We start from the raw sequence: 143,857 nt of genomic DNA, 5'->3' as shown, positions 1-143,857 counted from the left end.
GGGGAAAGTGCATTTTCGATTGGGCCCTCTGAGGCGTCCGAGTTTTCCAAGTGTATGTGGACTCTATGGCCGGTCGGTTGGCCGGCAGAGGTGTGGTCCTGCGGGCAGTAGTCGGATCGGAAGGATCGGCAAATATGCACCCCGCCGTAATTAACTCGGCCTGGAATCGTAAGTTAGTCACCATTAAACAATTTAAAATTCTCAACGCTGGGCTGGCGCGCTGATGCCATTCCGGAGGGAGGGACCCGGCGAAGGCAGAAGGTAAATTGCAATTAGGCTTCTGGCTTCTGCAAATGCAACAGCAACAGCCACATCGCAGCAACATCAGCCAAGGAAACGTCGTAGGCCATTTGGTTGGTGTATTTTATGGCCTGGGGGGCAGTAGGACTGGTCAATGTCTGGGCTGGTCTGGTCTGGTCTGGCGTGGCTTTCCATACAAACGTATATATTGTATATATGCGGAGGGGATGACGATAATTTCATAATAGCCGTGAGTAAGCGGGACGGCTTAGCCCGGGAGGGGGCGTGGTGCATGCAAAAGAGCGAGTCAGCAAGAAAGCCATACCACTTCCATATCCACATCCACATCCACGTCCACATCGGCGTGGAGCAACCTCGAACCCATCAGCTTTTGTACAACTGCATTAGAGAGGCACGACACGAGGCTCATCAATTAAAAAACCCGCCTCACGGCATTCGCAAAAATGTTAATAACAATAATAAACGCTGCTAGTTGCTCGTGCTGTTAATTATTAAATTGCGTTTTTGTTGCCACAAAGTTTATTGAGTTGTGGCAGCAAGGCAGCTAAGGCAGCACAGGCTGTAGCTCCAGCAGTCTTAGAAGAAGTCGGGGTGTTTTATCATTAAACTGTCGTCTTTTGCAATTCGCATGAAATGCTGGCCACTTGCCACACCATTCTGGAGGAAGTGCTGCTTCCAGAAGAGATGGTGCCACTTTTATGGGCATTAGTGCGACTTATGCCGTTTTCCCCCAGCCGCATCGGCCCGGGCTCTAGTGGCAACATCAGGGTCCTTTGGGCGAGGTGTTCATGCGTGCGACACGCCGAGCAGGTTGCAAGGTGGCCCAGACAGTGGGTGGACGAGATGGTGGCTCCGGGAGATTCGGGTACGGATCCAGGTGGTGCTGTCACTGCACCACATTTGAATTTCAAAGTTCCGGCCCTCTCGACAGTCACACGCAGAAATTTCGTATGAAAATCCACTTTTTCAGTTTATGAATTTCTCAAAAAGCTCAAAATGACAGTCCCTCTCGTTGCTAGACTGGGCGGGGGAAGGAGGCTCACCCAAACCCTTAAGCCCCCTTTGCCCTGCATATGCAAATGTACATCGCATTTCGTTAGAAGTTTTGTGCCAAGTGGCACTTTGTTCAACATATCAAAAGGATTGCCGGGCTGCAGCCTTCTTTTCGGGCTTTCTGTTTTCGGTTTCCGCCAGGGGTTGTCTCGTGCTGTCGGTTTGTCCAAAACCGTATAGCAGAGCAGCAGCAAAGTGTGCGGATTACAGAAATAACCTCAAGTTTGGCAATAATGGGATAACCCGGAGTCCCTGGTTGGGTTTTGATTTTGATGGTAATGTTGCCAGTTTGTTGCGAGTGCTTCGAATAATTCAATCAACTCCGAAACCTCTTGCCAAGTGTATGTTCTTGAGGTTTATGATTATGGGCCTTTCTGCATATTTTTTGGAAGTGACTCGCCAGGGCCTCAAGGGGAGCTGTCAAGAGATTAATATTCAATTACCTTGGCTAGTGCTTTGGTTAGTGGAAGTCGTTTCTGAGATCCTATTCAAGTTCTAGTTAGTTCCTCGCAAATATCCATGATTCTATTTAATGCTCTTCAACTGAAGGGCATCCCAAACCGAATGGAGAATACTGTATACGGTAATGTGAACTTTGAATGACTAAGAGTCAAATTTTTGCGACAAACACGACTATATATTTTGTGCTGTGGGCAGTGACTGACGTCTGACTGTTGGGGGGATGGGGTGTGGGCCTGGGGCTTGGGGCAGGAGGAGCATCGCTGCCACACCAGCAGCGGCAACTGGAAGCGAGCGCTTATGAGCATTTTGGGCGCTAAATGGTGGGAGATCCTGGGAGCCAGGCGGATCCAGGAGGGGCAGCGAGAGGGACTTGATATTCCACGGCAACGACAGTTGCCACATGCTGTGGATGTGTGTGTGTGTGCTGGTGTGCATAATGCGGGAGGGCCATAAATTACATTTGTAGGCGTTGGCAGGTGTCGCCAGAACTGTCTGGAATCGCGATAAATCTTCATGTGAAATAAATTTCATAGAAATTGCTCCACTGAATTTTGTTGGTCTGCCTTTCGGGCGAGTTCTTGTTGTTGTTGCTCTTGTTCCGGCTTGTCAGCGGATGTGAGGCGAGAAAAGTCCTGCAGGACTCTCTGTTCCCTGCTCCTAATAAAGTGTCTGCTGCTGGTATCTCTGGCTAAATACCAGAGTCAGTTTTCCCTACAAGCTGTTGCATTTTTTTCGGTTTCCCATTCGGGCTGGGTCCGGTCAGCTTTTTTCCCCAACAGGCTGGCAAAAGCCGTCGGGCGAACTCGAAAGTCAAGTCTCGAAATTCCGGCGGAAGTGCGCATGGAAATCTCTCGTAGCTGCAGTTGCACTCGGCGACAAACACAGCCACAGATGCATCAGCAGGACCAACAGCAGGCCCATAAATCATACGCACTGTCAAACAGAAGTGCTCCAATTGTGGCCTAAAACATTTGTACCACTCTCGACATGACAGGCTCCATTTGGCTCCAGCGTTTGGCTTTGAAACGCAACCGCTCCCACTTCCATGGAACTGCAGCGATCTGGCGACTACAACTTGTACCTACATACTGCGCTCACATGTAGCTCATTTTTTATGATCGATCAGTCCATTAAATAATGACCCAGCCCGGTCTGGTCAGAGTCGCGGCACCAGCTCCTACTCCGCCACAGACTCCGCAGACTCGTACTCATATTCAAGCCCGGGCTAAGAGTCCCCAGCACAAGCCTTTGCCGACTGCCATTTATCGCTCCCTAGGCTCCGCTCGGACCAGCTCCCGACTCCATTTTCCATCTGACTTCCACTTCGACACGGTTCGGTTTGAATTCCATCGTGATTTGTAACGACATTTATTTGCTCCAGCGAAATTAGAGAGAGGACGGGCAGGAGGTGCTTGTATCTGTCCCATTGCCTCTGCCTCACAGTCCTTTAATTGCACAGCGAGAAAAGTAGCTGCACATTCTACATAACAATTTAAATTAACCTATCCTCTAGTCCCGATAACTAAGAAAATAATGTAATATCTAGAATTCGCAAGCGAGTAGTTTTTAATGTTTTTCACTGTGTTCTCTGGTGGATGTGCTGGCTCATCCTACATGGGCCTGAGCTCCATTTTCTTCATCCGCTGGTGCATTCCCAGATCCCCAGATTCCCAGCTGCGGCCTACGCACCTTCCTTCCCGTCAGCCTTCCTGCCCCCTTGATCGCTATCGCCGATGATGAAGTCGGGCTAGGACGGGCCATCATAGCCACTCACTTGCTCCCTGTTCTGGTTCTGGCAACAGCAGATGAGGATGAGGATGTGATTGGGGAATGGGAAGGGCATTGCGACGGCTTACCTGGCCGCTTCGCTGATTAGCCGGTTAATTCGGTTAGGCAGGCATTTTCGCCCTATCATTGGCCCGGCTCTCTGGGTGTGGCTCTCAGCTTATTGTTAGCTGATCGAGGAGGCTAGTTCTGCGATTGTTAACTGATGGAATTCAAATTGTAGTTGGGGATTCACAAAGATCTGCACCTAAAGAAATGGTATTGCTTGTAAATGGGATAGGGATATTAAGCTTCTTCAGAATGGTATTTGAAACATGAAATACTTGATATGATTTAGGACATAATAGGACTTCTTCAGATAATCCAATAAGAATAAGCTCCTGGTCTCTGTGTCATTTTTTTGTGTGCCTGAAAAAATTCCTAGATCACGATCGATATTTGTAGAATCCAACCCAAGCAGCGCAATGTCGAAGGCATTTCCTGTACATCCATCACAGGAACAAAGAAAATTCGAGCCGGCGCACTTGTCATCGATTCCGATTCCTGCCAGCCATCGAAGAAGGCAAACGACTCAATAAGATGAAATATATGGCGGGCAATAAAAATCGGTTATAATACGTTGGGAAAACTGCCGCTTACAATGTTCCTGGAGCTGGAGCTGCTGCAGTTCCTGCAAGGTAGCTGCTGGGCTTCTGCGACAAACGCCGACAAAGCGGCACAAACAGGCGCCGATCGGAGGGACCTCGGCTGGGGCAACCAACTTGGCCGGGGCAACTTGGCAACACGGCCGTCATTAAGAATGCCATTTGTACCAATAAAATCGAATGGATTCGCATTGGAGCCGCCGTTGCTGTTGCGGCTCCTCTCTTCTGAGCGATCGATATGGCTATTAAATTTAACAATTAGAATTTATCAATGCGCCGAGGCGATCTCTCAGATTTAATTGTGTCAGCTGGAGCCGGGAAGTTATAATTTTGAGGCCAGAACGCGGTCGGGCGACAAATTAGATGCAGCAGCCGCAGACCGCAGACCCAAATTCGAATCCAACATGGCAATTTCCAAAATTACATCGTGATCTGGAAACTGCGAGTTTCATCCAAAGTGCAGCCAAAGTTCAGAGCAATTTGGTTCCGCGGCAGCCAAACAGCTAGCAGCTAACAGCCAACAAGCAACAAAACGGCAACAAGCGCCCGCCGACAACAGCAACATAGACACCAGCAACATCTACCACAGCAATAGCATCGGCATCAGCAGCAACACGAAGGAATTCCTCCGAAGATCTCGGTGCGCCTGCACAGCGAATTCAAATTGCTTCGTGTGCAAGAAAATTAGTCTTGGCTCTGGCTCTTTGGCTGTTGGCTCTTTGGCTCTTAGCTCTTGGATCACCGATCCCGATCCCAATCCCAATCCCGAACCCGATCCCGTCCGGAGCCAACGGCAACAGCAACAGCAACATTGCAACAAGAGCCACCAATGAGCGGGCCTGTATGCAGGCAGATATATAATAATAAGAGCAGCTCGGCGGCATCCTTAGCTCCTCGGCGCAAAACTAATCAAGGGCTAAAGCTAAATCCAATCCGATTGTGCCAGCAAAAAACAGCAGGCTCTCTTAGCCTGGCTTAAAAGCGAAAAAAACTGGCTCGCAGCGATAAGCGCAGAGGCTGCACTCCAAAAAAAGGTATTCTTCGTTGGGAAGTGGTTCTGGCTTTACTTTCAGAGTTAAAGGAGTGGAGAGCCTTCTTAAATTGCTTAAAACCTTGATCATCCCAACATTTCTTGCAGTGCAGCAGCCATGTCTCTGCCTGTCTGCCCGCCAGCTATGGGTATCAATGGGTTTTTGGCCAGGTCCAGGGATCCCTCTGCCATGTTGGTCAGTTTTGAGTTGACTGCAGTTTCTGGCCCGGGCAACTGTTGATGTTTTTAGGCGGTCGCACGTCGGCAGCAGCAGCAGCAGCAGCGGCAGCAACAGCAATAACAACGGCAACAGGAAGAGCAAGAGCAACAGCAGCACTACTTGCGATTCGTGAAGTAATTACTATAATTACCTTCAAGGTAGATTTTCCAAAACGATGAGAGGGCTCGCGAGGAACAGGGACCAGTGCTGGGGGACTGGGGACTGTTACCGGCCATTGGTAGATTGGCCAAAAAGCCGTTTGGCCGGCCTGCCCCTTCTGGCTTTTTGTAATAATTCGGTTCGGTTCGGTTGTTGCTGTTGCTGTTTCTGTTGCTGGCTATGGCCTGTTCCTCTGGTTGTTATTATTATTATATGATACACCATTGCAATGGCCGTTTCAGACGGCTTGTTGGCTGCCAATTTCTTATGTTGCTACAGTTTGTTCTTGGCCTTTCTCAGCCTGCCCCCCGACCGGACTTAATCGGAAATTAAAGCTGCCACGACTTTAATTTTCGCTTCAGTTACTGGTCTCCATTTTCCAGTTCCTGTGGGTTTTGTCTAATACGAGTACCAGTACGAGTACTCTTTACCTGGGAACATCTTTTGCCACGTAATTGTTTGGCTCATAAATCATACCAAATTTCTTCTGTAATTTCATGAAGAAACCGGGGTGTTGCAGCTTACATTTTCACAGACTGCAAATTACTTGCCAGAACTGACATGATAAAAATTATGCTCGAAACGTCGAATCTTAGGTTCGGGGCTTGAGCTGGGGTTTCGTTTTGAGGTCTTGGCAGGCCACTGGCTCTTCATTAGCAAACTTTCCGGAGGAAAGCTGAGCCCGTAACCCCAAAAAACCAGCCACAGAAACTTTTACATCATTTTCAAATGGCCCGGGCAGCCGAAAAAATATCAGCATTTGGGAAAGTTCTCCGGCTCAGTCGAGTGCAGCTCCCGGAGTTGCCGAATTCGAACTAACTACTCTTTAATGTAATTCATACAATTTCCATTTGTCTAACCGACCATTAATCATTTGCACGCTGCTGAGCACGCCGCTGGCCAAAGGGCCAACAGAGAGGGTCGGGGCTGGGAGCCAGACCCGGACCTGGCCAAATTTTGAAGCTTTGTTTACGTGTGACAATCCGAGCGACAAGCTGGAAATCAAAAGCATCTATGGTATCTCTCCCACTTCCCTGCCCACCCCTTCGAAAAAGTTGCCTTCGAAATTTATTCATTTGGCCTGACAACTTTTCTGGGGACCCTCTCGGATTGGAAAGAATCCAATGGCAGTGCGGTTGGCAAAACTTATTAGGCGCAGTGAAGCATGGCCTGCAAATTGGTACACCTTGACGCTTCAGTGACTTACCAGAAAGACAAAAGGCGGCCAAAAGCCAAGGCCGATGGGGTGAGATACTTCGGCCAGATACAGATACTTAGCGGCGATAAAGACAGCGCTTGATTATTATGAGAGAAGCCAACCCACGGCGGCTGCAGAATTTATTTGTGTTGTATATTTATTTATGAGCTTGTTCCGACCAAAAACAAAAGAGTCCAAAGCCCCCGCCCTGCTGGAATCCCCCGCCCGCAGCAGGGGCAGGGGCAGACTCAGAATCCGAATCAGAATCTGAATCGAAATCAGTGAAGTGCGAACGGAAACGGGTGCCCAGAACTTGGTCCTGCCATCGGGCAGGAAATCAGCGATTAAGCATCCAACTAACCAGTAAGCAGTATCCAGTGCAAGTCGTTAGTTCGAAGACACTCCGAAAAAATGCTTGTTCCATAAGGAAACTTCAAATGCCTGCCCTAAGCCTTCCATCGCCAGTGGATCTGGGCAACTTCACGTTTTACTTTCGAGTGAATCCCGGCCGCCATGATATAATAACAATGCCCGGAGCCCCATGGAGGTGAAGAGTTGGTTCCAATCGGGGCTTGGGATATAATTGTAGTATCGTCTTGTAATTTGCTTCCAGCAGCTGGACACGCCTTCGCTGGCAATTGGCAGGGCGACTGCTCCAACCGCCCTACCCCAAGTCTAAAGGCTTCCACGGTATGGAGAGGGGGACCCCGACATATGGACTGTATGACCTTTTGGCGTTTGCTGTTTACTGTTTGCTGTTTACTGTTTGCTGCTTTCTGTTTGCCTCGAAATTTATGCTCACATGGCGCCTCCGATAAGATCGAGAACTCCTTGCTGGCAGAAAGTAAATTCCCAGCCTTCTGCCGACGTGCTGAGAGCAGGAGCAGCCAAAAAGCAAAACCAAAAGCAATAGCACCAGCAAGAACAAGGACATGTCGCTGAAAGCATTATCAAATATTATGCATATTTTGTGAGCTCCAATATAAATTTTTTCGCCAGCCTGCGGGGTGCAGAGGGGAAGTTGCTTTAGAATGTCTACAAAGTTTGCTTTATCTCATGCATAAATCAGTTGCTAAAATAAACAAAAATTGTATATGAGAGTTGACAGGCGGCGGCAGGAGATGGGTGGCTGGGGACTCCAGTGATTGCTCCTGGGAGGGGGAAGGATAAATTGCAAAGTGTGCGGGTGGTAGTGTGAAAAGCGAGCTGGCAGTAGGACTCGATGCGTAGTCAGAAAGTAGTGCTGTGATTACTGAGCGCCATCCAAGGAATTCCAGATGACGCACTAGAATGCTTCGCTCGCCTCCGCCGAGGTATGACAGATGAGTCATTATTGTCGAGTGATTGGTTATCTGTACTGGAAATAATCGTGCTATGCTCAATAGTCTCATTTGTAAGCATCTAGAACCACTCTCCAACAGTGTACATCCTCCCGATAAGAGCCATGCTGGCTAATCCCAACCGTCCTGTTCCTCGTCCGCTTTGACCCTCCACTGCCTCTGATGCTGGACTCATTCTTCACATAAAAGCCCTTCTCCGAGGCCTCTGATGCTCTTTCACGTCCGATTCTTTTGATGGGCCGGCCTGTCTCTAATGACGCCTCCCACACAAATTAAGCTAATGCGATGGCACCAGCTGCTTTCCTCCTTTTTCGGGTTTTGCACTGCAACTGCAAAATGCACTTGTGCTCCTGTCATTCGGCTGCGGACCAGGATGAGGATAGGGATGCGGATGCGGATGAGATTGCCTGCCGGCGGAGCCTAAGAGAAATGGGCCGAAGCCGAAAACTAACAATCAAAGCGAGTGGGGGGTGGTTTTGACCAAGCCAAAGGAAAATGGAGGTTCCTAGCACACACATAGAGGGTACACGTAGAAAAATCTAGGCCCCCATAAGATTTATCCACTTATTAGTCGAAACTAAAGAATTTATTAATTCCAAGTCTTCATATTTTTGAACTCTAACATTTGTTTTATATTCTCTAATATGTTTCTTAAGTTTCAAATATTATTTCCAAGTGCACTGGCAGTTCTGGGCTTACTCCGGCTAGGCCGTTCATTTCGTGTCGTTTGGTTCTTGTCGTTGTCGTTTGTCCCTTCATTTTGACACGATAACGCGCACGGCTCCTATGCCTGCTCCGGCAGCTCCGTGCCGCCCCACCATCCTGCCTCGCAACCCAACCATCTTTGGCATTGCGCTGGCGCTCGACATCTCATAAAGTACATGACAGGACATTAGAAAACACAAGAGCCCCGACGAAGCCGACGCCTCCACATGTTGCAAAATGGAGAGGAAGGTGGTCGAAACAGTACGGGCGGGGAGGCGTGGCTCATGCAAATTTTGCCCCACCACCACTGCCACCACCACCGCCGGAGCCAGCACTTCTAGTAGGCACCACCACGTTGTCGTCATCATCTGCATTTCGGGCAGCAGGCGAGCGTTTCTCGTAAACATGAAATGGGTTTATATCGTTGCTAAAATTATTTGACATTTCTTGGACTTTGTGCATTTTTACGAGCACCAGTTGACATTGTTGGGGGATCCGCTTCGTTCCGATCCGTCCGTCCGCCCCCTTCTTGAGGCGGCGCCCCAATCCTTTAGAATGGATGTTGGGCGCTAGTTTTTTCTGGAGCAGCAGCCGTCAAGTAGGGGATACTCTAACAAATGAGGTAGTTAGAAGGATAGAGAGTAAAAATATATATTCTTTTAATGACTCTTAAAAATTGCCTGATACTATTTCCAACTCTATTTCCTATAACTCTTTCACAATTTCATGAGATTATTCCAAACTCTAAGGCATCCCTCCTTCGTTCAGAGCACTTTTCGCTTGTTGTTTGTTCATTTGACTTATTGTTTGGGAGCTTGGCGTTTGTTGTGACATGGACGTGGAGCCAGGGTGTTGAGCGGGGGCTGGGCAGGCAGCTGAGCTCGTGGGCGTGACATTCGCTGCAGTGGCTCTTTCTGTTGCCTTTGCTGTTTCTGGCTGTGCTGCTGCTCTAACCCTGAGTACGAGACTGAGGCTGGCAGACGTTGACAAGAAAACGCCATTTTCTGATTGAATGTCACACAAAGGCAGCCCCAGAAATGGCTGCCAAGGGGTCAGGGGTCAAGCTTGGAGGAGGGGGACTAGGGGGCCACTTGGGTTATCAACATGCACACGAAAATGGCCAAAAGGGCAGGCGGCCAACTCAGCCAATCGCAAAACGCAACTGCTGCATCAGGCGAAAGGCTACGAAAACGGGGCCAGAGCCAGGCGGGGTGGCAGGGGGCAGGAGGACATGTGGCAGGAGCTGGGGGCACCACTTCGTAGCTAAGAGCAACTGCAACAACAAACGACGTAGACGACGACGCCACTCTGGACATGCGCGCGCGCCCAATCTTGCATGCAAATGTAGCCAGCCCCTCCCCACCCACCGCCGGCACCCTTTGGAAGCCCCTTCCACACGGGCCTCTGGTGCCCCTCTGGCGGCAGCGGCGGCGGAGGTGGTGCAGAATGTTTGCGTGGCACGCAACATGCAAACATTTTTGAGTTAACTTCGACTCCTCTCCCACTCCTTTTGGAGGCCCGGGCCCAGGCCCAGGCTCCAGCGCCGCGGACGCCACCACCCATACACTACGCACTTTTGACTCTTGATAGTGTTAAATGCCACACACACACACACACATGCGGCCCAGCGTTGCAACAGCGACGGGGCAACAATGCAGCGCATGTCAAGCGGCAATGCCAAAACAAGCGAAATTTCTTTTTAGCCACGTCCGCTACTTGGCCTTTTGGATGGAAATGCACATGCAGATGTGGATATGGATGTGGAAATGGGGATTCGGTTGGGCGAGGGGCAGATGTGGAGCTGGAGGAGGTGGCCAGATACCAGGGCAGAGTTATTAGGGGGATCTTATTGTGGTGGGCGGGGGCGTCCAGCAAACGGCGTCCATGACGGGACAAATGGGAAGAGGCATGCCTCTGCCTCGCTGCATCTTCATTACGTGGTGGTAATTTATGTTTAATTTTTATTATTTACCATGCGAGCGCTCCTGTCATCCGTCGCATCAAATCTGGAGGCGCCACTCCAAAGTTCGAAGTCCCTGGATGCCTGTGGCGCCTTCCACTCTTCGGAGGAAAAAATCTCGGATAGTACTTGCAGCTATGTTGATTCTATGCCCTTATATTATGATTATTGTGATTTAATTTGATTTTTGCAATTGTTTTATTGGAACTGTTATGATTGCTATGGTAGAGGATTGTTAAATGAAATGGACCTTCATATGGCCCACATCACTCAGATCGTCGATAAAATGTCCATCTCTCTGCATCAAAATCTGGGAACCAATATTTGAAAGATCTTTTTCCCTATTTTTAATTTTTTTGTTTGCCCTTCGAAAATCCTTGGGAGGGACACTAGTATTCATGTCAATGAGCATCATATTCTACAATGGATTATTTAAATGATTCATGGATCTGGGATCTGGGAGAGAAACCATTTTGTAAAATTTCAAGGATGTCCCCTTGAAAGGGCTTTATCTTAGATGTATCATTAAAAATTTGTTAATTTCTATCGATGGTATGTCGCGGAATTAAACCAGAAGTTTCCCCTTATAGACCCTTGAGCCTACATTACCACGTACTTGTCTATTGAACTCCTAAAAACACCTCTACACTGGGAAACTATTTTTCACAATTGACAATTAAGTTTCCATCTTACTGTGGAGAATGAATAACTAATTCAGGAATCAATATCTGCGAACAACTGAAGCCACATTTTAATTAGTTCACTTTGCGAGAGGACATCAGGGACAGCTCCAGGTGGCCAGAGGATAGGCAATTAAAGGTTAATGAAGAAATGCCTTTTAATTTGTCACTCGGCTGTCGGAATTCAGCACTGGGCTGCTGAATTTGAATTCAGGCCAAGGCAGAGCTTAATTCTGGGAAAAGCAGAGCCGAGCGGAGCAGGAATAATTATTAATTTAACAAACGTCGCATGTTGCACAAAATAATTGACAAATTTTCATATTTAATTGAGGAGCGGAGCGCAGCTGCTGCATTTTCGGTCTGTCACCAGGGGCTGAAATTCATAAACAATGCGATGTGTCAATGTATCTGTGTCTGTTCAGGCCGTGTCTGTCCGGGCCCCACATGCACTTGCAGCTCTCGCACACAGCTGCACGGAATATGTCAGACAGACAGGGCCCCAACAGGACGGCGATCCAGAGGGGCTGGGGCGGCACTGACCGGCGAAAGGAGTACTCTGCTTTGTGGGTAAAAATTGCGAAATTAAGCAGAAAAAATGTTAAAACGCTGACTTGTCTGATTTGCGAGGAATTGCGATTCCGACTCTACAGTCGCGTCGAAAGCGGCGGCAAATGCAACATTATTATGCATTATGGCTATTTGGCGCGGCCGATAATGCAGCGGCAGATGCGAGTGCTGTGTGCAAATGAAATGCACACACAAATAAATAAAAATTGAAAAATTATGTACATTATATTAAAAAGGCCAAATAAACGACAAGCGGAAGCGCAGCCATTTAAGTGGAAGTTAACATCCGTCCGACAATGGCAGTGCCCACTGCCCACTGCCCCCGTCCACTGTGGCCCCTCGCTCTTTCGTTTATCCTTTGTTTAAAATAAAATAAAATTGCATATTATTTGCCGTATCGGACATTTCAGTTGTCATTTCATTGTCGTGTTTGTTGCTGTTAATGCAAAAATAAAAAGCCCCCGTACTGCCCACACCAGGAGTGGCCTTCCCACCACCCACTAGCCAGCCGCCGAACCACAGTTGCGCCACTGCCGCATCGGTGTCCTGTGTCAGATCCACACCACACGGCTGCAGCCTTTTCTAACTCTAATGCGGCTATCCAGCCATCCAGCCATCCAGATTGCAGGCCCGCTAACGACTCCCCTGCCCGACCACTAACATTTTAATAGCGCTCATGATTTCCGAAAATTGAAAATAAATTAGTTGTATATCATTTTCGGTCAGTTGTGCATCTTCCTCCGACCCACCTCCCGGCAGCTTCGCTCCGTCTCTGACTGCATAATTAAACTTTGGCGTATATCCTGTCCCTAAATTGACATTTCGAGAACTCCGCATGTCCACTCAGTTGGGCCTAAAAATAAAATAAATACAAGACTTTGTTAGAATACCCTCACGGAAGGATAGTTATGTCTAACTGATATTAAACTTAAAGATTATAACCTTGAATTGGAGCTTGTAGGGTTTGCAGATCTGCTTATCCCGAAATGGCAAAAAAATTTCATCAACGCACAAATCAGATACCCAGTTCGATACTCCTTCGCTTTTCACAAAATGGCAGGGAAACTTGTCCACTGCCTAATTAGCTGCGCATATTTAAATAATTTTCAATTCGATAAGCAGACATTTTTAACTTGAGCTGTCAGTTAGCGTTAAAACGCCATTTTGTTTGCCCGCCAATGCCCGCCGTCCGCTCCGGCCCGCCCGCTCCAGATAAATGCCCAGAAGTGCTAAATTATTGTCAATTCGGTTTTTAATTTGTGCAGTTTGTTGGAATTTTCGCAAATAAATGCAAAAGTCAATTCTTTTTGGCGATGCTGCTGGGGTAATTGACTGGTGGTGGAGTAGCAGCTGCCGTCCCCCGGCCCGGCATCGGTGGGGCTCTTCGAATTGTCAATTAAGTTTTATTTAATGCAACTTTGCAGCCCCGCTCGTTGAGGTTATGTACAGGTCCCTCGGAAGTATGCAATGCTAATTGTAATTGCGTATTCCGGTGGCCATTTTGAAAGCGAATGAGGTCGATAGGGTTTCCTCTGAAGGGGCAGGTCTCCCCCGACTCTCCTTCACATCTCAGCCATCTTCGCTAATTAAAAATTAGCGTAGGCATAAGAAATACTCCTTTGCCACCTGGCCTAAGAGCCGCTGTTCAATTTTAATTAAACTTTGGACTCTGGGCTAATTAGAAAATGTGTGCTGGCCGCAAACAGATGTCCAGGGAGGAGGAGCTCCTGAGAAGCGCGCAAGATCCCCTTCAAAAGCCCAATAAACAAATTCCCTGACATGTTTAACACTTTCCGCAGGATACACAAAAATTAAGGACCATCCTCTGGCCTTTGTCGAACAAGCCACTCCGGGGAGGGGGTGTCCGGGCGGCCTAAGAACTTTGTATAAATTTCATTTCCTCGGCGATTAGTGTCGCCTCGCAGGGTGGCTGCCTTTGTTAGAATTGTTATGAGACCATTAAGACATTTTATAATTCCTTATGGGGAGGCTGACGCTTTTCCTCTACAAAGCGAAACTCAACTAATGGCGAAATGAAGCAGGGCCCCCGCGGAGCTTCTGAAAGGATGTTTCTGGAAATTAGCATTGATTGAACAAGCCTGCGCTCCGTGTTGTTAAGATTATTTGTTTCTCTTCGAAGTGATTGCAAAAAGATGGCTCGAGGAACTCTGGAAGACATACCTATTTCTGTTTTTTGACGGGCAGAGCAGATCCTTGTGTGCACGTCGCTGCGAACACCTTCGCAACTCAATTATCGCACACCCACACACCACACACTGCTCCCAAGGACTGCGGGACTAGGAGAGGCCACCCCTTTCTCCAGCTGCTGGTGGTGAGGTTGATTTACGACACCCAGGCGGCGTCACCTGAGATTAAAAAAGTAAAAAGCTTGTCGAAAGTGGAAAGTGGAAAAAAAGGAGCAAAGCGAACGAAGTCGGGGTCGGGGTCGGGCACCCAGAAGAAAGGGCGACAGGCTGAAAGGACGCAAAGGAAACGCCGGAGAAATAAAGGCATTAAAATCACCGACAGCCAAAAGGATTGTGCCGCAATCACACACAGATACACACCCTCACCTACACGGATGCGGGTCCGTCGTCAAAAAGGGCAACATCATTGGTACCATATGTTGCGTAATTTGTGTTATTGCCACACCAACTCGTATGCATATGTGTGTGTGTTCACGTACACTCGTGTGGGGGGTGGGGGAGTGGGTGTGTGGCGCACTTTCTTTTAACCCTTAACCCTCCGCCCACACTCCTGCGGTTGTCCTTTTCGCAATCGATAGCTAGTTTTTAATTTTAATTCCAATTGCGGCATAAAATACGGCACTGCATTCCATTTTAATTGAATTCGCACATACTGCCAGGAATTTAAATACAAATGTGTATGTTCGCGCCCTGCCACTCCCCGCCCTGCGCAGACACAGACACGGTTGCATGTATAAATTACCTCATCGCCGATAATTGCGGGCCATCAATCTTGAGCACATCACACAGGAAAATTGTCAACGCGCACAAAAAGTCATCAGACACGAGCGCTTTTCCAGCTTAATGGCCGAAGGAGTTGTCTACCTGTGTGCGGTTTCCGGCAGGGAGGTGCCACATAGGTGGGCTTCATTAGGGCGCCACAAGAGCACACAAGCCACAACAGGCGCCTCTCTGGAAGGCGGCACTTGGCAGAAAAATACTTCAACTCGAGTCTTGTTTTATAACCTTTTCTACATTTTTTTATAAATTTTATTAAGTTTCAATAAGGAGAGTACAGTTGTTGCGACAAAGACAATGATATAATAAGGCTGAAAGGTTGAGGAATAGCCTTCAGATTCTTTATTGGTTTCTTGCCAGCAGAGTGGCTGACAAGCGCTCCATGTTGTGGCCCGCAGCTGTCTCGGACTGGCAATTACTCCGGCATCTGCAGGAATCTTATCACGCATCCTCCACCCCCACACAGCCCCCACTTTCTCCGCCCACTGCCTCCATGCCGCCCACACGCACATCATTAACAAGACAGAGCTCCCTCGGCCAAATTACTCATTAGAAAATGCTTCCATCCAGGGAAGATGGAGCAGCATCTGGGTGGGTGGCCACCAGCCACGACTAACAGTAAACACTGGCTACGCGGCACACAGGCCGCTCCGGCAGGCAGTTGATGGAGGCAGCGCCCAGACTGCGCCAAAAGTCAAATTTTCCAGATTGCAATAAATCAAATGGCAATTACACGAAATTAGGCATGTTTTCTCAATTTCGCACACACACAGCCCCGGCCAGGGGGTGGCTGGGAGGACGTGTGTGGGCCAGGTCCTTGGTACCCCCTCTCGCGGGCGGCATTAATTGCAGCAGCTGGGCCACAGCCCCGGTGAAGTGGCGAGAGTTTATGAAATTGGCAAAAAGGGTTCACAACGGCCAACTTGAACTTGTCTGGCGGCGACTCTCCGAAGGTCCTGCGGCGAAGGGACTCGGCGGTGTGGTGTGGGTGCGGCAGCATATGCGCCGGCTTTCTAATTACGTAAACTTCGCCATGTTGTTGCCAATGTTGCTGTGGATGTTGCTGCTGCAGCTGCAACCCTGCCGGGAAGAAGCGCCGCCGGGAAACCAAACACCGACGACAGCCAGACACCAGACAACGAACTATAACGCACAACATGCACCAGTAGATGCTCCTCTGGGAGCGGGCCAGGGCCCCTCCCCGCCCTGGATCTGGATCCCAGGCTGCATAGGAATTCCTGTTCCATGATCTGCCACAGCCCGCGGAGTGCGTGCTTCGAGCATATTTATCTTGCGGCTGCAACGTTTTGGATTTTTATTACAAATCAATTGAAGCATCATTAGCATAATTTATACAAAGCGGATCGCTTAATGAACCTGCCGGGCGCAGGGCTGCGGGGCGAGTGTCTGAGTTTAGGTTGTTGTCCCGGAAAGCTTAAATTTAAAATTTAACTTCTTAGTTATCAAGTTATTATAGTTTATAGAATAGCAGATATTAGATCTTGCTAATTAGAGTTCTCTTAACTCTTAACCTAGCCTTTTTTAGAAAAAGATATGAGTCACTCTTATAGCTTCCAGACCAATCCCCTCTTTTTCCTAGTGTAGTATCTGGTTCAGCTTTGTAACTATGGTTCTGGGAGCCCTGATCCGCTCCTAATCACGATCATCAGTCAAACAGAAAATCCGCAGGCCGCTCCAACGGCGCCCTGACACTTTGACTTAAACCTTTTCTTGCGGCTGTCGCGGCTGCCTGTCCGTCTTCCTGGAGTCCCCGGCTCCGAAATAGTCGCCTGGGATCGGTATCTCGACCGGCGATCGGTCACGTAGCTGGAGTGGATCTAGAGGAGGAGGTGCAGCAGGAGGAGGGCTGTAGCTGGAGCTGAAGGAGATCCGTGGCCAAATGTAGCGCCAATTGCTACGCATTTGCGAGCAAAAGGCGCCTATAACAAATGCCAATCGTGTCGTGGCGACGCCAGCGATATTTAATTGTTTCTGCGGCGACAACGACTTATCGGGGAATTCCGATCGGAATTTTTAATTTCTGCCCGGCCTGTGCAGTTTGTTGGTTTTTTTCTCCGCGACTTCGAGCTGAAAAAATGCATAAGGCGGTGATTTTTCTTCCCCTGGTGCTGGTGCTTCGGCTACTACCGCTTCTGCTGCTGCTGATACTTCTGCTTTATGCAAATACGAGGCAGTCGCGGACGGAGAGACAGGCCAGCTTCTGAAAAGTTGGCCAACTGTAATTACCGGGCCCTGGCCCCGGCTACCGCCGCCCGCCCCGCCAGCTGACAACTTTTTCACACCTGTTCAAACAAGTTAATTAACAGCTCGCAAAACTACTTATTAAAAATTAAAAAAAGCAGCAAAGAGAAAAGCAGAGGCACAAGAACGGAAAACTGAAATAACAGACGAACGGCGAGCGCAGCCTATGGGAAAGTTTCTAATTAAATGATTGTCATCTCTTCTGCGCCAAGTGGACAAATGGATAGTGACCACCAGGAGGAGCTTGCAGCTCGGAGCTCGGAGCTCGGAGCTCGGAGCTTGGAGTTGTAGTGCAAACTTTTGTCATTATGCAGGCGCAGAATAAGCGAAACAAAACAAAAAGTTTCCAGCAAACTGAAAAAAAAAAGAAAAACAGAAAACACAGCAAACAAACAGCTGAAATTATTAGCCAAGATGGGGGGCAGATGGCCAGGGTCCAGTAGTCCAGGTTTTGCATAATCCCGCCAATGAGGTCATCAGCACCACACATACCATACATCATCTGCAATGGAGCGATTGCCCCAGCTCCCCGAGAGCGCAAAAAGTGGATTTGCCATTTTGGCGACAAAAAATTAACTGTTTTTTTTCATATGGCATGGCATGGCATGGTATGGGGCTGTGTGTTTGCCATTCAATTAATATAACTAATGAAAGAGCTGCTAACTTTGGCCAGGCGACTGGCAACTGGCGACTCCATCTCTCAATTAAGCCGCAGAATCTGAAAAATTGAATCTCGCGGATAATGAAGTTGCTCCGCCGGCCATGTGGGGAACGGCAGCGACTGCTCTTTAAGGATTGGCAATTTATGATGGAGCCCCGGGTGCAGAGCCGGCAAAAATGTCAATCTTGTAGATGTAGATTAGCCAGCTCCGGCTGGAAGCCTTGACCACTCGGGCGCACTTGCAACTGGCTTCCACAAATGCCAGACAGCAAATATTACACAGACGCAGACCAAAATGTCAGCTTAATTGTATTGGCCGAAAAACACTCCCCGCTAAGGTCAAAGCCATTTTTAATACTTGTTTCGGGTCTCGTACTTGTAGCTGAGATCTAAAGACCTCACTATACCTAACGGCCACTAGACTTCGGCCCGAATTCACTTTCTTTCCATTAGGCTGAGAGCGGAAGCCCGAAAATCGATGCATTTCGAATGAACTTCGGGGCGACTTCATTAGCCCTCCGCCCGAATGCAGCTAGTTCGCAAATGCGAGCTTTTCCAGGGGCCCTAGTGGGTGGTTCGGTTTCATTTCATTACCGAGAAAAAAAATGGAGCGGCATAGACACACAAAAAAGGGTTAAAAAAGCAATAAATAAAACAAGTGGCAGCCACGGAGACAGCAACGATATTTGGTGAGCTAGGAGCCGGGGACTCTGAATGGGAATGGGCCCTGGGATTCTGTGACAGGCAAATCGCCAAACGAATACCATGGGGGATGCTGGCCCGCCCCTCTTCCGTACGGCAGTTTCATTTTGTAAATTTGTTTTGCTTGTTCCGTTTGGCTTCATTTCCGTTTCCTCTGGCGGGCTGCTCTCCTTCCACTCGCCAGAAAGTGAATGTCCTGCCAGTCCCCCAGCCTCCCCGCCGCCGCCGCCGCCTGTCGATAAGAAAGTGCGTGTGAAAAGGGTTCCTTCTTGGCTAGTGGCTGCTGGCTGCATAAATTTGAATTATAATATTGCAAGGACTGCCTAGGTCCTGTTTCTGTCCAGGCGACTCCTTGCTGGCTGCAATTTGTGTGCGGAATATGTTCCGGCATATATTATGGAGATTTCCGAATCTACCGATCCTAGCCCGGCCAATCCAACTTCAAGCCAATGCCAATGCCGATGCATGATATCCTATCCCCATTCCCGGCCACCAACTCACATATCCAAGTGGGGATTTGCCTAAATCAAAAGTGCGTGCTCTTGAATTTATCAAAGGTGGATGGACCAGCGTCCTTCGTCCTTACCGCATGCTCCTTTGTGTGGTTTTTTCGCCTCAGTCGGTGTTTTTTTTCCTTCTGGCCTGTTAGCCTGTTTGCCCGTCTGCGGTTCTGAGCTTGTTTGTTTGGCAAAAGCCGTGATTTATGGCTCAAAGTTGCCGGAGCGCGTGCCAAGTCCCTCGGATTTGGAAACTGCCCTGGAACGGCCATTAGATTTTGCAAAAATAATACACACAGAAAAAAAGAAGGAGGACTGTGCTGGGAGAGTGCAAAACATGACACTTGGCGTTTATGTTAATCACCTGCCTGAAAGCCCAAACAGCTGCATCTCCCAGTCTTCCAGCCCCAGTCCGAGTGCCAGTCTCTGTTCTCCCAGAGTGTGTTCTACAGCCATGTTGACAATGACAAATACGCACACGAGTCCGCAGAAACCACTCAGCATTTACCAAGTACACATATCCAGGAGACACATTTGCACTTTTTGGCCAGCAGGAGAGTGCGGCTAATGAGTCGAATTGAACATTGCTCGGGAACTCATTAAACCAGCCGGTTGTAGCTGCAACTGCAGCGGCGAGATAATGATGAATTTCCATAAGTCGCCGCAGAACAGAACGCAACTCGCCCATTAATCTTGCCCAGGGACATGGGATGAGAACAAGAAGAGGCTGGGCTGGGGCTGGATGGCTTGGGCTTAGATGGGTTGGGTACGGAGGAGTCTGTCTGGGTTGCAGCGTCTCCTTGGGTCTGGGACGCCACTTGGACTGCCCGATGTTGTGTTGACATGCGTATGCGTTGTTAATTGCGAAAAAAAGGATTACCAGCAGACGACTGCGAGGGATTACATGTCAGCGTTTAGAAAGTTTAATTTGGCCAATAGCTCTCCAGATTTGCATGCCTGCTGCCAGATGCCCGATGCCCGATGCCCGATCGGTGGGAAACCAATAGTGGGAAATTTAATTAAGACTTGCTGTACGATTTCTCGAAGTCTTGCACATTTTCACAGATAAGTCTACACCACCATGGACAGCATAAGGAGCCCATTAACTCTGTATACAGTAGCCAGTAGACCCACCATTTGACGGCCAATCAAAGATCGAACCAGCACCCTCGCAGCACCACTTTGGGTTTTGCTTTAATTAGTGCCAATATGAATGGGATTATCGACAGATTCCCAGCCCGCACTCGATCCACCCCCGGCAGGCCACGCAATCCGCTTTCCCTTGGCCACAACGAATGTAATCAGGTTTCGGTAACTCTAGCCAATTCCATCGATAACACTCCACTGGACTTTTGTGGTAATCCCCTTACCCTTATCCTTACTCCACCGGCTGGCGATGGGTTTAAATTTCCTTCAGCCGGTCTGGAAACCTTTCTATTTTTTCTCCTGCCCAGACAGTCGCACAATGCACGCCCAGCGATAATTAGTAGACATGCCCATTTGCCCATTTTGGGAGTAGGAGGCGGCACTGAGAGGGAGGAAGTGGCCGGTACTAGCCGGGATAGTACCACCATTTCGGTCACGACATAAATCCTCCGACGGAGCGGAGCGGAGCGTCGTTTGCAATTAGCAGCCGTTACGTTGTCGAACTCTTAATCAAAAGTATTGAGAACCCGAAGCACTGTCCTGTGTCCTGTGGTCCTTTTATGGCGCAACCCCGCACCCGCTCCCACACACACAGACCCAGAAACCGAGACCCTCACAATTGCGGCGGGGCAACAACAAACATGCGGATGTCCTCTGACACTTCCTGTTTTTCTTATTCACTGATTTTTATTCGCTGTTTGAGGATACGCAAATGACCCATTTGGGGGATGTTATTACAGCAGCGCCACGACGACAAAGTCGTTGACGTTGCTCCTTGCCACCACGCCCCTTTTTGCACCCCCTGGCCGGGCCTGGCATAACGGCACATGCCAAATGGGAACATAAAAAGGATAAAGAAATTATTTTCACATTGAGTCCCGGCCGATAAGAAAGAGAGCGCACTAGAGATAAGGAGTGAGAGGGCCGGGCCGGGCCGGGCCGTACAACTCAGATCTCGGCTAAGTCCATTGATGTAATTTTTACAGCGACTTCCTCGGGATTCGGTGGCGCCGCAGCGAGATAGCTTTTTTGATATTCCTTAATAGTTTGTTTGGATCTCGGGCTTGTATTGTTATTGTCCTTCCATTGTTGTGGCTCGGGAGGTTGCTCATACGCCACGTGGCGCCTGCGAAAAATTTCAACGCGTGCCAATAATTAAGTCATCTCCATCAGAGTCTTCGACTTGGGTTTCGCCAATCACCAGAAGCAGCACCAGGCAGTAGCCAGCCCTTTCTTCGTCTTTCAGGGCATCTCAAATTGCAGCCTGCAGCCTGCAGTTGGTGTCCTTTTGTTAGCATCCAGGTTATTCACAGAGAGTCCTTCCCCTCTCCACCGCCTTCCTCTTCCACTTCCACATCCCATCCACTTCCATTGTGAATTTACGGGCATTGTTGTGTGGATTGTGGGTGATGCTGTTGCCTTAAATTTTGGATACGCCCTTTGTTGTTGCCTGCGCTTTTGTCTGGGGCATTCTAAAAATTAAATGCACAAAAGGCGGATTTTATTTCATCAACAAACCGGGAAACGGCAGCTTCTGTTGTTTGTTAAAGCACTCGCCCACGCAACAGCAGCAACAACAGCAGCAGCAGCCAACAACAATAACCCAACCGGTGGGGACATTTTTTTATGCTCACTGCTCAGTGAGCAGAACGCCTCCTCGTCCTCTGGCCACCACTTCTATGTCCTTTGATACAGAGAGCGAAAAAATGAGTTCAATATATGTTTCGTTGGTTTAAGAAACAAATTCTTTCCTCTTTTCTAACATAGTTTGCCCCAGAATGAAGTCATTATTCCGATCAACGCTAGAACATTTTTTTCCAGTGATCAAGTCTTGCTGGCAGCCGCCAGAGGCAGATCCACAAACCCTGAGCCTCCGCTAGTCACAACAACAATTCTAGAAACAGACGTTCCACTCAACGCAGCTGAGCCCTCGTCCTTGCATCCTTAATCGAGGTACAGAGGTAGAGCCGAAAACTGAAAAACAGAAAACTGCTGCGCTTTGTATTGTTTTCATTTCGGACTTCTGGGGCAGGGTAGGGCGATTTTCCAGTGGGTTTATTTATTTTTCCTACGCCCTCGCATCCTTGCATTCTTTGGCTCCTTCCGCCGCCGGTGCAGTGAGTCCTTTTGTGTCCTCCTGGAGGGGAATATGAATTCGGTTCAGTTTTCATTTGTTTTCATTCGGACGAAGAGCATACGCTAAACGTGCTGCTCCGGTGATAAATCGCTGCTTATGCAATCGAGTGTTGGCAGATTGGCTTGCAAGGAGGTGGCTCCTGCGGACGCACTTCCTTGAGGACTCTGTTTCCGGCACCTGGTGGCAAGACACTACATGGCCCAAACTATACCCTTCTTCCATCGGCCCTGCCCTCACTAGAGATTCCACTTATCCTTCCTCGAAGAGGCAGCTGCCTCCGAATCCGAAAACTTTCGGCTGCCGGGAGCACTTAAGTAATTGTAACTACTTGGCCTGACTGATATTGCCTATTTCACAAATTATTATGATGCCCATTTGGAGGCACATTCCCCCCACTTCAGCCCAGTCCTTCCCAGGGTACTCCCCAGAGTGGCTGGTGTTCCGCCTGTTGTTTAACGGCTTGATGCCAAAAAACGACGCCAACGCCAACGACAACGACGGCCACGGCCATGAGCCTCATCGCATTCAATTATTTCGGCATTGTGTGCCATCTCCGTTTCTGTGTCTGTCTGTCTGTTATCCTCCCGCTTCCGAGCAAAAAAAGCCTGCCGGCGGATAGTGGGTGGTGGTGCGGGAGTGCGAGAGTGCGGGTGGTGCGAGTGGTTCAAAGGTCGAATTGGTGTTGGAACTGTTTCTGGTGCGTATGCCGGAGTTTAATCTTATCGGCCGGGATCGCTCCGCACACCCGGGTCCAGAACTACTTCATTTGCCTCCTCGGGGGGAGACCACCCCACCCCACCGTTTCTCCGTGCGAGAGCGTATTGCATAATTTCACAATTTTCCATTTTGATGCTCGTTTTGCGCAGCCACCGCCACTGCCGCAGCCGCCGTCGAGATGTTTGTCTAATCAACTGTCATTTGTTTGACGTTTCCCTCAGGGAAGTCGACAACGACAACTCCGGAGAGAGGCTGCGGCTGGGAAATCAGACTGGGAATGGCAATGCGAATGGGTACGAGTACACTGAAAAAATGCCTCAAACGTCTGGCTCGTTAGTTGAGAGTCTTTTGTTAACAGTTTTCCTTCGAACTCCCAGTCTAGAACACATTATTCTCTCAGTGCTTGGCGTGGGGATGACAATCGGATCCAAAACGCACCAGGACACGGAACGCCGTGCACTGCTTCGTAGGCCTCGGCACTCTTGATGATTACTGCGGGGTGCGGGGATACGTGGGCTGCTCAGCGAATTTCGAGGGTTCAGGGGTGCTCTGCCATCCTGGACAAAAAAGTTAAAAGCCAAGTGTGTGCCTGTCTCCGAGCAATTCCGTCCCCCTGCCACGCCGCAGTGCCACCATCGACAATGACAGCCAAAACGTAAACGCAAAGCCAAATGTTGTTTTCAGTGAATTTGATGACTTTTATGGGCGTTGAGACAAGAGATCAGGCGTTTAAGATGTCCATGGGGTTGCCCATTTCCCATTGTCGTTGTTCCTACCGCTCGACTGCTTCCCGTCCTAGGGCTTTTGGTCGTTTGTTGGCCAGGCAATTGGCCTAAGGCGCTTAAAATGATTTCTAATTAGCCAAAAAACGAATAAGAAATGTCTCTCCAATTTTTTTAAGGGGTTCAATGGTGATTTCAAAAAGTCTATTCAAATATATATTTTCAAGATTTAATCGCATTTAATTGGAAATAGTTCTACCAATCTTTAGGTAATAGCTTTAATGATGAATGATTCGGATGAGTATTACTGAAGATATGCATTTTTAAGGGATTCCTTCAGGAACATCGGTTGAAAAATCTAAAAAAAATGTTGCTTCTAGATTTTGGTGCAAAATGTTGGGGAATCGGACTAGAAATCGATTAAGATATTCCGCTTGAGGATCGGACCTAAATTGGGGAAGATATGGGCATCCCCGAGGGCCCTATGGGGGGATATCGCATTTTCAAGGGATCCCCTCAGGAAAAATGAACAAAAAATCGAAAAATTATTTTTCTTCTAGATTTTAATTCAGATCAATAGGAAATCGATATAGAAATCGATTAAGGTATTCCGCTGGAGGATCGGACCAAAATTGGGAAAGATATAGGCATCCCCGTGGGCCTTATGGGGGGATATCGCATTTTCAAGGGATCTCCTCACAAAAAATTAACAAAAAACGAAAAAATATTTTGCTTCTAGATTTTAATCCAGATCAATAGGGAATCGATATAGAAATCGATTAAGGTATTCCGCTGGAGGATCGGACCAAAATTGGGGAAGATATAGGCATCCCCGTGGGCCCCATGGGGGGATATCGAATTTTCAAGGGATCCCCTCAGGAAAAATGAACAAAAAACGAAAAAATATTTTGCTTCTAGATTTTAATCCAGATCAATAGGGAATCGATATAGAAATCGATTAAGGTATTCCGCTGGAGGATCGGACCAAAATTGGGAAAGATATAGGCATCCCCGTGGGCCTTATGGGGGGATATCGCATTTTCAAGGGATCTCCTCACAAAAAATTAACAAAAAACGAAAAAATATTTTGCTTCTAGATTTTAATCCAGATCAATAGGGAATCGATATAGAAATCGATTAAGGTATTCCGCTGGAGGATCGGACCAAAATTGGGGAAGATATAGGCATCCCCGTGGGCCCCATGGGGGGATATCGAATTTTCAAGGGATCCCCTCAGGAAAAATGAACAAGAAATCGAAAAAATATTTCGCTTCTAGATTTTAAGCCAGATCAATAGGGGATCGATATAGAAATCGATTAAGGTATTCCGCTTGAGGATCGGACCAAAATTGGGAAAGATATAGGCATCCCCGTGGGCCTTATGGGGGGATATCGCATTTTCAAGGGATCTCCTCACAAAAAATTAACAAAAAACGAAAAAATATTTTGCTTCTAGATTTTAATCCAGATCAATAGGGAATCGATATAGAAATCGATTAAGGTATTCCGCTGGAGGATCGGACCAAAATTGGGGAAGATATAGGCATCCCCGTGGGCCCCATGGGGGGATATCGAATTTTCAAGGGATCCCCTCAGGAAAAATGAACAAAAAACGAAAAAATATTTTGCTTCTAGATTTTAATCCAGATCAATAGGGAATCGATATAGAAATCGATTAAGGTATTCCGCTGGAGGATCGGACCAAAATTGGGGAAGATATAGGCATCTCCGTGGGCCCTGTGGGGGAATATCGCATCTTCAGAGGATCTCCTCACAAAAAATGAACAAAAAATCGAAAAATTATTTTTCTTCTAGATTTTAATCCAGATCAATAGGGAATCGATATAGAAATCGATTAAGGTATTCCGCTGGAGGATCGGACCAAAATTGGGGAAGATATAGGCATCTCCGTGGGCCCTGTGGGGGAATATCGCATCTTCAGAGGATCTCCTCACAAAAAATGAACAAAAAACGAAAAAATATTTTGCTTCTAGATTTTAATCCAGATCAATAGGGAATCGATATAGAAATCGATTAAGGTATTCCGCTGGAGGATCGGACCAAAATTGGGGAAGATATAGGTATCCCCGTGGGCCCCATGGGGGGATATCGAATTTTCAAGGGATCCCCTCAGGAAAAATGAACAAAAAACGAAAAAATATTTTGCTTCTAGATTTTAATCCAGATCAATAGGGAATCGATATAGAAATCGATTAAGGTATTCCGCTGGAGGATCGGACCAAAATTGGGGAAGATATAGGCATCTCCGTGGGCCCTGTGGGGGAATATCGCATCTTCAGAGGATCTCCTCACAAAAAATGAACAAAAAATCGAAAAATTATTTTTCTTCTAGATTTTAATCCAGATCAATAGGGAATCGATATAGAAATCGATTAAGGTATTCCGCTGGAGGATCGGACCAAAATTGGGGAAGATATAGGCATCTCCGTGGGCCCTGTGGGGGAATATCGCATCTTCAGAGGATCTCCTCACAAAAAATGAACAAAAAACGAAAAAATATTTTGCTTCTAGATTTTAATCCAGATCAATAGGGAATCGATATAGAAATCGATTAAGGTATTCCGCTGGAGGATCGGACCAAAATTGGGGAAGATATAGGCATCTCCGTGGGCCCTGTGGGGGAATATCGCATCTTCAGAGGATCTCCTCACAAAAAATGAACAAAAAACGAAAAAATATTTTGCTTCTAGATTTTAATCCAGATCAATAGGGAATCGATATAGAAATCGATTAAGGTATTCCGCTGGAGGATCGGACCAAAATTGGGGAAGATATAGGCATCCCCGTGGGCCCCATGGGGGGATATCGAATTTTCAAGGGATCCCCTCAGGAAAAATGAACAAAAACCGACAAAATATTTTGCTTCTAGATTTTAATCCAGATCAATAGGGAATCGATATAGAAATCGATTAAGGTATTCCGCTGGAGGATCGGACCAAAATTGGGGAAGATATAGGCATCTCCGTGGGCCCTGTGGGGGAATATCGCATCTTCAGAGGATCTCCTCACAAAAAATGAACAAAAAAACGAAAAAATATTTTGCTTCTAGATTTTAATCCAGATCAATAGGGAATCGATATAGAAATCGATTAAGGTATTCCGCTGGAGGATCGGACCAAAATTGGGGAAGATATAGGTATCCCCGTGGGCCCCATGGGGGGATATCGAATTTTCAAGGGATCCCCTCAGGAAAAATGAACAAAAAATCGAAAAAATATTTCGCTTCTAGATTTTAAGCCAGATCAATAGGGGATCGATATAGAAATCGATTAAGGTATTCCGCTTGAGGATCGGACCAAAATTGGGAAAGATATGGGCATCCCTGTGGGACAAATGGGGGGAAACTGTATTTCCAAGGGATACCTTCAGGAAAATGGGCTCAAAAATCGAAAAAATATTTCACGCCAAGGTTTTGATGCAGAATGATGGCAAATCTGCCTACAAATCTTGAAGAGTATTCTGCTTGGAGATTGTATGTGTTTTCAAAAAGATATACCCATACGCAGTATGCCATATAGGCCATTCCATGCATTTTGGAAGGGGTTCGAAGGATGAGGAATTGAATTATGCAATAAAAAGTTAGAAAAGTATTTTACGCATTGGCCTTAATGCAGAGTGATAGGAATCGCTCTAAAAATCTCTGCGAAGGAATTCTTTACAGGATTCAAATGATTTTCGATTAAAATAACTGTATTTCGAAATCAACTTGAGGGGCATTTGTCCCCGCCATTTGCATGCCCTGTTTATGAGTCGCGATGAGATCTGCGCTCGTCCCATAAATTCCAATTATGTCAAATGTAATATTTTAATAAACACTTTCGCGAAGGCCGAGTCGCAAACAAAGAAAGAGGAGAAAAGCAGGGACAGGGCGAGAAAAGCGGTGGAGCAGCATAAATCTCTGCGATGTCAGAACTGGCGAATGGCGCAATTAATTAACGTCTCATTAAGCGAGCCCGGGCTGGCTAAAAACAAAACCGAGTGTGTGGGAAAATTTTGAACCAGGTCGTATCATCAGGAGCTTTGTTTGCCGACCAAACGGGAACTATCTCTTTTCACCTGTCCGCTCGGGCTCCGATTCTGGCCAGACGTCGGACGGACTTATCGATGGCTCAATCAACCCGGCCGACTGGCTCACATAATGGCTTGATAAAGAGTTGGTTGAAGTTGGAAGGAGGCAGGAGGCAGGGGGTCTGGCTCCCTGGGTTAACTCCCAGTTGTAACATTGAAAATCAGCTCAAATTGCCATTAAGATTTTCGGCCGGGCGAAAGGTAGATAGCGCAGGAGGAGTGCACTGCCGGCAGGATAATGCAAAATGAAGTCGTCCTGGTGGCCGGGATTGGTGGCTCAGTGGTTCGTTTCAAAGGGTTGCTGCCGACTCCCGGATTCCCAAGGGCGACATTTTGCGTTTTGGTTTATGCGTCAGATGGGCCAAAGTCAAAGCCAAAGGAGCCGTCATTGTCTTGAGTTTCCGTTCCCCTTCCTCCGGAGGTCCTTTCCCCTTTCATTTCTCTTTTTTCTGCGATTTTTATGTATAAAAAATTGCATTTTTAATTATCAGCTACGCGCCCGCAGGTTAGAAAACTAATTCCAAAGCAACCCCAAGATGACGTCGTCGAGCTGTCTTTCGGCTTGAATTATGGCCGATGCCCGGGGAGGGGTGTACGAGTATCCCGACCCGGGCCCAGGGATGTCTGGATGGCGGTCCTTAATGGGGTCTGTTCTGCGTTACCTGCCGCCATTGATTTGCCTTGTAGAACATCGGCAATTATTGAACTTTCAACGGGAAAATTTGCATAAAAAGGTGCTCTAATTGAATCCGCCCCGGCGAAAGGATTTTTCCTTATCCCTCCCCGCAACCCGATCCCCGCCCCCCGCCGAGGCAGTTAAAAGGAAAGGCAGGAAAATTAAAAAAAATACGAAAACAGAAAATAGAAAAGCAGCTTTCCCGCTAGCTCCCTCCAGCTAGCTGGCAGCAGAGGGTCTGGGTAGCTCCACCATAATAAGAAATTCAAATAAACCGCGCGCTGTCATCTTAAGCTATGCCACGCCTCCTACTAAAGCACGCCCCAAAGAGCCAGCCCCCGCCCTTGCTCGGCCCCTTCCAATCGGCATTCGTTCCTCCCTCCCCCAGCACAGTGGGCTTGGCTAAACTCGAGCTTAGCTGCTGTGCCAGGGCTACACTGAAAACAAAACTGCTAGTCTCATAGCAGACTAAGAACTAAAAAAAGGATAGTTTCCCAAACAGAAGACTCTCATCTTAACAGGGTTTCGGAAGTGGAATTTATCCTTACTCGGCTCCGAGAATGAATTATTTCTCTCACTGTGGCCCGCATTGGTCCTGTCTCCTGTCTTTGTCCTCGTTTTCGTCCTGGCTCGGCTGCTGCTGCTTTAGCTCCGGCTTCTGGTCCTGCTCTCGTCGTCCTTGCGCACTTTCCAGTCGACAGGATTTCTCAAAGATAAGGGAATTGCTCTGTCAAGTAAAGTGATATATGGTCCGAAAGGACTTCAATTTATACAATTTCTCTTATTTTTTCGCTACTTTTTGCGTTTGCTTTTTTCGCCCCGCCCCTGCCCGGCTCTGCCCCGCCGCTGTGCTCCTGTTTGTTGCCCTTTTCCGCAGTGTTGATATTGGGTTCAGCTCCAGGATGAGGATGCCGAGAAAACTGAATGGAATTGGGAAGTTGGATATGCCAGAGCCGGAGCGGGGCTCCGCTCAGCTTCCACATCCGCATTTTGGGGTCTGCTGCGTGCTCGACAAAAATGCGAATTTGCGAGTTTAGTTTATTTTTCTGCTTTTAGACAATTTTCATTTATTTGTTGTTGCCCTCGGTAGGAGGAGGGGGATGGTAGAGAGGGACGGAAAAGCAATACGTAAAATGGGAAAATAGGAATTCATGACCTTCGGTGTGTGCTATAATTTAATACACTGCGTCCAGGACAGCCAAAGGATATTTCGCTTCAGAGCCTCGCCCGATCTGCCGGATTAACTGAAGAAGCCAGCAGTAAAGAATGCCCGAAAAGTCATTAGCAGAAAGAGTTACTAGGCGGAGTGAAGAATTAGAGTACTTCCATTGGCGTAATAACTCCAAGAACCAAAAATAAAGGTCAGGTCCTTCGAACCATTCTAAACCAAAGGACTCTGGCAAGCACCAAGCTAGGCAAGTCGGACAAGTCATGGCCATGTTCACGATATATATATTTTAATTTTAATAAATAAGCAAAATGGCGACTCGCAGATTTATGCGGCTGAGCCGCCGACGCCAATAAATGGAGTAGACGACAATAACGACTAGATCCTGCGGCGGGGTGGTGGGTGGCGGAAAGGGACAGGCCCAGCACCAGGACCAAGGGTATGAAACCAATTTACGAAACGAGGCATTCACAGCAAACGCGAAAAAATAAAAACAGCATACAGTCGCGACTCGCCAGCGAAGATGAACTTCGAGCCGGGCGCAAAAATGAATAACTAGCTGCGTGAATGGAAGGGATTCAGGACGAAGGACGCCCGAGGAGCAGCACCCTGAAATATCCGCTTATCCTGCGCACATCCTGGATGGGCCGGCCTGGTGGAAAGGCAAGGATCTGTCAACTGCAGGCGAACGAGAGCCGAGCCTGCAATTGACGGACGCATTGTGCGGCGGACTGTTTTAGGACTCAGCCAACAAAGGCGTTTGTGCCGGCGCAACAGGGGACGCTCTACCCCGCCGCCCGGCCGCCTCTGTCCTCCGTCCTGCCACCCCTACCACCCACCAGCCCTCACCCGATCGCCCTGGGGTGGCTGCGAATTTCGACCAAAGCCTCAGATCCGTCGATGGCTTTAAAGGCAAAAATAAACCAGCCAGCCATAAAGACAGGCATGCACCGGAAGAAGTGTAATCACTTCGGCGTTTTAACTTCAAATCCTCCACTCCTTGGGCCTCCGCTTTTTCTCTCCGTGCAAACATACTTGTGGGTCTGTAAATATGCTGCAAAGTATATCGTCGATGGCACAGACAACGAATTTGCGTTAAATTATAATTAGAATTTCTTTTTTATAGGCAATCATCTCCTGCCAGAGTGTTCGTGTGTGTGTGGCTGTGGCTGTGTCTGTGTCCTTTTGTTGCTGTTGCTGTAATGTGTCCTTGGGGCGTCGTTTAATTGCTTTTACCAATTTGATTTTCAAGTGCCATTAAGCCAGGCACGCCCCACATGCGGGCGGGAAAAACGAAAGCGAATCCAAGCAGGCGGGTCAGGAGCAGAAACAGGAGCCGGAGCAGGAGCAGCAGTGAAAGTAACGCGCGTGCTTCAATTAATTGGAAAATGAATGAAGCTCGCTAGCGCTTCAGTATAGGGCCACAATGCCACACGCTACTACCGCATTCATTGTCTATTTTCGGGGCAGCTCGCAAAATCGAAGAATGACAGTTGCAGGGCCCGGCCCGGCCCGGCCGATGCCGCGGAATTCCTCTAGCCGGCATAATTAATGGCTGGTGCTCAGGGCGGCCGAGGGAAAAATTATTAATTGCCACAACTGGGAACTGTCGCCATGTTCGTACTGCAGCAACCTGACGCTGTCGTCGCATTTTGTGTGTTTTCAACTGAAATCTGACAGAAGTCTGGCCAGAGTACGGGTGTGTGTGTTCCCGATTGCGATTCGGAGCCCATGCCATGTCATAAGTCGTATGCAACACAGCGGCTAATTGTTAGCAGCTTCCTTTGCCGCTTATTAATAGAAAATTAAAGCAATTATCAGCACAGGCGAATATGGCAAAGAGATCGACTTCACTCGGCATGAGTAATTCCGCACAGCCACATGGGCAACTGGGAACTGGCAACTGGCAACTGGGAGCTGGGAGCTCGCAACTGGCAACTGGCAACACGCAACATGAAACAAAAATGACAAAAACACAGCGGCAACATCGAGGGGCGATTCGGCGTCGCTCCGTTGCATTTCGCATGAAATTAATTACTTTTGGCACTTTTCATTGAGCAAACACATTTTTTTGCCTTTGGTTGCTCCTGCTCCTGCTCCGCTCCTGGTTGTTCCATTCAGTTCTCGGCGTTCAGTCTCGGAATGAAAAATTGTCTTAAGAATTAATTACGCGCCAAACGCAGGAACAATACCTAAAAACAAGAAACAAGAGCAGAGATAAAATTGGAACGAGAGCAGGATCCTGAGCAACTGCAGTCAGAAGTCGGAAAACAAATCATCGTTCAGCACTCGGGGATTCATTCATTCATACACTTGCGCATCCATCGATATCCACAGACTTGTAGCCTTTTAATGTCTATCACTGTAAACAAATCTTATAGTGCAGAGCTTATAGAATAGTATCGATGGAAGAGGCACTAAGGAGATACCACAGTTTGCTATCACTAGAAATAGATCAGAGAGATTTTAACACTGAGAGATAAGTCTAAGCTAGTTATGTCCAGTGTAGTCTCTCCTCGGGTCGGCACTTTCAATGCCATCTCGAGCGCAGGCTAATTAAAGTGGTGTCCACCCACTGGAAGCTCCAGCCCCAGCCTCCAACTGGACCCGCTGCAACAACTTGGTCAGAAGAGAAGGCCTTTTCCGAAGGTCTGTCCATCCGTCTGTCAGCGCCTGACACTAACCCTCTGGAGCTCGAGATGGAGCTGCAGATGGACCTGGAGATGGATCTGGAGATGGAGCTGCAGTTGAAGAATTGGCGAGTGAAGCCTTTAAGGCGGCACTTTTGTGGTGACTCCTTTCAATTTGCCATTTTTATGCGATTTTTGTTGCGCCCTCGTAGGACCAGGCCTGTTCTCCAAGAGCACCTCATTTTACGACGCATCTCCGCATATATTTATTAAGACTTTGGGCCGCTCTGCCAGACACCCCTGAAGCCCGAAGCACCCCCTGGGATGGCCCATCAGAAGTGCAAACCCTCGTCATAATTATATTTTTGGTTTATGGTCTGCAAAAGTGACCAGCCCACCGAGAGCCGAAAACATCTTGAGCTGTAGCTGTGCGCCGTAAAACAGAAATTGTTGCATAAATGACACCTAGCCAGGACGGGGCGGCCAGGACGGTTTATTAAAAGCGTTTTCCGTTTTGCCGCCGCGGATGGGCGTGGGGGGGTTGGGGGCTGGGACGAAGGGTGGGTGCTTTGGGGCTTGGGCTCGGAAATAATTCAAATAAATTGACAGCCGCCCATTACGCAATGGCCACGCTGCAGCAGCAACGGCAACGGCAGCAGCAGTCGAATTGCAACGTTGCACTTTTGCGAATGACCACAAAAACACGAACCCAATAGCAACAGCAACTTGCAACATGGATGGGCGGGAGCAGAGGGCGAGGGGGAGGGGGAGGGGGAACGAGAGCAACATGCAACTGAGAATGCAGGGACAAATCTAATTGCCGAATGCAGTCGATGCGAAAGTGCAAAATCATGTCAACAGCAATTTTCCATTGTTAACTGTGCTGGCGACACTATGGGAGAGAGATGGATATAGTGGAGAAAGAGGATAGCAGATAGAAAGAGGCTGCCGAGGGGAGGAGGAGGGGGAGGCTAAGTGCAGTGTGCGTATACTTGATTATGGCTGTACTAGTACTATTATCGGGGAGAGCGAGTGCTGGCAGACATTCCATTTCTTTGGCTAATTTCGTAGAAAATCCCAGGCACTTAAATTTCAAAAACTAAACCCAATCCCCCAGGCGCCCATCGCCCATCGCCCATCCTGGCTGGCATCCTTGTTGGCTCCTGCTGCCGGAGCACAGATTGCCACGTACAACTTAATGCGGTCTAAGTGCAATAATATTACTTTACTTCATTTATTTTGCGCAAAAATATAACAAAGATGTGACAAGGCCCCGCAGAATGAGTTTATCGGAGGGAGGAGCACGAAGACAACAGCTCCCCGGCACAAGAACAAGGAAGTGGCTGATGGCGAACTGAAAAAGGAGCTCAAGGAGCTGCTGGATGGTGGATACTGGATTCTGAAGCAGAGCACGCAATAATGATGATGTCATTGTCAATGGTAGCAGAAACAACAACAGCAGGAACAATGTCAAGCCGGAGCAGAGCAGCTGTAACTGAATTAAGCATTAAGTGCGGATATATAAACAACCCCACCGAAAAATCCATCCATGTGTGCTCCGGCGGGCTGTGTGGGTTCAAGATCTGAGGACGTACGACAATCGAGGGGGTCTCCGGCCGCAGAGGAAGCATTATATAAAATAAAATGCAAGAAACTTGATTATCATCCTTAGTTGCAGCAGTCAACGAGGCAGCCAAAAATATGCAAACATTTTACGAAATTATTATTGTGACTTTTATAAGGAAGGGGAGGGAATCTGTTTGTTGACATGCGCAGCACAAAACACATTCTGCAATTGTTGTAAAGTGTCTTGTTCCGAGGCGACTGCAACATTTTCTTAGTTTTCGATACGAGTTTTATTGTGCAGCATCTGCAATGGGGTTGGGGCCCAACTATTGCGCTGAGTCCTGCACTCGGAGAATAATCTCACTGCCTTTCTTCCAGAAGCTCAGCCTGAAAGATAATCTAAGCCATAGTTATCTTTAAGTTGAAGATTCCTTTATCAAACAGGTCCTTGCACTTATTTTTTGGCCTGTAATTTTATTCAAATGTACTTTCCGCTCTGGCAGACACCGACAGTGGGCGTGACGGGCCGGCCTGCATTGACAGAATTTATATAAATTCTGCTGAAAGGCTCTTCCCGGGGAGAAGCGAGTTGGAAGTTGAAGTTGCAAAGTTGCAAAGAACAGCCATTTTTGATTGCAGTTAAATGCATTAAATTTGATTGGCTGTACGCATCAGTACATAAACACAAACATCTATGTGCAGCGCCACATAAGTAGACTGTCTTAACGTCTAATTCAAAATTAAATTGCTTTTTGTTTGCGGGTCGAGGGGTGGGGCACATTTTAAATAATTGAATTGCTTGCCAAAGTAATAGACGTCTAAATTATGAACAGAAAATAATTGAAATCGTTGGACAGGCGTTCTTTAAGACGCTTCCCCAACCCCCGTTCAACCCGATCCAAGACTACACCCGATTCAGTGCCACCGCAAGCACACTTCACTCCAGATACCCAGAGCCCCGGGACTCCAGAGATCTCTCGAGCAGCTCGAGTGGCCCATAATCTGATCATTTAATCTGCATTGGAAATCATTATACGCATTAAAGTCAAGCAGCCGGCGAGCCCGCAGAGGGAAGCCACCGAAATCTCTGCAGGGCGAACCGCAGAAGCAACCACGTCATCCAGAAACAGCACCACCAGCCACCGTCGCCACACCACGTACGACACATACATACGTATATGGACCATAATTTATGCCCGCCGATTGTTTCAAGCACATTCGCACACTTCACAATCTGTTCGAGTTACATTTTTATTGACAAATTGCGTTGATTTTTGCGCTGCCTGTTGTAGGCTGTGGGTTGCTGGCTGCCGGCTGCCGGCGGATGAGGGCTCTTCCCAGATTCTGTTTCTATATCTGTATCTGTGCGGCATCGATGGCACTTCAAACTGCAAACGACCGGAACTAGCAATTGTCAATTTTGATGATGCTGCCGCCACTCCCGCACTGAAACGAACCATCGACAGCTCGACAATCAAGCAAACAAATTCAATTATGTAAATGCAGACATCAGCACGGAGCGGCTGCGGCTGCGGCTTCACAGTAGCTACAAATATCTGAGAGCTACAGATACACGGGTAGTACGGGTACGGGTACGGGTTTGGGGCAAATAATGCCAGTAAGTGGGACAAGTACACACGACATGTGGCTATGCTGTGCTATGCTGCGATGAAAGTGCAAAGCCAATCGAGGCAAAAGTCAGCCTCATGACATATTGAAGCTGTCCGCTTGTCCACCCACGCGGATTCCACGACCTAGGGACGAGCGGACAGGCGGACAAACGGACTAACGGACAACGGGCATCCAGTGGAGAATGTGCACTAAATTTTTCATTGAATCAATTGTCAAAACAAAGTTTTCGGATTGTCGCCACTCGGATCTCGCGGCGGCCTGGTGTTACTTTCAATTGCGCTTAATTAAATTTGTAAGTGAATCTAGTGCGGGATGCTGTCTGGGCCTCGGAGTGCCAGAGCCCGTCCTGCCCCACCGGCCCAGCCCCTGGAGTGCATTCGGCATTCGCCGTTCGCCATTGTCTGGGGCGACAATTTACATAATTTAAGTCATTTAAATTATCCGAAAACATTTCAATTCGAGTCTCACTCGCGCGCCCCCGCAAAGTACATCGCCTTTGTCTGCGTTGGCGTCTGAATGATTTTGCGATTATGCAAAGTGCATTAATGAGCCTCGGACTTGGTCTCGGCATCCAGACCCTTGCTCCGGGCAATGAGTGAGTGAGCCAGTGGAATAATGAATGGCTTGACAAACTCATTGAAAAGATAGCCCCTTGCCTGGGTATCGAATTACAGTCCACAGACCATAGACAATGCTAATGCTTTAAAGCAGAATTCGGCAGGCTCTCGGAAAAGGAACTTTAATACATTTCGTGGGCGAAGTTACCCATTCAAGAGACACTCTCCATGTGGGCCAAGCTCCCTACTCCCTAATGAAAAAATATAGTCCACCTTGCCAACCGACCCACATCGGATATTAATACGCCAGGAGAAGGCGTCCTTTGACCCTTTAACGGCCCATCCCCCACCCAAATCGAACCAAATAGACGTCGAGCGGAATCCCCCTCGAAAAACGCTCATAATACGCTCGCACCTGCTTTGATCTGGTGGCTGGCATTTAACCCAATGCCGATGCTGATCCCACTTAAGACCCCGGCTGAAGCGACTGAACCCCCGGCTCGCTGAACCACCAGGACCTGGAACTGCGGAGAGGCGGCTGTGACGTCGACGATGATGCCATAAAGGAGATAAACCCGTCGCATAAAATGGTGTCACATATGCGCAACATTAATCTGTTTTGAAATTATAAAAGTGGAGTGGAAAGTGCGCAACAAAGTCAGCCCGGGGAGGGCAGAAAAAATACAAAATTAAAATAGCAACCACCGCGCGGGGCGATGATGAGGGCGAGGGCAAGGGCAAGGGTGGCTGGGAAGTGAGAGATGGAAGGGCTGTGCCGTGTGGCTTTGTAAGCGCAGTTTACAATGTTTTCGCTCCCAAATCATATTCATATGCAAAGTGAGAGTCGCACAATAGCAAAAGTAATGATGCCAACACCAACCGTGACATTATAACAAGGCACAGGAACAGGAACAACCCAGGCCCCCGCCTCTGGACAACAGACAACAGACAGCGGAGGAACAGGAGGCAACAATAACGAGGGAATTACGAGCATCAAAATGCGCAATGAAAATAAATTAAAGTTTTAAAACACAACAAGCAGCGCTGAAGGGGATGTCCTCCCGCAATCGTATCACGACAACTTCAGGAACTTGAGTAGGTGGACACTGAAATTACTGAAACTTTTTCCGTTTTGCTGCCGTTTGGGGGAAATAAGAAATTTGCATAAATTGACAGCAGAAATTTTTATACGCCACCGCATAATGACCACTCGGAGCAGCTGTAAACAGCTCGTAAAAGTAATTACAGCTGCCGACAGACAAAATTGCGGCGACTGGCCGTGGAGTAGGGGTGCTCTGGCCAGGCGGAAGGGGCTGCTCTACTAATTATGGCCACCTTAAACGCAACTAATTTTCACACTTGGAAAATGATTAAAACTCCATTTATCTGGGTGCGTGGTGCGTGTGTGTCTCCCAGCGAGAGTGGCGGCCGCGGAGTGGGATCCAGCGGGAGAGCTGCTCTGTTTTAGCCACCAGCTCCTCGACACCTTGGCTAATTAATATTAATTGAATTCCTTGGCCGGGCCGGGGCTAGAGTGCGTGGAAATCCACGCAGCTGTTGTCGGGTGCCACTCGAGTGGCATTAGCAGCGCCTGCCAAAAAATAACGAACCAATGAAGTGGAGAATATCCTGGTCTTCACTCCTGGAGATGCACTGCAAAAAAATACTGTCCGACAACGGGGCTGTCTGCTGCAGAGTCCTGAAAGAGAACCTCACCGTTTCTCCCAGTGCCAGAGAACTTTGTTGCGGTGCAGTTAGTTCACACCACACCGCGTCACAGAAGTTTCGAAACGCAGCTAATGCTGGTCTAAACGATCACGAAGCCCTGGCGGAAGTGGAGCAGATGAAGCGTGCTTTAAACACGAACGTTTCGGGGCAATTATAGTTCAATTATATTGGTCGACGGAGCGCCGGACTGTTGCGAAGAGATATATGTTGACCATCGGACGGCGGACAGAGGGTTTTGGCCGAGGCCAGGGCCGGGGCCGGGTCGATGGCTGGGTCAGACTGCGATGACCGGCTGACAGCTGGCAAATTGCGAGCGGACCCACGTCAGATGTCAGAATGGCGGCCCCGGACCCGAATCCCCGTACCACACCACGGGATTTGGGACAGCTAGGATTTCCCAGGATACTCCGGCATCGACCGGGGGTCAAGCGATGCAATGAACCCGTTACCATGTGTGGCACGCCATTAAAAGGGACACTCGATTTTTTTTTATAATCTTTTATTTCATAATTTATTACAATTGAAAATTATGTTCAATATTTTATCTCGATCCTGGTTGCCCGCCGCCGCATCTCGCCATCCGGATTGTCTTTCGATATCCGGCCGCAACGACAAGGCGCCCAGAAGTTCGACAATTGGTTTGGTTTTTAGTTCTTTACATAGAAGCTTCAATTAGTTAATTAATTTAATGATACTGTCCTCAATATATTTATATTAATTCATTCTGGCTTTAAGTCTAGCAATTTAGTTAAAGTTAATTTTTACACGCACAAACATTTATTTAATCCGATTCGTATAAATATATTTATAGTTTATCCAATGCTTAGAGTTCTGTTTGTTCCTCCCCTCTAACGTCTGTGTGCTCCTGCTCGCTCGCTGGCTCCTGGCTCCTGGCTCCCCTTCCCTTTCCCCCAAAGTGTCCTGCAGGGACCTCCAACCCCTCATTCTCATGGGTTCGCTGATGCTGTCACGTGGGCTGTTTAAGTTGTTCAATTGTTTTAACTCTCGTTTAGGGTTTCTTGTGCATTAAGTCTATGCTCAGGGTTGACTCTAACCTTTACCTTTACGACCTAGCATTAGATTAGAACTATGTTAGATGTATGTGTGACGTACTTAAGGGTCTGTGATCTATGCAATGATTCCTATTTACAGTGTTTGTCTAGACTGGATTATCAAAATGTACAATATTTGTTACATACATTACACTCGGATTCGAATATGTAAATTTATAATCGCATTACCGCGATCGTAATAATCATAATAGTAATAATAATGTCAATTCTGCAGCACTTAATAATCATATTCATAATATTTACGGCGTATACATTAAAGTTTCGAGAAAATCACATTTTAATTTAAATTCTGACACGAAAATGATCTCAAACACAAAAGCTACCTTCCATATACAAGCGCTCCATAAATAGTGTTCGCATATTGCACAGTCCCTCTTCAATTTACAGGCTTTTCGAGTCGGGACGAAGTACCCAGAATGTCTCTCGGATTCTCAGATACCGATATAGCTATAGAGTGTCAAAATGGCCTACAAAAGAAGCTCCTAGAAAATACATATGTACTTGAAAACCCGTCAGGAATGTGAGCCATCTTCGAGATACTCCTCGCCCCGTCCACTCCGACTGCGTTTGGTTCCGTTTTCTTAGGTGTATCTGTGTGTATGATATACATATATATATATATACTATTCAAGAATTATTAAAATTTCGTTAGGTATAACTATGTATAGTTTATGTTCTGTATATAGACTCGTATACATCATTCATTCATTCAATGCGATCCACTTTGGTTTTCTCATTTAAGGCGTTCTGTACAATTTGCGTTTAGACTTTAAACGTTTCTCAAGTCGTTTCTCAATTTTGTTCTCAATTTTTCGATTAATTAACTACTCTATATATATAAATTACTAGCGATGCGTACTCGTACTCGTATATCGTATAGTTTTCTTGTATAATTGTGAAAATGTTCAATTTCGATCTCGATTTTCCAATCAGATGTTTCCAAATTTTGTAAATAAATCTATCGCTTCGCTCGCTGGTAGGGTGCAAAAAATTCGCATAAGGTTTTTCGATGAGGGTTCTTAGAGAAGTTCGTATACATTTGAGTGATTGTTTCAAGTGTAGTCAGTGAGTGTGTGTGAGTTTACAAAGAAATAGAGTTCTAGAGTTCGGTTTCTATGCAAAAGAAGCTCAAGTTCCGTTCAAAGAGCAGGCTAAACAATCGTCCTATCGCTTTGTAATTTTTAAAAAAGGTACTCGCTTTCCACACACCTCGATCTGTTTAATATCCGATACATTTTAAATGAAATACTTAATTTTCGATTTGTTGCCTCTGCGTTTACGTATATTCGTTACCATTTTAAGATTAATCTGACTCACACGCAATGTAAATTCAATTCAGTTCTTTAGCGTCCAAAGAAAGTGTAAGAAGTTCGCAAATAAAGAAGGTACTACCATCTCTCAGAGACAGTGGGCCCCAAAGAAAAAGTACATAAGTGTCTGTGCCGCTGGAATAGAAAATCATAACCGAAGAACCAAAATCAAATAAGAACACAAAGCCAACTTATTTTTTCAAATATTTTTTCATGTATGCATTTCTGTTGCCATCAATGACCGTCTCGTGTACAATCTACCTCGTCTCAGTGTTTCTTGAATTAGTTAAGTTTAAATCATTAATTAAGTAAATTTAATAATAATAATAATATAATAATAATTATAATAATAGTTAACTAAGGATTAACGCATACGCATAAATAAAATTAGAGTGTAACTTATCGTTAATATTACGTATACATATTCAGAGTTATGTATAGATCTATGCCATTATTTGTATCGTATTGTTTGTATCTTGCAAAATCTTGTATCTTTTATCTTGTATATATATATTCAAATCGGTCCTCTGTCCGTGTGCTCCGGTTGGAAAATAATACTACGAATTCGCACACAACAAAAACTAACTCTCAAAGCAAATTCCATTCAAATCGTAGTCTCCTTCCGTTTCCGCTTCCGCTTTCGCTTCCGTTTTTTAAAAATTAAATTCCGTTTTATCTTAAGTGGTTCAAGGCATAAAATTAGAAAACAATTCAATTTAAACTAATCGTCTAAACGTAGGATATATGGTAGGGCCCTACCCTATCGTAAGTGTAGGGGCTATTATGTATGTAGTTCATAATCGATTTGTTTTGCATATATGTACATTATAGAAAACAAACTGACTTGTTACGCAACTAAAACGAAACTAAGAGACAGCAAAGAACGCTCCTGTTTCCGCAAAATTATACATATTTTCAACTCTCGCGAAGTTATCGGTGATTTCTGGCGGGTCTTTTGCTAAATTCAAACTAAAATTTCTCTTTTAAAGGACAAAATACTATTCCACTGCCGCACTGCGCCTAAATTCATGCTTTAAAAAGTATCCTTCTGATTCTTGTTTTTTGTTTTTAATTTTTGCTTTTGCATTTTTAGCTTCAAACATAAAAATTTGAATTTTAAATTGTTGCCTGTGTCTGCCTGTGTGAGTGTGACTTGTGGGGTTTATTTTGTTTATTTAACTTATAGCTAAGCGTTTCATTTTTTGTTTATGCATAAATATCTGCTCTTGTTTTATTTCCCCTTCCTTTTTTTTTTGCTTTGTTATTTATGTTTAAAGGTATACACAAATGGTTTCTTGAAAATTTCTTGTTTCTTGTTTCTTGTTGGTATTTGTTGTTTGATGTTGGTTCTGACTGCCTAGGCTGTTGATGTTGCTTCTGGTGTTTATTGGTTGATTTGCTGGTGGTGTTGCTTAGCTAATATCATTTAGTTTTGTTTTTTGATAGATTTCACTACGGTTGTTCTTTGCTTCTTTACTTGACTGATATTGCCACTCGGTATGCTAGTTTTGGGTTGGATCGGACTGCGCTGGTTCCTCCCTCTGTACTGCTCCTCCTCCTGCTGCTCCTCCTCCGGGTGTTGTAATTTAAGCTATGATTTTGGCTTGATCGCTTCCGCTTCCGCTTTTGTTGCTCCTGCTAGTCTGCTAGTGGGACCTCATAAATGGGATCACCCTACGCGGATTACAAGTGCTGGCCGTAGTATTCGGCAGGCGGGTAGTGCGGGTAGCCCTGATGGAATCCAGGATCTCCCGGCGGACGGTGCATCATATGCGCCTGGCTGTCCATCATGTAGCCCATGGCGTCGTGGCCATATCCGGAAGGACCTGGGTGCGGTGTATAGACTGTAGTTCACAGAGAAAATAGAAGAAAAAATGCGCATAATTAGAAATTGCGTTTCAAGTGCAAAAACAAGTGGGTTGCTGCTCCCAGCTCTCCCCGCTTAATTCTCAACTTTGAACTAAGCGCCATTTCATAGTTATGGATATTTTTCGGGTCTAGAACGATAGTTACCTGCACGATTCGATTGATCGATCATTGGCTGGACGATTCTCCGCCGCGCATTGATGAACCTGTAAGCCGGAAGAGAGAGAAGAGATGCTGGGGTTAGTTTCGTTCCTCTAATTAAAAACACAAACAACCGAAAACGTCCAATGAATAATGCATGATGCGGCCGGGGATTTCTTTATGTGCCCAACTTAGCCATAAACCAAAGCAAATCTCCGCCAGAGTCACACTTTTTGCTGGCCGGCCTGCCGGCTGCTGGCAGGCCGGAGAAGAGCAGGTCGCGCAGATCAATGGGCTCGCCGACTTTGGTTATGATTGTCGTTTAATAAATGCAATAAGAAATAATAAGCAGTAGTGCGCGGTTGATCCGCAGGATCAGTGGCGACACACAAAAAGTGAAAAATGATTAAAGCAGAAAGCCGCCAGTAGGAAGGCCCGGCCGAAAAGGCCGGCCAGCCAGAGTGACAGTCACTTGGCTTTGACAGAAAAAACAACAGCCAAACAACGCCAATCCGCACAGCAAAAAGGCCCAAACACGGCAGTGAAAAACAATCCGAGGAACAAGTTACAAAGCTGCACTTGGAAAACTACCTTTAGGAATGTTCCGATGCCTGTTTGGCTCGAGAAGAATCCGACAATAATTCCCATGCTTTCTCCCAGTGCACGGCTTAAGATACACGATACATTAGCCAAAAACCAAGTTAGCGGAGGGGTTAATGCACTCGGGACGGACGTGGACATGGACTCCTCCTCAGATGAATCGAAGAAGGGAACATTTCTACACTCGCCCCCTTTTTTGACTTTTCAATTTGCAGTTCGTTTGGACTGTCCGGTGGCCCCAATTGCTGCCTCATTTTGGGGCGGAAATTGTTGCAACGCCCTGAAATCGTTTATCAAAACGACAAAATGGAATCGAGTTCCGTTCCACCATGCCCAGATATCCCGAAGAGGCCCGTCTTCAGGTTGGAAGGAAGAAAGCGAGGCTTGTAAGGGCAAATCGATTTGCCCGCTGGCCGTGCTGGCAGATTGGAATTATTCCGCAGAAAGCAGAGTTGAAGCGAAAGATAGGTTAAATCGGGAGGATATCTGGAAAGATATCGGGTGTGTAAGCAAACATTTGGCGAGTTATTTATGTACTTAGGCCATAATTATAACTTTCCTCTCCGAAGCTGTAACTAAGCGTTAATATTTAAAACTTGTTCGGGATGGAAAAAAACGAAAGCGAAACTTTTTCGATTACCAAAGTTACTTTTGCTGTCTGGGCCATCTTATTGGGTGTTAATGGACTTTCTCGGCCATTTCTCCGCATTCTCCGCTGGTCATTTGAATGGCTTCTTGTGCAGTGTTTGTATTTTTTCCGGCTGCCTCAAATTGCGCAAAATAAATACACATTTACGCAGTTAGCAGCCCTCGGGCCGGGGCGGTCCAATTCCAATTCCCCCAGGATTAGTGTCCTGCCTTGGTCGGCAAAAGGTGTCTCCCGTCCGCCACCGCTTCATCCCATAAATAACCAAAAGTGTCAACATTTTATTTTGCTATTTTCTGCTGGGGTTTTCTGCCCCTCCTTCCACACCAAACCTTCACCCCCACCTCCGAAGCCACCACATCCCAGGATTCTTCCTTTATCCATCTCGCTACGCAGTGTTGCGTGCCTAAGCGAATCGGAAGGGCAGGACAGCCGAGTCCTTTAGCTACTATTTGTTAATTTGCAGTGTGCTTCGGTGAGCGCGAAATTCAATTTAATTGAGCTGAGTGCCTGCCTGCCAGGATGCCTGGCTGCCTGCTGAACTGCTGAACTGCCAGGCGGAGAAGCTCTCACACATTTCTCGCCCGATTTTATTATGGCCTGTCCCAGCTTAAAAGCATTCCATGGCACACGAACCGAACTGCATAAAAGATTCAGCAGGCGCTTTTAACTTGCTCTCTGGCCCTCCCTGCCCACTCACCTTGGCCTAGCTTCTCCTATTTTCGTATTTCTGTATTCCTGTATTCCTGTATTTTGTATCTTGCATCTAGTATCTTGTGTTTGCAGTCTTAGGCGACCAGTCCCGCAGAGTGTCAAGTTCTGCAGCCTGTCGCATAATGTGCAAAATTTGATGAAGCTGCCTGCCCGCCCGGCCATGCCAGTGTCTCTTTTCCGTCTTTTCCGTTTTCCGTCTTTGAGCCTAATGCACTCCGGGATCTTGCTAGGATTTGGACATGCTTCTCGTTTCAGACTTAGGCCAGGCCAGGCCGGGCCAGGTAGCAAGGCTCATAATTTCGTTAGCCGCATTCTTTCCACCTCGGGCAGGTTCTGTTTCCATTTTCTCCTCGGCGTGGGCTGCCTATAAATTGCCCCTCCCCCCTGCAGCTCTAGTGTGCTCTGGTTTTCGGTTTCGGGTTTAGTTTGAGAATAAAGTGTGTAAGTAATGGGCGACCCAGGGCATCATTTGCATTCGGACGTGTTCGCTGTATTATGATGTCTGAGGAGATATCCAATCGAGTGGGGTACTCACCAATTATTCACTTGCAGTATCGTTAGGCCGGTGTCCTGGGCCAACTGTTTCTTCTGGTCCTCGGATGGGTAGGGATGCTGGAAGGGCAGAACAATAAGAGTGTGATTAGAGCGTGTGATTAGAGGTTGGTGTGAGGAGAGCACTTAACTCCCGACAGCCACTTCGCACCTCGGCCTATCGGCCCTGGTGCACTGCACGAAAATTTACAATCTATCTATCGGCGAACTGGCCAAACAATCGATCAATCATGACCGCAATAAACCCAAATGGGAACCTGTCAACCCGCCCGAGGGCTGCACTTGAATCGCAACCATTTCGGTGCTCGATTCGGCGACCGCCCTGCAAGTGCCTCCTCCTTATCAGCAGTGCCACTCAGAGTGTCCTCAATCGGCGGTCGGGGCGGGGGCGGGGGCCCTGGGCGGAGCTGGGGCGGTGCAATGGCAGCGCGTGTCTAGCGCCAAATGGGCAAACAAAGGCCGGAGAGTGGCTCGCTTCCCATAAATCTTGCAGTCGGCCGCCGACACAGTGGCGTCAGTGAGCAAATAGTTCCAAAAAGTGAAAGTGGCCCGCCCCCGGGCTGCCCACCGGCAGCAGCGGCTAATCTAATCGGCCCGGCCTGGCGCTTATTACAATTTGTTTTATTTGCCTAGTTGTTGTGCACTTTCTGTTGATTTAATGATTCCGATCGAACTCACTTTATTAGTGTTCCACTAACTAATGGGGCAAGAAGCTTATCGACATGCCCTTCCTAGAGCACTATATGTGCTGGCGATCTTCCCAAGAAAGATACTGTTCAGTATCACCTGGCCTTTTGCGAAAAATGATCCAAAGAATACCCCTTCTAGCGGAAGTTTATGTCAAAGGTACTCGGCTTTGTTTCGCCCTCTGGATCCGAATTGCCGCGTTCTTTTTGATTTGTTTTGTACTTTTGTGCGCGTGCTCGGAGGACGAAGAGTCCTTTGTGCCTAACCCTCGGCCGGCCGCAAGCGCTTCCGGCAGCTGTGGGCGGTTCCAGCTTTCTGGCTTGCCACTCGGCACTCGTCACCCGTCGTCCTTCGATAATTGTGATTCGGGGGAGCAGAAGCACACGGGCCAGAGCAGTGCCGTCTGCAAATGCAATTTGAAAATAACGAGGGTCCTGCGCGGGGGGATCTTAGAAATGTCGGAATATTTACGGTGGCCCCAAAAATATATGAACTGTCCGCTCGCACACATACGCTTATATAAGGCGGGGCAATTCCAATCGAAATGTGCAACGCAGCACATCCTTGTGTGCGTCTCCGTCTCCGTCTCTGTCTCCGTCTGTCCTGCCCGTGTGGATATCCTGGCATGTCTGTAATGCAATTTAGTTGCCGTTGTTGTCCTGCCGTGGCAAGGCTTGGCTAGGACGACTCCTTGGCTCGGTAGCTCCTTAAATGCATTTGCCTTATTGTTTGTGTTTAATAAATTTTACGTGTTGTCTTGCTGTTGCTGCTCTGCTATGTCCTCTGTCCACTGTCCACTGTCCAGTGTCCAGTGTCCTGTGGCCGGCAGCAATATTTGTTTGCTGTCCTGTCGAGGCCAGGACTTTCAGCCTGACACGCCCGCACTTTGGACAACAACACGAATACCAAATACCAAATACTATATGAAATTTGCGTATTGACAAATAAACGTAGGAGCCATGTAAATACAATGGACATGCCAATGGCAATGTTCCCCACTCCCACTCCCTCTCCCACTCCCCACTGCATGCATTATATACCCAGATATAAATGTATATGTGCGGAAAATGTTCAAGAAGTCAGAAGGCATAAATTACATGCAGGTAAATTAAAACGGAATTTATAGCATACTTTGTGGCGCACATCTATTTACAGAGATGGTTGCTCTCCTGCTCCTGGACAGACGGTGGGGCAGGGCGGCCCAGATGCAGGTGGAGCCTGGTTATTGATTTGATGTTGCGGCCAAAACCGAGCTGAGACAGCTGGCAATAGCAGGGACAAGTTTGTGGTTGTCAGAGGAAGAGGAATGGGCTTTGAAACTGAAGCAGGGAGTCTTGCGATTGGAGTTTTTGGAACTTCCATAGCACACACCTACTATACTACTACCACACTACTATCTTATGTTACCAATCATTTTAATATGTATTATATCTTAATAAGCAGCCAAGTCAAGTTCGTTGACTCTTTGAACTCTCCGGGGATCTGAGCTGCAGTCGCTTCGTTTTCCAGAGCTTCTCTTTCAACGCCTACCAAGGGGATTCCCAGGAGCTTTGGTGTCCTCCCTCTGCTGGCTTTCTCTGCTTAAGCGTTTTTCTTTCAGCTGCACTTTGTTGCACCAATTAGACTAATGAAAGCAATTATGCATTTCGCACACACACACAGCACCAGCAGCAGCACGGCACACACATGCATGCAACATGTCAAGTAGAAACAAAGTCCATTTGGTTTATTAATTTACCATACGACAAAATAATTAATTACTGTCACGCCTTTAAGTTGCTTTTGCCATGTCGCCCCAGCCCCCGGCCCCAGTCCCAGTCCCAGCCCCCAACCGCAGCCCAGTCTTGTGTCTGTCTCTTTCTCGGGCTGCCGCAGTCCCTCGCGCCCTCCGCCTCTGATTTCTGTCTCTGTGGCAGTCTCGTCCCTGTGGCAACTTAACCCGCTCCACTTTTTCGCCAACATATTTTCACTTTGTTGTGTGTTTATTTAAACTTGGCAAATGAATTTAAAACAATCATCGCACACACACTGCTGGGGCATGAGTGGGGGGTGGGGGCGGCTTGGCGGCAGGAGCCGGGGGCCGCGGTGGCCTCCCCTCTCCTGCTGACAAGTGGCGATGTGTGCCCGCCCAAGGCCCCAAAGAGAGGCCCCTTTCATTGGGCCTGGGTCCACTGATGTCAACATGACTGCAACGCCGTGACACATGGCACAACAAGCCCAAGAAGTCTGCCCCCCGACGCACGCCCCTCTGCTTTCCACAACAAGCAACCGAGCGATGCCAGCGATGCCGACGCCATTAACAACGCCAAATGCGACGCCATTTGTGAAACAAGCCAACGGCAACAGCAACAGCAACAACCGCTGCAACCAATGCAACAGCAACAACAACAGCAACAGCAAATTGCACCAGCAGGGCCAGTGGAAGAGGCAGTGGCAGAGGCAGGGGCAGCAGCGTTGGCGGCGCAATGTGAAAATTGCATTGCCACATCCAAGAAATCGGCGACCGTTGGGCCATTATGAAGATTTTTTCCAGTTGCCCCGGCACGTCTAAACAAAGCCAAATGGGTGTTCTGCCCCCTCCCCGGACGTCGCATTTTTTCCAGTGATAAGGTGAGCCGGAGGAGTGGGAGGCCCGGCACTAATCGCGAACCTTGTGGGGCCGGGGGAGCCCATAATAATTCGCAGCGTTGCGGAAATGAGGGTGAACTGGTCGGAGGATGCCCTACACTTGCAGGTCGCTCTCGGGGTTAGAAAAAACCCAGTCCGACGGATGAGTTTCTTTATTGCTTTTCCACTTTTTAATTGAAAAGCGCTCAGGGCAGGAAGCAGTTTAAATATCTTTAAAATATGCACTTCCATACGAGAACTATTTGTTCCCCTTCCAGCGCATCAAGGAAAGGCAGCGCATCACGGGTTCGTCTTGGGCCGGCAACTTGCTACATGCCACACACTAAGCGCCGTTGCAACATGACTCGCTGACAACAATGCAACTCTTTCGCCGTGGCTGCACCTACATGCGTCCCCCTGCCGTCCGGCATTGTGGCAGTGCCCCCATCCACCTCCATGGCTTCCTTTGGCCATTTTGCCGTGGCTTAACATTTCGCGCTTGCACACTTTTTTCGGGGGTTGCAACTTGCAACAGCAACACGAAAACGTAGGCCCGCAACAGAAACGGCAACAGCGCGACGGCGGCCGGAAGAAAATTGCCAGGGAGGGAGCTGGCAAGCACAGAAGGGTAAATGAGAATGGGAACGGACCTGGGGCATATGGGCCGCAAACACACATGTGGCTGGCGGGCCGAGTAGGCGGAGCACGCGAAATGGGAATTTTTTGTTGGTGTTGCTGGTGCTGCGTCGCTGTTGCCTTGGTGGCTGTTGCAGTTCTGGCGTGGCTGTCTGCAGTGCGCGCCAAATGTAAACAAAATATTCGCGCGCCTGCCATAATTATGGCAACCGGCAGCAACAACAACTGGAGTCGGCTAGCAGCCATGCAATGCCCCCGATATGGCTGTTGTGCTGTCGTCTGTGCCTGTGTCGGTGTCTGTGTCTGCTGCCTTTTGTTTTTTGGTTGGCCAGTCAGTTAACCCAGCCCCTTCCGCGGCTTCCAGAATGCAATGCACTTCATTAGCACCGTCATTGCGGTCTTATTTGGGGTCTCTCCACCGCGCAGTCCCTGTATTTGTAGTGGAGTTGTAGGGACTTTGTAGTGACACATCGCTGTCACTGCGAACTGATTTCGAGCGGATTATCTCAATCAACGTAACAGGATTCGCACTAAAAATGTGACTGAACCAGCTAGTTCCCCCCTCGATTGGATCAGTCATCAGTACTTTCCCTGCGAGTTAATTATTCCGATTGCTATCCCTCGGCCCAGGCCCAGGCCCATGCCCAGTCGATAAATCAAATTGACAAACATTGCATTACCCTCGGATCGAAGGCTTTGAATGCGAAATTAAAGTTTCGAGCGCATGCCGAGGAAAAGAAAACAATTTCCCTAATGCGTTGAAAAACTGTTAATGGCATTAGGCCAGACCGGGACGGGGCCGTCGCAAGGATGCCGATACCCAGGCCGAGGAGGAGTGCAGGCTCTGAAAGCCGAGACGCGTTTTCTGCCGCTGGGCAAACATGAGTGATGCGCTGATTTAAACGGCAATTCATCAATGTCATGGGGGAGTACGGGCTGGGGTGGTGGTTGGGCTAATGCTTCTTCCGTTTACTTTACTTTCTTTCCACGAGGGTGGTGACTTCGTTTTAAAACGAAGATGCTCCAGCAGCCCAGCCAGCAGCCGCTCCGCGCCAGACCTCAACTTTAATTTCCGATTCGCAGCTTATCGGACTGGTCAGCCGCTGGTCGTTAAGTTTCGGCCACACACCAACACACACACACACACACACCGAGTCCTCTGCCGAAATTCCATTAAGATTTCTATCAATTCGCTCCATACGCACAAAAAATCTCCCATTTAATGGCCAAAAAACGTAGTTGCAGCTTCCTTGACCCGTCCGGCATAAAAGCTTATAGTGCTGTTTGGTTCAACCCCTTGACCAGAGTCTGGTCCCTGCTTACCATAAAGTGGCGCATAACAAATCTGTTTATTTGTATTCGACATCCGGCGGACTGAGCTGGCCTGGACTTCCGCCCGGCATCTCCAGGAAGAGGAACTTTGAACTGCAGTTTTCTGGCTTTGAATAGCCACTGCCATTGCCTCGGCAATTTGTTTTTAGTGCCTCAAATGCGGCATTTCGAGGCCGTTTAGCCGGAGCTCTTTGATGGCCCCGAAAATGGAAATCTAATTGGACGCGATGGCCGTCCAAAGAAGTAGCCGGACCTGAAGAAGGTCCGAAAGGGTACATTGCCAAATGGCCAAATGGCCGAGTGGCCGGAATGGATGCTTAGGCCGAGTGAATGGACTGCCAATGTCCGGGTCTTCCCTTATTGGGGAAACTCTCGAGAACGAGGTCCACAAACTTGTTTGCATTTCCCACCCTAATGGTCATATAATCAGGGTTCAATGGCGCCTCCCCGGGCTGCTATCGTTTACATCATCAGGCGAACCGCTCCCCCACTCCATCCCCCCACATCGCCGCCCCACACCGCCCACTGACGCAGGCCATTCATTGGGAGCCCATGCGGTAATCTTATCTACCTGCCACACGTTGGAAAAACAACGAAAATAAAACAAAATAGGTGCACTGGGAGAAGAGCAGTCTTCTGCTGCGCGAGTACTGGTCTTCGGGTAGCTGGGCCACCCTCTAGTTTCTCGCAGTGTGCCTAGACCCGGCCTTATCACTCGTAAAGAGCAGACTGGGCTGGTTTAGCTTCTAGTCTCTAGTGGGTGGGGCCAGCCCCCAGCCAGTCAGAGATCCCCATTGAGATCCCGATAACATCTCTGACGTGCCGGAAAGCCATTGGCCAGAGTATGAGTTTTGGGTTTGCAAGTTTCAGGTTGTCAGGTTCTCGGGTTCTCGGGTTCAGGTGGAAAGCGTAAACGGGGCTACGTAATAATGCTACTTACCGTTAAATGCTGAAACAGCCACGCTCTCAATATGTTGGTTGCTACTTTTGGGAAAATGCCACGTTTCTTTTGGTTCTTTTTGCCACTCGCATCGTCGTCCTCCTCGCCGGTGCCCTCTCCGCTTCCTATGCTGGCGTTGCTGGCATCACCTGGAAAACAAGGAGAAAAGTGAGCAAGTTAGAAATCTTCTTCGGGCCAGGCCTATGTCAATATTGTCTCAGTTCCACTCCACACACTCCATAACTCCATTCCCCATGCCCCATGCCCCATGCCCGGAGAGCCCAAGTACTAGGCTCCGCTCCTCGCCAGACAACTTCTGTGTTTGCTGTTCTGGTTTATGGCTGTTTGTCAAGTGGGCATAAAATTACTTAGCCCGGCCGTAACGATAATCATATGGATGACATTGTTTGTGACTGCAGGTCAGTAGAGACAGTGGAGTCGGGGATCTCGGGCAACCCAAACCCAAACCGAAACCGAAACCAAACCCAAGACTATGTTTATAAACAAAATTAATATTTGTCAGAGCTGCTGTGGGTGCTGTTACTCGGGATTCTCCGGCTTCTCCGTCTTCTGCTGCCCAGGCTGCTGCTTTAGCTTTTTGGTAATGTCCGTGCATAATTTTTGGTTAATTTAAATTCCCCAGGCTTTTATCTTTTGTTTGTCTCGGGGGCGGCTCTCCATTTCCGCCTTTCGGGGGCTGCTCTGTGTGTTTTCCTTTTCATCATCATCACCAGAGATCCCTCTCCCTTGGACTTGTATATTTTTGTTTAATATTAAGTATGTTATTTGTGTGTTTACTTAAAGTTTTAGTTACACTTAAGTAACTCAAATGCCTCCACCTCCACCTCCACCTCCATCTCCGCCTCGAAACAGGAAGCCCGAATCGCTGCGCACATGCAAACAAAATAAAGCAGACCCTGGCCAAACTCCCTAGCAGATTGCATAATTTCACGCTCCTTTCCTTCCCGGCCACGATGATCATCAGATTTGGGCCAAAACAAATATTGCCCAACGCCAAATAGCCAAATAGCCGAATAGCCAAACATAGTGCGTCTACTTTGAATGTCTAACTTGATAGTTCGTTCGCTTTAATTCCTTCATAAATTTTCCATGCTTTATCTCTATTTTTTGCACAACACCTTCGGCATTTGCTTTCGCTTCACCTTCACTCCCGGCTGCTTTTCATTAATTTTTCAGTTAACTCATTCATTAATTTTCACACTCACAGTCCCAGGCACAGCCACAGCCACAGAGAGTGTGTGTAATTCAAAGCACACTGCCATTCAAGTGGCAGACTTCACGCCATTTTGCGTAAACCGGAAGTTCGTTTTGATTAATTTAGTCGCCGATGGAGACGCTCATTTGGCGAGTGGTCAGTGGAAAAGGGACTGGATGGGGATGGGGAGACCTTCCATCCAAAACAGCCCGGCCCATAAAACAAAGCCAAACAAAGAATTTTGAGTGAGAAATGACAGACAACAATGTTGTACCCTCGCTGATAAAAATGTAGATTACCGTTTTGGTTTTTGCTTTTAGGGCTAATGCACAAAATTGGAAAGTTCCTAAAAGTCAGGGGGATTGCTCAGGCTTCTTATCGAATATGGTTTATAAACATATCCCAGCGAGGTAGACCCTAAATGAAGAAATAAAAACCATTTCAAGCCAAACGAATCAGCTTCGAGCCGCACCGGAAAAGTTGTAAAATTAATTTACCAGAAAGAAGCAACGAAAACCAACAGAAAACAAAAGAAGCTCCCAAAACAATCACTTGTTGGAGCGCTGAGACCTTTCTAGCGCCTCGCCCCCGACTTCTGGGCCTCGGTTTAGCATAATTTAGCAATTATGGAAATGCGTCGGGATTGCACAGAATGACTGCTCGAATGGGATTGGGAATAGAATGGGACTGGGACTGGGAGTTCTCGAGGCGTCCATTATCCCGAACTTATCGGCCAATGCGAGCTGCATTTCGGCCAGAAGAGAGCCAGCAGAGCCGCGAGCCGGCCAACTAGCTGCTGGCACTTAACAACTTCATTAAAAGTTGTTTATGATCCTCGAAATTGATTATTCCACTCATATGAGGATCCCCCCCAAAAGGGTGGGCAGCGGGGCAGAAGGCACTCAAATCGCGACGGGCGCGCGCTTAAGAAAACATGAAATTGATTAATGCATTTGCCAGAAACATGGCCAGGAGTGGATGTGTGGCTGTTGCTCTTGCTCTGGCGGGGACTGGGACTGGGACTGGGTCTGGAACTGGGACTGGGGATGCGGCAGATGCAGATGCAGATGGGCTTCGAGTTTGAGTTCGGGGCTCGTAGTCGCGTATCTTCTGGTGATATGTAAATTCTTCAAGTGGATTGCACTTTGCGCCGACTCCGAGTCACTTCTTGCCGCTCGGATCGACGTGGTGTGTGGAGTGTAGTGTGGTGTGGTGTGTGCTCCCATTTCCATCCGCTTTTCGTTGTCTTCCGAAGCACAATTAATCTTTTGGCCAGAGCCGCGTCTTCTGGCCAGGGCCCGCTTATTATTGTTATAATAACGATGTGCAAAAGCACTTGTGCCACTCGAAAGGGCACTCGAGGTTTTTGGGGGGGAAATGATTGGGGAGTGGGGTGGGGGGAGCCGATTAGGAGCGGTGCGTTCTCCTCTTCGTAGCTTTTTCCAAAGTGCTTTTCGCTGTACGCGCGATAAAGGCGCTTGCATTTTGCTTTTAATTGAATTGTTAAGCGCAGCGCAAAACTTAATTAATTTTCACTATAACTTTGTGGACTTTATGGAGCCCGCTCGATTCCCAATAAGTGGGGGAGTCGGAGGGGAAATAAATTTGATGCCATGGCATTTTTCGTGGGTGGCTCTCTCCACCCACACCCACACCCACACCCACACACACAAGCTGATTGTGGCGAGAAGCATTTTTATTTATTATTGGCTTAAAGGACGAAGAATGCAGAAGCCAGAAGACGCAGACTCAGACTCAAACTCAGACTCAGAGCTAGACAGACATGTACACACAAAGTACACAAGTATATATGTGGAGTGTTGTTATTATTGCAACTACTACCCCCGGAAAGTACAGTTGCTGGCTGGCCTGGCATGCTACGCTTGCCACATTTTCATGTTTGTTTTCTGCAAGCTCGTTCTGCTCCCATTTTTTGCTGCTGCCTTCTACAATTGCGCAAAATTCCAATTTGCAGTAAATTTTGCGATTTTCCTTTATACGGACATACAAAACATTTTTAGTTTCCTGCTGGCTTTCCTTCCAGGCGGGCAGCTCTCCTTCCTCCTTCGTCCTTTCTTCCCTCCCCCGAATGCAATTATAGAGCAAAGCTGACAAAAACCCAAAAGTTGCTCCGATTGATTAAGATTTCTGCAGCTCCGAAGGATGCGAATAAATTCTCAAGGAGACCCTGGCGGCTCCAATTAGTTCTGACGGCGCATTTTCAATACTACGATATTCCATTTGAGGGAGACACAAAAAATCCAAGTGTGCATTTGTATTCTGTTCGGTCTGTGGATGCATAAAATTCAATAACAAAATGCACTTTCCACCCGTCAGCTCGCAGGCAGCAGCAAAAACAAACAGAATTGCTTTTCCAATGGAGAACGCTTGCCACTCCCCCTGCCTGCCGACTCCTTGGCCGGCAAAATATTTCCAAACTACTTGGCTGGAATGAGGGGCAGCATAGCAGTTTTCAATTAGTTTTTAAATAAACTTTTCTCCGCACCAAATGAGAAACGCCAGTCCCCAGTCCCCAGTCCCGAGTCCGCCTCACAGCCTCTGCCTCTCCTCCGCAAAAGAAAACTTTCCATTTTCCGTGCGGCTTTTCTTCCGTTTTGTTTACCCAAATCCATGCCAATCGTCTGTCAATCATTTTCCAATGGGAACGCACCGCGCCCCGAACACTGAACGCACTGAACATGGCGGAAGTCTGCTTAAGCTCATCGGCTGAGTATCTTTCAGATACCAGGTTTCTTGCCTAACTAATTGAGTTTTTTTTTTTTTATGCCAGAAATGATAATAAACAGGCAGCTAGGCAGCTAGGCAGCCAGGCATTCAGCCAGGCATCGTCTAGGCAGCGTAATTGAATTCAAAACATGTCAAAAGAAAGCTCCCTGGGTGGGCAGCACAGCGTTTGTCAGCTGCAGCTTGGCAAACACTTCAGCTGCCGTGGCTTCGGCCTCAAGTGCTGGCCAAGAAGCTGTACTTGAGCAGAAATACCAGCGGAGCAGCCGAGAGCCCAGAAGCAGAAGCAGGCACAGACACAAACGCCTGACAAAAGCCCCAGAAAAGGGCGTCTCATCACGCTCATCATGCCAGAGCTTGTCAAGTGGGTGGCTGCTGTACAGTAAACACTCGAGCGGACCTCCGAGGTGTTAGCCCGCTTATTAGCCAGCCAGTCTTGCGACTGATTTATGGCGCGGCATTTCTTGTTTATTAAACGTGGAGCCGAGTCCCCTGAGCAATTCATTTCGGTCTGTGACCAGTCAAGTGATATGCATACGATCGGCAAATTAATAAGGCTTAAGTGGCATTGGCAAACGACTTGATTAAGCATTTGACCACTCTGGAGTACAGAGTGGAGCCAAGGCCCCAGGTAGACACTAGTTATAATTTCCACAACAATGGAGCAAATGGAACCTGTTTCCCGGGACATATTGGCCCTTCAAGGACCCCCCTTTGGCGCGAGATTTTCCATTCATTTCCCGCGCAGTTTTCGCAAAAGAAAAATGTGAATAAACTGCAAATTATCGGAGGCCGCAAAATGATGATGGATCACCCAATCGGGCATCGCCATAAAACGGCAACAAGTCAATAAGAACCACAGCTCCGGCATATGCCGACCCAGAGCCAGAGCCGAAGCTCCAAAGTCAATAGCAATTTTTGTGGCCATTTTTTTAGTTAGTTGTATTCTTTTTTCTGGCCGTTCCCAGCCCAGGCAGAGGCAGAAGAGCACTCACAAAAACAGTTTCAAGTATTAACACAAAAGCCGCTTTAGCTCTCGGCTCAGACACACAACCACACGTCCATAGAACACAAATATATTTGCACATATCGGAGAGGAGGCTTTTTATGGAGGATTTGTGTGATCCGCTGCAATATTTTGAGCCACAACGGCAACAGAATCAGCAACAGCAACAGCAACATTGCAGGCAACGACCATCAGCATCATTGTTTTTGGCCAGCAGGAAAAAATGGGGAATAATAATAAAAATAATAATAATAATGTTGCAAACTGGGGAAAAAACTGTTGCTGTTGTTTGGAGGCTTGGATGCTGCTGCTGCAACATGTTCATGCCTCATTATTTTCGTACGGATTTTGCGGTTCGCCTTGGACTCTTTGGACTTTTCGGTTCTCATGGATGCTGCTGGAGCATCGCATCGCATCGCATCGGCATCGGCGTGTTTCATTCATTCAATAGGCTGGCGAGCGGAAAGCAAAAAGTTTATTAAAATTCCAGGCCAGCAAAAAATGAGAGACAGACCTACCAAACAGCAAACAGCCGACAGAAAACAGAAATCGGCAAACCAGCCAACACATGTTTTCACGCCTACGAAAAAAGCGGTCGAAGAAAGAAAAGGCTGCCAGAACGGATCGGGCAACCGCCTTATATGCAGATTAGCCATATGGAGTCGGATCCGCGACTCTCCCTCTCCCAATATGCAAAATCAAATTATTCAAATTCAATTATTGTCAATTTTATTTATTATTAATGCGCATAATTGTCAAATTTGCCAAATTTATGAACGCCGCCGCCGCTCGCACACGTCCCCCTGTCCGCTTTATTTTGTATCTGAGGCTTTTTCGAGCATTATGCAAATGGAGCCAGCGTCGTCCGGACAAGGTTTCCGCGAGCTCAATCCGTTTGAATTTATGAGACATGTCGAAATGCATCTCACCTTGCATCCAATCCGAAGACAGGAACTCGCGGTTCTCGCGGTCCACCAGGGAGTCGCACCAGCCGCAGCCCCGAGATTAATGGCAGTGGGCTTAATTTGTTTTCGGATTCGGATGCTTATTCAGGCATTCGGTTCTCGATAAGGCGACTTTCTCAGCGCCATTTCCTCACATGATATTGAGCAATTCATAAGCGTGTAATTTAAGTTAACACGCCGGTGAAAAAATGGAACAGGGCTTTGTGTCTGCAGTGGAGTCTTTTCGACATCAAAATTGCACTCGCGCAAAAAATTCAAGGCGGTCCCAGACATGTTGGGGATGTTCTGCTCTGGCTCCCCAGCCCCCGCCCCGGGACTCTTATAATAACACTGAAAATGCTGTTTTAAAAGCATGGAAAGTATAACGCATCAGTCACGAACACACGAAGACAAGGAACTCTTGAGTTGTTAAGTTTTTACTTTTTTTCTTTTGTACAGGAAGTACGATTTTCCCCGTTCCCGCTCACCTGAAGAGACTGAAAAGACGGCACCCTTGCCATTTTTTCTCTCCGTGTGGCAGCGCAGCGCTTACCCCATTTTGTGCAGCTCTGTCGGCCATGTTGGAGGGGAAAAGTCTGGCCAGAAAGAGAGAGGCGCTCGAAGAAAGGAAAACGGCCAAACGGGCAGCCAAGTATAAAGCAAAAAATCGAGCAAAAAATTCAGCACTGCGCTAAAAAACAAAATGAAAAGTGAGGAGGACGAAAACACACTCACTAGTACTCACTAGCTAGTACAGCTCCCCCCGGCTTAAGAATATGCAAATCAGGTTAAATACGGGCAGCATAAATTAAAAAATAGAAAAACACGAGAGTATCTGGATGGGAGATCTGGATGGGAGATGGAGATGGAGGGGATCTCCGAGATTCTCGGCGACTGTCCCATAATAATGAAATATTTCAAACACAGGCCCGCCGGATAAATAGACAAAAACTTCAGAAGTGAGTTGTTCTTGTTATTTATGTTGCCCCCACCAATTTCGAGTCTGAATCTTTTTCTTGGCTCTTGGCTCTGTGACCTTTGGGGCCTCCATCGGCGTATCTGCTGGATGTATTTTTGTTAATTTTGAAAGCGTATTAAATTACGAACTGATCCGAAGGCCCCCGACCAACCGAATTGAAACAAGAATTTCAAGTATGTTTAACCCAAAACAACCCAAAAACCAAAACCGAACAGAAACAGAATTGAAATCAGAATCGGAGAACCAAAAACCGAAACCGAAACTGAAACAGAGGAGTGGAGTGGGAGATGGGGGATGGGGGATGGGGCATGGAGTTGGAGGCTCTGGGCTTAAAGTATTTCACAGGAAATCTTCGGAAACGCAACCCAACAGCAACAATATGTTCTACACATTTCTTTTGCCCCTCAATCCCCATCCCCATCCCCATCCCCGACCACTCCGCCTGTGTGAGAAATCGAAATCCCAAAAACTAAATCCTATAATGCCTGCGAGGGGCGCACACATCGAAAATCGAAAAGCGAATGAAAAAAAGGCAAAACCGACCCGCACTCACGCACGGCTACATTTTGAAATATCTCATCGTGTGTGAGTGTTCGGTTCGGTATTTCTTTTCTTTAATTTTTTCGATTTTTTCTTTATTTTTTGTGTTTGTTTCACATCCCCACCCAGATCCCAGATCCCGGGGCCAGGGCCCAGGTCCCCCGTTCCAGCGCCCAGCTCGCAACGCACATCCCAAGTCGCAGGGCAGGCCAAACAGGAGAGCGTGCGCTCACTCTATAATAATGATAAGATGGCTCTTAATCACAAAATTTATATGCCCCGGCATTTAGTTGTTCCAAGGGATCTGGAGACTGAAGACTGAAGACTAAAGACTGAACACTGAACACTGAGGACTCTGAGGAGTGGAAACTATAGACTGAAGCATGAAGACCGAAGACTGATCCGAGCTGATGATGGGTTATGCGCGTTTATAATTATGGGTCCTGTCATTCCCCGGCCCAAACGCTACAATTTTCAGTTTAGTGGGAAAAAGAGATGGCGCAGCGATGCGATGCCTTTCTCTCCCTTTCGGGCCTCCATTTTGGCCAAAAGCCTTCGAAGGGGGCGTGGTATTGGCCGGGCACATCGGTTTCATTGGTAATTATAAGAGATATAAACGTAAACGTAAAGAGAAAGCTTACCGCTTGCACTCGTTCCGAAGTTGTCTGGAAAGAGAGTTAAAAAAAAGACAGAATTAGTCAATTATTTGTTTAGCTCGAAAAAACAAGAGCAACCTGTCTAAGCCCCAAAGTGTTTCTCAACCCAAACTCCAATAAATCTTCCCATAACCCAAAAACTTCAAACTCCCAAAGTCAAGCCCAAAACCAAACAAAGAAAAAATTGAAAAATTTCGTGCAGTCTTCTGACCGCAAATTGTTCCTTTTTTAGGATTTCGCGGGCTATAAAATATGAAATATATATTCACACGGAGACGGGCAGGGTAGGGGCGGCAATCAATCAAAACTATGTAAGCCCTTGGAATCAGAGTCAAGTGTGAACCGAAAATATTTGGAGCAGATCAAATGCAGTCTCAAAGAAAACAAAAGATGGGGACCGCGCTCCGGTTCCAACTCTTTATTTTATTGTGTTTTTATAGGCAATATTCTGTTTTGTTCCCTGACTTTAGTTTAGGGGTTTTCGCACGCAAATCAAATTGTTTTTTAGGCGGATGGTGCCTTTGTTTATGATTTTCTTGATGAGTTTTACGATTTGCCGGAGGCATTATGCAAATATTTTCATTGGCCACAGCACAAGGGGCTATAATACTCGGACAGGACCTGTTTGTGAGTCTTAAAGACAGGGGGGAAGATCATCTCCGGGATTTGAAGATCCCGAATACCTTCTCATGTGCTGAGGAGCGCTGCAAATTCCAGATTTTTTGTTCGTGATTTTCTCCCTTTTTCCGCACATCTCCGCGGTGTCATTTAGTCAGTTTGTAATGACATGGCTAAGAGTATTTTGTGAACTCGAAAGGCGTTTCGAGCCTGGCCGGCTCAATTGCAGCCTTGGCATCTCCGCAATGGACGCGTTTCTCTTGTCATTTAAGTCATCGAACACGCATTGGAACATTGTACACACGGTGTCGGTGTCGGGTTTGTTGTCGGGCTCCGTCCCTTCTCTTACTCCCTTTTTCCTCTGGCCAGCCGCCTGGATGTCAGTGTCCTGGAACGGCCATCAGCAGTCCAGGTTCTCGCTTCTCAGTCGCAGTTCCCAGTTCCCGGTTCCCGGTCCGACTTCGAGAGACCCGTCTCGGAGCCCCAACCCCGAGCAGTTCATAAATAATCGTCTTAAGTTGATGGCAATGCGGTGACTGTCGACGATTGCTGGGTGGCACTCGATGCAGTTGAAGTTTCACGGCAAGAAATACTTTGTTCCAAAGGTGTTCCTACAGGTTATGTTTAAGAGTTAGTTCTTCAAAACTAACTCATTTATTACCAAACCCAGAAATTAAAAATCAACTCAAAAAAAAACTATTTTTCGAATATGCAGATACTTTTTCTCTCCCTGCAGCTTGACTTTCGGGGCTTAAGCCGGAGTGCTTAACACTGCAGCTCAGAAATGAAAAGGCCGGGAATTTATCAGCCAGAGCTGCAGAAAGAAAGCAAATGCGGCTGGGAATCGCTCAGATATTCCGAAAACGTTCCAATGAATGTCAGCCAACGCATTGCTTCAGTTTCAGTTTTGTGCCGCCCCGCCGCTCTCCTGCACTTAGTGTCGTGTCTGATCCCATTTTAATATTCTAGATACTTAAATAAAATACGTGTCTGGCTCGGCCAGCAAACGTTTATTGTTTGTTAATTGATTTCGCAGCCAAGTTCTCCTCTGGTTCTCTGGTTAAAATGCAAAGTGCAGCTCTCGGGAGGGAGCAGCGGCGGCGAGACGAAACTTTGCACAGCCTGGCTGGCATTTGGTATGCAAAATTTGTTTGTCTTTCGGCCGGACCAAGATCGCTTTCAGCCAGCAGCCTCTCCTCTCTTCCTCCTCGGCACTACTTTTGGGCGCAATTAATTTGCAGACGGCGAATCAGCCTTGAGGCTTTAAAACAGTTGACAATTGTCAAGGACCGCCGACAACTTGGCGGCAGAAGTCTTGGCTCGTCCCAGTCCCAGTGCCAGTGCCAGTGCCAGTGCCAGTGCGAGGCTGTTGCTGTTCCACTTGGCTAGAACCTGACAGCTGACAGCTGGGAGAGGGACTTTGTCTCGACCGGGCTCGGACTTGGGTCATTTAACGGTAATTACCAAAACGCTGGCCAGCAAACGGCCAAACGCCAAACGGAAAAAGGCAAAGCTTTCCGTGAACGCTGCAATCGACTCTTTTTTGTTTAGCTTGGCCGGCTGAGGCTGAGGCTTTCCGAAGCTAGCTGGAAGAGCAGATCAAGTGCCGACAAAGCCGAGGCGGCCAAGTGAAGCATAAAAATGAAGCACCCAAAAGAAGAAAAACCTCAAAAATGGCAGAGCCACAAATAGAAGTAGAAGTCGGCAGAGGCACTGGAAAAAAAGCGAGTTGATAAGAACAGGAGTATAATCTAATATCTCTCCAAACTCCATACTTTTGTTTCTGAGTGCAGGAGGCCCTGCACACGATTTTCCATTTGGCCAGAGACTCTCGAGCGCGACTCACAGTCTATTTATGTGACTATTGAAGTGGGCTTTCGTTCTGTTCGCTTTCTGGGGCCTCCTCTTCAGAGGAGTCCAAGTCGTAGTCGGAGATGGAAACGGTGTTCCATGCTCGGAACTCTATAATACTCCAAGACCTGAAGAGTCGGCGGCGGCTGGGCTTTGATTTTTGCTTGATTTCTTTCAAAATCGAGCGCCCCGAACGGGCTGGCTGCAAAATAGAGATGCAGGGACCGGCCGGGAACCTCGTCGAGTGGAGTCTGGCTGATTTTATTTTAGCCTCTTCTTGTTTTTGTTGCATGCCCCCGCTCCGCCCCGCCCCTTGTTGTTTTTGTTGCATGTGCAGTGACTGTGACGCCATTTTCGGGCCAAGAAGCGTATGCAAAAGAGAGAGAGAAGGCCGGAGAACTTGTCCAAAGGCAAACCGCCAAAAGGATAATCAGCAACAATTTAGTATTATTACACCACGTTTCGAAGCCATCGAAAAAAGCGGGGACTTGGGGACTGGGCTCTGGAGGCCGGAGACTGGAGAGCGGAGACTGGGGGACTGGGAAGGTGGAGCCCACAAAGTTGTCTGTCAGAGGCTTGGGGCCCTCTTTTAAGCCAGGCTGAGCTCTCGAGTATGCATTTCAAAGAAAATCATTATTATTGAAGCGGCAAGACGAGGACGGAGGACGGAGGCTGGAGCCGAGTCAGAGTCTCAGTCTCAGTCCGAGCAAGAACCTGAGGCAGCGGGGCTCTGTTGCCTTTTGGTATTTTCACGTAGTTCGTAGATTGAGTTTCAATGGAAAAATGATTTGCAAATTGACTTTAACGAATTGTCTGGCCAGAAGGGGCAAGGAAAAGAGGGGTCTTTGGCTGTTGGGCATGTTATGGAATTTTGATTACAGCATTTGCTATTAGAAGAAAGCTGCGCTCGCATGTAATTGGCACGCATTTTGACTGCAGGTCCCGGCCATAAAGGAGGAAAAATGCCTCCTCCAGCCTCCGCCACTCGGAAGACAATCGAAGCGAAGCCATGTCGATGCCGTTTTGATGGCCATTTCATTGGCCAGGCCCGAAGTCGCGCGCGGACGGAGCTCACTCCTAAAAACTGGGGGCTCACAGTCCCGTAGGAGACTGCACTCCGAAGAGCCGTCCCATCCCATTCTCGCAGTGTAGCGGGGCTCGGCTGCGGAATGGAGCCCGTGGCCGCTGGGCGATGCCAGTTCGTATATCATTATAGAAATTACCTACTCTCGCGCGGCAGCAGCCATTGTTAGTATTCTGCCATTAACGTTAACTCTCCGGCGCAATCTGAGCCGCTGCATCTCGCGCTGGCGAGCCTGGCGAGCAGAAATTAAAAGCCAATCCGATCGCAGGCCAATCCGATCGATGTTGTAAATTATTGAAATCTAATGGAAAGCCGTCAGAGGGCCTTGTGATGATAGCTCAACCCGCTCGATAGCGCGAGGCCCTATCTGATCTCCGTAATTGGGGGAGTACTTACCAGGACTACCGAGGAAGACTGAGGAGTACAATCGCCGGGAGGCGTCTGCGTTGCGAGCGTCGGCAGGTGAGGACCATTCTCTTCGACACCATCGTCCTGGAAAAGATGGAAAAGCCGCTCATTAGAAGGGGTTAAGAGGGATACTTATTTAAGGCCTTAATCCGAATATTGATTGGAAAGTGTGTTGCTCGCATTACCCAAAGACTAGCGCCTAAGTGCGCCCACTGATTACAACAAAAACTGTTCAAATAGCGGCTGAAGCCCGGGCGGCCAATAAATTATCGATGCACTGCCCCGAAGACACTTATTAAAGCCTTTCGGCAAACTGAAACTGAAGCGGAAACTACGACCGACTCATTTCCAGGCAAGCACTAAGATCTTAAGATCTTGAGCCACTCTAAGCCACCGACTGACTGACACAATTCGCAACACTTGTCACCTTAATGCTCTTCGAGCGATATTGACAGCGCGCTGAATATGTTAAGCCATCGAGGTGTAAGTGTGTGTAGTGCGGGTAGAGGTGGAGGTGGAAGTGGAGGTGGAGGTGTCTTCGCTTTCGTCAAAATTCCCCCGCTGACTGACAGGTGCGTCAGCCTCCCCCCAACGCCCCAACGCCCCAACTCCCTGGCAATCCCCGCGCGGAAGACGCCCCCGAATATAAACACAAGACCTCAATGGACGATTTAAGCGCATAAAACTTTAAATGAAGTAGGAAGCGTAGTGCGGGCAGGAACGAAAATGGCGCTAATAATAATTTGGTTTATTGGCTTTAAAGCACAATGGGCGCTGGGGCGGCAAGTGAAGGGGCGTGGCATTGGGGCCAGAAGCAACAACCACCCTGTCGGGCCAATCTTCCGGGCAATTTCTATTATTTTTTTAAGCACTTTCTTGAGCTGAGCGGCGGGCGGACGCACCTTTATTTAAATTTCTTTTTTTCCATTCTGTTCTGGCCAGTTGTGGGCAGGAAAGAGGGTGCTTTGGGGGTCGGAGAGTGCTTCGTTTTCGCCTTAATGGGCAATTTTCTTGGTAGTAAATGGGCACGTTTTACGAACGCCTTTGTGGGGTGTTTATGGGGTGGTGGGAGGCCCGGCCACCCACCTTGGCCACGCCCCACGCCTCTCCGACTGCAAGTCTCGCCTTTAAATGGAATATTAAATTTCCACTGGCACTGCACCTGTCCAATTAAAACGAAACCTAATCTGGTTTAAAAAAAGCTCCTAAAACTATAGAGATCTAGCTCCCAATTCTAGCCAAACTTAATAATATTTTTAATGCCAATAATTAATTAGAGTGGGCCGCTGCAAGTTAATAAATCATTTAGACTTTGGGCGACTTTGTGCAGCGAACCGAAATCAATAATAAAATTAATAGAGTTTTCTGGGTGCCAACAGCAACAACACCAACAACAGAAACAGAAACAACAAAGTCTACAAGCGAAAAAAACTGTTCGCACATAAATCTTTGCACTAAAAAATTTTATTGTCGTTTTTATTGTAAGGAAATAAAATAAAAACAATAATAAAAATAAAAAGCCAAGCCAAAGCAAAACAAACAACAACAAACACAGAGCAACAAAGCCCAGAGACAGAGCCAAACAGTCTGCGCTGAACTGAACTCGCTCTCCCCGAGCGAGACGCGGGCACACTCTTTCTCTTTTGCGTACACTTCCCCTGTCAGATTATCGTATCGTAAGTTAGCTGCTTAAATATCGTAAGAAGGCAGCGCCATTTGCTCGCATCTCGCATCCCGCTCCCACTGCCGATGGCCGCGCCAGGAGCGAGCGGGACGAAGCTAGTGAAGAGCTGCGGCGAATTGAGTTGCCACTCAATGGGCGAATTATTTTTAATTTTCATTTTTATTTTGTTTGTGCTGCAAGTTAATGATTTTCGTTCAGACTTGACTTTGATTTTTGAGTCACGTCCCTCCCCTCCCTCCACCCTGCTTTTATCGAACAAAGACAATTCGCCACGCTAAAAAATAGCATTAGCAAGCAGTATTTAAATTTTAAAATAATGTGTGTTTCGAGATTCTTTGTTTATGGCGCTCCTAAATGTCACAATTCGCCCCCCACTCGCGCTAGAGCATTTATCGCTCGGCCCGACCGTTTCTGGCCGAAAGTGTCTGCCAAATTAACTGTTTGGCTTTCTTCTAAAATGTGTTTTAAATGATCTCGGCGTGTTCTTTGTTTTTTCGGCTCCTTGGTTTATTTTTGTTCCCAATTTCCTTTGTTTTCGTGCCTGATTTGCTTTTTGGCCTTTTGTCGGTGGAGCGCAGCGGAGCGGTTTCTATTTCGGGAGGCCCTAGTTCGGGGGCGACCCCATTCTCCGTCAGAATCCCCAGTTCCAAGAGTGTTCCTCCTCCGATTCCCGATCCGATCCGATCTGAAGTGCCCGGGGCCTGATAAATGGCGCTTAGGCATTGATTAGATGCCCCACAGCCGCGGAGTGCACTTCCCTTATCGTCCGTGCACCGCCAGGCCACCACTCGCACACTCTACACACATTATAACTAACACCCATTATCCCCCATAGCCTCAGCCCATCAGTGCCAGGCCGAAAAAAGAAAAACAACACACGAATTTTCCATTTTCCATAGAGTTCACTTCACCCCATTGCCAAAGAGTCTTCAATTCCGCTCAGTGCAGAGGGAGAAAAAAATATAGAAGTGTTTGGAAATAGTTTTGTTTGAATAGTACAACTATTAATTCTATCAGAATAGAGAGAAGACTTCCACTATTAACACAATAGCCTGTTGGCAGTAGAACCATACCATCTTTTCTCTCTCTGTAGATGTTTCTGTCGCCTTTCGTCTGCGGGTTCTGTCTCTGTGTCTGCGTTTAGATAAAATTGTGTTTCGAAAGTGACAGTTGAAATGATTTATCACTTGCCAGCGACTGCAAGGCGCAAACGCCAACGCCGCCCGCCCCGCCCCCTCTTTTCCGCCGCCCTCCTCGGCTGTCGTCAAAGTTTTTAGCACAAGCTCCCGGGGAAGCCCCGCGCAGCTCGCCCGCCGCCTTGGCCCCGGCCCGGCATGTTTGGCATTTTGTGTAGAAAAATTGAAAATTGCTTTTTTCGTCAGCAGAGCAGCCCCTCCACCGCCACCCGACCGTTCCCCCCCCCCAGGTCCTGCTATCTCGGGCAACTTCATCTTTCCAATTTTCTACTATTTGGCTTTGTTCCCTTTCTCTGGCCCCTGTTGTTGTTGTTATCTGCGAGTTTTTCATATGAAAATTTAATTCCACTCGCCCCACGCCCCACTCTCTACGCCCCTCCACCGCCTCCGCCCCCACTCACCCATTTCCCATGCGAGCTAATTTAAAAATTTTTGTAATTTTTTCGCTTTGCTCTTTTGGAATTTTTGCAATGCGCGACAAAATGATTTATGTCGCTGCCTGGGCGAAATTAAAAATATTACAAAAAGCCAGCAACACCAGCAACAACAATGCGAACACATTTAAACAACATAAAAAGTGTATACACACACACACACACAACAGCGGAAGAGGAGGCCGGGTCGGGGGCGGGAGGCGCACATTTGTGTATGGGGTGTCACTCGAAGCTTTAAAATGGAATTGTCGCCGTGTGGAAATTTACGCTGGCTTTCCTCAATTTTTATGCCCAGCCATTTCGGGCGACATTCGAATTCCAGCCAACAGCCAACAGCCACAGCAACAATTGCAGCACCAGCAGCAGCGGCGCAAAAAATATTAAAATAAAATACATAAACCGCAACAATTTTTCAACATTTTGCACGTGTAAATTTTCCAATTGGTTGAGCGCGCCAAATGAACGAAGTGCAGGGGAGGAGGCAGGGGTGGGAAAATGGTGGCGGGGGCTGAGCTGAGGGGCGGGTTGCGGCTCTGCCATTAAAAGCTATCTGATGGATTCATTTAGGCAGGTCTTGAGGCAGGTAGAATGGCGGAATACGGCATTTGCATGCACCTTGTGGCACGATGGGGGTGTTCTGGAGCTGGAAACACTTTTCCAGGCTGGCAACAGAGTCAGTTCCTGCACTGCCGACGGCATTTCAACAGGGCGCTGGCAGTTCAAAATAATACTCCATAGTTGATAAGACTGAGACCACATTTCACCAGAAATTCTCCGAGTTCTCATGAATGAATCTTTCAACTGACCCTCAAAGAAGATAAGCCACAGGCCGATTAGATTCGGACGGCATTGATTACGGAGCAATGTCGAGAGCACTTTGGGAGCTACTAGCAGAGGCCTACAAGCCAGTTCGAAATCTATTTTCAAAATTACCCGAAAAGCCAACCGAAAAAGAGCAGTGCATTGTTAACCCAAATTGCATCGGCATTTCATCTCCGCAATCTCTCATTGGGGCTGCCCGCTTTTTGCTCGCTTTTTCGCTTTTTGTGTAATTATTCACATGCCCCGACTGCGGAGATGCATTTCTGCGCTTTTTTTTAGTTGGCCATGATGGCCGGAAGGTGGCGCTGCTGCTGCTGCTGCTGCTGCAGCTGCTTTACGAGCAAAAAATAAAAATGCAGAGCAGTTATCTATTTTGTTGCAACGGCCTCTGCTCGTTGTTGCTGTTTGGCTGGCATTTTCCGCCGCCGTTTTCACGGCATTTCCAGTTTTATTTTCCATTTTTCTGCCGCTCTGTTCTCTGCTGAGGAATTTTGTTTGGCTGGCTTTTGTTTTAATTTAAATGAAAAAGCTTTTCGCGCATAGTTATGGAAATAATGGCCGCGACGAGGGGCACGTGCTAGTCCCGGTTCTAATGCATTTAAGCCAACTAAGTGGTTCAGTTTGGCTTTAAAGAATTCAAGGCCTCAAAGCGATTTGCTCGCTTGCTGTTCTGCCGTTCTGCCGTTCTGATGTTCTTTTGTTTTTTTCTGGCGTGGCCACAAAAATTCAATAAAAATAAAAGGCCACACCTCGGCGACACACGAACATGACTTGTAACTTAAGCTACGAAACTGCGCTCCTTCGAGCCTGTGTCATCGGTTTTTGGCGACATCCTTTGGGCCCCTCCAGGCATATCGCTTTACACTTGAAGCGAATTTGAAAGTCTGGATCGAGATGCTCGTAACTCTTATCCCCCACCCCACCCTGCCCTCCACTGCCCACACAGGCTCTCCTCTCATTGGCTTTATTTTTATTTTTATTTTTTATCTGGCCCGCGACTAATATAAACGTACAATGGACCAACTTAAGCTGAAATGACAGTTGCGACATGTTTGCGTAGGCGTGTGCGATCTCCCGGGCAGGCGGACGGACATATGGACACCCGGACGGAAGGACAGACGGACAACGACCCAAGACAGCCAGCCAGCAAATGTTTCGGTATTAATTTTTCTGGCTGTTCCTCTGGAAACCTCCGCGCTGGCTGCCCTGACAATAAACTTTATCGCATTCATGTGAATGCACTTTATGACACCTAACCAGGCAACGGCCGAAGTTGATTCAGAATCAGCATCTGTGTCTGTATTTGTATCTGTATCTGTATCTGTATCTGGAGGTGGAGGTGGAGAAACTTGTTTACCTGTAGCTCTGCCAAAAGGCATTCTTTGCGGATTTGGAGGGCACTTTTTGCACGACCGATTTGAATTGAAAGACTTTGATGAGCTCTCCATATGAGGAGTTCATTTAATGCACTCAAAAAAATATTTATTTCTATCGGGCCTATCCAATGGCGGTCTATGCCTCATTTTCCGTCACTTGGTTTCGATTTTTTCTCGGTGTGGAAATGGTTATTTTGTGGTCGTCTGGCCGACTCGTGATTCGTGCAATTTCAGTCGTCCGTTTGACGGTCACGTGACCCTAATAAATCACAGAATTAATGTTACGTAAAATGGAGTTGGCTCGGCCGCGGAGCAGGACGAGTCCTGGCAGGACGACTCCTCTGGACTGGAAAGCCACCACCGTTGAGCGGTTAAACTATGCCGGCCGGAAATTGAAAAACGTTTGTGGCATTTCTGATAAGATTGGAGAAAGAACTCCAACTTAAAGATCAACTGGTGCGGAGTTTGGTTAACAAAGCAAAGTCGATTTTAAATTTGTATATATAGTATAGTGCATGTCTGTTGTGTGGCACTCCCGATTTCACCTCTGGGGCAAGTGCGGCAGGAGAGAGACAGAAGGAAAGCGAGTTGCGCCGACATTATGGCCATTAAAAATACCCAAAACGACAACGACAATTTCCTCATTATCGTAAAATTTATTCAAGCAAAATAAATTCATTGGTCGTTAACCTTGACACTGGTTTTCCTTTTATTTTCCCACCGAGTGTGTGTGCTGTGCTGTGCTGTGTGTATGGTACTGGTACTGGTACTGGTGTATTGGTGTCTGTTGTGCGCGCATAAAATTCATGCTATGACGCGTGTTAAATAGTCGCTTGTCAACTGGGGAAAACTTCTGGCCCGCCGGCTGTAAAGTGATTTTCCCAGACAGACAGCGGCTCGGCTCCACTCCAAACAAATTGCGATTACCGGCCCCAAAACAGCCGAAAAAGCAGGCTGAAAAAGAATCTGTAAGCCTGCTGTAAGCATGACTTTCATTATTTTCTTTGTCTGGCTTTGGTAACCAAACTGCCGAGCCAAAAATAAATAAACCCCCAACGACGCCCGTAAGTATGCTACAATAATCGATAACTTCATGTGTGCGTGTGTGTGTGTGTGTGTTGGTGTGTGTTTGTGCTTCTGTTGTTTTTTCCAGGACGATTTGTCATGGGCTTTTGCCGCGAGTTTTTCGGGAGTTGCAGACGCAGACCCGTCCCCTGGGCTGTTTCGGTGGCTCAGCGTGTTAATGTATCTGCCATTGTTTCCCAGAGTTTATGCACTCGTCCTAGGAACTTGTTGAATCCTGCAGGATTTATGGCTCCGCCCAGAGGTCGTGGCAAGGTGGCAAATTAAAGACTTGCATTTAAAATAAGCCTGATTGTCACTCCGAGTGCTGGACTCCGCATGGAGGACCTACCCCCGCTGCATAAGCTGCTAGTCCCCTAAAAGGACCTAAAAGGCAAGCACCAAAGGAGCTACATAGAATGAAGAAAAGCTTTTTCATCCCAAAAGCTAGCCAGCCAGCTAGTGTATCAGTGTGTCTGTCCTGTGTGCCTGTGTGTGGCAGCTGTCTGTATGCGTATTGGCGAGGACTCCGACCCCATTCCCAGCCCCCCACTTGTCCTTTTCCTTTTCCTTTCTTTATATAAAGCCCCCAGCCCGAGAGCACACAGCCAAGGAGAGTGCTCACTCACACATCCACATTATATTTTCCGCTTTTTTCACGTTCCTTTCTAGTATTTTTCTACATTTCTTTTATTTGCAGTCAGCAGAAAGCAGAAAAAATTCTTATACACAAGAGCTGCGTTCCTGCTGCTGCTGCTCCCGCTGTGAGTGTGTGCGAGAGCTTTCCCCCACACACACACCCACACACACACACTACACACGTGTGTGTGCTGGCGACTGTGTCTGTGAGCTGGAGCAGTCAGCTCAGTTTTCTTTTGAATGATTCGATGATTTTAAGCGCCTGCGTTATATGAAAACCAATCGCATCAAAGCACCCCATTAAATTTCATCGTCAGGCATATATCCTTGCCCCTTATACTGGCGGAGTGAGGTCCTGCCTGCTTTCTGCTGCCTGCTGCCATCTGCCAGCAGCTGCTGTTTCTGTTGCTGTGCCAATATCCTTGGCGCTCCTAGCTCATGGCTCATGGCTCACGGCTCCTGGCTGCTGGCTGCTGGCCACGTCTGCATCCATCCTCGTCGTCTGTCTAAGCCGCCCAAGGCAGCCTTGCCTGCTAGTTTGCTATTTTCTGCTGTTTTCTGTTCAGCTTTCCGTTCATAGCTCCCTCTATGTGCCGGGAAAATCCGTCAGAAAAGCGCAGCCGCTGCAGCTGCTGCTCCTCCATCGCTCCTCCACCAGCAGCCACCTCCTCCTCCTCCTCCGCCACGGACCTCGGCTTTCCTTCCATCATTATGTGCTGACGGCGTAAATGGCTCTATCAGCACATTGTGCCTTGGTGCCTCTGACATGTGAGCCTGAGCCTTCGAACTTGCGATTCCAGTTTAAAGTTTCGAGTTGAGGCGCTTTCGAGGCTGCTATTTAAAGTGCTGCTAATGGCTCTATATGAGCCACAGAAACGAGAGAAGCAAAATTAAACAGGCAGTCATGGTGGGTAGTGGGGGTACAGTGATGTCTCTAATGGAACGGAACGTCTAAGGAGGAGCAGTTTAAGGAGCGTTGGGATAGGTCCTTCGACTCGGGGCATGTCTTTAGTGGCTGATAAGGGAGAATAGTTTACTTCTTGGTGGTTAGTGCCTGGCCAGGTAGGACTGTACCTCCCAGACTGTGGCTCGGATATATAGAAAGTATATAGTCGCACAGTCTATCACTGGCAAGCGCCGCCATCTTCTGGCGCTCGTCGTTTGCTTTATTTGCAGTTCAACTCCGACCCTGCACCACCCACCCACCACCCACTTCTTGCTTTCATTCTTTTATTCCCCCGCCCCACTCTGCTGCTCTGCGATTCCTATTTTTTTTTTTTTGATGGCAAACATTTAATGGGTTTTTCAGAAAATTGCATTTTCTTCTTTGGCACTCTTTAGCCTTTTTGTTTAGCTGCTACTTTGCGGAGGGGCGGCAGCGGAGGAGGTGGCTTAAAGGAAAGAAAGGGGGGGAGCCAAGCCAGTTGTTGTTGCTGCTCATGACCATGGCTGCCATATTAGATTTTGAATGCATTTCCGCTTTTTGCCGCAGCGAGCAAAACTTTTGTTCGCCATGTTGGCTCGGCCGGCCCTCTCTCTCAGCGCACAGCGCTCCTTGTCTTTGGGCTCTATGTGCCTGGCTGGGAAATATTTTCCACTGACTGACAGCTGTGCAAATGGGCGGCAGCAAGGACGAGGGCGGTGGGCGGTGGGCGGTGGGCGGTGGGCGGTGGGCGCACTGCAAGTTTGTCTATCTTTCGGATATTTTCGTGTTTGTTGTTTGGTGGGAGGGCAGGCTATGGGGCTATGGGGAGGTTGCATTAAAAGTTTGTTTCATTCTCCACCCCCAGCTAGTACGGGTGTGTGTGCTATTTCCCTTTTGCTTTTGTTTGATGAAAAAGTCCAAGTTGTTGCGCAAAAGTTTTTATGCAAGTTTTGCTATTTTGGCAAATGGATATCCTTCTGCTACTCCAAACTCCCCCGACTCCTCCGATTATGCTCTGTGGGTGCGCGCTATCTGTGTTACTTATATGAAACTTGGTCAGACACTATATAGAGATATGTATGTACGAGGCAGAGCCACTGCCATTGGCGAGAAGTTTAATCAAAGTTTCCCCCGAGCCAGAGCCAGAGCCAGAGCCAGAGCCAGGAAAGTTGCCTGGAATTGAACTCGCAATGGTGAAATGAACGAAATAATGAATTAATGCGAGGCGAAATTCTCAGCTCCGATAGCAACACCTCGCAGCTATGGGGATGGCAAAAACATTGCATATTTCAGGGCGCAGGGCGCAGGGCGCAGGGCGCAGGGCGCTGGGGGCAGACTGCATATACAATATGCAAATGGGGAGACATTCCAAGCATACCCCTTCGGGGTAAAGGCCCATTAAACGTCAGCCCGCAGACACAAAAAACAACACACACAAAATAAACAAACAACGCCGAATCGAGTGGAGTCGGTGGCGGTGTTTTCCAACCCGTTTTCGTCGTTGACCAAATTAAAAAGCCATTTGGGCCTAGAGACTCTAAGCCAAGTTACCTTTTGGTGGCCGGCGGCAATTATATGGCCAGCAATTTGCTTTGAGAAAAATAGAGAACCGGTCGACGGGGAGGGGGACGGGGACGGGGAAGACTTTTATGAGTGCCAATCAAGAAGTTCATCGATTATGCGACAGCGGCTCCTCTGGAATTTGAAATCGAACACGGATTTCGGATTCAGATTAACGATTTTCAACGGCACTAAATCTTCAAGGACAGGGAGCTCAGCTCAGCTCAGCTCACCCCAGCCGAGCTCCCCAGCGCCGAGCTGGTGGACAGAGCGAGTTAATCATGAATGATTTAACGATTCGTAGACCATTTAATTGCCATTCAGCTCGGACATGACAGCCAATGCGGTGATTAAAGCCAAACGAGACAAAAAAGCGACACCAATTTAACGACTTGACAAAGTCATTTAAGGAATTTCTTTTGACAATTTTGACGCACTTAAACTTGTTTTCCTTTTCCTTTTCGTTTTCGTTATCGGTTTAGGTTTCGGTTTCGTTTTCCCTCGCAATGATCGGGAAATGGATCCGGCACCTGAGAAGAGCACGCGCCATTTCGCTGCAAATTGAAAACGTGTCCAACATCGAGACATCAATTTTTAAACAGAAGTAATCACTTTGTAAACGTTGAGAGACCGTCTGGGAGCTGGGACTGGGAAAACAAAAATAAATATTCCCGCACATCCTTTGGGGGTTGACTTGGGCTAAGCCCAAATACCAGCGACCAGGGACAGGGAGTCCTGTTAGTGCTTTGGTCCTTTCATCCGCCCTCCTGCTCCACCACCCCCGAGAAGTATGCCTCTAACTTCAGAGGGTCTTTTGCGCTCGGCTTGATTCCCAAATTTCTTCACGTCGCAACGTAAAGTTGCAGAAATTTTTATACAATTTGTTGCATGCATAATTCAGGAGGACAACAACTGGAGTTGCGGGTGCGACCTCTGGATTTATGTGGGTTGTGCGTCTGGGCGAGCGACTTGCCGGAATTATGATGAGGCCGGGCATCAAAGAAAGTGACTTAAACGGTTCGGCAGCTGGTAATCGGTCTGGGGGAGGGCATTACTCATAGGCAGTGCGCCAATGAAGCCAGTGAGTGTTCTGGTTCCCTTTTATCTGGCGCTTTGTCTTGAGCTGGAGCTGGAGTTCTTCAGCTAATTGATAGCAAGGCAAATAAAAGCGAAAAGCCCATCAAACAACATTAATACCCCGTTAATCCGTCGAAGCGAGCGACGGCCAGACAACTGCCGCGCCAGTACTATTAATTGCCCCACACAAGGCGCAGCGCTAAAAACTGAAACTCTGAAAACCAAATAAGCTAAAATTTATTAAATTCTCATTTATCAAACATCATAAATCACGGACTGCGGACTGCGGAGCGCGCTGTTTTTATTTCGAATGATCTATCAACAGTTGCCATTCTGCTTTTACGACTGGCTAATTTGGTTTGTTTTTGATTTTGATTTGTCAGTTTATTGTGCCGGGACGTCCGTCAATGGCTCTGATGATTCTGCTCCGAGTGGCGACCATAAAAAACTAATGTTTCCCAAACTGAAACCGAAACTGAATGTGAAACTGAAACTGTGTGCAAGTGACAAGTGAATGAAAGCGCCCCGGAATGATGTCAATCTATCAAAAATGGCGCCCGACTTTTACTTTCAGCTTGACCTTTCAGCTTGCTAACTGTCAAAATTCGCTGTCGCTTCGAATGTGTCAAAAATTGTCGCTGTCGCTGTCGCTGCTGGGCCTGGGCCTGGGCCTGCTGTGTTTGTTGTATTTTGCATTTGACAGCTGGTGTCGGACGCTCGCTGCCCTCACATTTTTCGCACTTGGGCTGCAGCCGGGGCAGAGTCGGCGGCAGACGTCGCAAAACGCAAAACGCGGCTTTGAACTACTAAATCATTTTTGACAGTTGGCAGCGAAGTCGGGGAAAGCCCCACAGCCTGTCTCTGTCACACACTGCCCCCGTATGTATGTATGGGTGTGTGTGTGTGTGTGTGTAACCGTGACCTTGAGAGCCGTTATACACACATTTTTATTCCACTGGCATAGCCTTTGTTTATGCAATAAATTAAAAGCAATAATTTTTCATCTTAAGGCAGCCAGAGCCGCACCAGCAGCAGCAGCAGCAGCAACAGTTGAAAGTTCGCCCGCTGCGGCGCAGCAACATTAATTTTACCCATGGCGGAAAGAGATGGGTGCACGGGGCGGGAGAGAGAGGGCGATAGCGGGTGATGAAGCACCGCCATGGCAATGGCATTGTTTTTAACTCGCTGCGACTGCGCTAACAGCAAAAGCGAGAAACAAAACCGAAAACCGACGAAAAAAATGCAGAAACAATAATTCAACTTGTGGCTTTGGCACTCTGCTCCACATACAGGACCAGATACAGATACGGATACTCCCCGGCAACACACAGATACAGATACGGTGGCCGGGAGTGCAGGTTCAACGGACGCTGTGCGCCTGCGCAGGGCCTAACAAATTGCAGCTGCCTCGCGCCCCACCTTGCCACCCGCCCTCCCCGTCTCCGGGTGTGCGCCATTAATTCTAGCGCTCGCCGGCTTGTTTGACAGTTCTGACAGACGATTATTTAAAGTTGTGCTTAAACGCTTCGGTGTCTCCCTATCGCTGTCCCTGTCGCTTCGCTGTCTCTCGGCCATGGCCGAGAGGGGCTGTCTGGCAGCCACCCCCGCCTGTTCTCCGCCCACCGCCTGCCACCCGCCGCCCGCCGCTGCAGCTCCAAGAAAATAATACAAATTACACTTTTGGCATATTGTTTTGGCCCTCTCCGCTGGGCGAGCCTAAATAAGAGCCCTCTGAGTAGGTTAGTGGGTCTTCGAACTTGAATTCGAGGCAAGAAAGTGGTAGTCCATAAATTGGCTTTAAAATTGGGATTTCCCTGCTACGAAGGGCGGCTTAGGCGGCTAACAAGGATTCGTATTAGGGGTCTAAGTGTGATATGGACAATCGGATGTACATACAGGGCCTATTTGAGCGGCATACACTTGCCTTTTAACGATTTAAATGCCCTGGCACGCCATTCCTCAATTTAACGCATCATAAAGACGGAAAACTGCACTCTGAGCTGGGGCTTTTACGACCCCGAGGAGGCTGCTAAGTCCAGAACTCTGGGGGCAGGCTGATTCGAAAAAAGTGAAGAAAAGAAGCCCCCCACACGGCCAGCCGCTTGCCGATCATAAATCAAATTTCAATTCACGTGCCGGGCGCTCGTCCATTCTTTTTGCCTCTTTTATTTTATTATGTGGCCTCATGTTCATTAATGAAAGCGAAATGCGCTTATATAATGCTTATGCCGGGGACCTGGAGCTGGGCCTGGAGCTGGGGATCGGGAGCGGGAGCGGGACTATCGGCACTCGGACATCATCAAAACTGCCACTGATTTCCGCAGAGCAGCAGCAGGAGCAGGAGCAGGGCTCAAAAATTGGCACAAGTTCATCATCATCGTCGGCCCGGTTGTGCCTTCGAGGGGGCGTGGCAGGCATGCACGTTGAAAGCTGCCCGAGACCGCCAATGTTCAATTTATGAGCCGCAGACAGAGCAGAGCCCCCTCGCCCTTTAATCGATTGTAGTTTTTAATTAAAACTTAACTTTATAATGATTTTTTATCAGCTGTCCCAGAGCGTCGAGTCGCGTCAGGGCCTGCGTCTGTTTAAGTCTAAATTAAAAAGAAATTTCTCATTTTGAGTGGCGGAGCAGAGGCGCAGAAACAGGAAGCCGCGGCCGGTGAGCAAAGTGGGCGTGGGCCGGGCCGGCCGGGACGTGATCGGGAGGACAGGATTACCGACTGGACCGTCAAGGGACTGGACCAGGCGGCTGATCCTATCGATCCCAACTTTGATTGATGTGCGAACGGCGGAAGCACGCGTTCTGGCCCAAATCCCGAACTTAGTCTCTAAGCTACCAAGTCTACTCTGCGAGGCATATAGGATGTGTTAAATGACTTAATGCGGAATGTGACTTACCATCATATGTTAGTTCTGAAGGATTGAGTGATGATAAGAACTTACCATCTGCAAGAGAGGAGAAAAAATGAATGTTAGATGCCTATTTAAAGTACAAAGATTTAAGGGAATATTAAAAATAGATACATGCACGCCCTCTCCACATTAAAAGCCTTAATTAAACGCGTTTTATTGCTGCTGTTAGTGACCGATGTAGTTTTTATCCGCTTTTGTTTGGCTTTTGTTCGGTGGCCGCCTCCCTGGCCAGATATTTGGTTTTCCTGCCACGTTTCGTTCTACGCACATGACTACTTTTTGCTTTGGGGCTTGATTAATTTTATTATTGTGCAGCATTTAATTTAATACGCATTGCGGCGCATAATGTACAATAATTATTTTAAATTCACTTTGACAAGCCCACCCACACTACCACTTCCCCGTTAATGTTAATTTAATATTTTACATTGTGCTCTGTGTTTTAATTTTGCCTGCGGTTTTCCATATTTGTTCCTGGCAAAAAGGTTGGCTTTTTTCGCCTTTATTTATGTGTGTTTTTTTGGAATACACTTTTTACTTTTGTTATCGCGAAACAAAAATGCAAATTAACGCAGAATCTCTTCTGCTGCTTCATCTCTTTTTGTATTGTTAATTATTTATGGCTGTCATGGTGGATATTTATTTTTTGTGCGCTTATTTGCCGCGCTATTTTTGCATTTATTTCAATAAATTATTTTTTTGTCGAACGTTGCAAGTGATTTCTCTGTGACACTTTGTGGATATTTTAAGGCCGCAACACATTTGCAGTCAGCTGAATTTTTCGAGTTAATCCCCAAAAGCCAGGCCCTATAATGCCTGGCTTCTTTCCTATTTCCGATTGCTGCTAGGGCCTTGGTCCGGGTCTGGGTCTGGGTCTGGGTCTGGGGAGCACGTTTAATTTTCATTTTACTTTTATGACCCAGCTGGGGACTGCTTGTTGTTGTAAATAAATCAACGATAATTAACCTTCTGCAGCGCGTAGAAATAATTTTACTGTCAATGTTGTCACCACTGACAGTCGAACATCTTAAATCATTTTGTTGTTGTCGCAGCTCCGTCGCTCCGTCGCTTTCGTGTCGAAAGTTTCTTTTTGCTGCCTCCTGGTCGTGTTGATCAGAAAACGAAATTAAAAAGCGCAACAGCGACGGACACTAAACACGGCTAAATGATCAACGCGCCCCGAAAATGCCAAATGCGCCAGCCGAAATGCCAATTCGCACTCAATTCGAGGAGGCTGCACTGTGGCATTGCAGCACTGGCGACAAAACACCTTTTTCGAAAGAGTCTACCTTCGTTTTAGCCTCCGCCTCCGGCTCAGCTTCTTTTCAATTAATGCACAGGAAAAAAGCTCTGAGGGTTGCTGGCTGGGTGCTGGTTGGAGGAGCAAGGAAGCCTCGAATCCCCGAGCTTTTCTCTCTGTGTACCCTCCTCTCAGCGTCTTCCTGATGCGTATACGTCAAAATGCAGCGGTGGCAATTAAATGCCTTCGACGCTCATTGCCAACGCCTCAGACTCGGCCCAGGCTCAGGCTGGCCTGCGCTTGGACTTTGAGTCGGGCTCCCAGTTCGAATGGCCTCAGTGTCTCTGCCCGGGGACTGCCTCCAGCCCGACTACCGACTACCGACCACCGACTACCGACCCTTTCGGCCACAAATAACGCCCAAATATGGCGCAATTTCATTCGCAACGCATCGAATCGATTGCCAATGCCACCACTGCCGCTTCTGCTGCCGCTGCTGCTGCTTTCAATTCGATGCGTTTCGATTTATTTATCACCTGTCGGTGGAAATTGAAATTGCATTCGCCTCGAGGAGGCAGAGCAGTTTTTTCCCAACTCCGATTCCGATTCCGATTCGTGCCTCAGTCTCGTTTTGTTCCAGGCCAGGTAATCATTGTCAACAATTAATGAACGGGCATTGGTGGGCGTGCAGGTCGTTTAATGAAGAAACCCCCGAAGAGGCGGGTCGTCCGTCTTCTATTTTCTTCTGTGGCTGGTGCTGGAGCTGGTGCGGTGCTCCCTCTCTGGGTATTTATAAATTAGCCGAGGCCCTTGCCTATTAGAATGGCCAAAAAACTCATCAGCATAATGTAAGACGTTGTGTGGCTCGGGGCGATAATGAGCCATAATGGAGTAGCTGGAGCTGGAGCTGGGGCAGCGTGGAGGCGAGGGGGGCGTGGAGGCCCAAGGGGGAGGGGGCCAAGGGTTCGAAAACTGGTTCGAAGTCGCCGCTTTTAAGAGCTCTTAATGTGGCTTACTGGCCCTGTCCGATTCGTTTCTACCTCTTCTCCTTTTTGCATATTTAAAAGCTCGGTTCGACCCGGGCCGAACATTGATCGACTAATCAGCGAGCGGCGAAGAAAGTGCAGGGGCAGGGAACAGGGGAGGGACAGGGGTGCTCCGCTTATCAGTGCACTTTGCCGTGCTACACGTAAACTTACTTTAAACGCGCCAAACTTTTCATTGGCGATAAGAGCCGGGGTAGGCAGAGTCCCTGGCGCGGACTGATAGCCCTACAGAGGGAGAAATTGGGGAGGAGCGGCGTTCCCCGCTAAATCATACAGAAAGTGGACTCAGGCCTCTCCTGCCAGTGCACCCATTGATTTCCATCATTGTTTATGGACTTTGCATGCCGCTCGGGCGGGGCACTTGATTGGCAGGAAGGGCAGAAGGACCGTCGCGGAGCAGAGTCATTAGAGCGGCAATTGGCCAGGCCAAAAAAGCTGGCCAGCCGAGCGGCGTCGTGTTCGTGCCAGCGGAGCGCGCTTCAACGCTCTGCCTGGCCAGACTCGCTGCAGTCTCTACCGGATTCGAACGGCCTGCGCCTGCAGCCGTGGCCCACAGTTGCCGGCTGGGGGCTCCGTCTGGTCTTGTGGCATGCGGACTTTTGTTGCAGACAAAATTGTCGACAAATAGTTTACACAGGCATGAAATTTTGCTGCCCCAACGAGCAACAAAAGAATGTTGTAGCTCTCGGCGAGCTGGCGAAGTGGAGTTGTTGCCGTTTGGCTCAGTTTGTAGTTTGTAGTTTGTAGTTTTTAGCGGACTGGAATGCCGGTGCAACATGCAGCATGCAACGGAAAGCTATCGGAATCGGAGGAATAGAGACAAGTGCAACATGATAGCCCACCAGAACTCCAGCCACTCGCCACTCGCCACTAGCCACCGCCCACCCACCTGCCGCAAAATGTTTAATTAAATTATGTGAGCCGGCGATATGCAGCCCGGGGATTATGCATTGTATGCGCGGTCATTAATTCATATCAAAAGGGTAATTGAAAACCGCATAAATTAAACAACAGCATATGAAACGCAGAGCAAATGCAAAAAACAAAAAACAAAAAATAATAGCAGTCCGAGGCAATCAGTTTTTTATTCAAATTTCTTTCCGCAACACGCGTGTTATCCGCTGGGAATGTGGATGCCGCGCGCGGCTTTGACATTTGGCTGCATTATAGTTTAATCTTATTAAAATATTTATTTTATTAAAATATGCATGCAATTTGTTAATTTAACTGCTGCGTTTGCTGTTGCACATCCCTCCGCCCCACCGCCGCCCACTATTTTATTTATGTGGCATACTTCTTTCCGAATACCCTGCCGTGGAGAGCTCATGTTTGGAGGACCAGTACATTAAAAAATATTAGACTCCATGAGGGCTTCCCCTATCGTATGTATAAGAGAGGCTTCAGAAACCATTAGATATTTTGTGGAGCCCCAGGAAGGGTATCCTGCCCTTCGATAACCTATATTCCCCAAACTTTTTTAGTTTGCATCACTGATTTCGTGCTTTTATTGTGGCAGCCACTGCGCTTAATTGCATTTTGTATATGAATTAATGAATTTTTTATCAGCCACAATGCACCTACACATGCGAGTGTTCCCGGCCATATAAGCCCCTCCACATGCGTGTTTTATTTATTTGTTGCCTCTTTTTTCGAGTATTTTTTTCTTGTCATGGCGCCTGATAATGCAACGAAAACAACAAATGCGCCAACCGCAGAGCCTCACATTTTTTCAATGCAGCGCCCCTTCGCTGCGAATATTTAATTTCATTTGTGGTCCGACCAATAAAATCCGTCCGGAGATAGACGCAGTGGCATTTGAAAGCTGGTTAATCTCCTCCGACGCAGAGCGCCAGTCCTCCGGGGAGCTGGCGTTTACCATATCATTAACAACTGGGCCCGTATCGGGTAGTTAGGATCTCACAGATCTAGTTCCTAGATTCCGGCCTAGAGAGCAGCCTAGAAAGGGTTCACTTGGTCGGCCGGAAAGTTTCTGTTTCATTAAAATGCAATTAATATAGGCTTTCAGCACATTCTGATGACTTTGGGGACTCCAAATTACTACGCTCGAAGGCAACAAATTAGGGTGCGCCCATAATTAATAACAGTTTCTGTTCTGCGGCAAGGGGCAAGGGCGAGGGGCGAGGGGCGAGGGGCGAGGGAGTGAAACATTTCATTAACTTCACATTATATATTATACGAGGCGCTGAAGACCCGGGGCCGGGCTGCAATTGTCCAAAAACTGTGCCACAGACACGTGTGAGGAGAGCCCCATGCCGAAAAAGTGCACGCAAAGTGTACTAAATACTGCCTATATCTACTGGCCTGAAAGGTTTTTCTTCCAGTGCAGGAATAGATAGGGAAAGACTTGTATGAGTCAATCCATTAAGGTTTTTGATAAAAGATCTTTATGACGACACTCGAAGCGACGGCGGCAATCATCATCATCTGCAAAGACCAACAGAAACAGGCACAGAAACCGAAATGGCTTTGGTACGTGTTGGCCCGGCCCGAAGACCCAAACGCAAACAGAAACAGACATTTGGTGAAAAGTAATTGCGTTTAAATGCGTTTACATTAGGCCCGACAAGAACAGGGAATAGGGGAGGTAAGCGGCCCAAACGCAACCAGAGAGGTGCAATGACGACCTAATTGCAGGCCATGATGGACTGGCGATGACCAAGGACAATTATTACATTACACTTGTAATGGCATTATTAATGCCCTGCGGCTCGATTGTTTTTACGCCATTTCCCAGGCGATAGGCGATAAGCCAGAAATAAATCTCCATTGGCGACTTTACGACAGCCAAAGGCCGCGCCGTAAAAACACACACTCGCCCACAAAGCCCCAAGCACCCATCCCCACGCCCCACGCCTTAAACCCCAAACACCCCCTTCAAAGTTGCCCAGTTTTTACGACTTTTTAATAGTTCTCACATAGATTTTATAGATCGCGCCTCCCGTTCTTCCGTTCCCCTGCATTTGTTGCTGTTCCTCCGGCCAGAGCGGCATAAAATTGATTTCCTTTCCAGTCTTCCTGGGCCGCTGTCATAAAATTTATGTTTATGTCGTAAAATTTAGTTCGATTTTTTGCCCTTTGAGCAGACAAGCCATCAACGTGCGTTTTTATTTCCCGCCCGGTCTGTTTTCTAGGTTTTCAGTTCAAACAACAACCACACCAGGTGTCGGCAAAGGGTTTCCTTCACAGACTCTGTGCGGGCCGCTGGCCTCGCCAGGAAGGAACTTTCTCCTCCGGTGTCGACAGTGGGCACTGGAATCGTCGCCCGCCTTGATATAAACAAACGACGGACATTTATTTTTATTACACACCTTTTGGGGTCGCCTTTGTTGCGGAGGGTGACACTTCGGTAGTAGATTCTAGTTATTCTAATGCACATTTCATAGGCAATTCCAAATTAGGCAATGTTTGGCAACGTACTTTCCCCGCCTCTTGTCTCTTGCCACTTGCCACCCACTACCGACGCTGGGAGACGCCAAGGTGTGGCTGTCGGAGGGTGGCTGGGCTTAGGGTTGAGTGCCACGGGGGTTTGCTTATAAAAAAGTAATTTTCTCATTTCTGCCAGCGTTCGAGGCTTTTTGTATATTAGAAGAAATGGCTTTATTTATTTCTTATTTCTTCTTGCGTACAAGTGTCCCGCCCGCCACCGGCACAGCCCAGAAACGAAATGAGGAAAACTTTTTGCCGGCATTTTGCTGCTTTCACTTCAGCTCGCTCTACTCCACTCCACTCCAGTTCGGTTTCGTATGTTTCTTTTTCTGGTTGGGCGCCCGTTAAATTGGCAAGTTTGTTGTGCTAAGTTTTTGGGGTCTCTGGCTGCCTGCCTGCCACTCGGAGCCCATAAATTAGACGCACAAATTAGAAATTATGTGCGCATTTAAATGTGAAGAGGAGAGCTCTCCAGCTCCAGCTCCAGCTCCAGCTCCAGCGCCAGTGCCAGCTCCAGTTGTGGAGTTCCAGTTCCAGATCCCACTCCCTTCGACTGTCTGCCGCTCCATATGTTTTGGGCTAATGAAATGGCCGGGAAAGTGGGATGCAGGGCGCCTTTTAGTCAAACTCAATGAATATTTGAAGAGTCAGGCCCAGGCCGGCGAAACGAATGGCTCGCCTCGAAAGAAAGACGTATGTACGGACGCGAAAGCGAAAACGCCAGCCGAAATGGAACTTTTGCGCCAAGGCGCCATTTGGCGCTACAAAAGATATTTTTCCATTGAAAGCATTATATGGGCGTTGTTTAAATTTAGCCCGGGACACATGTGTGTACATCTCCGCCGGCGGTGGGTGTCGGATGGGCTGTGGAAGGGGCTGCCTTGCAAGCCATTCCGCATTTCGTGCTTTGGGTTCTTTGTGGTGGCTCTTGTGTTCGCCTCTCGGAGACAATCTTCCGCGGGAGTGATCCGAAATCACGGACAGGTCATCGTTCCCTGCGTCGAACCGCTTTCCACACTCCGTTAGTCCACCCATTAGTCCCCCGTCCAATGTCGTTTATCATTAGTCTAACCCACAATTTCCAGGCCGCTGAGCAGGCAAATGCGTGTATAAATATACACCTATATTTACCACAATTTTCTACACTGTTTTGTGTACCACTTTCTTCCTGTTGACTCAAGATAATTCCTCTACAAAATGTCAAATTTTCCCCACAGAACGCCCACGACACACTCCGGCCGGGCCGCGGCGAAGGGGACGTTCCCCGAGATCGTTAGTTAAGTTAGTAGGTGGCATAACAAAGTCGGGCAGGTGAGCAGAACCACCGACCACGCCCACCTCTCCGCCCGCCGGCCGCCGCCAGGGCGAACAATTTGTCAATGAATGTTTGCGTTTGGAAATCCGAGGGCGGGGTTGATTGGGGAGGAAGCCAGTGCCACGCCCAATGCGGTTGGGCACTGCGGAAAAACAGGACTAATGTCACAGGACCCTGCTTCGGAAGTAGTCCTCCCGCCAGGAAACTTTCTCTATCTGTAGCGTCTTACGTGTTGCTGGGCTTTCGTTTCGAAACAGGAACAAAACGCAAACAAGGACACTGGCCGGGGCGATCGATGGTTCCAGGGGGCGTGGCTGCTCAAGAGGTTGCCCAAAACACGAACTGCTTAATTTGGTCGGCCGGGCACTTAAAAAGCATTTAGGGCGCAGTGTGGACTTCCCAAACATGCCACAGTGGAGTGTAGGATGTCGTTTTGGAAGAAGTATTTCGAAATAGTTGTGCGGATCAGCTCTGAGCCCTATCGATCGGGGCTCTGGTTCCAGCTCGGGAGGAGAGGTCGTCGGGGCTCACTTGGCACTGGCATACTGGCAATTTGAGTCGCATTCGCGGATTCGCGGGGAGAGCCGTATAATTATAATTGCTGATAAATGCCCCTTACTAATAAACACCCCGCAGGAAGGGGATTGGGGACCGGGGATCGGGATGGACTCGGATCGGGACGTGTGACGCTAATGACACTTGGCTCCATCGCCGGCCGTCGACGAAAAATGAAATGATTTGTGTGAGAGATTGCATGCCGCGCAGTGATTTGTGATTTGTGTGCTGAGAAATGCAGTTTTAAACGGCGCGGACTGCGAACTGGCAGCTTGATAAGCCGGCACTGTCATCAGCAGCATACGGCTCGTGATAGCTCTATTAATGGCACGCCACCATCGGCTGGCCCGGCTGTCCCGGCTGCCCCTCCCGGCCGTCCCGGCTCTGCTCCGCTCCGGCATACGTCCCTTCCGCGGATGCACAAATGAATGCGAAAATAATGAATAATAAAAGTCGGGAGTACATGGCTTTTAATGTTTCCTTGAGAATATAAAAATGGCACCGAGGTTAACAAAAGCCAGAAATTAAAAAATAACTTATCTCCCCTCTTTTTAGTCTCTGTCTCGCTCTGCCCCTCTATAGCCGCCTCTTTCTCCGGCTTATCACTTGATGGCTTGAATGCCCGTCCGGCTGTGTCTAATTTATGCAACCGCCGGTGTGGCAGATCCATAACTATATTACGACGATAAGTGTAAAGCCAGACAAATTTTAAGTCAAAAGCGACCACCCATGAAACACGATTCCCCAGCGAGAGAGATGGCCATACTGCAGCCGAAAGAAACAGCACCAGACTCAGCGAGGAAGTTTGCACTTCTCCGGGAGTTGGGAAACAACCCTCCGCTGGAAACCTTTTTGGTGTTGCTTGTTTGTCAACTCCCCGCGACCTTCCGCCCCGTCCTTGTTGTCGGCCTCCCGAAAAACCCATCCGATGCTGGTGTTGATGATTCCGTTGATTCCGGGGGTTACTGCCGATTCCGAGGGAAATTCGATGCGCATTCTATTCATTGGCGTGTCGGCCCAGAAATATGATAATGCGAAATAAAAAAAGCAACAGTCAGTTCGTAAATTTTCATTGTAAAATGGGAACAAGTTCGCCGTTCAGCTCGGTCCTGTTTTTTTTAGGGGATGAAGATGTATTGCCTTTTGTGCCATTTGACGTAATGTTACATAAGCTCTTCTCCGGCGCTTCTACCTTCTACCTCCCTCCTCGGTCCTCATTATAAAACATCGCATTTCTGTTTCAATTTCTACGAGTGCGAAGTGCGATTCCCAAACGTGCAGCAGCTGGTCCTGGTCCTGGTCCTGGGATTTCGGGGTTCAAGGATTCAGGAGAGATACACCCGAACAGATATGGGCAATTTCTGCCAGCCAGCCCTTCACTTTTTTATTTCGCTCTTGACAATGCGTACAATTTTAATTTCAATTGGGAGTTCGTGTCAGAGTTGTGACAAAAGAGTTAAAAGTTGTGGGAACGGATCTGCAGATGCTGGCGAGGTGTGAAGGGAGATCGATTTGAATCTGAAATGCGTTATGAATTCTAATAATTGTCTAATGACTGTCCAAGCTGGGTGTGAGGAGACAATGGGAAAGAGATCTGCTTTCTTTGTCAAAAATATCTCCAAGAATTTACATAAACCTCCGCCCATTCCCCATTTTCCCATACAAAAACAATACAGAATTAAAGAGGGAGGAACGTGGCCTACTGGGAACTGGGGAAATGCTTTCACATCGAAAAGAAAAGACAGGGAAACTCCCAGTCCCAGCCCGGAGAGTCCCTGAGAAAAACTGTCAACGCCGAGGGCCTGGCCTGGGCCGGCGGAGTAAATGGAAATTGTCTAATTGTGCGTGGTAAGATAACAAACAGAGCCAGATCCAGAGCTAGAGCTTCCTGTTATTGTTGTTCCTCCGGCACATTTCGTCAATGTAAATAAGCTAGAACAACAACTCCAGCAGATAATCGCCTTAGTTGGCAATACAAAAAGTGCACTTCACACAAGGTCAATGGACAGGGGACAGGAAACAGGGGACAAGGGAGGGCCGGATTTAAATGCCGCAGTGACAAAAACAAGCTGCCACACATCCCTCCCGGCTTGGAAAATGTTTTAAAACTGTAACAATTGGCAATTGTGTGGGTCTTGCGGCTTGACGAACTTCCCGAGCGGAAAGGATAACAGGCCAAGATAACCCCCATGAAAGTTAATTTACGTCACGCAGCATTTTCAATCAATGTCAGCGGGGGAAGGAGGACGCAGCCCTCCTCCTGCTCAGCGGCCTAGGGATAGGGAAAAGCCACCCCTTTCGCCCCGGGCGACCGCCCGCCGCTTCTGTTTATTTTCGTTTCCAATTTTATTTCCCTGACCCGGGGATTGATCTCAATTTGATTTGCATTTAAGCGCGACACTTGACGAGTTGCCGTGTAAATAAACAACAGAGTTATGCTCCGGCATCTTCTGGCTCTTTATCGGGGCATTAACATCGGCATTAGCTCATCATCCTGAAATATGTTTCTGGCCACTTAGGAGTGCCTGAGTTTGATGAGGGTGATTCACAATTAAAGCGTCTGCTCGTCTGCGGCTGTCAGTTGGAGGTTCGTTTCTACTGCTATGCCAACACCCAGTTCAGAGTTCTTTAATTATGGTGCAAAAAAGTATCTTTAAGGCCCCGACTTTCCCGACCTCTCTCCGCACAATTCGTGGAAATTTCGGGACCCGCAAGGATGCAATATTTCGTTTTCGTTTTCGTTCCTTTTCATTGTGCACTCTCCCGGCATGAAATTCCTGTCAAAATTGATAAAAATCACATTTTCCATTTGAATAACATTTTACGAATTCGTGCATAAAATTACGACAGAAAAATATTCACCCCCTCTCGGGGCTCTTCGGGTCTTCGGGCTGGCAGAGTCCTTTTGCAGTGGAATTCCTGCAGCTCGAGGAAAATTCCTTGGTAACCACATGCCCGGGACAGGGGTAGGGGCAGGAGCAGGAGCAGGGGCGGTGGCCTCCCGTTGCCTTGTCTACTTAAAATGTGGAAAATATCTATTTGCTACGCCAGAAATACGCGACGCAAATTTCCCCCAGAAGCGGCAGGGCGGGCGAGACAGGGCTTGCCATTTTCTTATCGCAGCAGCCGCCGCAGAAAATGTACGAAATTAACGTCGAAATTATTCGGCTGTAGATAATGTTCATTGAGTGCGCAGCTCGAACTATGCCGAAGTTTAATTTGCCTACAAAGTCAGCGGCCTTCAGATAAATCAATCAAGGGGGCGCTCGCAAACCACCCATTAAAACAGATACAGCGTTCGGCGGGCTTTAAAGTTCTCGGAACGCCCCGCACTGTTCATAGCTCTCAGAGGTATTAACACCCATCCATCTCGCACTTTGCAGTACATTAGTTGGACTTTGAGAAACTTATTCAGTGTCCTGGTTCTCCCGGCCTGGGCCAGCCTGAGTCAGCCTGACGAAACTGCAGCATCACCTTGGACTTGGCCGCCTCCTCCTCACCTCCAGCCGCTTTTGGAGAGCCGCGACGAGTGCCCCAAAGTGTATTTTTCGAGTACTGTTTTGGCCAGGTCTTTTGTTTTTTTCGCTGCCGCCGCACAAACAAAGGGGAAAACAACGCACTCGCCGCTCGCTTCGACAAAAAAAAAACACGGAAAACAAAATAATATTTTTGCCTATCACCATAAATAATTCACCTGCGTCCCCCCAGCCAGCGCTCTCTCCCCGCTCGAGATCTTCAAAAAGAAGCGCCAAGTGCAAAGTCAGTCGCACTCGAGAAAATATTGAAAAGGCAGCAACAAAAAACTAAAAACACACATAAAACTCTCTTCAGGCTGCAGACTGAAGTGGAGTTTGGAGTGGAGTGGAGTCCACATAGCCCGGGGAGCCGAGATTCGAGAGATCCCCGAGATCGGAGCTCCAAGACAGGCAGTCTAGGGCCCACAGCCGTCCGAGGGCTGTTCCTATGAAGAGTCATGAGTTGTTTCTTCCCCCAGTTTTCCCCAGTACTCGTCGCGGTTGTTGTTACTGTTGCTGTAACTCTTTTGTCAAGTTGTTGTACGATTACGCGGCAAGCTTTGGCGGCACTCGAAACTGAGGCAAACAACATAATCAGAGAGGGAGACGGCCACGGCCGCCTCTCGAGGTGTGAAGTGTGTAACACATTCAATAGGGATTAAGGCGATCGGAATCTGCCTAGACTTCTTACTGGGATCTGGGATCACTTGGTTAAAATACGAATTAAAGTCGGCACTTACCAGGGTCTGATGTATCTAGGGCAGGTGGCTGCTGTGAGAGTGGACCGGGAGTACTACCAGCGCCCGGCGATCGGGCGTCGTCGTTCATGGCCCCGCCATAGGACAGCGAAGAACTCGGCGGCCGCTGAAAGTGATAAGAAGAGTGTGATATAAGATTTGGCATTCAAAGTTGGGAAGAGGGCATTGGAATGGGGCATGCGTTGGCTGTTTGTTAGAATTGATTACGAATGGGTTATAAACGTCGCTTTAAATTGACACGCCCGGCCATTAGGAGAGCGGGCCGGGCCGGGCCGGGCCAGACATGGCCACTGCCACTGCCAAAGGCAGACATTGTCAGCAGCGTGTCTTGTCCGGATTCTTCCGCCTCCTGGCCAACTGGCCGGGGCAACTGGCAACTGGCAACTCCCCCCGACTGTCTGCACGACTGTCAAGTTGTCAAAAGTGCCACGGCCCGGCCATATTGTGGGCAAACAAATGTTCGAGATTGTCGTGGCCTAGGCCTAGAACGAAACACAAACCAAAACCGACAACCGACAAGCCGGCTAGACAACATCGTGTGCAAAAATAAATATAGATATATGTGTATACGGACGTAACATATATATAAGTTATCAAATTAATATGCAGCGACTGGCTCTGGCCTGGTCGTCTTCTAACTAGGAGTACGGCTCTCCGGCTCCAGCTCCAGCTCCATCTCCATCATCATCAACATCGTCATTTTCATCGTCATCGCCATCGCCATGGCCATCGCGATCGTCTTTGGCCAAGAAAAACGGGCAACAACAACCTGCGACATCGACGGCATATTAAGCGCTTCTAAAAAAAACTTATGCAGAAACCAAAAATGTCAACGTCCAGGCAGTGCGGTCAGTCCAGTGCGGCAATCGAAATCGATCGCCGGCAGGAGCAATTTAAATTCTGCTAATAACAAAAATATATACACATTAATTTCGTGCACGTGCACCGAGCGGTTGCGGTGAGCTACAATTTTTAGCCATAAAGTTATTATTTTCCCAAGCTCGTAAAAATTCTTGGCTTTCGAATACAATGAAACACATTTGTGTTTTTGAAGTTCATTTGGCATTCGGGGCACACAAATCATGTGTTTTCGCTAAATATTTGTATAATCGCATATTAATAGCGCCCTCCTATAGACAATTTGTGGCTTGTTGCGTTTAATTGTTATGGCCGCACATTTTTGATTTGTTGGCCGAATAAAATTGACGAGTGGGAGTCCGTCCGGGTAGAGGCAATGAACTACGACAGAGAGACGCAGGCACTCACTAGTCCGGCTTAGTCGGGCTGTCTAGGACTTGGCTGCTTTCCATTTCAAACACACACAAATCTATTAATAATTAGACAACACTGTCTGCATTTTAAACGAAGCCCCCGACCCTTCCCCGATAAGTTTTATGAGCCATAAGGTGTCTCTTGATAGCGGCATAAACAATTTCCAGCCATAAACGGACCTGCAATTGTAGCAATTGTCGTTGCTTTTATGGCAACTTTGTCAGCAGAGACAAAGCCATGGCTTAGACCGCAGGCTAATTTAATTAGCCATTTAATTAGCCAGTCGAAATCAAATAAAATGGCTATAAAAAGGAGATATGTCGGCGAAATCCGATAGGCTTGACGGTATCTCGCCAAGATCTTCCGAACTTGTTCGCATCTTTCACACTTGCCGCACACTTTGCCCGGTTTTTGTTACCACTCTGGGCTGTTGGCTGTTTCTTAACTTCTTTTTTTGACGGCTTTTGAAGCGTTTGAAAGCGTATTGGGTTACTGGGAGCTGGGAACTGGGAACTGGGAACTGGGAACTGGGAACCAGGAACACGCCCGAGGAGTGTTGGCCAAAATGAGGAGCCATGAGGACGATCCACCGATGCGTGCATTAATTACTTTTTCAATTAGCCAGTGGCCCGCGCTCCACACAAATTAAGCTATCGAATTCCTCTTGCATGTCCTGCGACAATTATTAACAGGATATCGGTTTTATTCAAATGATGAGTCTCCGAGCTGGGGACTGCTTTTAATATTAATGAAAGCGAATCGAGCGCTGAGGCGGGTCGGGGGACTCCCCTGGCCACCTAACCACCTAACCGCCTAACCATCTAACCCCAATTCCATTTCCACGTCACGTAATCGTGAAAACTTTTTCACTTTTTTCGTTATATTCCGGGGGAGCGCCCTGGGCCCGTTGGGTGCATTAAAATGATCAAGAAACAATTTTCGTTTACCTGCCGCAGCTAAATTATTTATTTAATGCCCTCTCCCGGGCCTCCCATCGCCCCATCCCCAGCCCCACCGCCGTCTTGCTAAATTTTTGATGATATCTGGAGCAGAGGAGCGACAATTGGGCGGTCTCAGAATGAGTAGAAGGGCGGTCGAGAGCCGAGTACCGAGAGCCGGGACAACAACAACCGCAAATTTCTAGGGCCAAGTGAGTCGTAAAAAAGTTACGACCAAAACCATCAAACTCGGCACTGAGAGAAACTCTTTTGAAATTGGCGGACAATAGTGTACTTTATTCAAACTCTCGATAGAGGTTTTTTTGTCTGTTGTCCAAACACTCTAGCAAGAACTTCTGCCAATTGTTTTCGAGTCACTTCATTACGGCGGCGGGAGTCGGACTTGCGGTCAGTCCGGAAACTTTCCAAGTGACTTGGCTAAGTCGGCTCAGCCGGAAGATAATTGCTGGTGCTGGCTGGGTGGGTGGCTGCCCAAACAGTATCGACGCGTGTCGGGCCGGGTTCCGCCCAAAAGTCAAAACATGCAATTTCCACCGAACCCCATAATTTGGCAGAGAAGAGAAATCTTGTCACAGCTCCTGGCAGGGCTAATCACCACAATCAACAAGGCTTCGGCGGCCCTCTAACGGGCCGGCCTGCGAAAACTACGGCAAAACAATCAAATTACGGCCGTAACTCGGTTTGCGGCGTGGGAAGTTTTCCGCCGGTAGGGGCGTGGCTCTGGCAGGGATTTCTCGCCGCCATCCCCCTTTATCCCTAATTGCCCGGCGGCATAAGTCCTGCGTTTGACATTCGGGAGAGGGTTCTGGAGGTAAGCCTGGCCCGCGGCTCTGATCCGGCGTTCCAGGCCGCATCCGAGTCCGGGATTAGGCCTGGGTTTCGGGCTCATCTCTACCCGGTACTTTGTTCTCACTGCAGCCTGGCCTATTATTTTCCAGCGCCTGTTTACCGAAGGGCGGCCAGGCCCAAGTGGACGTGAAACATATTTTTCTATTTGTCGGCAAACACTCTCGGAACAAATCCTCGCCCTCTAGCCGGCACATCCTTAGAACAAATAATTAAATCCTTTTTACACGGCCGCAGCGAATAAAAGTTTGCCGTGCGGTTTCTGGTTTCGCAGGATTTCCAGGAGCAGCGCCTGGATGTGGAAAAGTGAGTGGCAGTGAGTGGAAGTTGTGAACCCCAATGCCCAGGCCTCAGTTCTGAATCCTCAGGAATCCCCAGTCCTCCGTCCTCAGTCCTCAGTCCTTACAACAATCCCTCCCGGCTGTTTGTTTTGATGGATTTGCTGCTTCACAAAAGCTTTTGTTTGTCTGTTTGTGTCATGTTTGTTGTTTTGGCTTTGGTTCGGATTGGGTTGGCTTAGGCTGCGGCTTGGGTTGGGTTTCGCTTTTAGCCAAGAATCCTTGGGCGCTGGATTTCTGTTGGCATTCTGCTTAATTAACGGTATATAGCCAGCCACCCCACCCCGTCCGCTGCCTGTGCCACTTGAGCAGCAGCTGCCGCTGCTTGCTGCTCGCTGCTCCACCCTTCCTGGCTGCCACAGGCCCCCAGTTCGCGGCGAAGCACCCCCTCAGCTGTTGCCACCTTTTGTGTATTTAATTGCGCGCATGGCATTTAATTGTTTTTCAAATTTGCCCGAGTTGTAAAGCGCTCATATGTGTGTCTGAGAGCCATTTTGTCGGTGGATGCGAGGGTTGGATTCTGAATTTTTAATTAAAGCCGCCGGAGGAGGTGCAAACTCCTTGGCGTAAGCCCGAACAATTCAATATGGCCGACTGGCGTCCCCCGGCGGGCCCCCACTTCTGGCAGGCAAATTGCTCGCCTGGAAATATGCACAGACACACGCCCATACACGAGGTATAATTTCAATCAAATGGCAAGTTAATTACACACAATTATTCCCCAAACACCGTCAGACAAAGGGCTTTAAGAGCTTGCGTTGTCGCCCGAGGCGAGGCGGCAGCTCAAGTTTTAAGAAACTTGTAAATAAATAGAACTTTAGGCTTGTCTTAAAGCACGCCCCAGAATAGCCCCAAAAGTGAATTTAAACTCTTGCCAAATACTCCATCGGCTTGTTATCTTTTGGGAATTTTGGGGAACGTCATCAGCTATCAGTTTCCAAATTGGACATCAATAATTAGGTTCTGTTGCTATCATATCTAAAGAATGTCCAGCCAAGTTAATTTTCGCCTCGTATTCGAGCTGGAGTGGAACCTTTTAATTTCATGTCGAAACACTTGACATAATTAAACTAAACCAGAAACCGAAACAGAAACCGAATTTGTTGTTCCTTGGATACATTACTCATACGCAGGGTTGCAGCCGCCTTGTGACCGACCCGGCCCGGCAGACCATTATCTAACCGCGAGTGCTGAACGGGAAAATCTTGGCTACCGGCCTCGGCCTATCAGCCAGTTCAGTTCAGTTCAGTTCAGTTCCAGCAGCAACAATAAAGAATGAACGAATACAGTACAGGTCTGTGATTAAATATTTATAATCTGATAAAGGCGCAGGCACCGGCAGCGCCCTGGCAGCCCGGCAGCCTGGCAGTACGTAAGAAATTTGGAAATCTTGGGCAAACAACGAAATTAGTATTTTGATAATAAAAAGAAATTCACAAGCTACCTGAAGAAACTACTCCAGAATTAGGCAAACACACAGAGTCAGTGAGGTAAAATAATAAATAGATAAGGCCGTGGCTCTATCAACTTATCATTTGTTTGCCTTTGTTATTATGTTACACAAACAAAACAGTGAAAATGGAAGCGAGCAGGCCTCAAAAACGGGCAGCAGAGCGGTGGGGGAGACATCCATAGGCGGGGGGAAAATTTCCAGATCCCCAGAAAGTGGAGCTGTGCGAACGGAAATAGAGCAAATGGAGCTGCACGCGATTTTGCATTCGAGATCGGGTTTATCTGCTCCACAAATCTCGCAGCTATCAATTTGAACTTTTCGCTCACACAGTCACAGTCCCAGTCACAGCTACAGCTACAGGCCACGGCCCGGGAGATTATAGCCGGAGAACTTTGGACTCTAGTTTATATTTTTTCCTTTTAATTTGCACTTGAGTGCATTTCCCGACCGCGGCAATGGCTGTGGCTATGGCTATGGCTATGGCTGCCATGCAAATAAGATAATTATTCAAATGGCATGTTTCACACAATTCCAACACAAATTCCTGAGGCAGCAGGCAAATCACGAAAGGCAATGGAATCATTTTCAGGCGAAGCCCGATTCCCGAGCTCGGCGCGGAGCGGAGCAGAGCGGAGCGGCGAGAGATATCAAGATAGCAACATGCAAATGCTGCGATGATCGCGAGAAATAGATTTGCATACGAGCTCGCTCGCTGGCTCCTTCCAGAGACGCTCGGAGTGGAGGAGCTCTGCACTCCAAGACTGCAGCTCGCATGTGAGAACATTAATCGTGTAATTAATTTGATGCATGTGTATGCAAAGTAATTTCATGTAAACTGTCACGCCCCCTGCCCCTGTCGCAGGTCCCTGTCCCTGTCCCTGTCCATCTTCTCCCGTGGCGTGCTTGAAATCCAGCGGAAAGGAAAGCCAGCCCGAAAAAAGACCCCAGACAGACAGTGTCAAATAGATTCCGCAAGCCGATAGAGACAACAACCTGGGGACTGGGGACTGGGGCCTGGAGATTAGCCAACAGGCCAACAAGACATCCGACTGGGACAGGATCCCGATTCCGATTCCGATCCCCAAGCGGACATTTCGCGGACGTTTCCCTGTCAGCGAAATCCCTGCCAGCAAGAGCCGAGAGATTTCATAGATTGCATTTCCCGCCAGCCGAAGACAAACAACTGAAGGTGTTGGCCAACTTATGGCCGGCCTGTTCCTTGCGGCCGGGCCGATAAGCTGACAGCTGAAATTAGCCCGGCTAGAGGAAACATGGCCAGAGACGAGGCATTACAAGGATTTGTCGCTGTCTGGCGAGTCATGCCTTGGTCCCCAAAAAAAAATAACTTAAATAGTCGCTGCGGCACCCCGGAAAACGCCCCGTCACTCCGCCGGCCCGAATAATACGAAGTTCATATAGTATTATTGATATAAGCGCACTGATAAATGGCCCAGAGTGACTCAAATGTAGATCAAAGATTCGCGCGAGCTACGCATTCCACACAAATCCCCCTCCACCTGGGTCCTCCCTCAAAGGGCGGAAAGTACACCGAAAACCGATGTTGGATTTCAATTTTAAAGAATCATATTCCACGAGTCCCTCGTGCTATTCCGTATCAACAATCTTTGAAATGCGACGCTCTACACAACCCGATACAAAAGTAGTTGCTATTGTGTTTTTCTTGCAGTGTTTGGAACGCTCTCCAAAACAATCTTGTTTCTGAATACAGCAGCGTCATCTTTGCCGCGAACTTCAGCACGGCGCTCTGAGTTCTCTGTATTATTTCATTCTTTTTCCCTTTCGAGTAGACGGGCGGCCGACTCTTTAAAAGCCTGGCCAAAAAAGTGTCGCATCATGGCCAGCGCGAGCAGCAGACTGGAAGACGTCGCCATGGCCATGACTGGCACAAGTTCCGCCCCTCGACTCTGAACTCTCATTTCCATTCCCCAGTACCAGTCGCAGTCGCAGTCCCCGTCCCAATCCCAATCCCATTCCCACTACCATTCCGATGGTTTCCCCCGAAAAGCCTCTCCAGCGCAGAGTGCTTAAAGGTTGAATCATTCCGGCCACTGCCAAATCAATTAGACCTGGTCGTGAGCCTCACTTTTCGGCCATTACTCGCCGCTTGCGAGCCGAGGCTCGGCTCCGCAGAGGGCCATAAAAATTAGAAAATTTGATTATTGCAACACGAAACGCTGCCCGAGATTCACTTTAGCTCGTTGTTTTGGGGCGTGCTGTAGCGGGTGGGGTCGGCAAAGACGTCCCACAGGGCAGGACCATTTGCATATTATCGTGGTTGGCGGGCCGAGATGCGATGCTCTCTACCAAAAATTTCATTACCCTAACCAGGGCAGACCTCGAAAAAAGGCGCACAAACCGAAGGCAGTAGCGATGAGTTTAAATGAGTTTATTACATCTTTTGGCGCCTTTTACAGCATTTAGCCGGGGTGTTCCAAAAACCAAAATCAAAAAAACAGCTCCCTGAGCCAGGAAAGGGGTGCAGCAGTGCGGTAATGAAATTTCCATAGATTTGCATAAAATGAGCCCCCAGAGCGACTCGAGTCAGTCAGAGCAGCAGACTCGCCAGAGTCAGCAGTCACCAGCCAGCAGTCGACAGTCGGCAGTCGGAGATGCCCTAAATTAGATAATGTCTAAATTGGATTTAAAACACGCATTTTGCGGGTTTCCAACGGTAGCACACCATCACCCATCGAAGACCCATCGAGACAACATCAAAATATCATTAGAAGGCTGTGCTTTTTTCCATCTCTCCGCCGTTTACCATTTGAAGGGTTGCTGGCGCTGGCCGACTGGGCTCTGATTTTTATGCAAATGCCTCTGCTGGTTGTTGCCATGAAATTTGATTTCCCATTTACCCATTTTCAGGTTTCAGGGGAACAGGTGCCGGCCTGGCGCAGTTTTGTCTCTAAGCCGATTATAAATTGTAATTAAATTAGGCTGGAAGACCAGATAGCAGACGGGCCAGAGGGCCAGTGAAAAAAGGTCCGTTTAGTGCAAGTCCATTAAGTAGTTAGCCTACAACTCGGGTGACATTCTTGGGGTCATTTGGCCGGGCCAATAAATCCTGGTGCTGCCCACGTTGTCACTCCGTCATTTGCATGCAACGCCATGTTAGCGGCCATTACACTAACACTCGAACCCGCTGACATGCACTGGGACGAGTTCATAAACTTTCGTTCCATTCTGGGCCCTCTCGTGGCTTTCGCCTTTCAGCTCTCAGAGTGTGCGGAGATTGCGTGGCATTTTTCGCATATTTCTGCTGCACATTTCGTGCAAAACTTAATTATATTAACTGAGTTATTTGCGGCATTTGGCGCGCTCGAAAGAACCCTCAAGTGGCCTTTGCAGGTGATGGCTGGCTGGATTGCTGGCTGACTGGCTGGTTGCTTGAACGACAAAAATTATGACAACTTAACTTGACTAACTGGTGTGGCGCGGAAAAGAGATGCAGATAGTTGTTCGCACCTAAATGGCCAGAATGACGGACGGAAAGTGTCCAGGCCAGACGGCCGGACTGCGGCAGACAACCGGCAATCAACAACATAATTAAAGACAACAAATGCTCATGTATCTCCTGGCTTCTCCGAAGCGATCCTCGCTGCAGTCTGCAGTCCGCAGCGCTTTCTGTGGTATGCAACGAGTTGCAATTAAAAATCAATAAAATGCGTGATTTTTGCAATTTCTGCGCGCTGCCATTGCAATTTGTAATTGCCATAATTAAAATGTTGGCCAGGCCGAAACCAAAAGGCCAACTGATCCCCTTTCTCCGGCTGTGGCTGCGGCTCTGCCTCTAGCTCCGGCTTTTCTCCTAATCAAATTTTCACCTAAAACACAAAACACCGAAACCACCAGGAGTCACATGGCAATGAGATGCAATTAAATGCGTTTTCAAACAATTTCACTCCGGCGAAACGAGGGTTGTACTCTACATCCACTCCGGGAATCCACCCCGGCGCAGAAATCCTGACAAAATCAGGCAATCAATCACAGGACCGCCGCATAACTCACCCTCGTCTGGGTTTTTTGGGCAAGGGGCGCAACAAATCGGATTAACTCCGCCAGACTGTACCCCGAAGTCCACGCAGGCGCAGGGCCTCAAGGATGCGCCCAACATGCGTTCTGATTCCTTTACTCTATATCCTATTGCCCTCCCATTCGCTCCCTCATCTCTGGCCCGGCTTGCAGGGGTAGCTGGGCCTGAATCGAACAATTAACTTTTTTGTTGAGGTTTTTTGCTGTTCTGCGGGGCGTGTCCGCCATCCCTAAAAACTAGAATCCCCGAATCCCGAAAGGAGCAATCACTGCGAGATCGGAATCTCGTCTCCAGCTGCGCCTTCGATCGCTTTCCAGCACTGACTAGCACAAAAAATGAGAGGGGACTAGGCCGTGTCACTTTCCTGTCAAAATAATCATTATCGACGGTCCACGATGGCTGATAAGGAAGAGATCACGATGGGAGGACCGCCCGTCTGACTGGGCTGGAAATTGAGTTTTCCAGAGGTTGCTAGGCGGGGACTTGACTTTCGGCGGGGATCGTGCTAATGAACCACTGAGGGAAACTCGGTTTCTGGATAACACAAAGCGGATCCAACCTAAGAGTTGCAAGTTCAGGACTCCTGTAGTTTTCGACGAGTGTAGGAGAGGCTCTTGATCGCCGCCTCTGCCCACAGTCAATTGAAATTCTACGCATTCCAACAAACAACAAACAAATGCAGGCGCTCCGCCACAGACGCAGCTAGAAAAACCCACGGATACACAGATAGAGGCTCAGATACAGATACAAATACAGATACAGATACAGATACAGACAGTTGCATATATAGAATTCTCAATTGCTTTCGCATCATTACGTCTGCGAACAATTTATTTTTATAAAACGAAGCGACCGCCACCAGCCCGAAGTTGGCGTCATCATCATCTCTACTCGCTTTTCCCTGCATTTTCCTGCAACAGCTACAGCAACAGCAACAAAAGCAACAATCACGTTCAAAGTGCTGGGGAAAATTGAAGAAAAATACTGAGGCATGAAAGCGGCGTAAAGAAATCAAATAAATTTTATTGTATAGAAGCGCAACAGCAACAGCAACACCAACAGCAACAACCAGAAAGCCAAGCAAAACAATCATTGAGCCTGCTAGGCCGTAAATAGTTTACAGTTCTCTGCGGTTGCTCACACTTTCCTTAGCCCGCTGCAATCGATCGCAAAATTTCCCCCGCTTTCCTCGCCTTTCTCTCGTTTTCCTGGCTTTTTTGGTTTTTTTGTTGTATTGTAAACAATTCTGTTGGCGGCTGGTGGCTGGCGGTTGGCGGATGGCGGCTGGCGGCCACATCATCATCATCATCCTCGAGATCATCAGCAGCCCGGCCTAGCTAAATGGGTGTTGAGTGCAAAGTGTTTGTGTTGCCCCAGCCCCAGACCCCAGACCACCGCCCTCCTGGCCACGATCGAGTGCAATATGGCGCGATCTCAATACTGCATTCGAATCCGAATCCGAATCGGAATAGGAATCTCTGGCCCGGCCGTGTTAAACGCCCGATCATTTTCGGGTACATACTTGTGGCACTCAGTTGGTGACCCAAAAGGATTTGAATTGTTTCTCTGAATCATAGAGTCATTAGCTTTCTAGTACAGATCTTATATACCCTATAGAGACTACAGTGTTGTTTTAAAGGCTAGTAATCCCTTTTTGTAATCACGGTTTGGTTTAAATTATTTCTCTTAATTGTCTTTCTTATAATATGGGTCTGTTGCATCACAAATTTTGTTCATTTGGGGCTCAGGTCTGATTTCTTTTCGGTTCGCAGCGGGAGATGCATCTTTTGAGAGCTGCTGCTGCTGCTGCTTCTCGATCGCTTTGTGTGTCTTTTTAATTTTATGTCTGGCCTTGTGCAAGGGGGGTAGTAATGGCAGTGGCAGTGGCGGGGGAAGCCGACTTTTGGAGCTGACACTAAAAATACAATTTTAAAATACGAAACGAAAGATTCGAAATCAAAGCGAAGCCAAAAAGAAATCATACAAAGGCCATGGTCAGCGGACAGAAAAAGCCAAGCAGACTGACTCTCTTGTCGTTTTTTAAGATTTTTCATAATTTTTGCGCGCCCTGACCACAAAAAGGCTGCAGCAGCAGAAACAGCAAGGCCCAGGCAACGACCACCATGTTAACGACTCTGGGCGCAGCTTTAACTCCGGCCAGGCCAGGCCCGGCCCGGCCCGGCCCGGCATCATCATCATCATCGCGGCTCCCCCGCCGCTCCTCAGCCCTCCCCCTCGCACCCGGACTATATAGTACATTGTCTGGCGGATCGTTTCCTCAACTTAACGTAAAAGTTTCATTTTCGATGCCTTTGCAGGCCGGCGAAATGAGACTTTGTCCAGAAAACGAACCTCGCGACGACCTGCAACAAATGGGTTTTTTCCTGGCTTCTTCCGCTCCACCTGCCCCCGCCCGGCGCGCCCTTCCTCTCTGATGATTTTTGAATTGATTTGTGTTGTTAAATATTAAATTCTTATAAGTCATTTGCACTCGACTGGGGTCTGTGTTTGGGGTTTGGAGCTTGGAGTCTGGGGTCTGGGGCCCGGAGCTCTCGAATCTCGAATCGCCGGGCTTGGGAGCTTTGTGTGGCTCCAAAATGACAGACAAGACAGCTCCCCCACCCCCACTCGCACCTCCCCTCGTGCCCACATATATCATTTACACTCCAGCCCGATCGGAGCTCCGAGGAGCACTGGCAATTGGAAACGGAATCGAATTCTCGAATTCGAGCTCAGACATTCAGTCAGTTCACAGCGGTCGGTCGGCCAAAAATGGCAACGGGGCAGCATCGCGGCCGCATATACCTCAGATACACCACAGACACACACGCTCGTACCCGCTGCCCCTCTGGCTTTCTGGGAGGGGCTGCTAGGTGGGGAGCCCGCTGGCTCAAGCTGAAATTATGTTTTCAAGGTGTTCTCTTGCACATCGCTGGGTGCCTTAATTTCGTTCGTATTTTTATAATTTTAATTAACATTGCTGGGGTGCTTTGGGCCTGGAACTTGATTTCCAGGCCCGAACAGATGCATCTAGTATAGCTTGTCGAGGTGAGCAGACCTGATAGATGCCACTTTGATTGCCTGTTTTTATTAATATTTCTCAGTTTGTGGAATCAAAAGCCTGCCTCCCCCTTTCTTTTTAAGAGAAAGGACGCGGAGAAAGAGGCCACGGGTGGAGGGGTCTCGGAACATTCAATAAACACTCACGCAGTGCACAAAATGGACTTTAAACAAGTGCCACATGAAGGCTGGAAATTTATATGGGGAGCTTTAAGTAAGTCTCCAGCTGCTGATGTTGCTGTTGCTGTGGCTGTGGCTGCTGCCTTCTGCTGCCTCCTTCTTTCTCCGGCCGTCTTCTCCTTGGCTTTCTTCTGGCTCGTTTCGGTTGCATTCATTACAAGCGAGCCAAAGGTTAACATGCAACGAACGAACCGAGGAGCAACAGCAACAACTGCTGCTAAAAAGCTTAAATTTCACAACACGCTTCGGAACCAGAAACAACACTACAGCAGCAACATCCACAGCACACCAAGAGGAACAACAACAACTCAAAAGCGACAGACAGACAAACACACAGCATCAACATCAACGGTCGTTGTCGTTGTCGTCTCCGCCGTCTCTCAACTTTTGCGTTTGAGCATTTAAGTGCCAATTAATAACAATTTTTATGAACCGAAGAAATAGTTGACAACACGGCATGGCCGCCTCGCATCGCATCATTTTTTCACTCCGTCTGCTGATGAGCGTTGCATGCAACAAGCAACATGCAACATGAGTCTGAGTCCGACTCCGGCTCTGAGCAGAAGCGGAGTCTCGGCCTGGCCAGCCAAACTTCATTTGGAAACACATAATATTGTGCACTTTATGGACAATTATTATATAAGTTTTATTAGCTAAGCGTCAGAAGTGGGCAGAGCTTGAGGCAGAATCTTAATTAATTTGTGATTTTCAGCCAAAGGCTTGCTGGAGGAACTGCCGAGCCGGGCTTCTTAGCTGCAATCTGCAATCGATTCAGGAAGAACAGGATTAAAGACGGAACACTGCTAGATGGAGATGGAGAAGTGCTTCCAGCAAATGAGAACCAAATGGCAGACACCAGTAATGGAACAAAAAGTAAACATCTTGGCATTACTGGGCAGGTTCTGAAAGGGCCACCCACCCCAAAGAGGCCGCGGTGCAGTTGAGCCCAATCTGACCCGCTTATTGACGGGAAGAAGGCGCAAAAAGGCCGCACAGGAAACACAATAGGCACAAACAGGACACAGGCTGACTTTGAAACATTTGGCGACATTAATATGATTTAATGCGTTAATTAGCGCCCGCCAGCACAGCCATAGCTGGGGGTGGGAAACCAGCTACTCGAGGGCGTCTAACGCAGGCTTCGCTCCGCTTACAGCAGATTGGAAAAAAGGCGGCCGTGTAGCATACTTCTCCGCGAGAAGCTGCTCCGCTTTCAGGAATTCCCCAAATCCCCGAAGCGGATTAGTAGAGCACGGCGGGAAAAGCTGGTGGCTGGCTGGTGGGAGGCTGGGGAAGGACTGGCAAGGGCTGCGCCCCCGTGTGCATTGCGTAATTGACGTCAATTTTGTTTTCGCACCGCGCATACCAAAAATAAGAGCAACAGCCAAAGGAGAATAACAACCTTGAGGGTTTCGAGTGGGTGACTTCCTCCCTGTCCCTGCTTCAGTCTCTGGGAAACTCAATACCCCGGACCGGGCCGGGAGAAAATAATTTGCCAAAATATAGAAATTGTGTCGCCGTGCAGAAATATGCGATGGGAAGAGGAGAGATATTGAAATCTCGAGACCGAAGCCCAATAAACAGGAGCTACGACAATTCCGACAGGCCCGGCGCAGGGGTGGTGGCATCATATTTCATTTATTAGCAGCGAGCGTGGCAAGCATTTTTATTTATGCCTCATAATGCCGGGCATATGTGGCCCAAGTGGGAATTGCCTGGCTGCCAGGATAAGCCAACGCGAGGCACTCCTCGGTCTCGGGCTGGGAAATGTAAGGAGGGCTGAGTGCCTGGCGAGGAAAAGTAGCTTAGAGATTTATGCAGCATTTGTTCCATTGAAACTTTCTGTTAAGCTGCACTTTGGAGCTCTCGAAACTTTTTGTTAATTAAATGCGAGAGTGTCTTGACAAGTCAGTCTGTTTGAAAATATTAAACTTCAAAACTGTTTCCAGAAATGCAAAAAATGAGCCGAGGCAACTAGAAAGAGGAGCATGCCTCCCCGGCACGTGCGCTATTAAATATGCAATAAATTATTTTTGCTAGTTTCTGACCGCCCCAGTGCGGAATTTGCTAAGCTGCCTGCAAATTATAGAAAATCCCCAAAGACGCCGAGATATGTGCGGGGATAAGGAAAAAGCCAATGTAAGCAATAAGCAGGAACACCATTATCTAATGCTCGGCGCGCCATTCAGGCATGAAGGCTGGAGGCCCCCACCTTCTGATTTCGGATTACGGATTTCCTCGTGGATAACTTCTCGTGGGGCCGCAATAGTGCGCAGGAAATAAAGCACAAAAAGGCAATAAAAGCGGCCTGGCTCCCCTCGAAACAACTTCTGACTATTTTGTAGATGTCGGCCGCACAGCTTCCGGGCCAATAGAAATGCCAGCACAACAAAGCCCGGAGAGCCACCCTTCCGAAAATGCCCAGAACTGAGCCTAATGGCCAAGACAAACACACAGACATCTAGGACGAAGACGTCGCCAGCAGCGGACTTAAGTGCAAGTGATTTATGTCCCCGTGGATTTTCGCCCACGTCGGTGGAGTGAGTTCAGGACAAAAATTAGCCAAAAACAGCCAGGAAAAAAGTGCCAAAGTGCAATTGTGGCCTAAGAACTATCTAAGAGCTCGTTGGAACAGTATCCTTCGAACGAAAAGTACTATGAGACTGACAAGAAGTAACCCTTCCGCAACCCCAAACCAAATTCAATTAGCAGCGGTCAGTGGCTGCCCTTTTGATATTTGAATCATAGGAACTAGACGCCCTTCAAGCGGGATTCGATTACCGGTTACAAGTGGTCAATACGGGCTAAGCGGGCTTAAGGCACTCCTCCTCCGCCGCTCCTGTCCCTGCTGCTGTGGTCAGTTGCGTGTTGGTAATTGAAAAGCACTCAATGGGGTCACCCCATGGCAGATAGGATCAACTGCTGGCTAATCGAGTTTAAAACAAGCGTAAATTGTCCTGGCCTTTCCTTTTGATATTCGAGCGCACTTCAGTGACATTATTTTGCGGTGCAAGTGCAGCGGGTAATTAATGGTAATTGTTCCGAGCCGAGCTGCCCACATAGGGCTTCCCTCCTCGCTCAGGTGGGGAAACGGGATACAAATATAACAATGTGGCTCGTCGCCTGCATTTGCCTAATGACACAAGTGTAAGCCCCTCGTGCCCCACAGTTCCCAATCCCTAGCCGCCAGTCACCAGTCCAGCAGCGGACTTTGTATAACTTCCTTGGCCTTTTTCGCTAAGCTCTTAAACCGATTTTCAGCTTACTTGAATGGCTCCGAGATAGAGGAGCGCAGTGCAAATATTTCGGAGTGCAAAAAAATTATAAATAAAATAAAAATGAAACCGAAACGGGGTTCGTTGGAAAAAATGTCTGAAGTCGAGACAAAGAGTTTGTATTTTTTGTTGTCATTTTTACGGCATAAATTTCCATTGAATTGAATCTTTCGGGCCGGGGAAGAAGGCTTGACACAATCAGGTAGAGTATTGCCTCCTGTCGGCCCTTTGAAACAGTTAAGAGCCTTGCAAATTTCATTAAGATTTCAAAAATGTGTTAATGACTTCCTGGAATTGGATAAAAAGTTAGTTGTTTATAAAATGGTTAAGTATTCTACGGTATCAGTATATATACAGGGCTAGAAATTAACATTGGCGAATCAAGTTTTCGGTTGGTTTTATGTTCTTAATCGTATCGAATTCGACAACCGCCAGGCGGGATGTCTCTTCACGCGACCCGCAAGGTATCGCATTCAACGCTTTCGAGCAATTCCCCGGGGCAGGACCAAATTCTGGCCAGGAATTTCTGCTCCCCAAAAGTCCCCAGAAAACTAACAAAAAACATAAAAGAGACACTTGAACATCAGATCAGCCGCAGACGAAATCTTGCGGCAACTGCATTGAAACATTAGCAGTGATGACATTTTTGCGGTCACCCCTTTTTTAGTGTCGGTACCCCCGAAACTGTCTGCAGATCGTCTGTGGGTTTTGCTGTCTTTCTGCCTACGAATTCCTGCCAACGCGACACTTCATACATAATAACAAGAGATCGCCCGATCGCAGGGCGCAACTCGGACACGTCTTCGCAGCCTTGTGGATACTCTAATTTTAAGCTTACATAATTGTTAGTCGTATAAAGTCCATTCCCTTCATTACATTTATCATTTTCTTTGTTTATCTCCATAAAGACGTAATAATCGGACCATTTTTTATAACTATCATCTCAGGGTATTCGTGCCTCCGCCTCGAAAAAAGATCAATCTTTTTTTGGGGCAGCATTTGTAGGGCTTTCTTGACCTGTTGCTTTATTAATTGTACCCTTGGACTTGGCCAGGCCCGTCTCCGTCTTTGTTTCACAAATGAATGCACAAATTTCGGGACAAGTCTGCGGTTTGTTTGGGCCACAAAACGCAGACAGTATGACGACGCCGAAGCCGAAAGTCACAAGCCCGAAGAACAAACAAAAAGCACATAAAGGTAAATTATAAGAAGAAATCCTTATGGCTAACTCGGTTCTGGCCCAAAGCAGCTTGAGGTGAGAGTGCGGCTAATGAGCCAGAGAAGCCCGAGACGAGGCCTCTGGGATCCTTTTTATCTCACTTTGTTGGGGCTGGTCTTCGATTTCAGAACCAGTTCGAGATCCGAGCGACGAAGTGGATTGACTTAATGCCTATAAAATTATAGGTTTCTCCCTCCGGGCTCTGGGCTACGGGCTGCTTGGAAAACTGTGTGTGTTTGGGGCGTTGCTCGAGAAATTAATACAAAATCGAGCCAGCACGAAAGGGCATTTTCTTCACTGTGCGGGGAAAATGCCTTCCAAATTGGTTCGACTTTGAGGAGCTCGGAAACACGCCCCGAGCAATCACGCAAAATGCCAAATAACTTGTAGCCACCATTAGGCGAACGAACCATCTAACACGCACCCAAAAACCGAAAAAAGGTAAAAATAAACAGGCCCATTTAAGGTGGGTTTTCCCAGCTGTCCGAGGGATCGGGTGAACCCGTTCTCAAGTTTCAGATCTCCGATGCACTTATCCTGTGTGATCCTTGCGCCTCTGCGACACCCGAGCGTCGGCAGCACCCCCATTCTGGTCTAAGTCAGGATCAGAGGCTCGTGTTCTGAAACCTCCCCGTTCTGCAAAATAAGCGGCTTACACGTGCCGCTGGTTGTTGCCCTCCGCCTGGGTAATTCGAGTCGAGTTCCTATCAGCTTTCACCCGCTGCTAATGGCACAGGATCGAGAGCAGTGTCCAGTTGGCAGCTCTGTCAGTATTCGGGAATGGGTCAGTACTCAGGAACAGCTGAGTTATTCGAAGGGTATATAGTAGTCTTCCTACGGTGCGTTGAAAGTCACAAGTGTTATCACAATTTTCACTAAATCGATATTCAGAATATCAAGTATACGAAAAAACTCATTCATTCCTAGCAAGGAACGCGAATATCCTTGGGGGAGTTTCCGAAATCATGATATTCATGAAACCCCTGGGAATTCGGTTCCCTGCTAGCAAGAAACTTGGTCCGAACACGGCTGAAATATTAAGATAGTTAGCGGAATAGCTCCAGCTTAAATTCCGCAGATGCGTGGTCTAGTGCCTCCATTTCCAGGTCGTCCTTCTTGTGGTGTACGGATGATCCTCAAATCCCATCACAGCGCGAGTCCTCGCTTATCAACTAACAAAGTCAATGAAAGATCGCTTTAATTTGTTTTATACTTTTCAAATATATTTTGGTTTTTTTTGTCGTTTTTGTTTGTTGTTTGTTTCATATATTTATTGGCTAACTCTTTAAACGTTACTCTGTAGTTTTGTTTTTACTTAATCCATCTGGGTTTTGTTTTCCTTGTTTTAATTATATTATTAGTATACATATAAATAATTAAAAATATTACATTAAAATGTATTCGTATATCGTATAGAAGTTGTTGGTTGGTTTGTTGTTGGATTTATATTTTAGTTTGCTTTCTCTTAATTTTTGATTGCGTTTCTCTCCTCATTTCTCTCTTATAACATTTAGTTCATTTTACAATTTTGCTAAAAACTAAATAAAATTTGTTATTTGTAAAAAAAACAATAATAATAATAATTGTAAAGGTGTATGCTCAAATTATTATTGGTAATTAGTTTACTTTTATGTTCTCAATTCTTTATTTTATTATGTATATATTTTTTAAAAATAGCAAAAAGCAAAAAAGCGCTCTTCCGTGTTTTTTAAAACATAATTACGTATATATATTTTGCATCGTCTCTAAAGTTATTTCTTGCTCACTATTATTATTTTACTTGTGTTATATTTTTATAAAATATCACCTAAAGCAATTACGTATTTCAGTTTCAGTATTTGTGTTTTGTTTATTTTTACAATGCAACAACAAAAAGTTTGCTTCTTCATGATTTTCGTAACCTTTTTGGCAGCAAAACATTCAGTAAAAAATAAATGTTTCTAACGTAAGTTAAAAAGCGCACATTAAATTATACAAAACAAGGACCTTCGTCTCCGCTTGTCTCTCCAGTTTTTGCAACAATGCTCTCGTTATCGTTATCAACTAAAATTCAGCGAAATATGCTAACAAAAAATTATCAAATAATTACAGCATTTTTTTACTTTTATTTTCCTTTCGAGTTTAATTTTAGTTCTTACATACAAGATTTTAATTTTTTGAGACAAAGTACAACAACTAGGTTAATTTTTTGTTTGCAAATTTCCTTTAGTTTTGCAAGAAAGTTTAGGTTGAAAAAATAGTACAAAAGCTTTCACGTTGTTGTCGTTTAGTTAGGTAGCTATATAAGCCCGAGCCGCTGGGAATCGGCCCGACTATAGTCTAGTATACAAATGACTGCCCATATAGCCGAACTACTGCTCGCAGCTCGCGTTAAGTACATTTCGTATTTTGCATTTATTTGTTTGTTTAGTAGGGTCTACAACTCAAGTGGTAGTAGAAACAAGCAGAAGGAGTTCTAGAAGGAGTCGTAGCTACCTCGAAATCCTCCGCAACTACTGACTGCGTCTGCTAAGAGTCGTCGGGACCTGACTAAGAACTATATAACGTACGCTATAGTATACAATTGGGTGAAAGAGGCCTAGGCGAGGTCCTAAGCTCTCCGTTAAATTACATTTAGCTTTCTCCGTCGTACTGCTTTAATAATAATAGTATCGCGTAGTTATTTTCGATTTCTTTAGTAAATGCTTAAAGTGTTTAGTTTGTTTAAGTTGTTGCTTTACGTATATCAATGTTCTCGGCTCATTTAAAATGTCGTTCGTATAGGCGCGTGGCAATCCTCAATTAATTAAATTAACCTTAATTTTTTTTTTTCGTTTTTCTATATTTTTTTTTTTGTTAATAAACAATAATGTTTTATTCGTATACTTTGCATTTGAACTCAGGTTTGGGTTTCTTTTCTGGTATCTCTTTTTACGTATATGCGTTGCATGAAGATGAGAGTTAAACAAAAAAGATTCTCGAAAACGGTTTCGGTTTTCGGTTTCAATATTTTGTAGTTTCAATTTTTTCTTCTTATTTGGCAAGTTCTTTCCAGTGTTGTCCAACACGTGAAAGGATAAAGGACGTTTTGTTTTTTGAAAAATCGTATACAAGTTTGCGAAAGTGAAAAATTCCCAAAAACAAAGGACTAAAAATAATAAACTAAGCGAAGAAGTATGAATACAAGTTTCTAGGAATTAACTATTCTCTTAGCGTTCGTCCTCTCGATTGTGATCACTGTTGTGATTTACTTTTAAGCGCAGCCTAGACTTGATTTAGTTACAAACTACATGGCTAAGCGTTACGTCTATATAAGATAGGTTTTCTGCGTATATAGGGGGACAGGAAACAGGGGATTCGGATTCTATTCGGATTCGGGCGAGACTAAAAGTCCGCCTCGTGCTTGATGCGATAGCTCGCATAGGTCTCCTCCAGCGGTGAAAAGTCTTGGGTGCTGGGCTGTGATCGATTTCCAAGTAATTGGCACACAGATTCAAGTAAGAATTTAGAATGTTTGGGATAGATAGAGATTTAGAAAATGGGCTTTTTATACATATTTCAGTGTGAAATGTGTGCTGTTTGCTGTCTGCTGTCAGTGTCTGCTGTTGTTCTGGCTGTATGTGTGTTTCTGTGGCTCTCGAAGGGACGGGGGTGTGGATATCAATATTTACAAGTTTACAAACTCAACCGATAACCCGACGACCGGGCTACCGATCCCGCTAACTGACCCACTGACTGTACGCCCAGAGGAATCGGGCAAAGTGTCAGCTCCCCTACGGTATCGTATCCGAAAAACATATAACCTACGCGTCTGTGTGGGTAATATATATAGGTTCTATATAGGGTTCCATATAGAGTTACGTGCATATATAAAATGTTAAAATTGGTTAGTTGGGGGTTAGTAGACTCGTAATGTAGTCATTACTTAAAAACTTTGTATACTCGATTGGGTGTAGGGGAAATAATCAAAATAGTTGGTTAATGGTGTGTGTGTGAGTTTGTTAATAATATTTAATAATATATTGGCGAGCTATATGGGCCTCTTGCAAAAACGAAGTTCTGGAACATTTCATTTCATTTCATTTCGGTTTCAAGTTCAGTTCTCTTTACTTTAGGTTACTTTAGGTTTCTTTCTTTTCTTGCTTTTGTTTCTTTAGTTGTTGGTACTTTTTACAAATTAGGCGAAATTGTTTGATGCTCTAATTATTGTTGCTCAGTTGCTTTTGTTCATTTGTCTGTGTATCTTTATCATTTACAATATGATTGAGATATAAACGGATGTCTAATGTTTCGTGTTTCTCTTGAGAGTGGAAGTGAGATGGGCCGGGCCAGGGCGGCTCGAGGGAGGCAGGACCTCGCACTCGCACAGTCCTGGCTCGGCTGAACTTAAATTATGGCGTTTACTGTACACAGAGGGAGGGAGCAAAAAAATTTGGCCGCGGCGGCAACAGCAGTGGCAACAAGAGTGCGTCCTCGTATCTCACGGATCGCGGATACCCGGATCGTATCTGGGAGTCGTATCTCGTCCTCTGTCCGCGGTTTCTGTTGTCCGTCCGGTTCGGCCGAAGCCCCTTGGAAGCTCGTTTGTCGGTAGTACGTCACTTTGGTCGGTCGCTGGTTGGTGTCGGAGTCGCCTCGCCTGGTGTCGGAGGACGCGTTGCTGTGCTGTCCTTCTGCCGCCGATGCTGCTGCGGCTGATCCTTGGGCGTGGCTGCTGCTGCTGCTGCTGCTTCGGCTCGCAAACTCCTCTGCTCCCCCTAATCGCTTTCATTTAAACTTCAGCGTTAGAATCTATTTCAATTTCGGCATTTAGACTTGCTCTCAGACTAATTTACAAGGTGTGTGTTTGTGTGTGTGTATGTTTATTGGTTGGTGTGTGTAAGTGTGTGTGTGTGTTTCTTGTTCATAATGACGTACAACTTCTTCTGCTTTCGATTTCGGATTGGATTTGAATTCATCAATATTAATATTATGGTTTACTTTACTGTACTGCCTTGCACAAAGTTAAATTAATGTGACTTAATTTGCCTATGCAGCGTAGCAACGTTCAGTTAGTTCTCTTTTGCGTGTTGTTATCGATTTCAGATCAGATCGCGCTGACCGATTATAATATTATTATTATTGATTCATTTAATCCCAGGGCATTGTGAGCACCCGCTTCGTTTTTGCAAGAAGGTCGTTATCGTACTACGAACATGGGTGCACCACCGCATTGTAGCTCGCCAATATAGGACCATGTGCTCCCGCGAAGGGGGTACTCACAACGTCTGGTGTACTAGCTCCATCGGTGTGCGACGTGGAATCGGCATTGCTCCGGCCCTCCCCGTTCGCCGAACCCAACTCCGGTGGTTTGGTGGTGTCCCGTTCGTCGATCACTAAATCTATTGGCATTTTACCCTTTAAACACGAGATATACCGATGACAGAAGTTATCGCATAATTCGTGTACCTGCAACGAGACGACAACCCCGCGGATCAGCAAAAAGGTTGGTTGGAGAGAAGAGAGAGAGAAGAGATGATCAGTTTGAGTTGTCTAGGCGGATGACCTCCGCATTTTTGATATTTTTCATTAAGTTTAATCGGGAGGTGTGTGGGTGGTGCTGTTCGGGAGGGGGTGGACTACTCTACGGTGTTCAGGGGCGGGGTTTCCTCCGATAACTTACAGACTAGGGGGATCTTAAGACTAACTTAGTAGTGGCTCTAGCCAAGTTGCATTCACTTATCAGCTGTACACTAGAAGCCAAGCTTAAACATTGCCACTCGCGCTCATCGTAGCGCCATCGCGTTCTTGCCACACTCGAAACCGGATCTGCCTCGATCGCCCCGCCAGACCCCCAGATCCCCAGATCCCCGCCCGAAAATGGCATGCAAATTGCTTTTGATGCGTTGCCCCAGACCCAGCCACTAGGACTGTGGCTCCAGCCGAAAACTGCTGGCCCAGAGACATGGCCACGATGATGGCACTCAAAAATGGCGTAAACACCGAGCCCAGCCGAGCCGGCCCAAGCAGCATAAATATGCAAGAAGAGCCTCAAAATAATGCACTGCCGTGGCCCAGAAGGAAGTCTCTTGCCACGGAGTGGGGCTGGGGCAGGCTGCTTAGCCCCGGGGCACACTTTCAGCCGCGCCAGTCGAGCAACAACATGCAGCACGTGCAACGCTCGCATTAGCCAAGCACCGAGCACCGAGGAGACGACGCATCCCGGCAAGATTGCTGGCGTCAGCAGGAAGGGCAGACCAGCGACAAAACAGACTGCCTTTTAAGCCCTCTGCTGGCCGAGTCTGCTGGCTGGCCCTCTGCGAGTGTGTATGTGATAAAACAAATGCGATAAGGCCGAGTGAGTGTGAGTCAGGCATATATGCAAATATGCAGCAACAAAGAAAGGAATGTAGCCGCCGCCGCAGCTAAAGAGAAATTAATTGCATTGGGCCAGAAGCAGCAGTAGCAGCAGCAACAGCAACAGCAACAGCAACAGCAGCAACAACGACAACCACAGGGTGCTCCATTTAAGTGGGACCCAGGCATTTAATTTACGAAAAAGTGCGCGTTGGTTATGCAAATTGTTTGTTGTTGCTGCCGTGCTGTGTTGCTGCTGCTGCTGTTGCTGTTGCTGCTGCTGATGCCGTTGCCTTTGCGGCCTGCGAAAGCTGCAACTTGGCCGGCTATTAACTTGTTGCCCATTGCCCAAACTTGTCAAACTCGTTTGCAGGCTGGCTTTCAATGTTATTGTCACCAAAAATACGCAAAGGCACAAAACAACAACCAAAATCGATGATTAAAAAAGGCTGCAACTGGTTTATGACAGGACAATGTCAAATTTGTCGTCGCCGATGATAAGCGGCACTGAAAACAGAGCAATAGCGCCCGATCGCCACTGTATCAGTGTCGCATGTGGCACTCCAGCGGAGGCAGTTTATGATTGTCTCTGTAGCTGTCAAAGCGACCATAACAATATCCATAAAGCTTACAATTAGCACGCCAGCAACATGTTGCACAAACCAAATTGATATGTTTATGTTGCTGCTGCTGCTGCTTCTGATGCTTCTGCTGCTGTTGTTGGCCCTTCAGAGACTCGGCTCGGACTCAGACTTTCGATGCCGGCTGCCTGATAACTTTTTGATTAATTTGTCAGCATTGTATGTGACATTTCGAGCGATATTTATGACTGGCCGTCGGCCGGAGGCCCCCATGTTGCTGTTGCACATTGCCGTTTCTGTTGCCGTTGCTGTTGCTGTTGCTGTTGCCGTTGCACATTGGGTGGGCCCCCGAGCTACAAGGGCGACAAGCGGACGTGGAACGGCATCACCATCGGCCAGAGGGCGTTGCTTGTAAATGCTGCCGCTCATTTGTACATCCTGTTAAGCAAAACTTTTCGCAGCAGCCCCATTCTAGCAGCGTCCTACCTCCCCGGCAGCCTCCCCGGCCGCTCCCCACTCTAATCTCGATGTAAATCGCTCCAATCTGCGCTGCCGTAATTCTCGATTTCCGCTTTTAGATACAGATAGCCCGGACAAAGTCTAAGTAGCTTGCGTGTCGACTGCGAGCTGAGAGCTGCGAGCTGCGAGCCTGCCTCCACACAGCCAGTTTGCTAATCTCGGCCTGACATTTAAATGTTTTGTAATTAAAGCTGATAGAATGTGTGGCGATTGATTGAGCCGGGAATGTGCTATGCAGACTACCCTGAATACTGAATACTGAATAGTGAACACTGAATGTCCTACTGCTGGTATCTCGTGATCGCTTTTTGACATCCCTCAGCTTGCATCATCGAGAGCCAAAAGTGTACAGCTGTCGATGGCGATGATGTTGCTGTTCCAATTGCTGGTGCTGTCTTGCTGTTGCTGTTGCTGGTGCCGGTGCCGGTGCGAGATCCCTCAGCGATCTTGGCCAAGCCATCAAAACAAGGCCCCAAAATCGACCGTTGGCTGCTAACTGCTGGCCTGGCTAATGTAGTTTCGTAGCCTGCCCCCATGCCGGCATTCGCCCAGCCGATTCTCCGATCCGATCCGATCCGATTCTCCAGTACCCTGCCGGAATACCGGAGATACCCCCTGCCGGCGGAGAAGCGTGTGCAACTGACCCGACGTGTTCTGTCTTTTTGTCCCACTGTTGGATCGGTCGTCCCACCATTCCACCACTCCGTCCACCGTCGCTTTGTCAATTGCAATGCCTTCTGCTTGATTTTTTGCTCCCCTCGGAGTGTTTTTTATTTTTTCCATTTGTATTTTGTTGTATTTTTTGTATGTGACTCTGACGAGAATTGTCCGTTTGCTGGGGAGCTTGGGAGCTTGGGAGCCAGAGACGGAGACTGGAGCTACAGCTACGAGACTGGGAAACCAGTTTTGACGGACAGACACAAGTCTTGAAAACGTCTTTTTAACTGATTCTGTTCACTGTTCGGCAACAAATATGCACAGATACAGCCACATACAGATGTTGTTTTTTCTCCAGCCCGCACATTTCATTTAAGTATATTTTGTGTTTCTTTCATTTATTTGTTGTGCCTGCCTGCCTGCCTGCCTGCCTGCCTGCCTGCCTGCCCTGCCCGCCAGCTTGTTTTTGTTTCTCGTTCCACGCTGCCATAGTTTTTGTTCTTTGCATTTATATTTATTTTATTCGCCAAAAATCGACCGCTGCATTTTGTTGGCTGCATATAAATGAATGTGTTTTTTATGCCTTATTTTGTTTCGATTTTTTCGCCTTATTTTGCGCTTTCTGTATTTTTTGTACAAGTTGCTACAGTTCTTTGTTGGGTTCGTGTGTGTCGCAAGCTGTGTGAGTGACAAATGACAAAACAAAAACCTGTCGTGGTCTGCTGTGATGTTGATAAAGATCTTGAATGTTGAATGTTGTGTGTGTCTCTGTTGTGTTTTTTGTTTTTTGTTGCCTCTTTCTGGCTTTCTACGGCACAACAGCACCCTGCACCCTGCACCCTGAAACCCATGCAACAAATTGCAGCTGTCCGACTGACTGACTAACTTGGCTTACTGCACTAGTTTTGTTTGTTTAGAAAGCGATGTGCTCTGTGCTGTGGGTAATTAACATTGTCCATCGCACTAATTGCACATTGATTGACTCTCTTTTTCGTTCGATCCCCGATCGCTGATCGCCGTCATTAGCCTATATCTCCCTAGATCTCGGAGGAGATTTCCCCACTCCCCACTCCCCACTCCCCACTCGCATTCCACGGCAAATGACTCTGACTCCACTATATATTCCCTGAGCGTTTTATCTTGTTGGCCTGCCTGTTTCTTTTTGTTTCGGTTCGAGAATGTTTTGCATAATTTCTTACTTAAGACTTAATTGAAAAAGAGTGAAGAACGCGCAACTTTTGGACGGGTTCGACTTCGACTTTGGCTTTGGCTCTGACTCTGACTGTTGTCCGGCTTTGGCTCTCATCCCGACTTCAGTTTCAGTTTCGGTTTCGGTTTAGCTTCGCTCCACGCTTCGTTGCGCATTTGCCTAATTAATTTTCTCGACACAGCAGCACCAACAAAATACACAGAGAAAAAAAAACACAACCGACCGAGAGGGGCGGGCAGGGTAGTCGGCATTAATTACGACCGCGTTTGAGGAACAACTTCCATTAAGAGGGAGACACGCACCCGAACCGCTGCATATTATTTGAAATTAAAACAAATTAGGCAACCTGTAATTTTTCCATTTAGACAATAAAGTGTCTAATAATCAAGTAGGTGTAAGGTCCCTGGTCACCCTACCCCTCATGTATCAACAACAAAAGGGAGCCGAAAAGCGGCCAAGAATGCACTCCATTGTTCCGAAACCTATTCCCTTCCTGGTTTATCTTACGCACGAAAGTGTAACCACCTGCTGGCCAAATATTTGGGTCCAAAAACCCACATCCTGTCGGCCAGGTCGGCCAGGTCGGGCCCCGGCCTTACAACTATTTCCCTCCGATTGGCAATTAATTCAATTTCAGTTTCCAGCCGCGGCTCTGCTTTAGTTTTAATTTAGACATTTTGCAAGTGTATTAGACAGGCCCAGATATATGGTCGCCCGCTGTGGGACGTTGTGGGACATGCCCCCTCCCGCCCAGCGCCCCCGGAACACGGCTCAATAAAATGTCAACACAAATGTTGGTAATTGAAATGCGCGCCCGTTGGCAACAACTATTGGCCGGTTTTTGCTTTCGCGGGCTTTATTTATGGGCCTGCTGGCCGGAGTCTGTGTCTGGGGTCCTCGGTTCCTGGTCGCCTTTTGGGTGGTCTTTTTCGGGAGCGTGATAAATGATTGCCGGCGACTTGGCCGGGACAGGACGCTGGCTGTGGCTGTGGCTGTGGCTGTTTCGCTCCCCGGTTAATTGCAATGACTAAACAAATGCTGCTCCACTCTACCACCCGATGATGTGGCACAAACGCGTGGCAATATTTAAGCTTCAGTAATGCTAATACTAATACTAAGAGGTAGTGGGGGCTTCCAAGAAGGGCGGTACTTACTTTTTCTAACTCTAAAAGGTGAAACCGAAGTACTTGTATTGCTTGCACCATCTGGAAAGAGAGAGAACAGAGTTGGGGTTAGTGGCAAATTGGAGAGGATAATTCTTAAATTAGGAGGCTTTCACACTCTTTTAATTCCATCCGAGACCGCTAATTAAAACATCAGCTTGACATTTGACATTTTTACGATGCTGCTAACTGCTGCTGTGTGGCCTGTTTGGTTTTGGTTATTGTTGCTGCCACTACCGCCAGGAATTCCATTTCAGCCCAAGACATGCCATAAACATTTTTATAGCGAGCGACTGCCACTGGCACTGGCAGTGGCTTTGGCTTTCGTTTCTCCTCCTTTAAGTGAGTGTTACTAAATGCACTTTTAAATGTTCAAACACGATAGCGGATAAAGGGGAGTGGCGACCACAGAGTGGCATGCCACCAAAATGATTTATGGCCAAAGTACGCAGACGCAAGAGCGCTCTTCGAGTCGAGAGAGATACGACGACTACGACGGCCATGGCCACGCCGATCTAAGATCTACGAGGGCAGTGCCAGTGGCTGGGCAGGAGTAGGAGCAGGAGCAGGGGCTCCTGGCAGGGACCAGTCAGTGATTTTGTACTACAACTAATAAACTAATCTGCAAGTGCATAAAATTAGGGCCACCAGAGGCACCACCACCACCACCAGCACCAGCGCAAGTGAGTGGGTAAGTGAGTGACACATTTACGACTGCCGGCAATTAAAATTAGTTTTGCCCATAATCTCTTTATACTCCGGCGGGGCAGAGTCTGCCTCTGCCAGACGCTGCTCATCCTCTGGCCGCGGATATACACACATTTTTTAGCCAACTTGGCTCGCCAGCTACCCAATTGCACGGCTCGTTTTGCACTTTTTTTCCTCCCTTTGCACGCGGCATTTCCGTCTTGATTTACATTCTGTTGGATGTTCGGATGTCGGGACTTGGGATGCTGGATGTTGGATGTTGGATGGAGTCTGTCTGCCGAAATGATCTCTTTCTCGTCCCTTCGTTAGCCCTGACTCATGGCCATAAAAATGTTATGACTCGGCTGCCTGGAGATTAAAAAAGTTGGGAGTTTCCGAGCGGAATCCGACTCATGCCCTACGAATCGAAATTAAATGGATTCTCTAATAACTCCCGGACAGTACAGTCCCCTATTCTCTGAACGAGCTCCCACACCACCTTGCTGGCCGATCATGATCATGATCATGATCTCCAAAGGCATTTGCCTTGGACTGGATGGTGTTGGGCCCTCCGCTCCGCTCCACCAAGGCAAGACGCTGGCCCATTGTTGTTTTCTTATTTCTGCTGCACCCCAAGGCTGCCAGCCAGCCCATTTAGAGAGTGCAAAAATGTCATATGCATCATTAAATCGTTCTGCTTCATAATGTCGTTCGCTTGGGTTCGCCCGCCGCTGCGCCGACCGTCCGCGATCGCCCTCTCTGTCCGCGGACGGGGCCGGGGACGGCATGCAAAAGCCAAGAGCGAAAAGTATGGCAACGCTGTCCAATAAAGTGACTAAACAAGTCAGTCCGCGATGGCGATGCGAGCACAAATGCTCATAAATTGTGTTCGTTGCCGTGGCTTTTGCTAAATTCAGTGTGATTTATTCTAAATAAAAGAAAATTATTCAATTGCCGGCGACGTTTTGGGTCAAGGTGAACCGACCGACAGACACACACACAGCCCTGATCTTTGGCTTGTCAACTTGCTGCCAAGGAAGCTGAGGCAACTTTGTTGCTCGAAAGCTCTTGCCTTTCGGTTAGCTGTCTCGGATGGATCGGATGGCTCGGATTTGCTTTGTGGCTACTAAGACTGAGGTACTTACCAGTGAGTCGACTTCGGGATCTGCGGTATAGTAGGGTTTCTGTGATCTTATCTGCAAAGAAAGAGGATACAAGAGTGGGTTAGTGCCAGAGTCGAACTATTAGCGAAAAGCATGCTTTCCTTCTGCATCTGCCCCCTCGAACGAAAAGTAAACAAACTGCCGTCCCTCTTAGTTTTTGTTTTGCTATTTTATGATGCCTGGCAGCCGATAAGCCTCTGCCGAAACCAAAATATTGTACACATTATAAAGCTACAGCGGCAGCCATAAGCAAATCGGTTCCACGGCGAGCTTGGGAAACGCAACATTTGTGCTCATCAACGGACCCAAATCCAAACCAAACCAAACCAATCCCAAAGCCAGACAGCAGACCCCAGGGCCCGGACCCAGACCCAAACCCAAACCCAAACCCACAACCGAAGAGGTGACGATGCGACTCGCTGTGACCATAAAAAGAGATTCTCGCTTTTATGGCAGCAACCCAACAACAAAGCCGCAAAACACATAGATACCAAAATAACCACACACTTAGATAAAGATCACAAAGGCAATATCTGGCTAGATAAAATGCCACACAGACCGAGAAGGTCATCAAATGCTGTGCGAATTATTTGAAGTCTTCGGTTGTGTCGGTTGGTTATTTCATTTTCGGCTCTCACGGAACTCCGATCCGAACTCGGACTGGGGTCTTCAATGTTCAGTGTTCAGTTTTGGATCTGCAGATGGATAAACACACACCCGCAGCGATATCTTATATAACGGCGAGCGACCTGACCTTGCGAGTGTGCTCGGGCTCGGAGTGTGTAGATTTCCGACCACCCAGCAACGTGCAACAAGGTTGCACTGCAGCGGGAGGTCCATAGATGGATTACACATTGTCCCGGGATGAAAGACATGGCCCTGAAGATACCGTACTGCGGATACTGTGTTTACGACTGCTTTATGGTGCAATAGAGCTCTAGAGACTGCCCAATTTTCGGAGTTCCCTGCCCCACTGATCCCCTAAGAATGCAGATCCGCAGACACAGACACTTGGAGTCCAGCGTCCAAGGCAGTAACGGCAATTGGAAATCAACTGAGGCATGTGCAGCTAATAATTACACACTTTGCACACGACGGCCGGCTGGAAGACTCGTATCTAGATATGTGGGCACTCCGCACACACACCAAGCTATCGCACAATGGTCGTACGAGAAAAACGCCCCATTGTGAGGCAGCCACAACACAAAGCTCGGCCATTGAAGATCGGAGGATTGCAGGCGGGGATGGGGATGGGGGCGGCCAGAGCGGACCACGTTGCGTGCTGGGTATTTTGCAAAAGTGGCTGCCTGTTGGCTTTCATGTTGCATTTTCAAATGCTGGTTGGTCGCTGGTGGTGCTGCACACTCACACTCACACAGCCGCAGAGGCGCGGGCAAAATGGGAACTCGCCAAACTGGTTTCGCTCTATGCAGGCCCGCTGGAGCCGCAGTCGCGCTTTGGCCGGGCTGATATGAAAAGCAGGCGGCCAGAAGTTGGCTGATTGCTGCACGCACCGGGCCGGGGGCACAAAAATGGCTGTCCCGAAAGCGCGGCCCAGGCCGAGGCCCTGGGAAGCGGGGTCTTCCCCGAGAAAGTGTCTCTCTCGGAGTTCTAATTGAAGCTCCCTGCCGAAAGAGGCTGGGGCCGGGGAATGATTTTAAAAATATATAAATCATGTGGGCAACTACTAAAATGCACAGCATGAGACAAGTCTATAAATACAAAATGTTCTTTAGTTGGGGCGTGAAAATGGAAACGAAAACGAAATGGAAATGGGAATGGGGAATGGGAATGGGAATGGGAATGATTTTCCTCCCTGCATTGCGTGGGCGTCTGCAGCTGACAATTTCATATTTATAGTGGCGTATACATATAGCTATATCTACGGTCGTGTATACATACATATATTCTGATTTTGGAAATCTAGTGTGCGGAAATCGTCACGCGCCTCAGCGGAACCTGAGAGCCCGGCCGCACCGTAATTCGTAATCAGTCCCACCTGAGAACCCCATAAATTTCTATTTCTGTGCGGCGTTGTTCGCCGTTCTGGTCTCGTTGTTTGATTTTTCGCGACAGCGCTGTGACGACAGGCGAAAAGAAATCACTACTGTTTAGATACTGTTCTTCGGAGAGCCTCTTTTATGATGCCCATAAATGCAATTATACAACCCGGCAAAAGGTTTACAATGTCGCGTCTCCAAACCGCCCGTGGTGGCCCCAAAGATACCCCAAAGAACCCAAATAACACCCTACCCCTACCCCCACCCACTACCCACTACCCACAAAATAAACACTAAAAACTGAATGGAAAATAAAATAAAAATCGAAACTCACTGGCCGGCGTAGGTGGCCATAAATTTTGTCCACCTTGCGATTGTGGGGGGAATTTTGAAATCAGTTCCATTTCATCAACCACGTGCTATCATCCCCGTCATAAAACGACACACACATACCATAAAAGCGGTGGAAAGTGGACAAATTATGATTCAATCAGGAAATTTCTCAGACAATTATCGAAACAGGAGACGCTGGCGCAGGCGGGCCACCAAATCTGGGACCTGGGTCCATAAAAAGACGGAATGGTTTCACTCAGCCGTCCTCAGGCGGCCCTAGAGCTGGTCTATATTTTTTACAATGCCAATACACGGTTAGGAATGATTTTATGGCCAGGTCGCGAGAGGCTATAAAATCATTCCGAGCCGGGGCGCGAGGAGATAGCCCCGAGACTCGGACCAGGGAGGCAGGGGGGCGGGCAGGCGGACAGGGCACTTGAGTAATGTGGCCATAAAGACCCAGCCCCAGCCCCAGCCCCAGTCCCAGTTAGCAGGCTAGAACTCCGGTCTGGGCCATAAAGCGATTTATGCACCACAGAACCACTACCACTACCAGTACCAGCAGCGACTTTTGGAATCAGCGCGAAACAGTAGCAGCTTTTCGAGTCGAGTCGTCGCTGCCGCTGCCGTCAAACGTCGATCGCCGTTGAGCCTCGGCCACTTGAGAAAAGAGTGCAGTGATAACAGTGATAACGCCGCCACCGCGAAAACATCAACGAGAAGGGGCAGGGAGCAGATTCGCGCGCCGGTGGGAGTTCCGGGGGGAGGAGACAGTACTGTTCGGTACAATCTGGGTGTTACTATTTGGCTCTCCAGCCCAATGGTTGCTCCATTTCTGGCCAGAGTTCTGGCCAGCGGGGGATGTAAGAAGCGAGGCGCCTAAATTGCCGCACGTAGCCACATTATATTATTTTCATTTCGATGTTGCGTGCCACGGCGCCAGCCTCATGCGGGCTGGGCTTCCACCTCCTCCCCGGTTCTAATATAATATTATAAACAAACAGAGAGCGGCTGGTATTTCGGGAAGGAGATGTCGAGCAGCCCCATCAAGATTTTTGGGCCGAGCAGAACAAAATCGGAGCAGTGATAGCTCCGACCGCAGAGCTACAAGGAAGACAAAGCACTCGCTGCTGCTCAGTCACTGCGAAATTGCACTTACCTCAGGCGGCGGGAGCAGAAACCAAAGCCAGCTCCGAGTGGAGACAAAACCGTATCGGGTTTCTCACACCTACACAATGGGCCTGGAACCACGCTTAGGTGCCCAAAAGCTTGCACAATGCCCGGAGACAGGGACCTGCGCCAGGAGGGGCTCTGGGATGTGCGAGAGCCCTCCCACAACTATCGCGCCGGCACCCCTGGCGTGTGCTGTAACCCACTTATGAAAATAACAATAATTTCGTTGTAATACAAAACCGAAATCCAGCGGGAAAGAGCGCTTTATTTGCCTAGCCGATGCCGATGACGATGACGGCGATGTTGGTATGTTGTGGAGCTTGTTTAATGTTGTTGATTACTTTTACCCGCGCTTCGACAAACACAAACACAAACACAAACCGAACCAGAACCCAAACTACTGCCACGAGGAGGCGCAACCAAAGCAAGTGCGCTGTCATTGTTGCTGTTGCTGTTGCTGTTTTTATCTATATCTTTATAATGGGCGCACAATATCGGTAGTAAAACAGCCGCAATTGAGGTGACACAAGCAGAAAGTAGGAACAAAGCCAGGGCCTAGACCAGCCACCGGAGACCCCCGCCGACAGTTTCTGTTTATAACTCCGAGGGGGGACTCCACTCCACTCCACACTGCGCTCCAGTCCGCTCCACATACTCATCAGATGTTTCGGTTTACGACCCAAAGGCAAACGCTGTACGCAGTTGTGGCAGCTACCGCTCATCGACGACCCTGCAGCCGAGAGACTCCTAGAGAGACAGGGTCAATATTTGCACTGCCGAGAGCTGTCTTACCTGAACCGACTGGCGCAGATAGCTGCAATGTAGCCACCAAACATCCGGTGTTTGGCGACAATCCTGCCATCGCTAAGATAAATTCCTGGCAGCAAACACCGCCAGGTTGCGGGCCAAGATCTGCGCCCCGTCCCCAGGACCGTTGACAAGTTCCCCGCCTGTCAATTGTGACACAATTTGTCATCTCGGAGGCGCTCGGCTGTGCTTTGGCTTTTAATTGAGAGCGTTTAGCAGACATCTCGTCTCGAGAGCCGCTGCCCATAAATCATTTCGGGGGTGAGCTGAATTTCCCCATAAGTAACGCCACATAAATAAGGCGGCGGAGAGGAGCACTCGAGAGGCGACTGTCTTCGTTCCCAGCTAGACCAGCTAGATCTCCATGGGCCATCTATCGTAGTGGCTCAATTGATGGGTTAGCCTAATGGGTTAACGACTGAACGTATCTCGCAGACACACACCACTCCGCTACGGTGCTCTCCTGTGTGTATAGAGCTGTTAAAAAGGGTCAAACTACTGAACAAATATTGGGAGTCAGCAGCCCGAAAACGAAACGCTGCCATAATCCAAACACAAACTGGGAAACAGATATAGAGCGAGCAGACTGAGACCGAGACTGAGATACATTTGCTGCAGGCAGTTAACTAAATAATCACATTTAAAGGCGCCAAGTGGTTCCATAAACAAATATTTGATGGAATTTGGAACGCATCTCGTCTGCCAGCAGCTAATGGATCGGTGCTCCGCATGCAACTGTTGAGTAAATAGCATAATCCCTGCCCGAACTCCCCACTTCTGAGGGCAGTGCCAAATGATTTCACGCTGGGCAATTGCAGCTATCGGTGGCAAGCGAGACTGAGATCGTTGGAGTAGCTTGCAACCCCTGCCTGCCACTCCTTTGGAAACAGTTGCACCGCGCGCTGCTCACTTCGCAGGCCGGCATACGCATACAGGGGAGGAGGAGCTGGGGAGTGGAGTAAAAAACATAGCAGAGCGAAAGCCTTTGTTCCACTCAAGAAATTCAAAACCCGCTAAGGGTTGCGATCGCACAAAACCGAAAAAAAGAACAATGCCCCAGCGAGATTAAAAAGGTACCAAGACCAAAACCAAATTCCAAATAAAAAGGTAAATGGTAAAGGTTTCTGTATTTTTTATCATTAAAAGAACAAAACAGCCGGAGCCGTAGCCGTAGCCGGAGCCAGGGAAGCAGGGAATATTGCACAAAAGAGATTAAGTTCCTTTTCTTTCTTCTGGGCCCCGAAACGGAGGATCGGCGAGAAACGCAAATGCGTAGAGATATCTCTCCTACAGAGAGGTCCCTCTCGGCGAAGTGAACATTCCGACGAGGCTGTGCTCCTGCTGGTAACACAAGAAAAGCCACAACAGCAGATACAACTGCAGCCATACAGCTAGCTACAGATACAGATGCAGATACGGAGCGTAACCTTTCATACCTGATTATGAACCGTCCGCCGCCCCCTCCTCTCCTGGACGAGGACGCTCGTTTCGGACGAAATCAGAAAATGCAATTTACGAAACAAAAACCCGGGGAAAGGAGACTGGAAAAGGTAGATAGTCTTTTGTCGGGAAGGGAAGGGAAGGGACGGGAGGGAAACCCAAAATACCAATGCCCATGCCTGCCTAGAGCCAGAAATCCAGAAATAATATTGATTGGCATTACGGCTTAACCTGTTCGGTCACGGATGCAGTTAGAAGCAGCCTCCTGCTCTACCTGCTGGTCAGTCGGCCTCTGAAATGTTGTGACAGTTGCGAGGCAGCCAGACAAATGTCAAGGCCGGCCGGGGACAGAAAGGCACTCCATTAATCTTCGGCCGATCTGACAATCTGACGATCCGACGATCCACCGATCGGAGGGATGGGATGCGGGGCGACTTGCAACACGCTGTCAGCGGGGTGGCAAATCACTTCATCGCATGTCCAAACTATTAGCCAAATGTCAGGCCGCGACGAGCGAATTTAAATTACTCGAAATGAAATCATATGCACTTGCAGCGTGCCCCTCCTTTGTCTTGTCTTGTGCGCGGCACAAAGGAGCAATCTTAATAAGCAGACAACGAACTCTTGCGGCTCTCGTTTATTTTCTGCTCATCATTTGCATCACATGTTGGCTGCTTTTTAAAGAGAAATTATAAAGCGTTTCCGTAGCTGCATCATTAGCAGCGCCAACACCAAAAGTCGCCTAACTATATCTTCAAGATTGGGATCGGTTCAGGGATCGGGATCGGGATCGGGATCGGGGTTCGCCTTGCCTCGACGTGGCGTGGCGTGGCGCATTTTACGCAGTTGCTTAGTCCAAATTAAAGTGAATATATATAGCATAGCGGGAGAGTGAGTGCCAGAGTGCCAGAGTGCCAGCGAGGAGATATATCTATGCAATCTATCTATATAAAATGCATCGCCACAACGGCCGCAACTACTGCGCCAACAGGCAACTAAAAAAGTGCCAAAGCCTTATATTTTTAGCCCCTCTTCTGGGGCGACGATCGCTGCTCCACTCCGCTCTGCTCTGTGCTGCTCTGCTCGTTTGTTAAAATTCGATGGGCGAATGACATTTTTGAGTTATTTTTGTCAGGCCGACATCGTCGAAAACAACCACGAAGACAACGACAGCTCACAGAACGGCAAGCACACTGAATTTCGAACCGAAACCGAGCGGAGGGAACCCGAAATAAAACCAACTGCAAGCGACAACTTAGTTGCCGCCGTTCTGTTCGGCGGATGATCAGCAAATGTCAACTGCGAGATGAAATCGTTGTACTAAGCAAGAGATCGATTTAAGAGCGTTTAACTCTACTTTGATCCAATTACTGGGCTATGAAATCTTCAGCCATTTGCTCGGAGGCGGATTTACGAGGCACTTCGCCGACAATCCGACAAAAGTCCATCAAATCTCGCCAGCCCAGAGACCAAAAAACAGCAAGCATCTTGACGAATGTGACTCGGCTGCGTGTGAGATACATGTTCTTGCGGTCGTTGTTGCTGGCTTTATTGCCCATAGCAGGAGCCTGTCAAAATTCCAAATGGACCATAAATAAAAACATCATTTTCGTATAATGTCGTGGGAGCGGGGGCGTTGCGAGTGTTGCAGTTGTTGTTTGCCAAAAATGTCGCAGCCCCTCGAATGGAGCCATAATGGAGGGCTCCTCGCCGCTCGCTGGCATCATCAGGGTCGTCATCGTTATAATTATCATTGTGATTCGGATTCTCCGGCTTCTGTTTCAAATGCACTCCTCGGTGATTCACAAAAATAGCCAAAGACGCAGCCGCTGCCGGAGCGAAGGAAGCAGGATGTGAGGCAGCTACTTGCAACATTATAATTTGTATGTTAAAACATCGTAAATTATTTAAATGTCAGTGTGTTTTAAGGCCCCTCTGCGGTTTTATGAACTCCGAAAAGGGGCGGCAGGCGTGGCCGAGGAAGTGACAAGTGTGGGCAGAGCCGCGCCGGATTCTGGATTCTGGATACTGGAGTCTGGGGTCTGGGGTCTGGAGTCAGATCGCATATTTGTGACATATGGCGGCAAGGCAGGGATGTGGCTGTCGTCGGCGGGGACTGTAATTAAGTGCAGACTGCCCCGCTCATTGAGGACTGGGACTGGGAGACCCTGGGAGCAGGAAGGGAGAGCGGGGAGGGGAGAATCGATCCTCAACGATCCTTGGGTAATGTAATCCGATCATTTAGCGGCTTGCTTCGTTAAGTTCGTGTGCCGCGATTTTGTTTTTATTTATTTAGTGGCCACATGTGGGCCATGTGTTCTTCCCATCATCCAAGGAGGATGAGGAGAGATTCCCTTTCCCAGCTCGAGCCTCCTGGAGGAGCTGGAGGAGAATCGTCTCAAATTACCGATGGAAGCGGGGCCGGAGCCATTATTCTTCTTACCTGTTTACTGAACATTGCAATATCCTCGTTGAACGATTCGGACGAACAGACATCGCCACCTTGCACCCCGGGCTCCCTCGGCGTACATGTGGCCAGTTCGCACTTCTCGAAGATCAGCGCCAATAGCGGGAATAGCGGATGTCTGCAATGCAAAATGGCACAATAAATATCATCAGAGTTGCTCGGGTTTCGGGTTCGGGTTCAGGTTCAGGACAACATGCAAATGAGCAGCTGCCTGCCCCCAAGGATGTCCTAACCTAAATGTATCTTAGACTCTACTAGTACTATCTGGAAAAGGAAAATCATTTTCAACTCCAATTGTCCGGCCCAGTCCCTGCCTGATCCTTTGTGCAGGACACTCACTGTTTACCAAATGCAAATGAGCAGCTGTTTTTTCTTTATTCCTTCTATTGTGCCTGTGTGTGTACTCCTCCAGTCCTGTCCAGCAGTATACACACAAATAATCCCCCTCTCTGAGTCGGACTCGGACTGACGGATTAGTCCAACAGCCAACATGATTTGGCCGTTTTTTGTGCTCTCCAGGGCTGGACACTGGCTCCGAATTCATTATTTCTTCACGCACAAATTGCACCTGAACAAAATTAGGCGGAGCTCAGCTCGCCGGATGGGAAGGAGAAAGGAGCCCATTAGACGGCCTGGCCTGGAAGAGGGGGAGTGGACCTGCGCTTAACAAACTATTAACAAGAGGCCAGGGCCGAGGCCAAGTTCACAGTTGAGTGCGTTTCGGCCTGGGATCGGGGCCCAGGAACAAAGACCGCCCGAATTTCGGAGCGGCACTCATTTGCGATGACCGGGCACAAAACGAGCAGCTGAAGTCGCTGTCGCTGCTGCTCCCAAGAAGGTGTTAAGCAGAGGCCCCCTCCCCTTTGTCTTTCGATTCGAGGTCTCAGGAGGTGCCAAAAATAATAATAATCACAATAATAACAGGTGCTCAATGAAGTCATAATCACTGTGCTGTGCTGTGTGCCGAGCAGGCACTCGAGCTGGCTCTTCAAACAGCTGATCGATCATCCACGGACTGCTTTCAAAGCAAATATTAAATGTTTGCCGCAAAAAGTGCAGCGGCAAAAAGCAAACAAGCATTCGCCTCAGACAGCTGGCCGGCAGTTGCAGCACATGGAGAGTGCCAGGACACGCAATGACACAACCCTTGGGGATCGGAGCGGCCGACCCGGTTAGAAAAAACGGACCAGAACAGAGACCACAATTTGGCAAATTATCACCCGAACCGCAGACTGCAGCTCGCCTTCGAAGTAGGGATAGGGTTTTTTGGTCTTGGACCTCCCTAATGCCTAAGCACGTTCATGTCTTGTGTCGGAGTCGGGTCGGAGTCGGAGTTCGTGGCCATGTCCATGTCCGTCACTAAACACCTGACACACCCCCGGCCGATAGAACGGACATTTTGTTCGGGTTTTCGGCAAACCCATAATTTGGTGTTTTGCGCAAAACGGCAGAGCACGCCCCTTCCTATGGCAGGATCGCCTCTCCAGGGCCCATTTCGGGGCAGGAGCAGGTGCCTAATTGGGTTAGCCTCTGGAACATGCCCAACGTTTTAGGGACCATCTGATCCGATTAAAATTAATCAATCGATTAGTGGAGGCATCTCACTACTTCAGACTTCCAGGCTAATCTACAAGCTGTTGTGATCTTCAGACGGTCAGGGGCACTCATGCCGAGCGTTACACGCTCCTAATCTCGGCTAGAAACTAACAAGGTCATCTGGGGTCAGTGGAGCCACAGTTTGGGAGAGCAAAGTCCCTCCGCCCGCGGCCGAATACTCACTCATAAATCGCATCCTTATCACGTTTGTGTACTTCGGGTATTGCGCCCATAAGGTGATTACCGACCGGCGAAACATGACTAGGTGTTCCATGACCCCCGGCCCCGGAGTGGTAGCCGTGCATGCCCACTGTGGCCGCCGCCGCGGCGGCGTGCGTCATGTGCGGAGAGTGGTGCGAGGGGAGGCCCTGCAGGCCGGGCGGCCTGTGGCCGGCGTGTGGGTCGTACATGGCCGCTGCAGCAGCTCCGGAGTCCATGCCGTAGCCGTGGAGGCCATCGTCGTACTGCAAGATCGGAGAAGAGAATATTGGTTAGTTGGAGGATAAAGTTAAGAGATTAGTTTAGGATTCCTAAGAGTGATTTTCTCGAGTGCCAGATCGCTTTGAATGTTTCTCGAAATAGAGACCCAGAACCACCAACCTCAGCACGGTCGACCTTGTGATTACTTTGTGGGATATACATACGCCACACACACCGCACACACGGCCAGCAACAAAACACATTTAATATAAATACATTTGGCTTTACTCTGTTGTTTGCTGGCTGCTCGCTCGTCTTTCTTTCGACGCTTTTTGCATATTAATTAAGCGCCAAAAGCAGCAGACAATTTTGAATATTATCAGCTAATCTGTCCGAGCGAGCAGTTGTGCTTGTGATTGTGCTGGCTATTCCTATCGCTGGCCATAAGTTGCTCAAAATTCGAAGCCGCGCAATTGCAAACAGGTTTTTGTGCAGCACCAGCACCAGCCCCAGCCCCAGCACCAGCACCGCCAGCGACTACTCCGCAAATAATAACAGCGCGCTGAGCGAGGGAATCACTTCCCCTTTCCTTTCCCCGGCCCCGGCTGACAAAAGCTAACAAAAGTTCAACTGCTGGGGTACCGGGTATCTGAGTATCTGAGTATCTGTGAGATGTTTATCACTCGTACTCAAGTGGCGTCCGTCTCTGAGAAGCTTCTCCGCGTCCCATCTCCGGTTCACGCTGCATAATTTGGAGGGGCTGGGGGCTCACAGAGGTTGACAAAAAGATTTTTGTGCAGCGACAAGGAGTGATGGCTGCCCCTGCCCCGCCACTGCCTCTGCGAGTATCTGGCAAGTTGAGGTTGATTTTATGTGCCGTCGTTATCAGCCTGGAAAAATCTTTGACGCTAAATGAGCAATTGACTTGGAAGTGCGAAAGGGGGAGCAGCACTTGACTGCGACTTGAGATTTCTTCGACTCTGGATGGTCGAAAATGTCAAGGATTTGCACCTGGCGGGGGGAGGAAGACGTATGGGAGCTACTGTATCTGTATCTATACGGTGAAATAGTGCAGTGCCACTCATAAAGGCAGCTGCTCATACAGACTCGCAGGTGGCTCGGTCGAACTTCCACTGCGATTGTCAACCTCTGAGGCTGGCAATCCTTGAGATACACACCGGAGATTAGTTTAGTTTGGCGAGGCGGTCGTGCTGCCTCCGCTTCTGAGCCGGCCCGCTAGTGTGCACATGCACGAGATACGAGCTGATAGATACAGATACAGAAGAGAGCGGCCGGGTTAGCCGGAGCACGGCTGGCTTCTGGCTTCTGGCTTCTGGCTCAGTTTTTGGTTCAGTTCGCGGGCCCAGTTCATGGCTGTTAAACTATAAAGTTGTTATGCTAATTTTAGTGTTGCCGTTTTCCTTTGTATCTGTATCTGTGTCTGTTTTTGCTTCGATTTCGCTCTCGCCGCCGCGCTCAGCTCGTTTGGAAATAAGGAAATTGCAGAGCAGAGCAGAGCAGAGCCGAGCCGAGCAGTGGCTGAGACTGCAGAGAAGCAACAAAGAGATCTTGAAAATTACCACAATTTGTACTTGTACATAAGTAATGTGGGAATCCGAGCCCCGGAGACTGGCAGAAGAGCGCCCGCCAGACAATGAGGACCAAAAATCAAACTGGCACACACGCCTCGGCCTGGGAGCTTCGATTTTTGGTTATTTGGCTTCGACTCCGGCTCCGACCACTCTGGCCTTTGTTTTTCGGATAACTCCCATGCCATTTAGGCCAGCTTTGATTGATGATCTCCAGCCAGCGCGCCGCTCTTGCCGAGCCATTGACCTTGTTGAACGGAAAAGCTCGGCTCCGCGAGCGGGGAAGAGGGGGCGTGGTGGATCAATAACCAACCACCAAGCCACCGCACCACCGAGGAGGCCCGTGGTCTGATTTTGACAAGTTCAGCGTCGAAAATCCTTCAAAAATTTATGACGCCCCCCGCGGAAGTCGGCAACAACGGGGCTAGTGGGAGTAGTGGGCGGCCGTGCTCGAAACTGTCAGTGACAGGCGCTGAAGGAGTTGGTATTTCTGTACGCTTTTGGGGGAGCAACGCGCTTTCCGGCCCATGTCCTAGTTGTGTCTGTCGGTGTGTGTGTGGCCACTGGTTCTGTCGTGCTCGGGCGACATTAAGTCATTGCTGGAGCCAGCCCAGGGCCAACTATCCGGCAACAACTCAATTGTATTCAGGCAGGGCTTTAAGCGCCAGAGTGCGGAACATGGCGGAGCTTTAACTTCAAGGACCTCTGCTTTGCAGAACAACTATTTACTTTGTGGGCTCTCCCTTAAATTGCCAACACCGGACAGGCAGTTGCACCGAAAATCTGCCTGAACTTGAAACCGAAACTGCTGGCCAAACAAAAACGGCTGCCCAGCAAGGACATTTATGGATCGGGTGGGAGAGTGGGAGTGGGAGTGGGAGTGCGTCGGATTTCTAAAAACGGCGCCCAAAACCGACCGAAAGCCGGGCCGAGAAGAGTTATGAGTGTGCAACCAGAATGCAACCGGGCCGAGAGGCAGAGTGTGTGCGACACCAGGGGGCTGGTGTTTTGGCCAAAATGGTGACAATGGCCGCCATTACACATCGGCGTCGGCATCGGCATCGGCATCGGCATCGGCATGGCCGCCTCCCCCGCCGTGCCCCACATAACTGCCTCAATATGCTGCCGCCCAGCCGACTTGTGTATCGATTTCTTGCGTTCTCGCCCCGCAACACTTTTGCTTTTCGGCCCAGCCTATGGTTTATTGTATTTCTGTGTTTTGGGCTTCATATCGACGGAGAGCGACAGAAACGAAGCTCTTAATTGCGCTGGCGCGGTCGAAGGCCTAATCAAAATTAATTGTTTATCATGTTGTATTTGAATTTCTTTCCATTTCTTCGCATTTTCTCCGCTTTTTTGGCTCTGGCTTAATTAGCAGACGGACCGCAGTCGCAGTCGCAGTCGCAGCCGCAGTTGTAGGTGTGTCCCTCTGGCACGCCCCCTACCCCTAGACGAGCCAGTCACGCCCAGCTCATCGCTGCCCCGAAAGTTTATTTGGTGTTAGACAATTAATTTCTGTTGCGTGCCTCGGCGTTGTTTTAATTTTCAGTTGCAGCTCCAAACACACTCCCCCGCCCCTCCCCCCGAGCGAGCGATATTATTATTAACTTTTATGGCTTATAATAACAATATTATCGAGCAGGCGGACATCAAACGGCGAGCGTTTGACAACGGCCGAGGACTGCTCATTTTTTGTATTTTAATTTATGTCCAAAAACAAATACTCAATACTTAGCACGGGGAATGCGAAAAATAGCCAAGGAATCTGCATATAGATACATAGATATATGGAGGAAAAAATGAGATGCTCGGTAGCCAGCAGTTGGGGGAGAAGCACAAGCGAACTCTTTGGCGTTTAACATTTATCAAAAATCAACAACAAATGACGTCAGTCGCGGCGTTTATTAAATTAAAATGAGCCCCAACCGACTGGCAGACACAGAACTGCGCGATGATTAACAAAAAAGCCAGCGAGTGTGTCCAAAAAGGTGAATTCGAATCTCGGATGGAATCAGAAATAAATCGGAGGCGAGGAATTTAAAAATGTTTCGCAAACACTTCTGGGAACTGGATCGCTTTAAACTGAAATTCTGAATAGGAAAATACGCTCCGAGAGCTGTCACAAAAATGCGATTGTCTTTAAATCTTTAAATATGCTTTGTGACTCGCAACTATCGCCCGAATCCTGCCTGTCAGCTATTTAATTAAATGTCCCTGCCGAGAGGACTTGCCGACTTGCCGACTTCCCAACTTCCCAACTTCCAAGGGGCGAAACAAAAGTTTTGGAGAGCCAGGGCAGCCCCTCCTCCTTCTAGCTCCGCGGCGGGGCCAAAAGTTACTCAAAAATACGAAAATAAATTGCGTGCTGATGGCTCATTTAATTTAATGAGCGGCGTGCAACTTGTCTAAATGATTTTCCTCTACTTCACAACACATTTTTCCGTGGATCTGTTTTTGTTTGGCTGCATGGAGGCACTTTTTCATAGACGGTCCAAAGTATCTAAGTATCTCCGCCAACAGCCATTCCACTTCGACCTGCCGATGAAAATTAGCGGAGCACTTTGGCCTAATGGCGGGGAAATCGCGGAGATCGCCGGAGAAAAGGGCGCGAATTATTTAAAAAAGTTTATAAGATTTAGGCGCGAATGCGAAAAGAAATGAAACTAATGAAAGCACTTCCAACGGCAGCGACCTCGTCAAACTTGGCAACTATGCTGTGTGCTGTGTGCTGTGTGTTTGGCAGAAAGTAAAAAATAAAATAAAATACTACAGCTACGGCTACAGCTACAGCTAGAGCTATAGCACCAGCAGGCACCGACCCGAGAATCAGGCACGCAATTCGATCATTAAACATGAAGCTCTTTAGCACACGGAACACATCGGGATGGGAGCTGGGAGCTGGGAGCTGGGGAGCTCATGTGGATAGGCCCCATATAGAGCCTTTCGGCCCAAGCCCCTTGCAGAAATATGCATATGTAATTTGTTTATAAATATTCCTCTGCCCGCCGCTTCCTACTCTGCCACTCTGCCACTGCCACTCGGCCCTGAGAAGCGTCTGGCGGACGGATTCTCAACCAGGCCCGGGACATGTCCGGGACAGATACGAGTGCTGGCCAGATAAGCGCGGCTCAGTGACTCACGCGGGAAGCTGGGAAGGCCCAGAGCGGCTCACTTAATTAGAAAAGAATGGCAGTCCAGGCAAGGCTGGCCTGGAGATAAGGCCCGAAGAGCCCTCGATCTGCGACCAATAAACTGGCAATTGTTCCACGCTCCCCAGAGCTATGTACCTCTGACTTTTACCCGAAATCCCCCAATAGATGGCCAATACTTTTAATGGCAACCGTAACCCGTAAACAGAAACAGATTTTCCATCAGAGCTGAAATGTTTTCGGCAAACCGCAACACCGTCTGCGGGCTGTGGCCTCCGCCGCTGCTCCACTCTCCTTGATCTTTTCTATTTTGATTTTATTTCTAAACTGAAACTGAAAAACAGAAAAATACGACTGCCGCCTGGCGAGTGGCAGTGGGAGAGGCGGCCGAGCCGAATGAGAGCTCGCACACGATAGACGAATTATATTTTATGCCACAAATTACGCTGCGGTTAACCTTTAAATTAAAATAACACCAAAACAATTTCTGCGCTGCACTCGCAGGCGTTTGAATCGTCGAAAAAATAGGGGCACTAGTGGTGAGAGGGGCGATGATAGAGGTGGAGGTGGAGGTGCCACTGCGGCAGCTGCAGTGCACATTTTTGTACAAATTGCACTGCCTCTGCACTCTGCCGCCCCGCTCCTGCCGCCGGGCGTAAAATAATCAAATTAAACTTATATAGGCGGAGGAGCGGAGCTGCTTCCCGCCATTTTTCGCAGCGCACAAAAGTGCAAATTATAGCCGAGTCATGGAAATGGTGGAAATAAAATTGTAAATAATAGACCGCGAAGAGCGGGGGGCGGCAGGATCCAGCCCAGCCCTGCCCCTGCCCCTGCCAATGCCCCTGCCCCCGGGCGATGTGCAATAAAATTATATGCATCAACTGCTCACAATCGCAGTCCGCAGCGCAGACAGACAACCCGTATATCTCGGAAACCCATTTGACGGAATTGCAATGGCGCGTTTTCGGACTCGGATTCGGATTCGGATTCGGACTCGGGATCGGAAAAGCCCTGCAGGAGAATGGCGGACTAGGGCCGCGGCGAGAAGCCAACCACAAGCGCGAATTTATTCGCCAGCACCACCGAACCCAAAATCACCACAGCACTCCCGCGGGCATTTCGACATTTCGTTTTGATTCTTCTTGGGACTGGCCCCAAGAGCCGCGAGAGCGCCTACCTGCACCACTCTACTATGCCATGGCGGTGCTAATTAGCAACGCACACCACCGCACCACCGCTCCACTGCGCCACAAATAAAAATCAAGTTCACTTCGCAGCTCCCCGATAATCAATTGATAAAGTCTAACTGCGATTTGGTAATACCTGAGCAGCAGTGGCAGGGGCGCAGGGCGGAGACTGCTGGTCACCTGATTAGCATATAATTTATGGTCCAGGTGGACCGTAGGACTGCTCCGCTCGGACCTGGCGGAAGTGGGACGGCTCTTCTAATCAGGCACTCTGAACTCTGGCACTGGCCTCTGGGAAGCGATTTCCGCGAGAGGCGACAGTTTCAATCAAAACTTCCCCACTTTCGGGCCTGGGCCCGACTAATTACATAAGCTTGTTCGGAAAATGACCCGCATAAATCAGAAACGATCTCGAAAGTGCTCCATTAATAAGAAAGAGCCGTATTCCCCGCCGAACTAGAGTGGAAAGTCTTGTGTTTCTGATGCGTTCTGCCCGGCGGCTTCTTGGCGACTTCTTGCCAGGCACTCCCGACCACTTCCCGACGCTACCTCCGATTCTGGCACTTCGAGGACACTCCAGGACCTCTATCGCAGTTCTACCACTAGGACTTACCCTGGGCTGAGCCATTAATGCTCTGGGAGCGACGTCTAACCCGATTTGTGCCACTTTTGGAGCAGGAACAACAATGGGGGCGCAACACACAAATCGACGTCCGCTCCGCCGCTTCTGCTTCTGCTGCTTCTGGTGTCTCGGGCTGGGGTCCGCTTCCTTCTGGCTTAGGGAGTCAGCACTGTACTCGTCCGGATCGGCTCAGTACTTGGGGAGTCTCAGAAGTATTCAGTTTTCAGTATTTCAGTATTTGATTGGGTTGTTGGATCTGGATCTTTGCACTTTACATGGGCTGAAGCTAGTGATTTGTATGCTTCTTGCTTTCTTTCTTAACACAGGCACATTTGTTAAATTATTAATATTATTACGTTTGTTGTATACTTGTTGTTGTCACGCGCGCGGTTATCGATATTTTGTGATTTGCTTAGCGGGAGATCTGTTTAGTTTTTGAATGTTTTTCTTTTTAAGCTTGTTTTCGCTTTGCTTTGTTACAATTATTATTTACATATAACTTGTTTGGTTACAAAAATCGTATACAATTTGTTGGTTGCGGCTGCTGGGCTGTCCTCGGTGTACTCGTGGGAGGTTGCAACATTATATCTTCGCAAGTAGTGGTCTGTTGTCATAACTCCATGGCTGTATCTGTAGCTCCTGCGACCTCTATCCGCCTCTGTCCTCGATGTTTATTTTATGTTTTGTTGATGTTTGATGTCGTATACTCTTTGCTTCTTCGTATAATATGCGCACTATTTATCACAGCTGCTTCTACATACTACGTTACTAGAGATGAACAAATGAAACAGTTGAAAGTGTGTTGTTTCTCGAAGGGGGACTGTGCTTGCGACGGCAAATGGGCAACTGGGCAACTTGGCAACTGGGCGAGTGGCAAGTGGCAAGTGGTATACGAGGGGGATCGACGGGATCCCCTCGGCAAGAAAATCCCCTTCCGCTGCAGTACCTCGGCTTTCATGCACTCCGCGATCTGTTACGAAATACTCAGTTTTTGTTTTCAGTTTGAGTCTAAGGAGTGCAGTGGAAAGCGGATGCGACTGGCTAGCACCTTCGAAACGCGATGGAAAACGCGCGCGATTCCAATTTATTTCGCTGCTCCGGCTCCGGCTGCGGCTACGGCTACGGCAACGGCTACGGCTGCGGATACGGCCAGGTGTGCCAGGTAATAATAACAAACTTCGCCGACGGCTCGGCTTCACGCTTCTCTCACGACAACGACAACGACAACGAGAACGCAACGACAACGCAACGCCAACGCAGACACACGCAACACGGAGGAACACGTCGAGCGGCGTTCGAAGATAAATTGAAAATGGACGCCTGAAATACGGATGGCAAAGATACTTTACCTACAAGATACGAACTACGTTCGCTGGCTTCGAGCTCGCGCTTCGGGCCGCCGCTCTCTCTGCCGTGCCATCTTCCGTCCCTGTCGCTCTGCCTCCAAAGAGAGCTCTCTGCGAGAGCGCGCAACCGAACCGAAGACGAAGGCGAAGCGAACGGAACGAACAAGCTCTGCTCAACACGATCCACCATCCACGTTCCATCTTGTGTCCCGTTCTACCGGTTCGCACCGTTTCGGAGAGAGAGGCCAATGGCGTTGCCATTGAGGCGAATTCGGGCAATATAATTTATTTTGTATGGGGAATCGTCTCACTCCAACGGAGTTTGAGATCTGGCAGCGCCAAAATTTCGCCTAGCTTGTCAATCATTTCAATTCGCTGACAGCCGCGCCGCTCTCTGTCGCACACTCACATGCAACAATTGTGCCATTAAGGCGGGCCAGGCCATAACTCAGGCGGAGCAACAGGGATGGATATAGGCCTTCCCGCCAGGCAACTGTTCGGAGCTCGGTGCTCGGTGTCCGGTGCTCGGCGCATGTCATGTCATCTTCGCCTCTTTTCGCCGCGCTTTGCTCTCGTTTGAAATTTATTTGGCTTTGGCCAAAAGGAGACGGCTTATAGGTTTTTCGCTGCCGGCGTCGGCTTCGGCTGTGGCGTCTCTGCCCGATGCGTGGCGTTGAAAATCAGCAAAAACCAATCCCATTTGTTATTTTCGCTTGAGTGAGTGGCAGTTGGCATCGGGGCTGTGGGCTGGTGGGCCGGTGGCGGTGGGCGGTGGGCGGCGGGCTAGGGAATGGGGCGGGCGGAGAGAAAGGCTCTTGAGCGCTTTTCAGGTGTCCATCAGCTTTCGCTCAGCACACACTCGCGCTCTCTCGCTTGCTCTTGGGGCCGCCTAGGCAACGCCTTCGAGAAAGGCGTGCGAAGGAGGCGCTGAAATGGTGGGGCCTGCTGGAGTGCAGCGCAGGCTTAGTCCTTTTTTGTGGCGATCTGGCCACTTGGCGGCACAAAGGACATGATCCTGTCGTTAGAACAAAGGCTGCCACCCCCTCCGTGCGTGTTCCTGCATGTCCTGCCGGTGGGGAGTGCAAGATCCAACATGTCTGGCTCCATCCCGATACGATATTGCATATTTCCCCGATTCTGGGCCAAACCGCCTTGTTTTCGCCCTTTTCGCCGCTGCCGTGTCGTCGTCCTCGCGGCAGTTTAAAAAGCAGTTAACACATATTCCCAGGCCATTTTTCACCAGCGTATTTTTGGCCCGGCGCTGCAGTTGCCATTACGCCTGCCGGGGGGGCGGTGGGGTGCGCGAGAGCAGGACGAGAGACAGGACGAGAGCCTGGCCGCCGTTTTAGGAAAATGAAAAATAGCCTTGTTTGTTTTCCGGCGCTCGCCAAAAGGAAAAGGATATCCCGTGTCTGTTTCCCTGGTCAGAAAGATGATGTTGCACTTAATCTGGCTGCCGTTTCATCTGGGGGGTGTCTTGTGGCAAGGGGGCATGGGGCAAGTTGGCAAGGGGGCGTGGCTCTTCGGGGGAGTCTGTGTCGTGTCAACACTTTGACAAATTTATGAGACTTTGATTGATTTGCGGTCGCCGGCGAGTCTTGTTTTGGGACTTTTCGAGGCCAACTTGCGAATTTGTGCGGCTTCTTTGGGGTAATTTATGGCAATCGAAAATCAAATAAAAGCGAATCAATTAAGTGCTATAAATTAGGCGAAGTGGGAGGTGGCAACTGTGGGAACTATTCGGGGGGCAGAGGTCAAGGATGGCGGAGATCTCCACCTTTTCCTTGAGTGGAACCAGTCTCCACCTATCTCCTTCCGTGAGATACTTTTCATCTCAAGCTCTTAAGGACGAGGAATTTAATTCATTATTTAGAAGTTCTTCGAATTGAAGGAGCCATGAAATTTAAATTTGTCGAAAAAAATAATCAAGGGGTGTGGGAGGGAGGGGGGAGGCCCATCCCCCCACCAGAAAAAAATGGCAAAAAAAGGAATCGACTCGGGAAAACCTCAAGGAAAATTGCATTTGGAAACTTCCAATTGGAGGCGAGAGTCTGGGTGGCCGGGCAAGGGGGAAAGGGGGCTAGGGGGAAGCTCACGAACACACTCACACCTTTGGGGGCAGCCAATATGATTTAACGCTCCCCCTCACACACACACACACACACACACACTTCGTACCGGTATGCAGGCAGCGACGCCGACGTCACCAGAGACGCGAGTGTGTGTGCGAGTGTCGTGTGCATGACAATTCATCTCTTTCTTATAAACGCAATTTATCAAATGGCAAACGACAGCAAAGCAAAAGATGAAGAAGACGACGACACGATATCAACTTGATGTGGCGCCATTTCACTCACTCCCTCTCTCGCTCTCGCTTGCACTCACTCACTCACTCAAAACGGCGGAGCAAAAAAATGGCACATGAAGGAAATAGGAGTTGCTTCTTCTTCTTCTTCTGCTTCGTCTTCTTTGCCTGGCCCCCATGCCCCAGCAAAACAAAAACAAAAACATAGAAGCAAAGTGAAACCGCCATAATCTTGACAGACAAGTGCAGGCTGCGCTCTCTCTCGCCTCTCTTCGCCGCACTTTTAATGGTTTGTTTTTGTCCGAATTCGCCGCGTGTGCCAGAGCGGGATGGCCTGCTGCGCTCAATCAAGAGAGCGTGTTTTATGGCAACAGCTGTTTTGCCGTTTGGAATTAACCATAAATTTCAAAAACACTTTTTTCGAAAATATATTACGTTTTAATATTCTTAACGTTTTAATAATGTCACGTTTTGATGTTTTTCATTTGGATTAGGCCACTTGGCTGAGTTATTGACCGAATTTAGTGTCTTTTATGGCGATTTTTGAATTATTTTTTAATTTCGATAGGAATTTAAGATTTTATTATTTATTTATTTTAATTGATTTGTAAATCCGATTTGAAATATTTTCGACCCGCATCGAGGACTCACCACCTTACCTGCATAGTTACCTGTTCGCCAGCTTCCTTCCTTGAATCTCCTCCGGCTCGCTATTGTATCTTGTGACTTTCAACGCTCTGAGGATCTAAGGACCTAAGGAGGCCCATAAAAGGCTTAGGCCACTTGCCCCGCCAGGAATCTACCTGTGATCTGCGGACTCACACCCCCGGAGTGACCCAGTCCCTCGATTTTTCCTCGTCATCGGCCACGGCCCTTTAACTGGCCAGGAGGAAAAATCGATGGCCAGACAAATGTGCCGGGTCATCCAGGACGATGTCCTTTCGGGCTCTGCCGGGCCTGCATGTGACAGCCGTCGACCAAAGTGTCGATTCTGTTTCGGCCGGCCTGTCATCAAATCTGCGGCCCACAGGCCCGCCCACCAGTCGCCCGCTAATCTCAAGGACGCAGGACACAGTCCGCTGATAATTTTCGGGGCTAGCCAGTGGAGAGGGGGCAGGACCTCCCCCCCACTGTACAGGATCGAAAACTTTGTCGCCGAGTTAATTTCTGCTCTGGTTTCCAACTCACTTACCTGCTCGATGGCGCAATCATACTTTACCTGGAAGAGGAGAGAAAGTTTGGAGTTAGTCTTGATCTGGAAATGGGCGGAGGGCGTCGGGGATTAAGAGTCGGAGGTGTCCGCTTTCCGCCTGTCCGCCTGTCCGTCTGTCCGCCTGTCCGCCTGTGACCACACGTGTTCGGAGCACCAGCACCCCACGGCTGAAATCCCTCCCCTTCCGCCGAGCTCCCAAGTGACTCATCCCGGCTGGATTCTGGATTCTGGATCTGATCTTTTCTGGCACATTTGTCGGAAAGTGTTTTCCTAGCCAGTTCCCGGCTCGGGGTTTGATTGATTGCCTTGGAAAACCACTTGAAACTGTCAAGGGAGGGCTGCCCGAGATGCCTCAGTCCAGGGCCAGGGGGAGTGAGGCGAGGGGAATGAAGTGAAAATCACTTTTACGCAGATGGAGGAAATCGGTTTCCAATGAAAACTACTTAGGCCGGAGGGCGGGCCGGAGACGCACCACGTTAATAACTAAATTAAGGAGCGAGTACTTCTAGAGTTTCAGACTCAAGTGACTTCGAGGGAAGAACAACAATTGCATTCTGCGCTCCGACTCTAAAAAAGCCATAGTCTTCTGTAGCCTTCAGATAGATGTCCAGAAGTTGGCCAAATCGACAGAGTCTCTTTCGGAGGAAACTTATCCGAGGAGCCAGCTCGGATCCGGCAGGAAAATCAGAAACAACAACGCACTGAACAAATAAATTTATGTGCATTTCCTCTGTTTTTCGGGGCTCCTCTTTGTTGTTTTCTCCGCTGGACTTCCTTCCGCCGGAGCAAATAACAAATATTATTATCGCAGTGGGCAGTGGGCGGGGCAGAGTTCAGCAGGGCGTGGCTGCAGTCCGCAAGTGCCAAAAGTCCACTGGGAAGCCCCGAATTATTCAACGCTTTTGACAAAACTTAAAGAGCAGTTTCCAGAACAGAATTTCCACAAAGTGCCTTATTTTTGTTAGTTTTTTTGGGTCAGGTAGTGGGTGGAGGCTCCCCTTTGGTGGTGAGACTGAGGAGGAAGAACGGAAGCCGTCGAGGCCGTTGGAACAACAAACAGAAGCAGCCAGTCTTCCCAATGAAATTATTAGTGGCCAGCACACAAAAATGCAGTCCGGGAACAGGAGCCTCTCCCGGCCGACCAGAAAATAAATAAATAAACAAGAAACTCTAATTAAACGCTGCTCCCTCCTTCGAGGAAGCCAATTACTCTGGGGTCCTGGGCCCTGGGGCTCGTTAACTTTTTGCCAAAAATGCAATCTGTTCCTGGGCTGCAGGGCCGCCAACTGGAGCTCAAGGTCGGATAAAATCGGAGGGATTTTCGGTTAAGGGTATGGAGGGAGAGAGTCTCCCCAGAAGGGTGATTGGATTTGGAGCTGAAGCACCTTGCGGATGATACAGATTGGCCAGTTTATAGAACAGAACTAAGCCACTTCCTTAAATTAGCAGAGTGACCTCATGGTGACCTTTCTGATAAGCAGATTTTTGAGAGCAAAAATCTCCGCGCTCCTAAATCTCGCAAAGCGCCATAAAGTACGGGGCGGCGAGGAAAGGCCGCCAAACCGGCTGACTAAGCTGGCCAGAAATAAAATAAAATATAACAGCGATTTGCATAACAGAGAAAAAACGAAAACCGCAGAGATTAAAGGCCGAACGAAACAAATTTTAAATTGATTCCGAGTGCGACTAAAAATAAAATGAAAAGAGTCAGAAGTCAGAAATCAGAATCAGAATCAGGATTTGGGAGTGCAAGGCGTTTTTGCTGTTTTCGCAGAATTATTGCATTCCGAACATTGGCATTTGCGTCAAATTAAATTTAATTGTCGGTCTCTGAAGCAAAAAAAGGCAAAATCCCGAACACCCTTCCCATTTTCGCATTTATTTAAACTCGAAAATAAGAAACTCTATTGGGAGGATAATTGGGGGATTTTTAGGGGGATTTATGGGAGTTAGTGGGAATTTATTTATGGCAAAAGGGTATTCTGGAAACTGCGACGGGAAGTGGAGAGTAATGCAATCTCCTTTGCTTGCAAATAACTGTAAGTCCGATGACGTGTTTTGTGGATTTTAATCGAAGGCCATAAACTCCGCCTCATGGCCGATCGAAAGCCAGGTCCAGGCCCGAAGGAGAGCTCCCTTCCCCTCTTTCCCAATGCACTCTGGAGTTGCCATAAAAAGAGAGGGGAAAGCTCCGAGCTGGAAAGAGCGCATGCACTGCCGCTGTTTCCCCAGCTCACCTTACAGCCGCATGAAAAAGAAAATGTCGTGTCGTCCCGCTCTGGCCTGGGAGCTGCGTGCCGAGGGGTGGTCGCCACCATTATGGAAAGTGAAATGGATATAGCGCTAATGCGCCTGCACATAACAAGGTCGGCTATAAATCAAAAGCCCAGAAGCTGCTGGGCCCAAAAGGGGGAGGGAGGTGGTGAGGGGAAAGGAAACCCGCAGCCGCTTGACAAAAATCAAATCAAAATGCCATAAAATACCCCACCGAGTGGTGCCCTCTCGCTCTCCCTCTCCCTCTGACTCCAAACAACAAATGAATTATTTGCAATTAATTGAGCGCAAATTTGCAAAATACCTTTGTGTGTCTGCACTCGGCTGTCTGCGTGTGTGTGTGTGTGCAGGGTGGGTGTGTGTGGGTGGGTGTCTGGGTGGGATGATGGATGGGCGATGTGCCTGCGAAAGAATTGTTTCGATCTCCCCGATTGCGTATACGCCCTGGGTGCGGGCCAGTCCAGGGCGGCGGACTGCCAAGAAAAAATCGGAAAACTGCCACTCGATTCTGTTCGCTGAGCAATCGAGCGAAAAACAATTTTCCCTGCCATTTCGGGGCCATTTCAGCCACAAAAAGTGCCTGGCTTTTGGCTCTGAGTTGCGATATTTGGCAATCAAAATAGGTTTTATTTCCCATTGTTAGTATTTGAAACTATAACTCTGCAGAGGGTGTCTTAATTTCCCTTATCCTTCCCAGGAAGGAGTCCTGTCTCCACCCATCGGAGAGACATCTTCCCATAATTGAGGTTCAAAAATTGATAATTTCCCTCAGGATTTACTTTCTCTTCATATTATTTATTCAAAACGGTGAAAAGAGTGGATCAAAATACGCATTGCTTCTCCCAAAGAAAGTTAGAATGCGAAGGAGTAGGCAAGTACAAAAAGAGGAACACCTAGTCTCTCCCACACGGCTTCCCCAATCGCCTCCCACCCAGTAGCGTAGATATGTTTTTAACACGAGGGGTGTAGGGGGATATCCACGTCAAATGATCTATGTGTTTATTTTACGTTTATTTTTTCTATAAATATCAATTAATTATGCACCTTAAGTGTGCCCTTGTGAGAGAGCTGATCCTTGCTCTCCACTTGCAAGCTTTACCGTTAGTTCCTTTGCCGCTTTGTCTTGTGTTCTGGGGGTGGACACCGTTAGACAGGTTGCAAAAACTATGCAGGTATTTGACATTTTTCTCTATTTCTTGTACATTTTTGATCCTTTTTTATCAGTCATTAGAGAGTTTCTACGTTTCTCATTTTATTTCCCATGATATTCCACTACTATTTCCGCTCTCTACCACCCACTCTCCAAACTCTCCACTCCCCCTCTGAGTTGCTCTTACAAATGAACAGTTACCTAGTGATGGACTGTTCGAGAATCATGGCTGGCAAGTCCTTGAGACAGAGATTCTCTATAATCTAGTTTTAATCCAAATATTAAAGCCTCGTAATCCGAAGCAATTGTGATCTCCAGCAGGATAATCAAGCCACAACAAAAAGTTTTTACGACTGATGGAACGGACGGGGAGGCCCCGGCAGTCTATAAATTGAATGAACTGCGCCAGAAAACAGCTCGGACTGTCAATTCCTGATGTTTACACGCACACACAGAGACAACTTTCACATTTTACGAGTTTTATATGGGCGAGGGCCCTCCGAGTGCGATGCGACGACGATTATGACGACAATGATGACGATATTTTCACTCGAGAATTTTACGAGCAACAAATTGCGCTACAAATTACACGATAAATAGAAATTATGACGGACGGAGGTGCGCGGAGACAACCTCAACCCTCCCTAACCCTCTGCCGACCTTTCCGCTCCTCGTAAAACGTCTCCCAGCGACCTCTGGAGCCTCACTCCCGGCTTCAAGCTGTCAGAACTTTGGTGTAAATTCAATTGCTGCTCCTTTATTGATATTTTCGGGCCGAGATTCCTCCGGGACCGCTTTTCTCTGACCATTTTCCCTGACCCGGCCGGGAAAGTCGTAAAGTGGCGAGTGGCCCGAAACAATGGGAAAGTTTTACGAGCGGAACTGGGAACTGGGCACATCGCGGAGATTTGTACCTTTTCGAGAACTAGAAATCGAATGGGTAATTTATTGTGAGTTGGCCTTGAGAGCCGGGTCCTCCTCCTCCAAGGACCTTCTGGCTCGTAAATATTTGGTTAATTGGGCATTTCACACCTACTCCAGGGTGCATGGTGCATGCTGCATGCTGCATGCTTCATGTTGCAACGAGGCTACCCTGCAACCTGTAACGAGGTGCCGCATTAACGAACCTGTCAAAAGTGACAACTATTCCGCTTAAAGTTGGGCAACTTATCGGCCATT

General features: G+C 48.1%; 1 protein-coding gene and 3 long non-coding RNA genes across 8 annotated transcripts; 1 reads left to right on the top strand and 3 right to left on the bottom strand.

Moving 5' to 3' along the window:
- The first annotated feature begins 23,063 nt into the window (after positions 1-23,063).
- LOC116654558 lies at positions 23,064-24,125 on the top strand. The gene is made up of 2 exons (XR_004309790.2): positions 23,064-23,463; positions 23,548-24,125. It is a non-coding gene; the product is annotated as an uncharacterized LOC116654558 (long non-coding RNA).
- Positions 24,126-40,512: 16,387 nt separating this feature from the next.
- LOC6500304 (homeobox protein homothorax) lies at positions 40,513-135,740 on the bottom strand. 3 transcript variants are annotated; one of them, XM_032449610.1, is made up of 14 exons: positions 134,382-135,740; positions 127,604-127,884; positions 125,801-125,942; positions 117,587-117,637; positions 115,746-115,796; positions 110,551-110,736; positions 88,636-88,759; positions 76,763-76,810; positions 63,078-63,173; positions 59,114-59,137; positions 51,043-51,191; positions 44,824-44,900; positions 42,335-42,393; positions 40,513-42,165 (listed from the first exon to the last, which is right to left on the bottom strand). In XM_032449610.1, the coding sequence occupies exons 1-14, from the start codon at positions 134,394-134,396 to the stop codon at positions 42,005-42,007; spliced, it is 1,464 nt and encodes a 487-aa protein (XP_032305501.1). In that variant the 5' UTR covers positions 134,397-135,740; the 3' UTR covers positions 40,513-42,004. The 3 variants fall into 3 exon arrangements, with proteins under 3 accessions (XP_032305501.1, XP_014766492.1, XP_014766493.1); XM_014911006.3 differs by having other exon boundaries at positions 40,513-42,147; XM_014911007.2 differs by having other exon boundaries at positions 76,808-76,810.
- On the bottom strand, positions 69,246-76,755 carry LOC26515291. 3 transcript variants are annotated; one of them, XR_001408971.3, is made up of 3 exons: positions 74,142-76,725; positions 73,400-74,078; positions 69,246-73,341 (listed from the first exon to the last, which is right to left on the bottom strand). It is a non-coding gene; the product is annotated as an uncharacterized LOC26515291 (long non-coding RNA). The 3 variants fall into 3 exon arrangements; XR_004309726.2 differs by having other exon boundaries at positions 69,246-73,434; positions 73,501-74,078; positions 74,142-76,723; XR_001408972.3 differs by having other exon boundaries at positions 69,246-74,078; positions 74,142-76,755.
- Positions 83,122-88,629, bottom strand: LOC116654507. The gene is made up of 2 exons (XR_004309727.1): positions 87,226-88,629; positions 83,122-87,157 (listed from the first exon to the last, which is right to left on the bottom strand). It is a non-coding gene; the product is annotated as an uncharacterized LOC116654507 (long non-coding RNA).
- Positions 135,741-143,857: the final 8,117 nt, after the last annotated feature.

This window comes from Drosophila ananassae, chromosome 2L (assembly GCF_017639315.1).
Source record: "Drosophila ananassae strain 14024-0371.13 chromosome 2L, ASM1763931v2, whole genome shotgun sequence".
Taxonomy (NCBI): Eukaryota; Metazoa; Arthropoda; class Insecta; order Diptera; family Drosophilidae; genus Drosophila; species Drosophila ananassae.
Note: the sequence above shows the minus strand (reverse complement) of the source record. Positions and strands in the feature narration are given on the sequence as shown.

What these genes read in the sequence shown, in the direction of transcription:
- LOC6500304 (XM_032449610.1), bottom strand. An exon ending in CCTAGATACATCAGACCCTG is followed by an intron (nt 76,811 to 88,635) that starts GTAAGTGCCGAC and finishes CCTCTCTTGCAG; the next exon opens with ATGGTAAGTTCTTATCATCA. An exon ending in ATACTGCAAGTGAATAATTG is followed by an intron (nt 42,394 to 44,823) that starts GTGAGTACCCCA and finishes TCCGGCTTACAG; the next exon opens with GTTCATCAATGCGCGGCGGA.